The sequence below is a fragment of the Vidua chalybeata genome, chromosome 1, assembly GCF_026979565.1.
Source record: "Vidua chalybeata isolate OUT-0048 chromosome 1, bVidCha1 merged haplotype, whole genome shotgun sequence".
NCBI classification, from domain to species: Eukaryota; Metazoa; Chordata; class Aves; order Passeriformes; family Viduidae; genus Vidua; species Vidua chalybeata.
Genome location: NC_071530.1, coordinates 121,126,307 through 121,234,412, shown reverse-complemented (window position 1 = coordinate 121,234,412; position 108,106 = coordinate 121,126,307). Strand labels below are relative to the sequence as shown.

Here is a 108,106-nt window from a genome sequence, read left to right as displayed (position 1 = left end):
AACTTGCAGTAAGAGTAATGGAATCTACATTTTTGCATATTAAGGGCTACTCATTGCAAGTGCCTTGAACAAACCAGATCCAGCATGCCTCAGATTAGGCAACCAAAATCAACAGGTATTTTGAAATGTGCCCTTTGTGTGGAACAGCCCCCCTTTTACAACAACGGTGAAATAATTCACATTGTGGAACACATGCATGTACTGTAGTGAGAAAAAATCCTAAGAGAATTCATAGCTCTGTCTTCAAACAATATGTATTAAATCATTTGGAGGGCCACACACTGAGTATCAAAGGGAAACCAGCACTGGATTATTGTTAATTAAGTGAGCATCGTTCATCTGATACACCAAAGGAAGCAGGAGTGCTGCCGAATAAAAAGCCTGTGGCTACATAATGACACTACAGCTTAGTCTAAGGGTCAGTGAAGGAAGAACATGACTTCCATGATGTAAATTCTAGTATTTGTACGCTATGGAGAGTTTATGCTAGATGTAGGCTTCCCACCACAGTTAATAATAGGAAAGACTTTGCCTTTTTTTGCTGAATGCACACCAATCCCAGGATGTTTTATACCACTTCCTCAATATACAGTACAACAACAATCTGCACTGTTGCTTTTTAAGAGTTACACCACTAATTGTTTAACAGACTTCCCTCTCCACCACCATTTACCCACTCATTTTTCCATCCTTCATGCATTAATGACCTTAATTGATCTCAGGAAGATGATGACAGTGACGAGAGTATAACTATTGAAAAGAAGCCAGTAAGATCATCAGGCTTGTCAGCTGGAGGAGATCCTGGCTTTCTGGGGGCTGGAATTTGTGATTTTGTGTCTGTGGAACTTGGTTACTTTTGTGAGGCTGAAAGCCTAAACTAGTATTTTCTGCCTTGCCACCTATTTCTGAATGGTTACATTTTCATCATAGTCATCATCTTTTTCTAACTTGAGTGAATTTGAGCTATCTATCTAGGATGAAAGATGGAAAAAGGAGGGAATGATGACAGTTAGCAAGCTATGACATATGCACTGAAACATCTTGACTACTAAAAAGCCAGCATCTCCTCCAGCAGATGATCCTGCTTCTGAGCCTTCATCTTCCACACCATATACACTGTCCTTGTGTATTTAAATTGTACTTAAGTCACTGTATGCATTTTCATTCTATTACCTTCATTCTTATGGTGAAACCTGCTTTGCTCTCTGCTGACTTACTAAGAGCAATGATCAATTGAAGTCAGCCTTTTCGACTAGGAGGAAGCAGAATAAAATGTATTTGTAATAGAAGCCCAGTTTAGATTGTATGTTTTTATTTAATGGATTCATAACAGGCTCAAGACAGGAACGAAGTGAATTTACATGCTCATATCAGGTATCCAGCTATTATAAGGAGTGCTTCAAAGACTCATGAATCCAGGTTTCCTTTAGCAGTTAAAATCACAGTGCCAGCTCCCTGTCATATGGGATAAAAGATTCACATAAATTTGCATATCTCTTTCTGAAATAGAGAAATACTTTATTTTGGGACACACATGTACAAGTAGGAGAAATCACTTCCCATCATCTTCATACCACATGTTCCTGGAGAACTCAATAGTTGTAATAATTTCTTTTCTCCTATCCATGTTTACACGGGGGAAACATAATTAGGGGTTAGGATAAAAAAGGCTGTAAGAAAGCAAAACAATCCAGCAAAGAACTAGTAATTCTGCTGTATTTCTTGTTCCAAAAAACAAATAACTATTCTTTACTGATGTTGCACCACAGGAAGGGTGCAAGAGCAACAACACAGATCTTGGGCTGATGTCATTGTTTTCCATGACAATAGCTTCTTGAGGTAGCAGTCAGGTCTTATTGCAAGATCTCATCTATTCTGGTGAGAAAGAAAAGAGAACACCCACAGACACTCTCTTCTGGGAAGTGGGCAAAATGATGGTCTGGTTTTTTTCCAACAAATAAACTAACAGCAGCTAGATTTCAGTCTGCTGTAGAGATTTCTTACAGGCAGATTCTCCCTCAGTGGAATCAGGTTAACTCTTTTTGCTTGTTCAGTGTTTTCTTTTAAAAACTGCATCACTTTATACAGGAAATGTTTGGTATTTATAAAATCCTTCCTAAAAATGAATGTTTTAAAGCTTTTTACCTACAGGATTCAAAAATATTTCGAGTAGTGTTCTTTATAAAAAGGTTACAATTAAAACTTTTTTCCAGTTAAATTATTTGAATTTAAAAGAAACCTGGACAACACTAATCTTGGACAGAACACCCCTCTCAGGAATGCAAAAGCTGATGTCCTTCCCCACTGTCACAAAGACCAACCCAAAGCAGTTCAGGATGGTTTGTCATGAGATCATCATCCAAATACTCTTTCACTAAAGCTCCTCCATCTTGAGTATCCCCTGCCTCCTATTCTAAACTTGGGACTGAAAAAATTGAAGTTTCTTGTTTTTCTACCTTTCCTCCTTTCACACATGCTTGTCTGTCTTTAGTGACATAATTCACAAGCCTTAAACAGAGCTTTGAAGAACAATGTATTGGTGTCTTTCTAAAGCACTTTCACTGTTTCAGTCATCCAACTAAATCTAAATGCTGTTGCCAGTTATTTATTTGTGAATAACTCAAACCAGAGTGATTCAGCTCATACAGCTGGCACAGATTCAGGAAAACCAATAGGCTGAACTTGATCAGATTTTTATCAGTTAAAATGTATTGAGCTTTTTAAACATAAAAAAATATTGCCTAATAAAGGTCAATGCAAAAGCCCATGTAATGACAAGAAAAAGTTATTTTTGGATACTAATGTATTGTCTATCAATTCTTTATTTTCCTTGTTTAGCGAAAACCAGAAGAGGCATGCCACAGCACTTATGCATGAAACTAGAGCTAGTGCTCTTTAAACAAAAGAATCAGCATGAGAGCTCTGAGCATGTTCTAAAACTAAAATCCTTAAAAATGTTGTTGGTATCTTAAATATTTATTTTAAGGCTGAATCTAATTCTAGCCTTCAGAGACACAAGACTGTTTACCAAATAAGGCATCAGATTGCTTAGTTTCATTGAGATAAGCCATTTATTTCAATATTATTTAATGGTAATGCAATCAACCAGAACTTGACATATTTGGAACCAGCTGTTCTGAATTAGAGTCTGCCATTTTCCAGATTCCAGCAAGAAAGTTAGGAACAAAATTATGTTGTTTTGTTTCTTTTTTTCCCTGTATTGTCTATTATGATTACAGACTAGCAACTATGTAAGTTAAAGAGCCACCAGATTTTAATAATGCCAAACCACTCAATCAGCAGCATTAAAAATACCATTTTATGAATCAAAATTGATCTATCAGTTGAAACCAAACTCTACAAAGATTCATCCAAATAATTATGGAATAGGCCTTTACAAGAATGAAATAAATTGATTCTGCTGAAATGACCAAAAAAAGATCTAGGTGTTCAGGCCTTGGTAAAAGCTTTGGATATTTTAGCTATGGGACCAAGGAAAAGCTTTCCACCTTATCTCAGCTAACATGCTAAAGAGATAAGTCTTTTCCTGGGTAGTCTGGATTTTAAAAATAGTTTAGGGATGATTATGCAATAGTGCTCAGATATTTGTATCCTAGAAATTCTAGGAAGGATTCCTAGAAAAGAAGTTCTTTGTCCTAGGGAATAGCTGAAGAGCCCAGTGCAGGGCAGAATGTTAAATGCAACCAGCTGCAATCCCTGGTTCAGGGAGCTCTGCCACAGGCATCAGAACTGCTGGACTGATATTTCAAACAAAGTGAAGACATGGAGTAGAGAAAACAGTCTAAGGGGCTGAAGGGAGTGCAGGAGGTGGGCAGCACTGACATCCTGGCTGATTGCTTCAATTCAGATTAAGCCTTAGGCACATAGGATCAGAAGCAGCATTAAGGATAAATTATTTCTACTCTCTGTTTGATAAAGATGGTCATGTCAAATGGAAAGAAAGTTTCTCAGGAAGGAGAATGTCCCCAGGATCCGTGAGATGACCTGATCATGGTTCAGAATTCTTAGGAGACTGCAGGATGCTGCAGTTGACCAGCAGGATGAGGGGGAGTATGACTAGATAAATACCTGAAATTTGGAAAAGCCAGAGAAAAATTATAAATAATTCAGCTACAGGAAACAACAGTTCTACCTCTCTGAATGAAATACATGAGAAGGAACATATTTTTATTGCAGCAACAGAATGATACCATGGGCCATACATTCAAATATTTGTTACATGTTCAAGAGTTTTCTGAACCTGTGAAGGTTCACTCTGAGAAGTTGTACATCCAAATCCCAAAAAGACATTAGTGGAGAACATTAAACAAAATATATTTGACTAGGACTGGAGCATAGACTAATGCAGCTATCTACATTTCAGTTGGTGATTTGGATTTTAGCTGTCAGAGAGAATTAGTTAAATGCATTTAAATGCAAGGAAGAGTATGTCTTTCAGTTTTAATCATCAGTTTTGAGCTCCGGTTCAGCAACCCTATCCAAGTACTTGGATCCAGACAGACACCTTCTTCAACTAAAATTGTACAAGCTAACAAAATTTTTGGTAAGGCCTCTGAAAACAGAGTCCTGACCAGATAAAGTTATGATGAACTGTCTCAAAACTAGTGGTTTTCTCATTTTATGTTAGCTAAACAGAAAAATTAATTTTTGAGGAAATACTCAAGGAAAACAGAATAGAATTCATTACCATACCACATATTTACAGAATATCAAAACTGAAACGTCATGAAAACTTGTAGCAATCTAGTCAAGTGGAAAAAAAAAATCTTGTCAAAGACTTATATAAATGAGTAACCTTCAGCATGTTAGAGAATGACCATATCCACCTGGAAGATTCACCCTCTTTGAAACAGAGCCAGATGAAAGTACATGAAAACCTTGAGATACTTGAGGGAGTTGACAAAATATTAAAACAATACAATACAGGTTTTTCAAATTATAAAATCCAGGCCTGGTTAGCCAGTCAATTCCCTTTATTGGCAAAATGTCCTAAGGGTAGCTTTGAAAATCATCCATAAGTATTCCATTTAGCTACACTGCAAGAGGAAAGAAAAATACATAAAAAGAAAAAGAAAAAAATACCCCACCAAAACCCCACAGCTTTAACAGCTTAGTCATGAGGATACTCTCTCAGAGAAGGACAGAAGGTTTATAGCCTGATTCCTGAACACATTTCTTTGCAATAATGAGATACAAAGAACAGATTGTATGGATATTTATATAGCAGTTGGCAAGGTATCACAGCATAATTTATGTATGATCAGCTTAATTTACATGGGTTTACCCATTTATTCACTTCCATGACCCATAGATGCTGACCCAAAGTGGAATAAATGAACTTTCTGACTTAGAACAACTATTCAAGAAGCAAAATGTAACTTCTGTGCTGGACAAGACCTAATGATTTAGTCATCACAATTTCCTCTTTTGATTGCTGTTGACATCTAGCATTTCAGGGAGAAGCAGAAGTTTATCTCCCCAACAATAAATTACCTAACTATAGGCATTTTTAGTCTGCACATTATCTAGTAATTTTAAAAATTCAACCTGTGCCTAAATTTGGGCTGTTCTTCAGATCTCCATTCCACAATTTGGCATTTGATTTTGTACTACTGTGTTAAAAAAATTCTAGGTATTTTGTGGACTCATCCTTTCTTCTAACTTTCACCGTGGTAATATTTCCATGTATGAAGATTGGTCTAATTTACTATTTTTTTCATATTCTTTATGTATTGCAACTATGCTGTTTCCTGGGTTCTTTAATATACTAATTGTTTTGTTTCTTCAGAAATCCAACCACGTTTCTAATTAATTCTGTAAAAATGGTTAGCAGGTTTAACGTCCCCTGATTGTTATGTAAACTTGGCTGAATTTTAAAAATGCAGAGCATCTGCAGCTCCTACAGACTTCTTCAGAAATCAGAAGAAGGCTTCATTTTTTCCTCCAAAGACTGATATCCACGCAGTGAAACTTGGCATATTTGTTTCCCCACAACATGGCACTACATGTTAAAGGAGATACTAGCATTATCTTCCTATACCAGCTAAATTTAGGGTGAAACCTTTGACAGTTCTTAAAAGGTCTGAATGGATTTCAAGACAACTATCACATTTTGTCAAGTTTCAGAGTTGGTTTGCATATTGTGACATTTTTCTGCAAATGCTTCAGGGTCTTCTATGAATTGAAAGAGATGAAGAAGTAAGTCACTAAAGAGACTATTTCTTACAAAGTTTTCAGATTAAATATGCCAATTTCTTGGCAATAAATTGTTAGATGGCATTAATGTGCTTTACCTAAGGACTAGTTTAATTTCTGAGCAGCTGTTCACAGATAGGGAACATTTAACAATGGTATTCACTCATTGCTTTTCTACCCATCTCATCTGAAATACCACCCTGAACCACAGACAGCTACAATCCAATGGGTGTACCAATGGCAAAGTATATATCAAATTTAAACTCAGTTTCTCCAGATTTTCAGACCGATTGGTCCTACACATGATTAACAAAATTCACAAGAGGTTCTGTCTGCTTGTTTTGTTTTAAATTGTCTGAACATTTGCATCTCTTGCTTTGGAGAACTGCACTGTTGCCCTCACAATAGATTTGGATAAAACACTGGGAACAGGGGAAGAGGGGAGCAGGGACAGAACATGCCACCAGTAATTGGAAAGCATGGAGAAAGAAATTATCATCAATAATTAGAAATGAGATGCCACACAAAAACTACACACCAGAAATTGTCTTTTTGTGGCTTCAAAAAGGTTTGCAAGCCATCCAAAGGCCTGGAAACAAACCAGGAAATAACAGATTTCTGTCTGTGCACAATGTCAAGGATCACTTCACCAGATTTCACTTAAGAATTTAGAGGAAGATTTGACACTCAACTTTTAAGCAATTGGTGACTTTTTAAAGAGGACTAGGACACTACATGTTTCATGCCCGAGCACATGCCAACAGGTTTTAAATGTTTTGATTCCCTCTCATCAAGTAGGAATTTCATGTCAAAAATACTGTATAGTTACTTTATAGAAAAGTAGGCATCTACTTAGGATCAATTCTTAATATTCAGGTTAAGAATATTCACAAAAATGAGATTTAGGCACAGAATGTTGCTTGCTCTAATTGATGAAATGACAGACACATTTTCACAATTTGTTTTTAAGTTCTACAGGCAATTCAAGCAAGAAGATCCTTGTTACCCCTTAATTCAAAATTATTTGTGGTGAATTTTTTTTTTTTTTTTTTTTTTTTTTTTTTTTTTTTTTTGGGTGATGATTGAAGTTTTTACTTCTCATTTGTGATTCTAAGAATTCTTCCAGCATGGCTGCAAGGATTTTATTGCATTTTGCAACCAGCTGTGATCTGTAAATCTATTACAAAGAGTGCCAAATGCCTATTGTTCAGTCCTTGAACAGCACAATTCTTACATTTTTCCTTTGTTTCCATTTTCAGTAATACTGTCATCTCCAGAGAAAACTTCATAAATACAATCTGTCCTATACAAATAAATTATGTTGAGTTGTGCTGGTTTCCCCAGATATCTTGGGTGTAAAAGGAGAAAATGAAATAAACCTACCTAGCAATTCTTCTCAGCAGGCTTAAAATACTCAAGGCAGAGACCATCTGTACACAGCCATAAATAGATGGAAGGAACATACTTCACCGGGAGCATTCTCTTACCATCTATGCCATCAGTGTGTAAGCCATAGTTGTGGCAGAGAAGCTCAAAGCTCCAAGTTTGCTGCAGAATCACAAGTACTGGACTTTTTTTATGGGAGAAACGATGCCACCCAGTGGAAGTTTAAAATTATAGAACAAAAAGTGCTGAGGGGGTAAAAAATTTCCTTGGTATTTCAAATGAAGAAATTAAATCAATAAATTTATTCTGCTAAACGATTTACCATCAATAGATAGCAACATTATATGAGGAAACCACTATGATATTCACAGCTGTCTTAATTGACACCAGACAAAACCAAAACCAAAACCAAAACAAAAACAAAAACACAAAACAAACAAGCAAACAAACCCCACAACCAAAACAAAAAGCCAAGCAAATGCATGGTAATTGGGACTTCCTAAAGACATCTGACCAGACCTTTGATTGCAGCTCTGTCTGCCATGAGCAGACCTGTTGGGATATGGTGCAGCATCTCCATTACCCTGGAGTTTCTCTTTCAAGCAAAATAAAGCTCTGTGTGTGTGTGTGTGACCAGGGAGAGGAGAGAGAGAGAGAGAGAGAGAGAGAGAGGACTGAGTAAGCCTGTCCATTGCACAACACAGAATGAACATGTTTAGGGCAAGTCTAGACCCAGAGAGACACAGGCAGATCCAGGGCCACCAGAAATACCCAATATTTGCTAAAATATTGATATTGATAGTGTTATAAAATATATTTTACATAACTATAATTATTGATGTAAATCCACACGATATACATAAATACAAAATTCCATTATATCAAATTATGGTGTTTATGAATAATTTACATTGGAAGTGTTTTAAGGAAAAGTTATGAAGCACCATGCAGCATAAGAAGGTAATTTTTGGATTTCAGTGGTCAGAAACTCTTAGTTCCTGGAATAATATTCTGAACAATGAATTATTGTTTATGTATTATTCCATATATTATTCAATTATTCTTTCCTGCTACTTTGCCCACAAGTCTTCTTTTTTTATGTAATTGTTTTGTTTCTTTCCTCATGCACATTTCTACTTCCTAAGAAAGCTGTTTCAGAAAGTCTTCAAAGATATTCAGGTGAAGCTTCATTTAAAGGATCTGTGTAATGGTAGTTAAGGGAAAGCCCCAAACCAGGAACTATTTATTACCTCATACATAATTGAGTACTTTACAAAATAGTTATTTCTCATTAGTATCATCTGGGATTTTATTTTGTTCCTTTAGAGCATGATTAATCTAATACTGAAGTTTGATATTATGGTTTCAAATTAAACCTTAATATTGGAAAATGAAGTTACAGCAAAGCTGACAGATTGAAAGAGCTTACCTAACATGATGTTAACAGAGTAACTACCTAGAACCTTGAGGTATAGACAGAGGACAAGCAAATGCTTTGAAAAAGTATGAAAATGTAGTTAAAATATTTTCTACAGACAAAGTAAAGGGAATTAAGTTTGAAGAGTCTGTATTTTATTTTGCCCTGTCTCTATTGCTTTGTAGGCACTTATGATCACTTTAAGAAAGTCTACTTTGCCAAAGCACATAAAAAACCTGCCAACAGTTTCCATTTTATTTGGAGATATTTTCTTTCATTCATGAGTCACTGTATTGAGTCTGGCTGAGATGTTGTTAATTTGCTCCATAGAAGCTATCATAATGCTGTGCTAGTATTGGTAGCTGGAAGGGTGCTCATAACAAATTTATATTTATACATTTGAATCTTCTGCATATTAAATTGCATTCAAAGTGAATTTCACAGTATTGAGTCTAATATATTTAAAGTTGCATAAAAATGTGTATGTTCATAGTGCAGTAAAAATATCCATTAAGTGAATACACATATTATTATAACCAGGGAAAGTATTAGAAAAAAAGGATGAAATTGTGTAAAAGATTGTACAAATCTTTTTGACAAATGATGGTCATTGCAATTTTTACAGAATTCTGTTTTTAACAGAATTAAAGTAAGAAAGATTATTGAAAACATAAGTACTATATGCACCTTTCTTATCAAGTTTGTGGCAGGGTTCTTCTGCAAGTAGGTACAATCTAGAAATTTTGTGGATTTATTTTTCTTGCACCAATAGCTGCATTAAAACAAAAAGTCCTGAAATGAACGTACTGTGTAATATCATCGTGCTTAAACATGAAATACAAAGTTGTTTACCTCTTTGGGTGTAGAGCTACGCTGCCTGCTCCAGTGCCAATGGCAAAGTAAGGAGTTCCTGTTTTCCTTCCTGGCTAGTGAAGGGATTTCACTCCTGTACTCCTGTGTCTCCCAGGTATGTGCTGAATCTGTAAGCTAGTCTTAAGTATGGTGCTGAATAAATTATCATTGTTTAAGAAACTTCCCCAGAATTTTTGGAAATGCTATAAATGTATATCCATGCCATAAGGGAGAAATAGTTGCTTGAACTTTCTCAGTTGCAATAAGCTAAACTTTATTTTTCTGGTGGAGTATGTAGGAGATGAAGGATTTTGCATGGTGGTCAGTATGTCTCCTTGCCTATATAAAGTTACAACCAATTTCCTAGTCAAATTCCAGGGTGGGAAATTACAGTACAGTAAAATGCAGTGATTTCTGTATTGCTAAACAGCATGTTTAAGCCAAGACAAAGTTGACAGGATTTTCTACGGTATGTTTTGTATTATCAAAGAATGCACTGCCATGGCAATAACAAAATCTATTTTTGTAGGAACCCATCTTTCCTCACAGCTATACTATTGTGTTTTATACAGACTCTTTTCTCACCTTACCCTTTCCATTTTTTTTTCCAATCCTTAGGATGCAAATATGCAGTACAGCAAGAGAGAGATGGACTGGCATTCCTCTGACCTCAGTGAGCCTCTCTCGAGAAATAAACACAAGCTATTTGTTACTTCTCTCTGGAAGTCCTTACTTTCTTGAAGTAGCCTAATAACTAATATTCCCTTCCTATATAAAAAAAAGTTTATTCCCCTATATATACTACAAATTAGACACCTTTGGTTTTCCATCTTCCCTGCCACCATGCATGCCTCCAGTCCTCCTAATGCCCAGCTTCAAGGATTCTTTCAGTTCCACCTGCAGTTCTATCACAGACACAGCTCCCCCACAGAGAATAGTCTCTCTGAAAAAGCGATATGAGAGGAGCAGGTTTTTAGTTTGATTGCTATTATGAAGAAAACATGTGGGCATTCTCTTTTTCACCATTATTCCCTTTCTACCAAAACCAGAATGGATGACTTGCATGGGCACACACTTGTCAATTATTACAAAGAACAGCTTTGAAGTGTAAACTGTTCTATTGTTTCAGTGGGTGGAAACAGAGACACCAAAGACGAAGTCAATATTAGATTACCTAATGTCTAAAACAAGCACGTAAAAAGAAGAGGTTTTATGAAGACCATAAGAAAGCCTAACATTTGCCCCAGACCTGAAAGACACACAGAGGAAGGAATGTATAAAGGGATAGAAAGCCAGTGTGTCCTGTTTCAAAGGAACGGGTAATAGTGAACTCAGCCTTGAAAGAAAGCTAATGAATAGACAACTGAACAGTTGTTTGCCTGTAGGTTATCTACGCCCTGAACACTCCTGGTAGAAGAAGTACAAAGGGTGAGAAAGGCTGAGCTCAACTATTTGGATTTTGTTGGGTAAATATTGCAAGCACAACATGGCTTCTTGTTATTGTGAGCACGGAAAAGAAGGAACTGAATCTCTCTGGACAGTGAATGATAGCACTGATGGTACTGGAAAAGTTTCACTGCTACTTGGAACACATGGGGTCACGTGAATATATCTGATCTGTTTTTAGAAAGTTAGGAATATTTCTGCCAAGTGGTAGAAAGGACAGCAAATTAAACCCCAAACCCTCTCTTTATAGCAAGATGCCAACTGGCCAAAGGAATATATTGTATGCCATGTTGGAAATGGTTGCAGAGCTCCAAATATTTTTTCATCTGAAGTACAAGAGATGGGATGGGTTGACAGTTCTGGAGTCTCTGTGCAAAATTAGGTGTTGCAACACTTTCTTCATTCTGCCTCATGTCAAAGGCTGAAGTATATTCTGCTTAAAATGTGTGTTAACAAACAAATACAGAATATTAGAATCTGATCATAACAAAGATATTTGATATAATAAAGAGTTTAACCGATTAATTTCTTTGAACTCTTACTAAGAATTTAAAATCAGAGAGATTTTTTTTTGAGAAAAAAGCAATCATGCAATGGGATGGCAATGTTAATATAGCAATGTGAAAATTTTAAAAATAGCAGGAAATGCAAGATACATTAATAATATAAAATATCAGTCCTTTGAATTAATTTGCTGAAGTTCTAAAATGTCCTGGGACTACTGTGCCTTCATTTCATGCTCAGCACACTGTCCCTCTGACCAGAGTTGCTGTGTGATCACTTCCCACCTTAATTTTATTAAAAAATGTACAGAATTAATACAAACTGGTTGGTTTCTGCTAAACTAACTTGTTTCTATCCCTCAGACAGTGATCAGGGAGTGCTCAAATAAGCAACTGGGTGGCAGAATGTGGCAAGCTTTAGCAGAGGAGGCAGCAAAACTGCAATTCAAGGTGGGTAATTAGCCAGCCCACACAGACCCTGTTTACTTTCTAAGGAGAAATTACTTAATGCGGAGAAATGGACTCAGAAAAACACAGCATCTTGGATCTCATCACTAAGTTCTCCAGTGGAGTCACTGGAGAATTATGCAATATAAGTAGCTGGAAGGGATCCAAACCAAATCCCTGCTCCTCAGAGAACTACCAAAAATTAAACCATGTCACAAAAAGCATTGATCAGACACTCCTTGAACTCTGACAAGTTTGGGGCTATGGCCACTTCACTGAGGAGCCTGTTCCAGTGACCAAACCCCCTTCTTGGTGAAGAAATCTTCCATCTGATTTTCCCTTGATGCATCTTCATTCCAATTTCATGGGCCACCAGAGACAGAAGATCAGCACCCCTCTTCCACTGCCTCCCTTGAGGAAGTTTTAGACTGTGAGATGTTTCTTAAGTGACCCACACTACAGTTCATAAAAGGACAAGTTTAGCCATTTACCTTGTTTTACCCTCTGTGGCTTTAACACAGCACTCCTCCAGCTACTTTGAAATGAAAGCACACAAATTATATTCTTGATGCAGTCTTTTCAGTCAGATACCTATGATGAGAAATAAAACCTGATTTTTGTTCTCAAGATGCCCAAGATAAAAAATATATATTTCAAATATGAAATTTAAAAAAATAGAGTAGCTGTGCATAACTACTTAAATTTATTGGCTTTTTTTTTTCCAGAAGAGCATGTAATATTTCCCTTTTGTACAGACATATTGGGCTAGGGTTTCTCAAAATCCAGTCTTTCTCAGATTACTTTTAAATGTGTTGAGTGTTTTTTTGTCAAACCAACGCATATCAGAAAATCTAAAGGCAAGGAAAAAGTGGGAAGTATGCGAAGAATCAACTGTTCTTCCTCAAATTCACACCCAAAAAAATCTTGTTTACTTGCTTCTTATTCTTTAGAAATAAAAGACTAGATATGCATATCTGCTCCGAAGATCATATGTGATAGTGCCAATAAATGCAGTAGACAGACAGAAACTGTTTCACAACATGCCTTGGGAAGCATGTCAGCCCCTAACAGGCACCCAAATAGGTTCTTCCAAATTCCCATGTTTGTTTACTTTGCTTGCCATCCAGCGAATATTTTTTCTTAATGTCTAATGTCATAAATTTTTTCAGTAGTAAGATGATTTGTGGTTCACAGTTACACAAGACTGACATTGATGGGTGATATAATTTTATATTTTTAAACATAGAAATTGATTTATGTGTATTGACTACTGAAGCAAAGAGGGTATTTGACATATTTTAAATGAAAACAGAAACAAACTATCAATAAAGTTTTCCCTTTACAGCTGAAACTTTTCTGCTTACCTCTGTACTCCCTAGGTAAGTCGTTTATGTGCCACAAATTCACAAATGAAGCATGACTGAGTGTATAATTGCTATGAATACACCATAGGTATGAATGACCTGTATTGACTCAGAACCCCACAATCCTTCCCATGAAAACTTTCTGTAATGATGAAGTGTCAGTACAGATTGTCATTAAAAGTATTCAAGAAAAGACTCAGAATAGTGGTACAGCGGTGCAATAATCCAGAATAAAATGTGTGTTTGCAAAGAATGGTTTTTGTGGTTTTAGCAAGGAACATTAAAAACCTGTCAGAACTAGTTAAAATAATATAAAACTCCCCAGTTTTTCTTAAAAGGGAAAAGAAAAAATTCTTCTTACACTGCTACACATCCTGAAATCTTCTGGGTATCAGTCGTGTTTCTTTATGAGTCAGAACTTGTCTGAGGCTGACTGGGCTTTATAATGTTTTTACTATAATGACAGCATACTGTTCCAGCAAGAACAGAGGATTCTTAAAGACAGGATTACTCAAGTTACATACTGGGGAAAGAATAGACCAGCACAGAAAATGGTGATATAGCAGCCATTAAGGTGATTTTACATCACCCTCAGACATTAAACAAATAGTTAGAACACTGGCACGTTAATGGAAAATTGTTTAAGTTAATAAAAAGAAAAGCTATTAAAAAACTCATAATGTCAAGAAATTCTTAAAGCTCTTAGTGATGGGAAACAGAATCGTCTGGTGGAATGCAAACAAATGTTTCTGTCAGCTAGAAAGAGATCTGGTCTCCATTACCAAGGCTGTCATGACATCCTGTATTTGTGAGGTGGACCCTTGAAGAAGTCAGGTATCTTTGTCAATGTGTGCCTGCTTGAACTGCAGGTACCACCTGGATCAACTCTATGCCTCTGCAGTGTCCATGCTGCTTTTGAGAGGAAGTAGTCTTGCATTTTTAATCATGTAACAGAAACTTGCCTCTTGCCCACATGCACAGTACCCTTGCAGCCAGATGAGTCACATTAATTGGTTGGATGGTCTCTCATTTCACATTTCAAGTCTGTCTGCACTAATTGCAACACCTAAAGCAAAGGAAAGCTGTGAAAAGTGCAGATTTTGAGAGTTCTCAATTCTTTTAATGAGATGCATATTTCATCACATTCTTTGAAAAGTTCTGTCATTATTTTCTTGAGGCTTAAAAACTTTACAGGGGAGACAAGAAATGGTGACAGCAACATAGGCAGCACCTTCCTCAAGGTTTTAATATGAATTGCGCTCTTCACTTGTTTAGCTTTGAAAAATGTCTCTACAGAACAAATATTATTTGTGATTTACTTTAGCATGTGAGAATGTCAGTGAAAATGGGAACTACACACATGGTATGTGTGCAAAAAAACAAAGGTTCTGCCTCTTACAAATTCAACTCTATAACTGTATTTAAAAGAAAGAAAAAAAATGAAAGAAAAAGAAAAAAGAACCCTCAACATAACAATGTTTTAAATCTAGAAAAGGTGCAGCTATGTATGAACTGATCCAAGAGAAACGCTGACCTGGGAGAAAAGAAACAGAATAGTTCCCTATGTCATGGGCCACATAAGCAGACTGATCCTAGAACCACACATAAAGTCATTATGCTGGGGGGAAATGAAATGGGGGGACAGGCTGCTGTGGCCAGAGCAAGGCTCTGCAGAGGGGTGGCAGCAGAGGGGTGTGCTGCATCGTGTCCCTGTAACAGCACACCTCCTCCTGAGGGACACAGTGCACAAAAACTACAGCAGTGCAATGAAAGCCTCTTTAAATTTCTAGAAGTGTATCACAGCTTTTTGAAAAGGAGATGCTGTGGAGAAGTGAGAACTTGGAGAGAGTAATAAGCAAATAACCCACTTCTGTATTGCCCTGGGCAGGAATGCTGAACCACAGCACAGGACAGTGACAGTGCCCACCCAGCCCTCCCCTCACCCCTGAGCTGCCTCCCACCCTGCACTGCTGTGCAGCCTGATAAACTGAGAAAGCAGTGAAATCTGGCTGTAGCACAACAGAGCCTTCGTCCCTGTGTGCACTCAAACCAGCAGTACTGCAGAGAGGGCCAGACTGACACAGCTGGAGACTAATTACAAGGGAAGATGCTCTCTGGCTTTTTAAAAATCCACTTATTTTGTGGGGAAGTATCAAGCTGTTTACACTATACACCATAATAAAAAACTTACCTTTCAGGAGGAAATTAAACATCCTGGGTGCTAATTTGTTTTGTATGTTTCTGAGATGCAAAGGGCTATAAAGACAAAATTTAGAAAACTACCTTTCAATAGAAGAAGAAAGCATCATCCTTAATAATATTTCAATCAATTTAAATGTTAGTTAGCTTGAACTCATCACTTGTGCTCAGTCAACAGTTTTATGGTTCATTTTCCTGAAGATCCTGCTTCCTGTGAATGCACACTGATTTCTTTCCCAAATGCCCTGTGTTCCAGTTGCACAAACGATATTCCTTGTGGCCTTTGTTGTGCAGTGTGCTCCATGCCACTGCCAAGCTTCACAGCCCTGTATTAGGCTGGATTTCCAGTCACTCTTACTTCGCCCTCTCATTACAGTGCCCAGGGCCTCGTTCTCAGTGGTGAGATGCTGCCATGCAGCTCTAGTACCTCTCACATGAAGAAAGGCCACCACTGAATTGCCAAAACCTTGTTTTGTTTATTTGTTTTGAGCTATCTGCCTAACCTTCAAGCTTAACCATAATTCTTTCTGTATCTAGCATCCTCCCTCATGCCAGCCCTAAACTGGCTCTTTTATGAGCCATTATACTGACCTGATGGCCCTCATGAATTATCACTTTGGGTCTGAGCATGCCTTGGGGACAGCCCATGAAGGATTTCATCCTGATGGAGCTTTCTTACTCTTCATTTTGAAAAGCTGCAAGCCAAGATCAAGAACTGTTGGGGATGCTGGGATGAAAGTGGGTCTGAAGTCAGTCTTATCAGGCTGATGAGACCTGTTGATATGAGAAAAAAATAGTAGAGAACAGTTTATACAATTTTTAGCAGGCCCATAATCAGATTTTTTTTCACTGTTTTCCCCATGTTCAAATATAAAAGAGATTTATAACGTCTTATAGACAAAGTTATGCTCCCACTGTCACAAAGCATTGCAGAATGAGATCTGAAATTTCAGCTACTATCTCTTAATTCATAACCTAGTAAAATATGTAGGAGTTTGTGTATGGTTATCTGATCTTAGTTTTTAACTTGCTGTGCATGCTATAGCAGCAACACTGCTTGCACTTGGGACACTGAGAAGAATTTGAAAGAAATAATAAAAAACAGGTTCTTATTATAAAATGTAATTACATCATTTCCTCAGATAATAGTTCAACAAGATATAGTAAATTCCTTGTTTTCATATAATTTTTTTGTATTATATCAGTGTTATGCCTCTGACCGATAAAAAAATATTTTTCCATTAAACAGGATGTTAATTTTTCCTGGCACCAGCAGTTCCTAGGGCCTTTAATAGAAAGTTTCTCCTTGTTCCTTTCTTGAGTCCTAGCCTCAGAAGCTGTCTTCTGCAAGATCTTGTCCCTGTAAAAACTCCTATGCAACTCTTAAGATTGCAAGAAAACAACAAACTCATACTTAGTTGTGTATGACTGTATTTGTTTACTTCTAACACCTCCATGAAAAAAGCAATTGGTTAAAAGTTGCTTTTAACAGAATTGTAAGCTCATCTTGTTTCTTTAAAATTAAGTCAGCCAAAACCACATTGGCTCTCTGCTATGCTTTTTGCCCCAGGCAACCACACTTTGCTGACTTAAGGTGGACACTTACTAAGAAAATTCCTGCCGCACAATTTTGCTTGTGTCAGAGAAGCTGTTAATTCTGTTGATTGCATATTCATCAAGGATGAGTTATTCAAACACTTAGCAACTGCCCTGCCAGTCTCCTTAAACAGGAAAAAACATTAGAAATACATGAATGTGACAAAAAGGGAAAGTTACATGACCACCTTGGTGCTGGTTGCAACATGGAGTATTTAATTGAGTTATCTGACTTGTGGAAGCCACTGAGCCTGCAGGGTGAGCACACAATTGATACTCACAGTTAAACAGGGTGAATACTTTCCTGTGTGGAAAGGCAACAGAATGTGACAGTGATAAGGTTCCACATGCTTTATTTGCTCTTTTTTTTTTTTTGGCTTTAACTGGAAAGCCCAACAAGTGCCCTGAAGGAAACAAAAGTACCAGAAACTACCGGGAGAGCAGAAAGGCCCCACTACAATAGGAGAACTTGCTCCTGTTACAGCTTTTCCCTGCACCCTCCCTACATTCCCTTGCACCCCTGCTCCCTCTTGCAATTTTCAGGCCCAAAGGGGTCCTGTGGCGTGTATGTGCATTCTGGGTGCAGTGTGAAAGGCTGGCTGTACCTTTCTGTGAGGTTAGGCTGGACAAAACATGGTAGAACAGATTTGCAGGAGAGTTTCTGGGGAGTACTGGAAAAGATGGGAAATTAGATAAATAAGCAAGAAGATGGAAGGCAAACATTGTATATATAAGGGAAGAAATAAAAACATTTAATGCTTGGTAAGTTTCTAGCTTTCCCCTCTTCCTCCAGATAGTAATCAAATGTTATTTCAAACCAAAGTTAATCATCGAAGTTAAAACGCCACCCAACCAGGGCATCCCACCTTTCCTCACCAGATTTTTATAAATGCTACATCTTCTAATTCTCTGCATTATTAATTTTATACCACAGTCTGATTATGTACCTCCTGAAACCTAAAACAAATAAACACTATAAATGTTGCTAGAAATTTTTGTAGCAGTTACACCTGGAAAAACATCCAAAATGCAGATGAAGCTGGGCAAGCAAATCTCTTGAAAAGTTTGTAAATGGGGTTCTGCAATACTGAACAACTGCATGGATGAAATTATGGAATGTAAAGCACAGTCCCTACGTGTTGCATCACTGTGGCAAGCAGGTAGTTCTTTATTTGGAAATTATTAGGAAGGCCTGCCTTCCCATGTAAATGATCCCTACAAGTTCCTTTTGAACAATAATACATTTAGTATTAGAATTCAGACTCTGGAGTTACTGAACTTTATGAGGTTGGCTTGGTTTCATTGTGGAACTTTTAGCTTAGAGCGTTTCAGAGTTCTGGCTTTGTAAACACATGTGAACAAACTTGCCAAAAATAGAAGTGAGATAGATGCCCCTCTGTTTTTTTTTTTTTTTTTTTTTTGGGGGGGTGGTTTTGTTTTTTTGGTTTTGGGTTTGGTTTTTTTAGAAATTATTTTCTATCATTAAGTGTTTCAGGAATCTTCCTGCCATAGCAACAAAAGAAAAAGTCTTGCTTATTAGATTTTATATGTCACAGAGGGGAAATAAAGCCAAACAAGCATTACACAGCACATCAAACCATGCACATGTCCAGCACATTAAATCGGGGAGGGGGGGGAATCTAATAAAGCTGGATTCTGTCTCATGAAACAGAGAAGAAAAATTGTTGGAGATACTGCCCAGATATTCAGATTCAGCCATCCAAGGCTATCCCTGGGAGGCCTATGCAGCCAAACAGAATAGCTATCCAGAATACCAGTGAGTAAGAAAAATGCTGCATGCATGAGGAAATAGGTGTTGCATGAAAGTCTGAATAAAAGGTGGGTTTATTCTCCTCAAGAAAAGTCTTCTATGAGTGTTTTTCCACAAATAAGAAACTTATTCAGCAGCCTTTATGCCATTCTTACCAACTGCAATCTCACTGTGCAAACAGTACTATGTAAGCAGTATCACTTACATTATGTACTGAAACAAATGTGGGTGGACCCCCAGGCTTCACAAGAAGGCTGGGAAAAGCACTAGGCACAAAAAATTACAGAAAAGTAATTTCTTCCCAAAGAGACTCTAAGAATTGCTATGAAATCTATTTAAATCCAAGGAAATAACAGGTTTAGAGGACTTTAATGTCAGTTTGCAGTTTGCAATGTGCCTTAAAACTGCAAGAACCTTAGATTTATTTCTCCCACTGTAATTGTTGAGATTAATTTTCACTAATTACTGGCTTCTCTAGTCAGTTCCAGCAGTCTTTTCATCAACATCACTGTAATCTTCTACTACTTCTTCAGTTAGCAACTAATTTCAGTTATAAAGAATCAGTTCCAGTTTTGAGAGGAACCTTACATAGCCATCAGTAGGAAGAATGAGATTTCATGAAACAATGTATAAGAAGAAGGAGGAACCTTTCTCCATTTGCCCACAGGTCACAAGCTTTCTTTATTAAAACTAGGGGTAATACCTATCATCGAACTTTCAGGTGAATAGCTAATAACTGGTATCTAACTGCTGAAATAAAGAATGCCTTCAGAAGCTGTATGTTAGTAACATTCAGCTGAAGGAAAAAAGAGCCTTCAGTGAGAGACATTAAAGAGCATAAAAATCTTATGGAAAGTGAATGTAGGTCTGCATTATTGGGAAAATGAAGTAGGGGATTAATGAGTGAGGACCAGATGTACTGAGAAATTAAGGGTTCTCCATGAAGTCAGCATAAGCCTTAGTTGCTTAATATATTTTTAAATCAAGTCAAATAATTTTAATTATAAGAAAGAGAAGCAATAGCATGTGGGAGGTGAAGAGCAACAACTTCCTTAGTAAATATAGGTCTTTGTTACCAAAACTGTAAGAAAGCAGAGTTAAACCTTCAATCATCTGAAATATAACACACTGACAACTTGCTATCTCTCCCAGTGGCTTAAGGGTGGAGGTGGCATGCCTTTTTCCAGCTTTCAGAAATGCGTGGAACAGCTTTTTACAAAAGATGGATGTTCAGTACTTGGCAAGGTAAGACACATTTCTAGATGCTTGAGAAGTTTGAAATTTCTAGTGAACATTGATGCCTTCTGTGCCTCAAAGGTTCTAATACTAAGGTCATTCTAAGAATATGATTCTCATATTATGTCCTATGATCACCCACCATGGATTTAAATGCTAATAAAGCATCTGTGTCTGGGTTCACAACTTAATGGTAACTTTATGTGGTTCATGTCAATCTGTCAACATGCAGCAGCTAAAATGAAGGTTTCAGTTCCTTTGTATTACTGAGATCAGTAGAGAAAAATAGGGTACACATGGGAACTTGACATGTAGGAGATGTTAAGTTAAACACCTAGCTCTAGAACCCACAGTAATTTTTCAGGTTGAAGAGTGATGAAAATGTAAGAAGGTGGCTACTTTGGTGTTTCTGTTCTAGTGTGCATTTTATTCTCTGTTTTTCCCAAATCATATATCACATGCAAGGCTCAACTGAGACAGAGCCAATACCGGTTTTCTTACAGTGCTGTGTTTCCCAGAACAGCACTGACAGCTGGTTGGGTAGTGGGGTATCAATTATTGAGTGAAAGACTTTTACACCTATGGCCTATGAAAGATACTCCAAAGTCAAAGTATATGGTATAGTATAAAAATGTGTAAGAAAAGAGTGCAAACAAGAGCAATTGTCTCAGGCCAACCTCTCTTTGCCTCGTTGCAAGTCTGGTTAGAGGGAGAGCAATCATGGTGTCTCTTTTGCTGTGACTTTCACGAGGAGATGCTCACATTCCATTTCAGTTTTCTTTTAGCTGTCAGTAGTTCAGTTAATGCAAATTATCAAGTGAAGGGACTGACAGATGAAGTGAAGGAAGCTGGCTGTGGAAGAAATTCAACCTCCTATGGCAACTAAGGATGCAGCCAGCATTATTCAGTGTCAGGATATGTATGTTGTTAACACATCAGGTCAAATTTCTGGCACAATTTGTGTGCATGGGTGGTTTGAGACATCAAAGGGAATTGCTGCAGATTTATTTCCACAGAAAATAGGGGGGTTTATCCTGCCAGTTCCATGCTGGTCTGACTTACTGACATATGCTGCCTAATTGTTAGCCACACATGTTGTAGACATGAGTGAGCTACTCCAAACCTTTATGAATCTTCCTAAAAACCTGCCAGATTGCCAAAATAAATAAATAAAAATAAAGACATTAAAAATACAAGTTTTCAAAGTAACAACAGCTATATAATGGATCTAGTTTGTCCTGAATAAGTGACAGCAAGATTTTGCTTAAGACTCTGCAGTGTACACCAAGCACTGAAGACTTGCAGACTCATTTTCAAGTTTGTCAGCAGTTACACACCTTTCATTGACTGCACTGACAGCATTTTGATAAGTAACAGCCTGACAGTGGGAGTAAAGGGTTTGCAATCTTATGAATGTTAATTATTAATTAAAAATTGAGACTTAGCTTGCACATTTTAGTTAACTCCTCTGTGGCTGCCTGTCATGATGATACAGCCCCAGGCTTCATTTTTTTAGATCTTTGTAGATTTCAATAAACAGTAGATAGATGCTTTTAGGTGAAAAAGATGCCCATGAGCACCAAGCACTTAATAAACTTCAGGTGTTTTACAAACAATGTGTACAAATCACATTTCAGGGTTCAGAAGTAGCATAAATCCTGATGTTTTTTAACTTCTCCTTGGAAGATTGCAGTGGAATTACCCACATGAACATTTAACTGAGAACCAAATAACTGTGGCAGTCATGCTCCAGAGAGCATAAAGCATCAGTAATAACTCAACCAGTTTTGACATGCCAGTCTGTCAGTCGGATGGTACTTTTTAAACTTTAATACATCTTTCAAGGGACAAACAAACCACAAAGGAAGTTAAAATGTTTCACCTTGGAATGACATAGAGGAAAAACTTGGTCTTAATTTTTGTTTTTGTTTACTAAGATACAAAAGAACATTTTTCAAGTTACTTAGTGGTCTCTGATGAACATGGAAAAAAGTATTACAGATCTCAGTCCAAGCCCTACTCAACTTAATGACTTCTGTAACTGCACTGAACAACAACAAAAAAAAAAGACAAGAGTTGTGTTGCTTAGTATTTACATTTGGTTCAGATCAACCCTTTGGAATTCTTTGGAAAATTTATCAGCCTGATAATATGCCCATCTTTCAGCATGCTGGCAGAAAACAAGGGAAAAAATTGAGATTATTCTACTCCTTTATTGGAAAAAAAGCAAGTTAAAAAAGTTACTCATTCCTTCCTAACCAACTTTTTTTTCCTAGGGCCAAGTGAGTAAATAGAACCATACAAAGATGACAAATTTTCAAGGACTGAGCAGTGCAAATGTGCAGACAATAAGCACGCAGGTTGGTCACTGGCTTACCCATGGATATGTACAACCTGCAGAACTCAATACTCCCCTGGTACTGCCATTAAGTGGTTGGAACAATAGTTTTTTGCACGGGCCTGAAATTTGTTTATGTATCCCATTTGTTGCAATTCCTGCAGGATTTATCTCTGAATTTTACTTATACTCTCACACTAGACAGGCAGTCTTACATTCATGCTGTGAGGTCCATTTAACCCAGAGTTTTTTCATTGCACAGATTATGTGATGCTGTTGCAGCTCCCTCACATTTTTGGCACTTGCCTGGGCTGATGCAGTGAATTCAGCTGCACTTTAAGGGTGGAATCACACTTCATCAATACCCATTTTTATGTTTGTTCATTTTATATACCATATGCAAAACCAGTGTGGCCCAACTGCCAGCACACAAGTCAGATCTGGGTAACCAGATGCTTCCCTCTGGTCTGCTGCCACTTCTGAAGAGCAAGCAGAGGAGAGCTTTTTGGTTCCTTCACTCAAGCTGCCTCTTACTGTGCTTGTGAGTATGTGTTGTGCTCCATGAATGAAGAAGGGGATGTGCTGTGAAATGCATCTCCTGCTGCATGTGAATGCAGGTGTGGCTTCAGAGCCAGGAGCTACTAATGGTACAGTGACTCACAAAGGTGTCCTCAAACCCAGGTTGTACCTTGTGTAGTACTTGATGAGAGGAGCCATTGAATTCAGATCTACTCAATCTGGAAATGCTCAGCCAACTCAGGCACTGGCTTGGGAAACTGCATTTTATTTTACTGAAACAGAAATGCTCCCCAGTCACTGCTAAAGAGACAGGCAGTCCTCTAAACTTTGACAAATCTCATCCGATAGCTTTAATTCCTCTTATCTGAGATCTGGTTGCCTTTCTAACATCTTTCCCAACGGTGTTGTTCTTGCCTGTTAGTCTGCCAGTGACCTACTGGACTGCCTCCCCCGAGAGGCACACAGGTGTGTGCATTTTCTCTCCTGTATAGGTGTAGATCCAGTGTAACTTATCCAAAGATCCTGCACTTCCTGCTACATTTCCTCCACTCCTGCCTGCCCTGTCCCTTCTATACAGAAGCAGAAGTGTCTCCCTTCCTTGCTTACAACCCTTTATTAACATTACCATTTTTCTTTTTTCTCCTTTGTCTACACCAAAGACACTCTGTGAAATCTGTCCCTTCCTTCTCCTTGAACTTCAGTATAAGGAAATTCCAGAGGGGCAGTATGTGCATTCCGTCCATACAGCAGGTACCTCACTACCTTTTTTTCATCCTATTTTTCCCAGTCCTGCTATATCCTTTCATACCAGTTTTCTAGCCCTGTGTCTGGTGCTGGTCTTTGTCAGAGACAGCAGAGTGAACTACATTAATCATGGCTGATTCCTAGATGAGGCAATTCCCTGTTTCTTTTGAACATTTTTTTTTTATTATTATTATTTATGGGAGCCTACATTTTTTTCCAGTGGAGGTGCTCCTATATGGTGAGTTCAGAGTTACTGATAACAGTTTTGCTATTTATAGCTATAGATGTGGGTCCAGAATAAAAGAAGTTTGCAGAAAACTTGAAAACCAAAGCATAAAAATTACATTTGTTTTTGGGCCCAATCCTAGAGAAAGCTCCCATTAAGTTCACCTGCACAAGGAATGGAAGATTATCCCCAATGAAATTTTATAGGAAGTCTAACCCCACCCAGAAAAAGAAAGTGTTTCCAGTCTTTCTTTCATATAATTATTTCTATCTGTCCTCTAAAACATGTGTGTTTCTTATGACTACAGCATATTCTGTCTTACTTTAAACAGTGATAAGTATATTTATAGATCTGTGTAAAACAAAATATTACTAGCATGTCAGCATTTGGTTGATCTTCACATTCTTGGCTTCAGAATGATTTAAAATAAAGCATACACACAAAGCAGGGTTGTTTTTTTGGCTCTGGTTTCCTCATTTTTGCCCACAACAGACCTGGCAGATGTGGGATAGCTGGAATGTGCATATCTAACAATTCTCTTCTGTGCCATCATTTGAAGCTGTAGGAGTGCAGCTATTTGGCTGTAGCATGAAAAAGAGTGATGAATGTGATGAAATACAGATTTCATTTATAACCAGGGGATAAATACTGTTCAGGTCACGAAAACAGATTAGTGCTTGGGGACAAAAAGTTCATGAAGAACTCCTTTTTCGGGGTGGAGGTAGGGGTACAGAACTACAGCAATTAAACTGAAATGACTAGGTAGTTACTGAGAGTATATAAAAATAAATGCAAAACAGGAACTGCAAAAGGATGAAAGTTTGCTAATTGCTCTGGCCTTGGACAGCCTTGCTGGGGAGTCACAGTCTGATTAATCATGATAAAAGATAAACTGGATTGCTTCACAGGAGATTTTATATTCATAGTTTTGTGGAGAAGTTTAAATTTGTTTCAGGGACCTCATATCCAAGATAAACCCAAAACAGAAAAGAAATCACATAGCTGTAAAAATGAGTTATGAACTTTCTCAGATGACTATTAAGTCTTGATCAGTTTATAACAGATCAAAGAAAGTAGCTCCCAGTGGAGGCAGGACTGTTAAAGCAGAAATTGTGCTCTTATCAGAGCCAAATCCTTACCCTGAATTCAGACATAAATGCAAGCTTGAGAAATGAATCTGTTTTTAAAGATGACTGCTCACAAATATAAATTTCAGCAAAGGTGTTTCAAAGATGGGTTCGTGGCATATAATGGCCTGCGTCTGTGTGCTAGATCAACTTTAAAAAAATAAAGTTTAAAAGATACAGTGTAGATAAGGTTCAAAAACCCAGAAAAACACCCCAATTATTTTAGGAATAGGGGGGTATTCTGCATTTTTAATGAAAGGGAGTTCATGGGAATTTTTTCTTTGGAAGAATATCAGTACCTAATAGAGAGATATAACAGGTCAGAAAGAAACACACATTACTGCTGAGATCAAAACCACTAAGGTTAAAAACAAACCTGGTTTTCAGTTTGTGTCTTGCTGAGGTTTTTAAACAGCTCAATTATTTCTTCCAACAGTAGATGTCTGTACAGTATTTTCCTTAGAACAGGGCTCAGTGGCTGGCAAGTCAGTGAAATTACAGCTATCCAAGTTCAGAAGCAGGGAAAGAGGAAATGTTTTCTGAAGAACTTTTACTGTATCCCATGTATTTCAAAAAGGGTGTGGCTGACTGGAAAATCTTTCATATGAGAGAACAACCTGATTGTGTGAGGTCCTTCTCACAGATGTCCAGGTGGGGAATAGGCTTGGTAGTTAATACTGGAATGATATGACCCAGTAAAACTGGGAGATTTTCCTTCCACGCTGGAAATTTTAAATATTGTTTTGCCTCTGGTCAAACATTTAGTTGATCTGGGAGGGAAAGAGAACAAGCCTTCACTGACTGTGGGTGTGTGAGGACAAGAAGAAGTGGAGGATTCAGCCTTTCCTGAAATTTCCTGTAGCTTTGGGCTATATGTGTATCTGGGGAGGGGTATTGCTTATCCCAGTCATAGTCAGAGCAGTCAGAGCTTCACCAGTCTCACTGGTCCCGTTCCCTGAGACAGCTCTTGTATCAGGGACAGGAGCCACAGGCTCTCACCATTCTGAGAGCTGTTCCCTGTGTGCAGGGAATATCCTCAAAGGTCAGGTTCCATTAGTATTATGGTCCATTTTCACATCTCCAGAGACCATCAGAATGTACAGAAGTTATGTGACTTACAAAAAGAAAATTGTCCAAAGCAGGAAGACATGGAATCTTGCTCTTTGAATATATCATAAAGTACAAGAAGGACATGACTCTGGGCTGAAGGAAATCTGTTCGCTCATAATTTCTCTACTGGCTTTGGTGGAGTTAGTCCAGGTTTTAACTGAGCAGTTCAGCATCTGGCAATGTTTGCAGAACTTGTCTAATCAGATCCATTTGGATTTGCTGTTTTCAGCAATTGAGACCTTAAACCATTTCACCACAGTCACCAGATTCAGGTTCCATAAGCAGGAAGTGAAGATATCACTTGTTCTACAATGTCACACATTCCCATGGGGAAATACGTGTCTTTCTGGGTTTTTTTCCAATTCCTTAAGCTATCCTATGACCCGTGCTCCATAGTCAAATAGTTTGACATGCATTTGTTGGATGACTCCTGAGCCTGAGATTTTTTAATCACCTAACGATGATGACTGTCCTCCTCCAAAACCACTTAAATGTAATCTGGTCCAATTGGTCGGCTTTGTCGGAGTGCTGAGCCAGCACGTTGTTTGAGTGCCAAGAGTCAATGAAGCCAAAAACCAGGGTCAAAAGTTGTTGTTAGTTGGCACATACCTCCAGCAGGCTTTATAGAATACCCTGATTAAAGCATTTGTTAAACCTTGACTGAATTTTTTTCCCCTTTATAGAGTTTCGTCAGATTTCATTTTTTACTTTCCACATGATTTTGTGAAGAGGTCTGTGATCAGAATGATGGAATAGCGACCTCAAACAAAAAGCAGGATTTCTCCCATACCGGGGAGATTTGTGTTATTTTACATTACTAACTAGTCTGGTGACAGGTGCTATCTCCTGCATTAGCCAAGATCTTTTGCAAGGTCAGCTGGGAGTGCTGCAACCACCGCTGGAACACTGGGAACTGCTATTGCACCGACTGCAAAGAGCCACCAGATGGTGCACAGAAATAATTAATAGACTTGTAGCTTTGTAGCATAATTTGGGATGGAAGGCGCCTTAAAGATCGTCTCTTTCCAACCCCCCCGTCACTAGACAAAGTTGCTCAAAGCCCCATCCAACCTGGACTTGAATCATCATCAGAGGAAAAGTTTCCAGCTGGCCTTTTCCAGCCTTGGACACGGCTCAGCCATTACTTGGTGAAATTTCATCTCAGTTTCGGTGGAGATAGAAGTGAGCCCTGACTGAGGGAAAACTAGATGTGACTTTGTGGTTTTACATCAACCTGGCAGACCTGTAGCGAAGCTAGGTTTGCTTTCAGGGGTTTAGATGAAAAATTTAGACACTGACACAAGGAAGAGCAATTAAAGTTTTTGAGATTTAAATGGAGTTCATTGCCTGTTGAAGTGTGGAAAGTGGAGTAACAGGTCCAGCTGTGTTTGGTCTTCTTTCAAAGCTCAAATCCAGAGTGAATCCACGGTTAATTGATGGGTGAACTTTTTGCATCCAAATGGTGAAAAAAAACTGCTAATTTTTCAGGTCTTGTGCAGTTTCTACTTCCTTGGGCTTGATCTGGAAAAAATCTGGCAAAGTCATTTTTTTGTAGTCTGTGCTTGGCCCAAACTCAAAAGTTTGGAGTGAAGTTTCAGTCCTTCAGTGTGAGTCTAACCTCTCATCTAGGCATTTGGCATTTAGCTTTTAGGTGCTATTTGGACCTATAACTGATCCAAATATGATATAACGCAGCTGAGCATGTGCCATTCTGTCACAAGAGGAGGTAATCCAATCGTATGTGTCTTCAGAGCCTTCTCGGTGAACCAGAACACCATTAAAAGTATCCCTGATAATGCCTGTCTCTTCAGAATAAATCTTAAATACCTTATTATTTACCTCGTGTGTTTTGCATTTGGAGGTTTTACCTGTGTGACTAACAAGGACTGCACTTCATTATGCATCCTTGGCTGGGGAATGTTTTCCTTGTACACAGGGGACTCTGAAGTACAGTATTATGGGAACTTATTATTTCAGGAGAGGAAAGCAACTGGAATCCACTTGTTGCCTGTGATCAAATCCTAACTTTCTATATTTGTTGAACATAATTTAAAGTCTTAAACTTTTTGGAATTTGTAAGGTGCATAGCCCTTTTTGGATATGTTGTCATAATTTCTATAGCAAATTGCATATATAAAATTAATTACCCGCTGTGGTAATTAAAAGAAAACAAGGCAGCTGCTTGTAATATTTCACATTTAGAAAGAAGAGATGAGATTTGTGGAATAAATTATTCCCTCAAAATAACGTCTTTAGTCCTAGTCTTTAGAAAGTTTCTGTCCACTTAGATCTTTGAACTGGGTCAGCCCTGGGTAGAAACTCCAAAAATCCTGGATGTAAAACTTCTTTTTACATTACTATTAGTGTCTGGCTTGTGTCCCACATTACAAAAATCTCAGAATGAAAGGCTTAGTTTTGCACCAGAACTATATTTAAAAGGGTGAGATGAAAGGCACTTGAAAAATTACTTTTAGCTACATTACTTACTTGTGTCTTTAAGGAGAACCAGAAAGACAGAATCATGACAGACTAAGGCTACAAAGGTCCTTACTAAATTAAGAACTAACAGGTGTTTTATCATGAACATCCCTGTTTTCTTACTTCTCTGGAAGTCAAGTTTCCAAGGAGTGTCTTGGATCAAGATCAGTTTCATAGAAAAATTAAGTCACTGCAGCAATACAGCCAGAGAGGATTTTAGAATTGGCTCAAGCTATGCAAGTTGTCAAACATTAGGGTGTTTGGGGGTTTAGTAGTTTTTAGTATCTGTCCCTGAATCTACATGGGGAGCTTAGTTCCCCAAGGACTGCCTCTGCTCTACCTTTCAGTGAGGACCTGCCTAAATTCCTCGGCCCTTCTTGCCAGGTGACTCCAAAGTGTGATGGATGTGTATCCATCTGGCACCTGCCACAAAACTCTAGCTGTCAGAAGCATCACAGCTTTTTCCATGCCCAAACTGTATATCTGAACAGAGGGAACATTCTGAGGGACTGGAATGGATATTAAGCTCTTGAGTGCTATCTTGAATGGGTATTAAGATTACCGTATGAAATGCTGACTCCAAACAAAGGATTAACCACTTTAAACCACTCTAAAATGTCAACAGCATTATTTATTTTTCACTATCAAAGTGCAAATGGTCTCCCTGTAAAAGAAAGACTGACCTTACCATTATCATAAGGTAATCACTCTCACAGGGACCAGAGCCCTTGGCTGCAGTTGTTGCCTCCCAGAGCTCAAGGACTGTGGTGATCTCAGGGTATCTGTACTTTTATATTTGCTGCTTCTTCTGCATTGCTTAATAAGCAGCAGAGATACATTCCAAGACTTTTTTTCTATACCACAAAACGCAAGTAAAGACTACAAGACAGATTCTCAGCTGCTATGTTACCTTACAGAATACTGCAGTACCATGTTGTCACATTTCCTGAGGATACAAAGGGCTTACTGGAAATACTTTGCAGAAGAAAGGATTGTTTCCCTAAGCTTTTCTGTTTAAAGCACTCAGCCACAAGAATCCTTTGACTGGACTATATTATCTTATAAAAAAATATATTCAAATAAAAAAAATGCTATGTAATCCTATTAAAAGTTATCCCCTGTAGCTCCACCCAGCTGGGATATACAACCCCAGAGGAGCTCAGGAACTGCTGTCAGTATGTACCAAACCCACAAATGAAGTAACTAAAAAAGAGAACTTGTGAAAATACACAAAGAATTGACCTAAGGTCACCTGCTTGTAGAGAAATATTCAAAACTACAAATTATTCTATGTCTTAAGAACCAGCTCACCTCCTGTTCTAGAATGAAGCAAAGCCACAAAAGCATAAGAATTGTGTTCATGTATTTTTTGCTTTAAAGAAGCTATTCCCACTCTCCAGTTTATATAACATGTAATCAGATAACTTCAAATAGGATATCATGATCAATAAACTTGTGACTACTCGTGGTTATAAAGGAAAAATTCTGAAGAGCTTCTAAACAGAGAAATACTGAAACTTCCCTATCTACTCAATAATTATTTCTTGCCCAAGCAATACTGTGGCTCCCTGTAAACTTTTTGGGCTGTTAGAACCTCTGTAAGGTAATAAGAATGTACGAGCACTGTGCCTGCAGAATGGAGGGAGGACATTTGTGCATGGTGTTAAAGAGCCACAATCTGTATGATCTGGCTAAAGAGCAATGGCTTTGTGAAGGTAGATGGTCCAACCCTCAGCATAATGTGAAAGAAAGAGCTGCAGGAGACATCTGGCTCACATGGGCCTCCTTGTTAACAGGATAACAAAAAAGTGATGTTATTCACAAAACCAAGAAATAGCAATGCCGCTGAAGTAAAAGATGGGTATTCCTTTAAAGACCAGTGACAGCAATCTGAAAGATAAAGGACACTTGTGGGTGTTCTCCACACAAAAACGAAAGGAGCATCCTAGTGCTCAGTCTGCCTCCACTCCCCAGTGACTTGGTTAGCCACCAGACAGCATGGGGGGGCTGCTGAGGCTGGTGACTTGTAGAGATTAACTGAGCATACATTTGTTCCTGCAAGTAGTTTTAGCTCTAAAGAGGCTCTTCCCCATCTTGCTTATTTAGGATACAATATCTGCTAATGTTAAGACCTGTTGGCACACATAATTGCATTCAAAGATAATATTGTAACTTGGCATTATGCATGCATCTCTCTTCTTCATGGTCAAACATCTTTTATCGCAGTTACTTTCAGAACTTTCGCCTATACAACTGCAAAAATGACAACCTAATAGTTTCATTTTTGCTAAATGCTAACCACAATAAGTTCACTAAAAGACATTCACATCTTGTGATCTGACTGGAATATTATCATAAATGTATTAGGTTATATTCATTGAATCTCAGAATATCCTGAGTTGGAAGGGACCAAGGATCATCAAAGTCCAACTCCTGGCCCTGCCCAGAGTCACAAGAATCACACAATATGTGTGAAATTATTGTCCAAACTCTTGAACTCTGTCACTTTTGGTGCTGTGACTACATATCTGAGGGCCTCCTTCCAGCACCCAAACAGCCTCCTGGTAAAGAACCTTTTTCTAACATCCAACCTAAACCTTCCCTGACACAACTCACAACTTCAGGCCATTCCCTTGGGTTCTGTCACTGGTTGCTAGAGAGAAGAGATCAGTGTCTGACCAAGACCCTCCTCTTCCCCTTGTAAAGAAACGTAGAGAAAGGATGTCAAAACTAATAGTTTGTGTATCTTACTGTGACAATATCTACCTGTAGCTATTGTTTAAAAAGTATTTTGGAGATAAACAGGAGCTCTTTCTGCCTGTCCTCTCACCTGGCATAAATCCCATGGCTAAGAAAGCTGACAGACGGTATTTTAGTGATGGCTTAGGGATGCATTTAGCATAGCCACGTAATACTTGTTCAATAGGTAGTGTGAGCTCATGCCCATCCTCAAAGCTTTGTGCAGATATTCTTTCTGTTGTATTTCTCTAAGCCCAAGAAACAGTAGAATAATGTACATTGTTTACCACAGGAACAAATTTGTAGATCCTAAGGGTTAATCTTCTCTCCTCGGTGTCTCCAGATCAGAGCCAGGTCCCTTTTAAGGTAACATATCTCACAAAGTATGCTATTCTGATATCTTGTTCATCTCATGTGACTTTGTCAAATCACATTTCCATCCTTTGAGATTAGATCAGTTGGTCAGACCCTGGTACTAAAAATACTAAGGTTGAGGCTTGAATCCCCATATGGGCCATTCACTAAGGAACTGGACTTTATCCTTGTGGTTCCCTTCCAACTCAGAATATTCTGTGAATCCGTGATTCATGTAATGTGAACCAAATGGTTGCCTGTTGAACAGCAAGGAACTCCCATTTAATACAAATTAGACACAGCAGAATAAAGGTGCCCCAGTTCAGCAGCATTTAACCTCCTCTGAACACACCACTGTAGCCTCCTACTCCTTCCTGCAGGAAGGATATTTCACTGCTTGCAGTGTTCCACACCCAGAAGTGCAAGTCTGCCAGTGAACTAGACCAAGTCTTGCTCTACCTGAAATCAGTTCGACTTTTGTTTAATTGTAGGCAATTTAAAATGCAAGACATAAAATTGTTTTAATGGATTTAGAAAGGTTTATTTGAGCAGCAACAGCATAATTGAAAATTCAAACACTTTTCAATATTGCATTTCAGGAAATCTTTCAAGCACTACTTTACTGAGTAATAGCTAAATCTTTATCTTTGCTGACACATATTCTACCTGAAAGCAACTGGAAGGTCCTTTTCAGATAAGCATTTTGGTAGTTAATGCTGTATTGCAGTATTCTTATTAGCACTGAAGGAACCCCTCAACACACTTCAACAATAAATTAGAAAGGAATCATTAAACCTATTTGTGCAAGTAATAACCTTAACATATGGCAAACAAAAATTATTTTATGTGTAGCTGAACAAATAAAGCTTCGTTTCCTATAGATTGTATGTTACATGTCTTCACTCTTTCAGCCCCCTTCTCCTCACTGCAGTATAATCATCTTCTTTGTTACACTCTTTCTCTTTAACTAAGCAAGAAGTAGCAGGGTGCATTGATCAAATGGATGCTGCACCAGAGTAGACACAACTGTGTTAAAAACTGCCTTTACTTATTAGAGGGATTATTTTTGTATTTCTATTCATCTTCTGATTTTCCCAGATCTTACAGGTACTAAATGTATTGAAGGTTTCTCTCTCTCTCCAAGCATACTTTTCAAATATATGAAAAATCTTCATGTCTTTGTCAAACTGTCTTACCAAAATATACCTGAAATTGTCAGAAATGTTCTCCTCAGTTATTTGTGTTACTGTGTAAAGCTGCAAAAACACATTTCAACATTTAACACCTCTGTCTGAAACATTTGGAAAATTTCTCCCCACTTTTTATTTTCAAATCAAAATTGGCAGAAGTATATTCCTACTGTTCAATGAAAATGTAATTAAAATTAAATTCAGTGTCAACTCAAGATGTTCAAGAATTTATGGCAACAAAATTGCTCATTCTTTGGACACAGTTTTGTGATTTGGCCATCAGCTTCAGCCAAAGTCCAGCAAGACTGTCCCATGAAAGTGAGTTTAGAACTGCAGCTGGGAAACCTTCAGTGTTTCCTTGTCATTTTCAAACATTAAAATGTGTGGTTTGCCGCTTTTCTTTCCATACTGATTTTCAAGATATTGTGAAAACCTTCTGCTGCTGGCAGAGCAATACAGAAATGGATATATTTTGAGGAGGAAGGAGACATTGGTCCCCTGTGGTGCTCTAGGAAGGACTAGAGCTATGGAAAACATGCCAGAAACCTGCTGGGAAGAAAGTGGGCTATTGTGAGGTCCACTCTTAGCTGGACTGAGCACTTCTTCCCAAAGGTCTGCTGCACTAGAATCAAACACAGTGGGGATGTTTTGCCCATTTCTAATCTTTGCAGGAACAATTCACTGTTGCTGGAATGTATTTGCCTCTGGACTAAGAGGATTCATGCCTATCAACCGGGTCCAGGACATTTTGGCACAAAAAAAAATATGCCAGAATAAGGTTGGAAAAAAGATGTTAATTGCTATTCAGCAGAGGAATAGCAATAGTATTGGCACACGAAAATGTATTTCAAGAAGTGGTCTGGAATCTCATTTGCAGCCTTTTTGGGTAGGGATCATGCTGGATTTTTTTATTCAAATGAAGGGCATATGTTATATACAACATGAACTCTCAGCTCCAAATTCCTTCATACTAATGGAAGTCTAGAGTTAACTCCACAGGCTTCTGAATCTGGTTTATGGAGCTTATTCAAAAGAGCTGCATAGCTCTTCTCATGCATTTAAGGGAATAGCAATATAAATGGAGTGAACGAAAATATGGGTCACAACTTTGGCACCCTCTTTCCTTCCCTGCATTTTTGGGCTCAGAGTTAAAGCCTTCAACATTTCCTTGTATGGAAAAAACAATTAATAAAGAACTAGATCTTTTAGTGGAGGCAACCATACAAATAAAATTAATTGACTTTACCAGTGAGGAAAATACATAAAAATGGGCAACAGCCTGGAAAAGCCCCAATATCATACCACATATGGTGTGAACTGATAAAATTAACATAGTTGATCTACAGATAATGTCTGTGAAATGCTAACAGTAAAACTCTATGTGCTGAAGGCCTCCAAAGTTTAAATAAATATTTTGAGTAAATGTTATGAAAAGCTCTACTCTTTCATGAGCACCTGTTCCAAGAAGGTTAAACAAAATATAGTTTACTTATATGAATCCCATTCTGATCTTCAATAAAAATAAAGTACAGTCTGTGTTGGACCAAATGATATTGCACACCCAGCAGGACAGGGCACAAACCCTGTTAGTGTCAGAGATACGTCCAGCCAGCAGAAATAAGGGATATTAACCTCCCAGGAAGCAAGACATATTTTGTATTACATGATCCAGTTCTGCAGGCTCCAGAGTGCTTAAAAATGCAGGTTTGATTGATTCTGCTATAGGAGGAAATCCAATTCAGTTTATTGCCTCTAAGAAAGCTATAAAAAGCCAAAGGGAATGGAACATGTTCTGAAATACTGTGTTGAGGGAGGAAGGTGGAGCTGAAATGCTGAAGCAGATCCATGCTTTTTCTGGGGCAGGTGGACCTAAAGAAGCTTTAGAGGGGATAGGTATAAGAAGAGGTTTCAAGCGCTGCAACAACTGAGAAAATATTTCTTGAGAAACTACAGAAACAAGGTTTCTTCCTTCATCTCCCACTTTCCCATGAAGTCTTTCTCTCGCACAAAATACCCCGTGACCTTCCTGTACCTCTCCACTTATGTGGCATGTGTGGCCAAAGGAAAATGGTGGAAGAGGGGAAAAGTAGGGTAGAGAGAGAGAGGGAGGGACAGAAATCCAAGTGGGCCAGTGAGCCATCAAAAGAGCCTCAGGTGGATGTCCTCACTGGACTCTGTGCTGCTACAGAGGACCAAAGCAGTTGGAGGAGGGAAAGGGAGAAGGATTTTTGGCAGCTGGGGATGGTCAGGCTAGGGCAGAGGGGAGGAGTCCCTCTGCAGTCAAGGAGCAATGGCTGGCCTTGTTGCTTGAGAATTGTTCCAGGACTTCAGCTTGGGCCCCAAACAGTGGGATGAAAAGAGAGCTCATTGAAGCCTTCCTATCACTGCTCCTCTCTACCCCTGCTGCACCAGACTTCATTTGTGACTAACTGTTAGTCCTGCTGTCTTTTATTTATAAATTAACAAATTCCTCAAAAGTCCTGGACCAAGATTTCCATAACTCCTGACTTCCAGTGGAAATGGTCCTTTCAACATGGCAGATGACCAATGCATGTGGGTTGTTATCAATGGGCTTGGGCAGTGGGATCAGGACTTGCTACTGTAATTTTAAGACATTTTGGGGTGGTGCAGAGGTGGGGACAATGCAGGAAGCAAAAGGAGGTGATGGGACCATGAAGAGGGAAGAACTGCCTCCCTCAGGTGTGGCTTGTGCCATTTTCTATTTGAGAGAACTAGGCCATTTCATTCCACTGGAGAATCTTTTTTTATAGATCCAAACCATGGCAAAACAAAGCAGGTGGGGTTAAGCCTGAGTCATCCACATTTTCAGTTCTTGATTTTTAAAGGCTGAAAAATCTGAAATTTTAAAAATCTGAAATCACAAAAGAATCACAATTGTCAGGTTTTCATTTAATTGGACGTCTTCCATTTCATAAACCAATTTTCTTTTGGGCTGGTACTGTGAGTGTTGAGTTTCATATTTATGACTGAGTTAAAGATCCTGAATTAAACAATTAATACAGAGCCATGAACATGTACTACTTTTTGTAGCAATTTTTACTTTGTAGAAATTAAAAAAATAATTTGCATTTAATTAATAAGTTTTAGCTTGGTTGCATAACCATCATTTACTTTTCTTTGTGTTCATTTAGTATAAATTAAGTGTTATCAAAAACCTATGTCTCATGACAGCCATGTAAATTGCTCCAACAACAGTTTTTCTATTTACTAGATAAACAAATTGCTGCTTGGATTTTTGTGCTGCATAAGTTATGGGGAATAGTTAAAGACAGGAAGCATTTATTCTTTGCCAGGCTGTAGGTCACTCAGGTGAAACTGATGGGGGAAATAACAGTGGAGAATGTTCAAAATATTGTCTTTACACTTTTGGCTTGTGCTTATGCCTGTTTTGTTCATGATTCAGTTGTTAAAACTTGAATACTTAGGAGCCTGTGAACTGTGAACTGTCTTTGATAATGATAAATGTCTTTGATTATAATAAATAAATCTAAAATAATAAATAAATAAAATTTCCGAGGAGTTTCCCCAGTATTAATATTTCAGTGACTAAGTTTGCTACAGGTAGGATAGGATTCTCTTTTATTTATATACATTGTTACATATGATATTTCCAGAGTATTCACTCAATACGGAAGTTTTACTATCATATGAAGTATCTTTGACAGAACAAACAGCAACATTTAATTTTTGGAAAGCTAATACTTTAAAAAAAACTCTTTGTAGTATTTCTAGATTACCAACCTTGATGACCTAGTGTTAAAAAAGAATATTGAACTGAATTAAACTAAAAATATCAACAACTTGGGTATTACTTAAGCATCATATTTCCCTTGACAGAAAACCAATTTAATTCATCTGCACCATTTCCTTTCATTTTTTACTAGCTTGGAGTCAGCACTGTAAATCCCAGTCCTACTTTTTTCAATTTGATAGGTCACAATGCAAACTGATAAAAGATGCCTATGTTTTTCCTGCTACATTTGCAGTGCTGCCAACCGCAAATGTAGAGAAAACAAGAATACAATCCCCATAGCCTTTAAATGGTGTAAACGTCATGAAGAAGAAAAAGAAAAGTGGGTTATTCATAGCTGACTTGAGACTTTTCAGCCCTGAAACTATAATTGTCTCACATTCTTCATACTTCGTCGGCAAGTAAAAAAGACAGAAGCTTTGCTTTGAATGCAAGGGGAGAGTCCCATGAAATAGAAAAGTTTTAGTTTTCTTTCAGCCAGAATCTTGAGGCTTTAAGAAAACACATAAGTAGTGAGATTTGTGATGAAATTGTGAGAGCTGGCAACACCTCAATCAAGTTTATTCTTCATTTCCATTGAAGCTGAAAGGAAAAATGCCAAAACCATACTTCTGGTGCAAAAAGTGATAAACCAGCAGGAAATAGTCTTGCCCAGTCAGCTTTTCCCCTGAAATGAAAGACAAGCATCTTGTAAAAGGTTTGCTCAGAGTTCCAGTGAAGTCAAATTGCAAAATCACCTCTCACTGACTGCAGTGTTGAAATAGTTTGCTCACTAAAGGAGTTCTTCAAGGGAAGAGAGGGTACTTTGCTACCAAATTAAAATTCAGATATTCTTTGGCTTGATAAGCCTGTAGCCCTCTAGAAGCTGGCAGACACACACAGATATTTTTTTATTTCCTCCTTACCAATATGAAGTTCTGCTACTGGCTTTGCTGTGAAATACTGAAAAGTTATATTGAATACTGTGCTTCTGTTTACTTTTAAAAAAAGCTGAATTTATCAAGCTAAGTTAAATGTTTAATAGAAGCTGAAGTGAGTTCATTGGGTAAGGGGTATAATAGTGTAAGTTTATTAAAATATGTCACCATGGTGAACAGCATATAAGGCTGAATAGTCATTATCTTTAAAACTTTATGTCAATGCTAGTGCCAAGTCATATTCAACATCACAACATGCTTTTAAAGGTGGTTTCTTCATCCAGTTCAAGGCCATATTGCTATCAAAAATGTCTGCCACAAAAATAATCTGTGCTTCAGTCCTGTGCCTACCACATCTTTCATATTAGCACTGGCTATTATGCAGTCTCAGAACTATTGGATCTGCTTGCATAGCTGCCTGAAAATAGCCATGGGGAAAAAAAAAAGTTAACATTTAGCTGAATCAGTAAGCTGACTTGGCTCTCTGTTCATCCCCAAGAGCAGAGATGGGGGCAGCAGTGGCACTGGAAAGGCAGGATTACCCTTTCCACAGAAGCATGTTCTTTGAAAAATCTCAAGCTATTCTTTAAATTGGACTTCTACATTACAAGTTTGCTCAGGGTAACAAGGTCTGCCTCATTCTAATTGTGCTGCCTTTTCACTACTTTGGACATTAGGAAACCAAACCCTTTCAACCTGTGCAAACTGGGCTTCAAAACCCAGGGCAGCTGAACTGATATTTCTCCATTTGTAGTGTATTCTGTCTGCTTTCTGCAGGTATAAATCACTCCATCATGTGCTAAGCAGAAAGCCCAAGGAGGGCTGCCTTAATTTTTCTTTCTTATGACTCTTTTGTGCTACTGCAGTAAAAATTAATGTAATCATAAAAAAAAAAGTTTTTTGCATAGTACCAGAGTGCAGAACTTCTAATTCTCATTTATATCTATGTGATTTTAGGGGATCATTTGCTCTTTACTTTATTTCCACCTGCCTATATCAAATTAATTTTATGCTAAAGACATGATTTCCTATTAGGAGTCAATGTAATAGTCTGAAATAGCTACCAACACATGGTTTTGTTACTTACTGTAGCAGGGAGTTGAATATACTTCCCTGAAAATCTTAAGCCATTAAGAGTTTCCATGTCTCAAAGAAAATTCCCCAATGTGTTGCTTAAGACCAAACAAACAAACAAACAAACAAAAAAAAAAATCTGTGCTTGAAAAATTAAGGATGAAGAAAATTCTACAATACAACATGACACTCTTTGGTGGAAGACATGAGGGCATTGATCTATTAGTGCAAGCAAATGACTAACGAGTAGTGCTGTGTCTTTTACTTTGCCAGGAACAAAATGTGTGCAGTGAAGTTAAATTAACTGTATACTGTAAGTGACTTGTCAAGTCCAGATATAGAACTGTTTGATGTGAGCAACCAAATACACAGCAGTTCCGAAGTACTAGAGGGAAAACAACTAGTTTTTTTCTCATCAGAAAGAAATCATACACTTGATAACAGCTGAGCAATTGAAATCCCTTCTAAGACAAACCCTTTGCTAACTTAATGCTTACCTAGAGAACATGGAAAGGAAATATGGTGTATCTGTAGTTTCTGTCCTTTTTCACTGGATAGCAGGCTCCTGTCTCCCTGCTTTGCCTGTTTCTCTTCACACAGTGTGCAGTCCAAAGAAGCAATGTGGGTGAAGTCTAAATATCTCCGTTTACTCTCTGTAAACCCTCAGTGTGTAGTGTGCAAGGCCAAGCAACACGTAAACACACTCTTTTGACTGAGTTCTGATGACTCTGAAACAGAGAATACAGTCAAGGTCACTAATGCTTCACAAGCTGTGAAAGGGATACTCCTCAATTCTTACCACTACAGACATGCATTGATTTGATTAAGAGAGAGCTGTATTTAAAACTATAAAGTAATACTAGTCTAACAGGACATCCAGAGATCTAGTCCAAAGCATGGCCAACTTCAAAGTTACATCAGGTTGCCTGAGGTCCTGTCCAAACTAATTTTGTGTGTCTCCAAAGATGGTGGTGACACCACAGCCTCTTTGGACAATCACTTCCAGTGTTTCACCACTCTAACTGTAAAGAATGTGTCTGTTCTTCCCCAGAGATTCAGTCCAGAAAAAAAAGGGATTGCATGAAGCCATAGAGCCAAAGAAGAGGGGCAGCACATGTTTTGGCCAGGATGCTGGAGGGACAGGTGACACCAGAGACATGAAGAAGATGGCTCCCAGGGCTGTGAGGTCATTTGGGTCACTTGTTGGGTGATAGCAGTGAGAACACCAGTGCTGTGCAGAACTGGAGGATGATGTCTGGGTCCATGAGTAAGTGTTGCATCCCGGGTTGCGTTCAGATTAGGGGTTTTATAATGTTAGTTAGCCGGTCCTGTGTACCCCTGTGTTTCCCCCCGCCATGGTTTGCTCCGGGTCACTTACCATTGGAGCTTCCCTATGTCAGTCTTGTGGTCACCCCCCTGTTCACTCCTGAAAGTTCTATGTCAGTTACCTCATTCCCACAATCCCATTCATCCCGAAACCCTGTACACACCCCTGTCGCGTTCCCATTGGTTGCCATGGTCCACGTCACCCGCACGTTGCCTGCCCCCATTGGGCGAGGGGGCTTCCGCCCTCGTCTGCCCGCCCCCTATAAAACGCCATGTGCCCCTTTGTTTGCCGCCATCTTGTCCACGTGGCACTAGGGAACGCTCTCTGCTCTCCACCACAGCACCACGCGGCAATAAACCTTCTCCAGCCGACCGCAAGGACAGGGTGTGCCTCCTTCGCCTCTTTACCTCCTCCCAGTGTTGGTTACACAACGCGGTAGCCCACGCGGAGGCTCAGCGCTAGAGCCTCCGAACCAGCGGCAGCTCCAGACTCCCGGGTGATACGCTGAGCCTAGCCGAGCTCCCCGAGCCGCCCGGGACTGGGAAAAAGAACGCAATGCTGCAAGTAAGAGCAAAATGGTAGTTTTTGCCTGTATTCTTTTGAAGGTAAGGATGTGTTGGAGGTCACTTCATCTTGAGGTCAAAATGGTAAGTAGGTAGTTCTGTAGCTCACACCAACATGAAAACTGTAAACATTTGCATAGAAGGTTGCAACATTCATAAAACCCCTTGTTAATTTTGACTGTCTGACAGAAAAAAGCCATTTACAGTCTTCTCTCTAGTATAGAAATCCTGTAGAGCCACCCAAATTGTGATAAAGCTTGTCAAACCACTCCAGGGAGCCACATAGTTTCCTTTTTAGTCAGACTTCAGGCTCTCCAGACTATCCAACAGTGCATCAGCTGTTGCAGAAATCTTTCCCTGACAGTGTGCTGCTGCAGCAGCACTATAGACCTGAGGTTCGCTGCTGTTGGCAGCTTTCATTTTCCATTTTATTTTTATTTAATAATAATTCAGTCCTATTAACAACCAAGCTGTCTCCTTGCCTTAGGAGTCAAGGAGAAGTTGGGATTGCCTTGTGCTATGTTTTGTCTATGTCCTCCACAGAGCCATGTATTACTCATTCAGGGGATCCGTTTAATCCCACTGCTTTAACTGAGCTGTGCAGGGCAGTATTGGGCTTATGCTTTTAAATATGTATAAAGAAGCTGAACACCATTTTTATAATTTTTTTTTGATTCAGTTCCTCACTGAGTGCCTGCTGATTTCAGTAGAGTAGTAGAAGTGATTAATCTGGTTTTTGTGTACCATAAGTCCTATTCTGTAAACAAATAAACATCTGTTTCAGGAAAGTGCTCACCACTTGTTTTATCAAGAAAGTTTTAAAGAGAATGTGAATTGATTTGTAAGGAGGTCAAGAAACCAAGTAACAAAACAAAGAAACAGGTTTTTTTCTTCCTTTAAAGTTTTGCAGAAATGCTTGCTGAAAATATCCACTTTAAGAAATAGGGGGGTTTTATCTCTAGAAAAACTGCAGCAAAATTTGCTTAAGGCCTTGTTCTTTGCAGCACAATCAGATGCTGCCTGTGGCATAACTTCCAAAGTTCCAAAATGATTTTCTTTTCCCCATAAACAATCAAGTCTCATTTTGTTTGAAGCATTTTATATCCTGTGCTAAAGAACTCATCTCATGCACACATTTAAACATGTACACACAGGAATGTGCTGGGAGATTTTTTTTTTCTCTCTGAGGCCAAAAAAAGGCAATGGTGGAGACTAAGTCTGAAGTCTCTTGATGCCAGTGATGGAGATTCAAAAGTTACTGGATAATCTCTGAGTCTCTGTATGAACATCTTAGATCAACTGAAAATGTGTCAAGACCTGTAATGTTTCCTAGAAACTTTAAAACCTCTGTGGATTAGGAAAACCATTCCCACAGCTTACTTGTCCCCATGGGCAAACACTGTCATCTCAAAATTGCATAACATATGGGACATTGCAAACAGTCTAGAGGCTCTAGGCTATTTCCTTCTAACAGTGTAATTTGGACATCATGACTATTAGATGGTTATTTTGATTTCATTCCTAGCTTTACCTTCATCATCAATCTTTGCAGAATAAGAAAATGAGACAGATCAGTTTTATACTTATCAGCTGATGCCCCTATAATTTTAGAAGATAGTTAATTTTGACACACTCTATTCCAGAAATTACATCCAGTCATAAAACATGGTTTTCTGTTAAGCCTGAGAAAAAATAAATAAGAGAGAAAAAAGAAAATAATTCTGCTAATAGTTTTGATAATATTTCCCAGTAGTTAGCATGTGAGAAATAGAAATGAGAATTGGCAATCCTGATACAATAATGACTGCAAACATAGCCCAGTGTTGAACTTCAGGTCAAGTAGGATTACAGAAATGAAGGAAAAAACAAGTAGGCTAAGAAACATACAACAAAATTTACCTACTAAAATTATACCCAAGTAGGAAAAAGCTGCTGTGTGTGATCGTGTTTGTGAAACCGATGCACTACCTTTCTCAAGCAAACAGATAATTATATTTTTCAATTCCAAATGCTCTGATCACTTACCCTGGGAGAAAATGTTTGTTGGAACTTGCTGCATTTCTAACAGACTTTTAATTATCCTACTGGGATGCAATTTACAGCCCACCTTTTAGGGTGAGTCTTGGAGGTGCAGTTCCCATTAACATTAATGATATGTGCATGCTGTGGAGATAGCTATAATCCCTTTGTAGATTAAACACTTGGTGCTGTCAAACATTTTACTAATGCTGTACAACTGAAGGCATTCAAAATGGGTGTAGGGCTTTCTTTTTTTTTCCATATGAGTGATTGCAGTATTTTTAATTGTTTTGGATGAACAAAAAGATCTCTCCAAGACTGATGTTGTCTTCCAGAAGGAATAGTCATGAATGGGTAGCCTGGTTAATGTAGGTGTTCTGAATCTTCAAAAGTCACACCAAAGAGTATCTACACTATATTCTCATTGGAGCTAATAAAGTTTAAGTGTATAAAAGCATAAAAATTTGAATTTTTCAATTTAATTTTACTATCAGATTGCTGGTGGCCCATTCTGTATTGATACACATTCAGTCAGCAGGAGGACAGTTCTGTGAGTTTCATGAGTGGTGGATAAAGCTGGAATGCGATCCCCTGAGAAAAGAAATTGCTCTGCTTTCTGAGATACAAGCTTCTCTGTGCACTAAGTGCAGTATATCTAGTTTTGCTCTCCAAGGATATAGTGCTAGCTGAACACAAAAATTATGTAAAAAATTTCAACATCAAATTTGTAGACATGCTCTGCTGGTCTACAATCAAATTAATGCACAGATAATTGTACAAAGAATTGATAAACATGTCTCAGACAGAGAGGCCTAACTGCAGGCATCCTCTGCCCTAGAGACCTCTGCTTTGTAGCTAAGCCAATATTGGAAGCCAGAGGGAGATAGAAATACAACTGTAGTACTCACACATTCAAGCTAGATAGCAAAATCAGACATTTAAGAGAAAGATACAAACAAATCAAGACACAATGTAGCTCTAAAGTTAACAAGCTTTTTATATATTATTCAGTTTAACCTTTTTATATATTATTCAGTTACACGTCTGACATGTACATTTAAACTAAGGGATACTGAGATAGATTCAAGGCCATGGATAAGTGGGTATCCCTGGTGGGAAAAGCCCTCACAGTTGTAGGCACTGGCTGTTCTGCTTCATTTGCTACAGGCAAAGCTGAGCTGACTCCTCTTGAGTTCAGTGCTCTACCTGCCCTTATCATACATTCACCCCAGCAGAATATAAAGCCTAGCCACATTGATGAGCTCTGTCTTCTTCCAACTATGCAGTGATAGTAACTAAGTCCAGACTTTCCTCATAAGCAGGGGGAGTCCAGGAGTCAGTTTCTACCATCTTAGAATCCATCTGAAGCATCCTTGAAGGAGATGAATTGTCACATTTGCATCCAAATTGCCACCTGCTGGCGTGTGATATAAAGAATAAAAGTTTCAAAAATGGCACAATAATAAATTTGTCTTGGGAAGAGTTTGGCTCAGGCTGCATAAACTATTTGTGCTCTTTAGCACTGTTCAATGTTTTATGAACCATCTGTATATTCTGGGTAATCTCCATTTTAGGTGACAAAGATGTACCCAGGATGCATCTACATCAGGCCAGGCTTGATGCTGTTATTACTGAAGTAAGAGCAAAAATACATGAACCCATCCTGAGTTCTGAATTGGAGCCAAATTCAACACCTCAGTAGAAAAAGATTATTTCTCACTCTTTGTCCCCAGTTGGCACTTTCACTTCCTCACCTCTACCTGCTGCCATTTGGGAAGAAGGCTCCTCTAAATAACTTTGATTTGAAAAAGCCTTTTGAAAAAAAGGAGAGCACATGCAGGTATTACATATCAGGAAGAAACCCAGATTATTTAAAAGCTATTTTATGAAGTGCATAGCACTCCAAAAATTTCTGAGCGTGTGAATTAGGCAAAACATGAAAAGGCAGATCTCTGTGTAAAATAACATATTTCCATGTAAATTACATGGAGTGATGCCAGCTCAGACTTGGGATTGACCTCTTATTTAAATATTATATTATTTGTTTTTAAAGCAATGCACGGGGTTTTGTGAGTGGAGCTGCAAAGCACTCAAGAATATTTACATTGCGGCAGGAGGGACTTTTGATTCTGTGATCACTGCCCCTGCCTGCACTCCAAGTTAGTGTTTCTATAAATAAGGATATAGCCCAAAAGAAAGAAGCACAGAATAGTCCTCTCAGTGAGGTAATCCACTCTCAGGCCCTTCATGTGCATTCCCCTGTGAGTCCAGGAGAGGCCACTTACCTCTGCAAGGACAGCCTTTAAAGAAGGGGATGGGAGTGTACCAGCTGAAAAGTCATTCAGGGCCTCTGCAGAAATTTTTTTCCCAAGCCAGCTGGCTGCCTCCAGCTGAACTGCCCACATGTCACAAACCCATCAGGTGCTGCAAGGGCAGTGAGTGCCCATGGCTGTTGAGACAGTGCCTGGACATGCCACAGACAGAAGCAGCCAAGTGGAGAAGGTGGTAGGAGGCAGTCTGGTGGGCAATGCAGTCCGAAGGACACCTGCAGGGAATTTCCTGAAAGAAGCCTTGAAATATTGGTGGTAATGGAGGGATCTTCCTACACTAGATCTTCCTCTTGATGCAAGCCTGCAAGGTTAACTGTTTATTGCCTGATGAGGCTCATTTTAACCACATGCACATACTGTGGTTCTGTGGCAGCTTAGTGGAAGGCTATTGCTATGAAGACAGGTTTGAGCACAAGAAAACCATGGTAACAACTGGACTAACTGCATTATTTCTGAGCTTCTCTCTACTACTGAGACACCTACACATCCCTGAGGACTTCAGGTCCTGGCCCTGGTACTTTCAGGCAGAAAAGGATACTCCAATCCTGTGGTATTGAATGACCAGAGTTGGCTGTGGCAGATCTAAAGCAGTTACCCCGGCCAAGCCAAGCTCTGAGGCTCATCCCCTTGCCCTCTCTTCTCTCTCCATGCAGCCCTGTCCCATTTTGGCTGAAGATCACCAGTGTATTACAGCAGGTTTGATAGTTATGCTGCTGGTAGGATCCAAGGATGGAAAGCTGAAAATACAGCTGGACGCATGAAAACACAACTACTGGGATTACTGTAGAATCTGGTGACTTGTCCATTATTTCTGGTCTCTAAACTAAAGCTCTTTCTGCAGAGGTCAGTGCATTAAATGGAATATTTTAGGGACTCAACCTGAAAAATGTTGCAAATGCCTGCTACTTGCAAAATAGAGCTACTTTAACTGCAAGGGAATTATCTGCCTCTGCAAGGGAATTATCTGGTGAAGTGTTAAAAGCTTGCATTGCACTGGTGACAGATTATGGGAGATAATATTTTTTTTCTCTCTTTCTGAAATTCTTGGTTTCTTTTGATGAAAATACTATCAGGACCCATTTCATATATGCAGCTAGGACAGGTTCTAAATTTGACGTGTCTTGCTTTTCTGGTCACCCTAGTGCTGGATAAACTTTCACAGGTGTGTTTAAAAACCTGAGTAATAGTTATCTTTAAAAAAAATGCAAGTCTGTACATTGGAGTGACTTATTTTGGTAGATTTTATGGGTCTTTTTGGTAAATAGATATGCTTCTTTTTAATTAGGCAAAATCAAAGAATGCAGTAGTATTTGGAGTATAGGAAGCACTTGGTTCTTTGGATGAACTCTTAATTTCCTGTGGATTTCTCCTCTGATTCCCATTATGGATAATACTTCCATACAGATAAGCTCTACCCTGGTAATGGAGCCCTCATCACATTAGAGGAATTTAATTACTGACTAGTGTGCGATGGGGCTTTGGGCAACCATGAAGAAAATGGTAAAGACTGAGCTTGATTTGAAATTCTGAATGGAACTGATATGGCTGGGCTTCACATTTTGTCTCTCAGCTGAGACTGTTGCATATGAAGGAGTATTTTCTATTTCTTCCAGGCTGAATTAGTGGGTCACAAATGCTTGCTGCACCTTTACCTGCTTGGTGCACACAGGTGTGTGGACACATAAGGGTAGATCTCAGTGCAGCTAATCTGTCTACAATGCAAGGACTTTAAAATCTCTTAGAGCTGATTAGATGAGTTACAAAGAGGTGCCTTATCAAACATCACATTTGCCTAAGTCATCATCTGACTGAAAAGTATAATTCGTTCAACAAGATATGCATGGAATTTGTATGGAAAAAAAATCAGAATGATCTAGATTCTAGCTGTGTGTGGTTTAGAGTACTCCTCTGCAGCTTGAGAGACAAAATCTGCCCTGTGCACTGACACAACTTTATTCACTTACATGAAGTGACATGGCTGTAACTAATTGGACTAAGCAGGCAAACTTTCACTGCACACAGCCAAAGATAAACTGGCTCCAAATATTTCTCCCTGAAAATAATTTCATGGTACCTAGCCTCATTTTAGTCTGAACAATACATTTCTGTCTCCAGACACTAAAAATAGTTCACGTACTAATTAAAAAAAAACAAGCTGTGACAGAAAACAATAAAGGCAAGGAAATGGGAGAGCATTTTTACATAGCCAGCAGCTTTCCTGGCACCATTTCTAGCTATGAAGAGGGTTATTAGCAAGCCCAGAATTATATAAACAATTCCCTCTGCCAGCCAGTGTACATCAGAATCATCATTTATTTTCAAATTATTCAAGTCAGCAGAATTCATCTTTTCATCAGTCCAGTGGAAAGATTGGCAGAGGTTCTCAAAAGTGGGATTATGATAAGAAAAAAATTACTCTTTCTCTCAACAGTTCAGTGCCCTAATTTCATAAACTCATAGTTATTCCTGCTTTCTTCATTGACAGAAATATGTGTTTTATTCCTGCTAGCAAAGCATGCTCATCAGCTGCAGGAGTGGGAGCTGCATTCTTCTCTGCAAAATGCACCATCATCAAAATCATCCAATAACTCCAAGATGAAGAATCTTTGCTACTGGATGTGATAAATGAGAAAGAAAGAAACTGACTGAACTGACTGAGTTTTGGACTATGCTAGTACTGATTATAGTTTTAAACAGCAGGGAAAATCTGATCTGGATTTAATGAGAAATAAACAGTCTTAGCTGTTTTGCATGAATTTTAATAGTGAATTTGAGGATGAGCTATTCGTGTCTTTGGCTTTATATGCTGACAAAAAAGGAGCTGATTGGGCTAATGTTTTCTCTAGATGTGGCAGAATAACGTGGCTGCTCAGAGGTAGTGCATGGAGAGGCCAGTGACTGCAGCATGCAGCTCAGAGTGAGGGAGCTGAGCCTCGGAGCCCTCCGGCACACTGGGAGGCCCCAGCTCAGTAAATCCTTCAGGACTGCACAACCTGGAACAAGTGAACAGTCCTGTGGTGGTGTTACTATGTGCCTTGGGTTATGCAAGTGCTTAAGTGTTTTGCTGGATAGGTGCCCTAATCTCTCAGTATCTTTTTATCCTGTCTTTAAAACGGTAATAACTATTCCTACATCAGGAAGGAAAATAATTTATTTAGTCGTGATTGCAGAAAAGAGGAGGTATGTAAATACTAAAGAAGATAACCCTGAAGCAGGGGAAACATGAAAGTGTGTGGAATAACATCCTGGGATGCTTATTTGGTAAGAGGCAGTTCTGTTTCGGAAAGTGTTAAACCGCCACCCTCTCATACTCTGGCTGATCATGTGCCTTTAAAATGTAAAACTACCTGGAAAACCCTGCAAGGAGATAGCTAACAAACAGGAGTCAAGTGGACTGTGTTCCTTGCACATTATGAATAGATGCCTTCACATCTCAGCAAAGCCTTTGAAAGCACAAGTGTCCTATTTGGCCTGAAGAGCCAGAACAGATTGTCTGAATAACAGGCTAACTTTCCAGGATCAGGAGCTTAAAAACACACCACTGGTTCTTCAAAAAGAGCCAGGTACTCAGCATGTTCCCTTATGAGTGACTCCTGGGGGAATATTGTTCTCAAAATTACTAAGACAAATGAAAACTGGAACATCAGTAACACTTCTAGATTATACAGCATTTAGAATTAAGATTAAATAAAAACTAACATAAGAAAATGTACTTATTAATGCAATACTACTATTCCATAAGCCAGAGGCTGTTAATTCAGACAGGAGATGTAGATGTAACCTGATAGAGGAAGGGGAATGTTCTACCATGTGCACCAGCTGAGCCAGTGTCATCTTTAACTGCTGCTGGTGGAGAGAGTCCCGCAGCCTTTTGCCCATTCTGCCCTGGGTTACCTCCCCTTCCTCATGCTGGCTCAGGTGCTCCATTTCCTTTTGGTTCCTTGAATCTGAAAATGAGAAATTCAGGGGAAAAGACAGAACAAGGGTGTCTTCCAGTCCTTACATGCTTAGGCTGGACACACAGATTTGCCTTTTTTGCATGGAAGTTCAACAGCAGCTCTCTATTCACCACACTGCTTGGACATTTCTTCAATAACATACAGGGAGGATGAAGGCCTTTAAAAATCAGCTAAAAATATCCTGATAGATAGTTCTTCTGTATTTCCATTAACCTCTCCAATTCAAGCAATTTTGTGCATCATTACCAACTCCAACCAAAATCAATGGTTGTAATTGAGACACAGCAAGCCAATGCATCTCCCATGACCCATGACAGGCTTGTACCTGACAGGACTGCCAAGGCAAAGTGGATGCACAGCAAATGACCTCCCTCAAATACAGCCAGGCATTCAGCCTGCTCTCTTAGGGGTGATTCAGTGGAGAACAAGGTAGTCACTCAAATAGCATAGTGCTTTCTGTATAACATCATGGGCCATGAAACTATAGAAACCCTGTTTCACGTATCCTCTACTGTGTTTCTATACTGGTTGATCATTAGCAAAGACAAAATACTCCTCATTTCTCTTACATACAAAATGTTGTTATTGCTTTAAGCTGTCAGCTACACTAGTAAACACTGTGATTTGGTTATCCACTTTAGCAGGGATTATTTCTTATCAGGAGAAAGTCTACTTTTCCAGAACAAGGGGAACAAAGGCCACATATGACAAATCAAGTTGTAGCTGACTGTGGGGCTCTTGGGAAGCATGGCCCTGTGTAGCAGGATAGAGACAGCCTGTAGCCTTTGTAGTTACATCAGTCACCATGTTGTCTCAATATAAAATGCAAGCAGGTTGGTTTCAGAAGGGTATTTCTCTCAAATAAATAAAGCTGTGTGCAAACATGAGTCTGAAAGAAAAAGAAATGCCCTGCGGGATTTTTGAAGTCCCCTCAGTTTTATGCCATTGGATTAACCTCCTAGCAGCAAAGAAAAATTAGCTCTATTTGTGCAAGTTTGGACCTTCCAGAGAGTTTGCTTGTGAGGAGGTGTGGTCATGTGGAATGCTGCTGGCTGACAGACAATATATTTGAAAAAAGACTTTGAAGTTGAGTTGAATAGACCTTACATCAGGTACTCAGAATCACTGCAGTTGTAAGTTCAACTTGAAAAAATAAGAAAGGTATCTTAGTATCAAACATATATTTTGTACCTAGTCTGAAGCTTTTCCCACTTGCAGGTGCTTTCAGTCTTCTACCTACTGTTATGGGTAGATATGTGCCACAGGAATGGATGGAGAGTAAAAGCTTGGCTCTGCTTTACATTCTTTATATAGAGAAAGCATAAACAATCATGGTAAATAATACTACTGGTAAGCATGATAAATAACAGAGACCAACTCTCATTCTAATTTACTGTTGGAACACACTTGGCTCGTTTTGTATTTGTGGTATTTTAAACCAGGGAGAACTCCATGTAAGGCAATGGGGACACTTGGATTGGAAATAAAACAATGGAATAAAACTCATTGGAACCGTACACATGTTTGAAAAATTAGTTGAAAAGAAATGTTCACAGTCTTGGTTTCTTTTTCCCTCTTACCATATTATACTGCAGTTACATGTTCTAGTTTGGGAATCTGAATTTAGAGATTCCAAAGCTAAAATAGGGCAGAAATGGAGAAAAAAATGGCTGACAACTTGAGCTCGATCATGGTTTTCAAAATCTCAGAGCCAACAACAACACCTGTTTTTGAGAGGACTACAATACAGTCCTTAGATTTCTGCTCACCTCTGGGATTAAGAAGTATTTTGGCATGAAGTGCACATGTGGAACAGATGCCTGATGACCTCTGCTCCATGCAATGCTCTTCTGTAGCTTACAAGAAAGAACAAGGACTCTGCATGTTCCCTAAGCTTACCTACATATAAGTTCTAAATCTCTGCTTTTCTTGTAAAGTTATTTGCATGACAAAAAGATAACCAACAACAGGTACTTTGCAACACCTACTTTCTATGCACCATCTCATGTCACACTGGAAAGAAATCTCTGCCTATTTTGATGGAATTGCCTGTGAGGGTTTCTACGCTGAGTCATTGCCGAGAGCACATCACTGTGTTTCTTTGCCCTTCTTAGTTACCTAGTGCTACTCCCAATAGAAAGGAATTAACTAAAAGAAAAAACCCAAAGTATTTGCTGGAACAAACTAGGTGAGCTTGTTCTCTTCTTAAATGAAGATTTTTTTTTTTCCTGGTTGCTCTAAAGAATCTGCTTTACTCTGTCCAGTAGAAATTATAACGTTTTTCATTTGTATTCTGTTTTCTTTTACTAGACTATTGCAGACATATTTTCTTGTTTTTTTCTGTAAACATATCCACTAAGAGAAAGCCCCTCTTTGACCTGTTCTGGACTCATCCAAGTTTTATTGACTCATCCTTTCAGCATAAGTCATCTGCACACGATTTATCCACCTACAAAGATAGTTTCTAGTACTATTTGCCTCTAGTAATATTTTGCCTCTCAGGTGAAGCACAGGAATACAATAAAGGAAAGGGAAACATAAAGAGGCATTCCTTCTCTCACACTGCTTTTACCAAGGCAGGCTGCAAGTCTTGTTCTCCTCTCGCCCACCACAAGAACTCCCCCCACATTTGCTATTCAGGGGTTCAAGTTTTAGGCTGGCAGAATGCCAGTAAATTCATTAGTGGCACACTGGATAACAGAACAGACCCAGTCCTCAGGGATTTAAACAACATTTTAACAATAATGTTTGATGGCTAGAAGAAATTAAACTCTGTCTGGCCTGAGCTGTCTCAGGGGGTCCAAGTACCCACACGTAGTAGATAATATAATAAACTGTTACCTCCCCTCATAGGCAGCTTTGGGAGACCAGATGTCTCTTGCTTTAGTAGCTATCTGCAAATTGAAGTGTGCAAAGCTAACATATTTTTGCAGTCACCTCACTACTTACTTTTGGGATTTGACTTTTGGCTAAAATTATCAGGTTCCATTAATCCTGAAAATCTCTTAGCACTGAAGTGAACTGAAAACCAGAATCCAAACCAAGAGGTTTGGAGGTTACTAAGAAGTTACTTGGGAATCCACCTCACTTTTCTTGTGCACCTGCAAGTACAGCTTCTTTTGTTTGTTCTGGAAACAAACGATAACAACAAAAAAAGAACAAAAATGAAAAACGTAACACACACAAACGCTGTGTAGGACATGCCCTGAGATGGGAAAGCACCTGTTCCAATAAACCATGGCTAGTGGCACCTGGTCATTCCCACCCACGGCTGTGTGGTGATGGCCGGTGATGCTCTGGGACAGCTTTGGGGGTCACTGTGATGTCAGTCACCACTGTACACGATGTGGCTGGGCCGTTCACAGCTGTGCAGGACACTGCTGGTTGGGACGTGCAGATCAGTCCTGTGCAGGACACGGCTGCGTGACACCACTGTGAAGGACGCTGCTCTGTGGCTCATCACTGCATGGGACACTGCTGTTGTGCAGGGCGTGGCTCTGTGGGAGGCACATCACCAGGCATTGCTGTGGGGGGGTCACTGAGTGTGGGACACTGCTGAGGGGGACATTGCTGTAAGGGTCGTCACTTAGACGACCTGCCATGAGGAGGTCATTGAAGGTCATCACCGTGTAAGTCCCTGCAGTGTGGGACATGGTTCCTGCTGTGCAGGACATCCTGATACAGAACATCTCTGTGTGGGACATCGCCAGCTGTCCTGCCATGCCGATCCCGCGGGAAACACCCAACCCCTGGCAGGACACCCCCGGGGACACGTACCTGCCCCAGCTGCCGCTGCCCTCGCACCCCGAAGCTTTGCCGCGGCAGCTGTGCCGCTGCCCGACCGGGCACGGCAGGGCCGGGCCGCGCCGGGCCGCCCCCCGCCCCCGCCGGGCTCCCGCCCGGCCCGCCCCGCTCCGCTCCGCCGGGGGCTGGCGGCGGCCGCAGCGCGCAGCAGTGGCGGGGCCCGCACGTCGGGGCGGCGCGGCGGTGGCTGGTGTGGCGGTGGCCGGTGTGGCAGTGGCCGGTGTGGCGGTGGCCGGTGTGGCGGTGGCCGGTGTGGCGGTGGCCGGTGTGGCGGTGATGGGCAGCACGGCGCTGTCGGGAGCGCTGTGGCTGGGGCTGCTGTGGGCCGGGAGCGGAGCCGGGGGCAGCTGCCAAGGAAAGTGTTGCCAGGGCCGGGATGCCGCCTGCGTCGGCGAGGGATGGAGGGAGGGAGGTGGCTACGGGACCTGCTACTGCGACGGAGGCTGCCGGCGAGCCGGAGACTGCTGCCACGACCACGGCCAGGTGTGCCCGGGTAGGTGCGTCCGCCCCCGGCCCCGGCGAGCGGGGCGCGGCGGAGGGCGGCAGGCGGGACCCCGCTTCCTCGGCCCTCTGTCCGGGGACGGGAGCTGCCTGCCGGGGCTTCGCGGCGTGGAGGTTTCGCTGGGTTCGTGCGGGCACGGGCTCAGGGCTGCGAGAAGGGCAGATTCCTCCCTCCCCAGCCCCGCGGCGAGGGCATGAGCACAGGCTGGGGCAGCGGCAGGCTCGCTCAGGGAGACAGAGACTTTTCTCTCACTAGAGAGAAAAGGTTTCCGGATCAGCTGTGGTACAGTGACAGTCTGAAGTTATTTTACATCTAAAATATTATGTTACTTACTTTTCACTCAGGCAAGTCCCAAACACGGGTTGATTGCATGGGGCATGTCCGATTGCAGAGACAGCAGGGAGATTAATTTAGCACCGTCTGTGTCTCTCAGCTGATTCTTCACATCCTGACAAATAAAATTCAATTAAATAATTGGGGAAGTCCCCACTGTGAGGTTTTGTCTGGGAGCATGAATCTGCAGGAATTTTTACTGTGAAGGCAAAGGCTTAAAAATAAACGTAGGAGCATGAGTGAGAGGGTGCTCTGCCAGCCCTCGGGGGATGGCAAGGCTTCCCAGTGAGCAATGGCAAGGAGGGAAAAGTAGCCCAGCTCTACCAATCTGAGTATTTGCTTCGTAGGTATTCACAGTGCCTCTTTCTGTGGGATTTCTACCCTTTGCAGTCTTCACCATTTGACTGACCTCTCTGTGCCTGGGATGCAGGACACAGACCTTGCTTTGCAGGTGCAGTACTAATATTTGGTCAGCTTAATGTCTCTTCCTAGCTGGCTGGATGCACGCCAGCAAGTCATGAGCCTCTGCTGCACAGTGCTGCTAATTAGGGTGTATTTAGCAGGCTCAGTGCCATGCTGACATAGCCACATAGCTTTGGGACCCAAGTTGGCTTACATCTGCCCGGATTGGGAAGGTGGAGTTCAACTCTCAGATCGTGTAGACCCATCCTAAAGGATGTAAAAACTGCACAGAAGAACTCAGCAGAGAAGAACTGTGACCCCAGGCCTCTAGAAGGAACATGGTCAGCTCTCCCACAGTTAAATAATCTCCTCAGAGTAACAGAAGGGAAAAAAATGCACCACGAAGTCAGACAGAAGGTAGCATTTTTGAAATTAGCATTTTAAAAATAGATGGTTCTTTCATTCAGGAAAGTCAGTAGAGGAAGAACTGGCAAGATGCTTGTCATACAGCCACAGCATATTGCATCTTTTTAGTAAATCAAATAATTTTTAATATTCAAACATAAAAGGAGAGATCTAATAAACATGCATAGTGATAGCATGAAAACTGAGCTGAAATCCTTCAAAAAGAAGCTCAAGATTGTGCTTGAGAAGTTCTAGTTTAAACACTTTCATTACCATGACTTCTGGGGTGACTTCTGGCACCTGATGATGCCCTGCTGTTATCAAGGTGGTATTTTTTGTCTTGGGCTCAGTGGTGATTGCCTCAAAAGGCATTGCATGTCTACAATGCACACCACTCTTGTACCCTGTGTGGGCAGTGGGTGCCCTAGATCCAGTCAGGAAAATGGACTTTCAGTGGAGTTTCCCTGTCTCACTGTCTCTCCTGCACCAGAGCTGGAATTTGCCAGTCTTTGGTGGCCCAGTTCAGGAAGCTAAACACACAGGAAACTATTTCTGTTTTCTCTATTGCCTGTTTCTGCCTGGTTTGACTCCCTGCACTGCCTCGCTGCCCTGCTGTTGTGCGAGTACCATTGCAAACACAAACAGAGGGAGCAGCACATTTTGCATTCATGGGTGTAACATGGGAAGGCAAAATTTTGGCACCCTGGCAAGGTGGTCCTAGAATTCACACATCCAAAATTCTAAATTTACAAGAAGTTGTTCTTTTAAAGGCAAATGATCATATATACTCTCTATGGCAAGTAGTCATTTACTTGGATTCTGTATAAACAGAAATTCTAAATAGTTCCACTGGAAGTTTTTTTTTCAATTTACACAAGTATGGCTGAAAATTTTAGAGTCTTTTTTGTTCCTATTGGATGTTGAGGTCTCCCCACTGAGTCTTGCTAAAATGTTTAATGACACTAGGGGTGTTCACTGGCATAGTTCACTGTTTTGAATGTAGAGTTCAAAACTTTAAGGTGAAGAAAGGTGATCAATAGTTCTCATGCTACTGCTTGTTTGTCAGCCTGTTCACAACTCATGATTTCAGTACCTGCAGAAATGACATTTCATCCTTTGAGGAAAGTGTGAAGTGCCTCAACTGTAAGTAATCAAGAGATGCTAGGATGGAAGAGATGTTAGGAATCACCCAAAAACAATGCTCCACAATAAAAGAAACCACTAAAAGAATGAACATCCTAAAGCTGCCAGTGGCAGGGTTAAATTCTGTGATGTCCAAAAATCATTGTAGGTTTGGTACTTTATAAATAGATGGCTCAGCAGAAGTTTGTGGACTGCTGAACCCAAGTTCAAGAGTTTTTAAATAAATTTCTTATAGTTCTAACACTGAAGAATATTTTTGAATAAATGAAGAATATTTTTGAAGAATATTTTTGTACATAGCATTTTAAACAGGAACTACTGTCGAATGAGAAAGCCTGAGAAAAGAATCAGCTTGCCATTTGAATCAAAGTGGTTACTCTGGGAAAATCTAGAGATCCTTATATATTACAATATATGTTGTACAACAAACATACTACAATCCTCTGTTTTTCTTTTTCCAGAGATGGGAAAAAATTAAATAGAGTTTCACTCAGAAATAAGGATCTATGTTTCATAGTGCTGCAAATGGAAGACAAAACCAAAGTTTTGGCTACTTGAGCTGTCTTTCATAAGATAGCAATGTAATTTTTCTCTGTTTTTTTTTTTTTTTTTTTTTAATTTCAAGTGTTGCATTAGCTGCCACATTTTGGTAGGTACCTGAGGACAAATCCCTTCCTTCAGTTTCCTTTGACTTGCATCCTCCTCATTGTTTCAATGAATCATCATTTAACATCGTTGTGTTAATCAAGCTGAGCAAATAGCAACACAGAATGGGATCCATAAAGATGTAGATATGGGTCCCTGTTACTTCTTTTTGTGTGTCAAGTGATGGCACCATTCCTTTTATGTCAGCTCATGGATCCAGTCTCTGTCATGCTGAGGAATTTGACATCTTTCTAACAAGGCACAAAATCGATCTACTGTCCCTTAATAGTTTTTGGGTACTGACTGCAACAGTGACATTATTATCCCACTGCCTAAATTCCATTCTTGCAACACAATATTCTTATTTTTCCACATGACTAGGGCAATTCATCCTTCTTATTCTAAATCTTGAAAACCGTAAAATTACCATGTATTTCTGCAGATGACCAATATTTAACTGTCAGCTTGGTTTGATTCCAGTAAGATATGAAGTCATCACTTTATTTGCTATGCACTTAGTCCCTTTGGGAGTTTCTTAATGGAAAATTTGATGTTAGACTTGATGTTATCTGCATATCAAGGTGCTAATATGGGATTAAAGTTCTGTGGAAATTTTTATTTATGCAGGTCATTCATACAGCCAGCTTGGAAGAGAATAATAGATAAGGAAACAGTCTAGATAGACACTTACTATACTTTGGTTACTTGGGTAGAACTAAGATGTGTGATCAGCCATTGAAGTCTGAGCTTGTACCATAAAATCTAGTGGAGTCAAGGATTGTGTTTGGACCCTGCAGTCAGGTGGCAAAGACTGTGAGGTCCATACTGCATTTAGCACTTGTCCTGGCTATCTCATGGTGGGGTCTAAGACATTTTAACTATGACTGGTTTTCTTTTCTAGTTCACAGTTCTTGGAACAAAAGTTCTTGGGGCTGTACTGCAACGTGTCAGTGTGGTGCCTTCACAGCCACAGAGGTTGTGTCATGTACTTTGGGGTACCTGGATGTGTGTGACGGCAGTGCCTGGTGGTGCAGTGTGAGGTGTCTGCATGTGGCAAAGGGGGCTTTTTCTGCAATTTTCTAGTACTGTTCTACAAATTATACTCAGGAGCTGTCTGGGAAAGTGTTTATCAGTAAGTAGAAGAAAAAAACAGGATTCTAATTGTTGAGCAGGATGGACAACTGGTGGCCCAATACTCAGGCAACCCTGTGGTTCTGTTTCAGTGGAATTCCTTAGGGCATGGGATGCAGCATCCTCAGCCACAATACACCTGGTGCTGTCAGGGCACTCAAAAGTGAGCGAGTTTGGTCAGAACAGCTGGTGCACAGTGAGAACAGAGGAAGGGAATTTTAGTGAAGTGGTAAGGACATCTGCCAAGTAGCCTCTTTCAGAGGTTTTATCTGCTTTATTATATTGGTAGTAGTCCAAGAAATTAGAGATGTAATGACAGAGCAAACACTGCAATTTCTATGTTTTATGAGAAGAGTCACAAACCCCAAGGAGGTTATCACATTCTATTCTCTCTTCCCAGTGTCTTGTACTGGCAGAATCCCAGAGGGCATAAAATATTTTCCTGAAAGACTAATTTGGTCCCATCCCTTTCCTTCAACAGTGATACAAGGATGTAACTAAGGGTTAAGCTGTAAAGCTTCTTGGGGATTTAAATTGTAATCCAGAAATGCAGAAAAAAAATAGAAAGCATATGATATGTTCTATTACAAGCTAATGAGAAATAGTACACCTGAGAAATTAAAATTTTTATTTCACTAGATAATGAGAAGCATGACCCAAAACAATCCAGAACCAATTTAAGACAGCCCACTTAAGGTAGCCCATTTAAGCTGATAATGTGTCTTTTGTACCATTCTCTAACCTGGAGCCCCTACTGGGTGGCATCCAGGAAAGAAGGCTACTTGGAATGGATGACTAGTCAGATTAAATGTCCTTGTAGGGCACAAATTGAGGACGACTTGTGTAGGGAAATGATTGCTTATCCTTCCACTTGATGGATGCCCATGTGTGAGACATTTTTCTTATCTGCTCTTTCATGTTCCTCCTGCCACGGCTGTGCAGATTTGAAGCTCCCAAGTGGAGGGATTGTTTGTTCCATCAGTGAGCATCCAGAGATCATCTTAATCCAACTCCTGAGGGCTCAGCCTGCAGTGAAGCTTTGAAAAGCTGTAGTATTCATTCTAACTGCTAGGGAAAGGGAAAATTTTAGGTTATACAGTTTTCGAAAACAGGGACTTGGCGTTCCTGGAGATGAGGCTGAGGAAAGCAGTTTCATGGAGATGTAAAATGGCTGTGTGTTCTTTACAGTAAAGTTCTTTACTTTAATGGAAAAATAAAGGGAAGACTTCTGTGTTATGTAGCTTCTCACTCAGAAATAATGTATCTATCACCTGTTTTTGTATTCTGGGAATGACACTGCAAAACCTTTTTTTCCCTGCCTGAGAGAAATGCAGTTCCTTATGATTCAAAGTTTACTTTAAAAATAATGGTACTTTCCCCAGAATTTTTGGCTAAGTTCAGAGGAAGTTTGTGATCCATGAGAACTGAAATTCAAATATCCAGTGGACTGTTCTGTAGTTGGAAATGAGCAGGACCTGTGTTAAAACAGGACCTGTGTTAAAAAAGTTGTGGCACTGGATACAGTTCAGTGTTGAAGAAAAAGGAGCTAGAAATTGATCTGAAGGGAATCAATTGTGCTACTGCTTAATGTTCCAGCCTTTAAACAAAATCTAGTGGTGCAGGAACTGCTAAGGAAGGACAGACCAGTCTGATGTAGATAATCCATGAACTAGTCTTCTTTGAGGCTAATGCTTTATGCTTCAGAAGAGGGTACAGAAGAACCCCACAGCTGTAGTGAAAAGTTTTGATGAGGGGCTCTTTCTTTGTGGACAAGGGATGGAATAGGGACCCAAGCATTGCAGGCAGGTTTGAATTTTCAATTTGAGTGTGCAAAATCCTGGAAGAGCGTTCAAACCCATATAAATAAAATAAGAAAAGAGAAAGTAAAAAAAAACCAAAACAAACAAAAAGCCCCTCAATATAATCTTGTTATCTCAAGCTTCTGAAAGCAATTAGGATAAAACAGAATTCTTGACTACTAATAATGTTTTCATACTGCTTTGCAGCTATTCCCTGTGTTGTGGGGGAGTGGAGTCATTGGAGTGGCTGTGCAGAACAATGTCATCCTGGGTTGCGGATCCGTAGGCGCTATGTTCAGCAGGAACCTAAAAATGGTGGGGAGCCATGTCCAGCTCTGGAGGAGAAGGCTGGCTGCCTGGAATACCTGACTTACCAGGGGGAGGACTGCGGCCATGAACATGGTACTCTCAAATTCATCTCTCTGCTGTATATTGTGTCCATCACGGCCATCATAAATTTTACTGATGTCAATGAACAGCAAAAAACCAAGCATCTATCTGCAGTTAGCTGGTTAAAATTTTAATTTAGAACTTTACTTTCTACTGCCATAGTACTTTTTATTCAATAATTTGTTTTCCTACTCTGGCATTTCTTAATTTTCTATTAAGCAAACAATTAAGCTGCTTGCATTCCTTCAGTTAGATGCAAGTATCAAATTATCTCCATGCGAAGTTAGAACACAAATTCAGTATGAAACAGGAAACAGTACTCCTTGTGGGATTCCAGTACATCCTATTTCCTCACTGTCTAGATGGTATGCGTTATTAGATATTTTTGTTCTGAATAAAGAGAGAGCTTAGCTGTAGGGAATGGGGTTGAGGTCCAATGTTGCCAATATTTTATCACTTTTTCGATAAAGTGAGCCAGCATTGCCATCCACAAGCTCCTGATTCATTCACCCACTGTTACAGTAATTGAAATATGACTCAGCTGTGCCTTGCTGTTTTACCATAACTGTTTTTTTCCCTCAGTCCCTGCTTTCATAACTACCTCTGAATACGGTAAAGAAAGAAAAAGACGAGCAGCATCTTCTCTCTGGCCTTCAGACAAAGAAGCAGCAGGGTAATCTATTTATCATATGTATGTGGGTCATCTTGTTCAGTAGAAAACAGCTGTATACAGAGAAAGATGTAATTAAATTTGCAATAATTAAACAATAAACTATAGCTTGTACTGGTTTTCTCTCCCGCAGTTTATTTGCATGTTCTAGATATTGTGTATTACTTGCTAATTGTCCTGAATTAGACACTGGGATCATGGCAAATCTGATGATAGCTGCTTTTGAAAGCCAGCAGTAAACAATGCTAAAACAAAGCTGAATGTAAGTGTAAGTCTGAGAAATTAGATGTAGGTCTCTGAACAATGTGGGCTGAATGGGATTGGTGTCAAGAGACCTTTTTTTTGAACTATTTGACACAAAACGGTAAGAAATTTTGTTTAGTTACCAGTAGAGATGGTAATGAAGTTTAAATTAGGTTATTACTGGGTCTGTAATGCTCATAATGCTTGGTCCTGTGCTATTTTTCCTAGAACAATAAAACTCATTGATATTCTTAAAGTCTCTTTTCCATTTTCTTTCAGCAGCATAGAAGAAAAAATATGGGTTACTGAGATCTGTTTTTCAAAATAATTTAATATAGAACACTACCAGAAAGTGAGATTATACATAAAACACTGGAATGGGACATAGAATGAGAAATAGTTTACATAACGTTTTTAAGAGTCCACTGATTGGGTTAGGGTCAGAAAGAGATTTGTTAGCAACGATGAGGTCTAACTTGCATTTCACAAACACCACACGATATGTAAGTCCATTCAAAGGGCCTACTTAGTTCATGCTTTATCTCTCATAATTTGGTTCTTTTCCTTCTGAGTAGATACTGCGTGGAGTTCAGGACGGAATCCCTTTCCCAGCACTGTGCTTTGGAGACGCGTCCATACGCACGCTGGATGCAGTACCTGCGCGAGGGACACACGGTGTGCGTCGCCTGCCAGCCCCCAGCCATGAGCACGGCCACGCAGCGCTGCTCCGGAGACGGCCACAACGCACACGGGTAAACCAAAACCCAGCACAGGAGTTTATACTTCTCAAAATCTCATTAAAAGCTGTATTTATTGTGCCTAAAAACTGGAACAGCTCAAATTGTTTGTAGAGGTCAGAAGGTTTTATCCTTTCACTTGACACAGAAATTGCTTTTGAAACCTAGATAAAATTGGGAAGTCATTTCAATATAAGAGTTTAATGCTTTATTCACTATTGTGAAGAAGTGATGGAATATGTGTAGTGGAAGAGGACTTTTTACAGCTATGGGCACTTTTACTTAAAAAGGGTATTTCCTGCCATAGTCCAAATCTGATTGCAGATTTAACAGTGGTGGATTGGTCCTCCCCTCAAGCATATATACCTGGTTTTTAGAAAAGTAATTGTGAAAGTAGATATTTATTATTCAGAACTGATTTTTATTTGATCCATACATTTATTAATATGCATACTACTTAATACCTGTGCAACCTGCTACTCAACCTACCATCCTGGATATTCCACTTAGGAATATGTTTGTTCCAGAAAGCATTTTAAAAGCTGAATGAATTTAATAGTCTTACATGAAACAAATACAATCTTCTGGCATTTTATACAACACAATCCAGTAATACTAAATACACAGCTTTTACTCTTCTAATTTTATATTTATTGTCTCATTTCAGAGATAAAATCTTACACTGGGAAGCAATTGGCAACTCTCAGTGCCAAGGAACCTGGAAGAAAATCCGGCAACTGGAACACTGTTCCTGTCCCCTGGTGCATAGTTTCATTTTTACATAAAATTTAAAATTGCAACAAAAAGACTAAGAAAATTAACACCAATGCCAAGAAACCTATATATTTCTGCTGCATTTTCTGGAGCCTTAACAAATTTTAAAGGAGTCAGGACTTTGGCAGAATCATTTCAAGAAATTCTCTCTGCCTTAATACAAAATGCAAAGACTGATCTCTGTATTAGAACACTAGAAGCATGTTACCCTGTTTCTCTTTTGGAATTAAAGTGCTAATGTTTCTAACCATAGTAGTTGCTTTCCTTAAGTTCTCCATCTTTACTGGCCATAGCCCTGTCTACAGGCACTGCTCCTACTTGGTTGTGAGCCAGCCAAATATTTTCAAGTCTGAAAATAGTTACTGTCAACATTTAAGAGCAAGGGTGAATAAAAATGAAGTTTTTGAAAGCTAAAACTGATTTCAGTTTAGGTACTTTGTTCCTCTCCAGTATCATCTAGACAATTTCTTACACTGTAACTGTGTAAATATTCTCCCTCTACACTGCAGTTTTCATGTTTAGCCACCTTCATGAAGACATACGTAGTCAGCACTGTTAAGGAATTGGTCTCTTCAGAACTTCGTCAGTAATACATAGTGTAACTTTTCTGGCAGATGGACCTAGACCAGACTTTGTGACTAAGGCCTTGGTTAAGAGTAAAAAGATTACTACTAGTTAAAAATGCTCATCTACAATGATAAGCATAGGAACCTGCAACATCTGAGCACTGGCAAGACTGCTGTACAGGTTGAGAAAATTTCCTGTTAAGACAGGCAGCATCTGCATGCAACATAATGACTTCCTGGAAGAAGCCATAGTCTCTTTGCAAGAATGAGGAAGGTGATCTGCTTGAGGTTCTGTCCACAATAAGAGTCTGTTGTGAAACAAACATTTGAACTGCGTTTTACCATTTTATTGTAATAAAAGCAGGCCTCCAAAACAGAAAGCAGAGATGATTTTAATACTTTCTGAACATTTCAGACTTCATAACTATATAGTTTCCTTTTTAATTGGGAAAATTATCTCAGAGAGCTTTGTTTTAATATGACCAATTCAGACAGGTGCTTTTTCTTATAAGGCTCTTGGAAAATAAAAACCTTAGCCAAGAAAAAAGGTACAGAAAACATCTGAATTGAAAGGATTTCACTTTTAAAAGAACACTGAACTATTATGTGAGTTCAAGTCATTTGATTCACACCAGTATGACAGTGGAAAGCATGAGTTTTCTGAGATTGTGGAAATCTCTTCCAAATTATTTGAATCCAGATATACAGGCTAGTGCCATCATCCATCTGCTCCAGTCTCCCATGAGCAGGAGAGTTGCAGTGGCCAGCAGAGACCCTGGTAGTGACCCTCATCAAAGAGTATCTTTGCTGTCACTGACAGTGTAGACTCGTTATTGAGCCCCACTTTGACCATGTGTTTTTTAGCTTTCCCTTTCCTGCTGCTCTGGAAGAAGTCACTTGTCAAGACAAGGTAGGTGACACAAGCTAACCAAGAGATGCTAAGTTCTAGTATAATAGTGTTCCTTTCCATGTAAAAAATTAACCAGTCCCTTTGTTACTTACAAGTACAACATCATATGAATTTACACATTTTTAACTGCAGAAAAAAACCCAACAAACCATCATCTCATAAAATTAACAATACTAACACATACATACTTTTCAGTATAACTTACAGAGATGACAAGTCTGACCTAAATTTCAAAGTAAAGCAAAACAAATTAGAATGGGTTTTATGGCAGGAAGTAAAAATATGAAAAGGTCAATCTAAAAAGAGAGACAGCCCTTTAAAAATACAGAACTCTTGACTTTTTATTAGCCTCCATCAGACTAAAGATGATTGCCAGTAATACCCCTATTTACATAATAGACATTTTTAAATCACTGCAAACACTTTCACATTTCAGAATCTAGGTGATCTGTTATTGCATATAGCAAAAAAGGCCAGACTTTACATTTAAGTCATCATTACCAGAGCAAGTGAGCTTACACAAATGTTTTATACCTATTACTATTCTGTTTCATGTTTTAGTACAGCAACACTGCTGGACACTCTGAGACTAAAATAAGATGTTATTCTGAAAAACTAGAGTAGGTCTTCGTGTAGGGAAAGGTCAAGAAGAGTTGGTTACTGTAGTCCTAACCAGCTTTGGTTGATCTTGTTCAGTGTCCTCCACCGGTCTTTCAACATGACACTTGTTCGGTTGTTGAAGTTACCATGGGCTAAAATTTTAGCCCAGTTACCCACTCCAAACTCCCTTACTCCCAATTTCAGCTCCATGTCTTCTTTGTGAGTCCATCGCTAGGGCAAGAAAAATACCACATATATGAACACAGAAAGGTATTAATCTAAGAGCTTATAGCAAATATAAAAGCAAGTTTTCAAACAGTTCTCTAGTTATTAGAGTACAGATGTCAGAGGGATTTTCTTGAGCACCTTATCTTGAAACTAGAGATAAATGATATATTTGTAACTGAACCTGTAGAGCTTTATGGGGGCTCCCAAAGGGGACCTGTGTTAATAAAACCTTGGGTTAATTGGAGTAACTGGATTGGAAGTGAAAAATGTTTATAGAACATTACAAGAACCATAAGAATTGTAAATGGCTGAATCTGAAGGCCTAAAATTTATGGCTTGGTGGAAGAAAGGTTGGTTTCCCAGAGTATGTATAAAACCTCCTTGTGTAAATAACAGATCACTTCCGACTATCAAATGGATAAATAGTGTTGGCTATAAAGCAGAAGGGAACATTAGAGAATCATGTTATGGCTCACCTTTACAACTGAAACCTTCAAAATTATAAAGAACTGGGCAGAAAGGGAAATGCAGGTGCAAAGGAATAGCCTCAACTTAAACCCGACTAGTAGATCAGATAAGTGCAAGGAAATGTGAATTACATCGCTTAATTCCAAAAATAATGTACCCAATGGAAATGTACATCTTATGGCTGCTGTCATTACATAAATGCATACCCTCCTGCTTGTGCACAAGGGAGGATGAGCAGCAGGAACACCCAGCCAACATGACTGTCAGTGGCAAAAGAACCCACATCCATGGAAATAGGAAGAAAAAATAAATTTATTCCTTAATGACCTGGAATCCTTCTGGGATCTTTAAAAGATTCTACTCTTGTAAGCATCATCAGTACCATCTCTGGCCAGGTGACAATTTTGAGTGCTATTCTGCATGGTTCCAACCTTCTGTTAAATTTAAACTTTTAAAAGTTGCAGCAGGGCTCAGACATGAAAGACAAGGGGGAGTCTCTGAGGGGGAAGGAGCTTAGATAACATTCAGCCTCAAAACTGTATCAGATCAAAACTGTATCCTGGTTATTCTCCAAAAAGGGAAAATGTGGCATCTAAACAAAGTGCAAGCTGAGGTGTATAAAGACTAAACTTCACATCTCAAAGATGGATTTATTCCAGCTTAATGCAAGTATCAGGGCCTCTTCAGTAAATTCTGATCACTGACAAACCTCACTAAGCAGTGGAAGAATTACAAGTAATAGTACTTCAACTGTATTTCTAAGCAGTTAGGAACCTAAAACTTCTCTAAAGTAGCTTACCTTTTATCAAAAATATTTCCTTTTTCTAATTCTTCCTGTTCCACAGATCTTTTGCAACATTAGCAGTGAACAGCCTTTTTCTCTACTATTATTAAAAGGCCAGAGATTCCATTGGAATCATGCAGTTCATCTCATTTCAGAGCATGCCAGAAAACTCTACTAAATAAAATCTTTATTCAAGTAACAGTTATGCTTGACCTACAGCGCCAGATAATTCAAATACTTTCATCAAAGAGACAATCACAACCCTTGTTATTTGCAATGATTAATTACATTTGCTGTTAAAGAGTTGTTTTTAGCTTGTTTTGATTTTTAATTGCTTACATTGAGCTTTTTTTAAAGATAAATTGCTTCCACTTATTGTATAAATGAGGGTCTGCTTGACAGGTAAATCATGGACTGACTCATTTACTTTTCACTGAGGAACAGAACAGAGCAATAACTTGCCCCCTGCCCCACTCACTGAAAAGCTCTCTATCCCCTCTGGGACAGAATTTATGTAGATTCCAGCTTTGTATTGCTACAAGACTGGTCGAAAGCCTGGACATAATACAGCACTACACTTGAGCTCACATCAGCACAGTTCCTGGTCCACAGCAACATGACATCTGGCCAGCTCTGAGCACCAGCAGAGCAAGCTTGAGTTTGCCAGGCAGAATGTGAAGACATTCCCTCACAAACCCGAAGATCTTGTTACTCCTTGAGTCAGTTCTGCTCTAGTAATCTGTTTTCATTTATGCATTATGGGACTCTGCTCTGAGTTTTCTCATTCAGCTTTAAATATAAGGATTTTTTTTTCCATACAACTCTGACAAAATTCTGAACACTCAGATTTTCAGACACATTGTTTAAGTTAAATCAAGTATCATCCATATTTTGGACAACTCAAAGGACTTGCCATTTAATTATTGGATATAAAATTGAGTACAAACAGTTCCCTAAATTCTGTGACACTTGCATCCCCTAATTTAGGAATGAGAAAATAAAGTATGTGTCCTTTCAATAGCATTGCAGATTGTTCTATGCAGCTAACTGAAAACACTGAAAGGCTGAAAATGGGCACTGAACCATTGCAATGAAATGCCATTTACAAAACAAGAGCAAACAATGCCAACATTGAATGAGGGACTACATGGAAAAGGAAGTTCTAGAAGTCAACAGCTCTGACATTCATTGCATTCTTTCATGCATGTGGACAATTTTATAACCCAGATGATTAAGCAGAGGAGCAGATTGTAAAAGGCCAACTATGATTGCTTTCTATAAAACATTTATGAGGTTTTAGTGGTATGGAGTAAGGCATAAATATAACAGAGGGAGCAGATGCCTACAAATTTTCTAAGTGTAGAAAGAAAAACAGTTCTGAATCTTAAGTTTCATTTAAGTTCTTTTAAAATTTTCAATGCCCCTGTCAGATGCAGTTCTCTACAAATCTAGTCTTTATATTTCAATTAAGGTTGAACTATAACAACATAATTAAGCAAACAACTCCTATTTCTTTCCTAACAAGATGTGTAAGCCCTAGACCTAGACACAGTGCTTGTAGGTGACCCCGTAACAGACTAGCTCAGCATAAAAATATGTGACTACAAAGCTTTCATTAGCTCTGTGTCATTGTGGTCCAAATAGTTTAATTCTTGATGTTGAAAACAAGCTTGATGGAAGTGTTCATGCTTACCAGCAATTGGCTAACAAGGTACCTATCCAAGTATATGCTGGAATAAAGTAAATTTGACTTTAAAGGCAAAAAGCAAATCCAGTAAGTGCTGACATTTTTTTTTTTTTTCCCTTAGGGCACTGGTTTTATCTGCAGCTTTTAAGGAGATTGTCAGTGATCTAACTATTCCCGAGATTTGTGAGAAACTGAAAAACTCTTTATAGGGGCTTAAACATCAAGAATGAGGTCTCATTAGGACTTCAGCCCATTTGAGGACAGCATCTAACTGAAGATTTAATCAGTACATCAATGTCAGTAAAAATGCTTAAAGAAGTAGGAGTAAGTACAACTCTCCTCTAGATAAAAAAAAAAAAAAAAAGCAAAAAAAGCACATTTGGTCTTCCCTGTTATATGAAAAATGAAATATCAAAGTGAACACCAGAAAAAATGAAACAGCTCACATCAAAAGGGATATATGATCATAACTTGTACTATTATCTAAACTGAAAGACTCCACATTGCTTCCTAAGAGATATCATGAAGAGGAATCCAACAATGGCAATATACATATTTAATGTTAATTTCTTCAGTTACCATGATAAAATGCTGAACACTTATGAAGGATAATTGGCTATAATCAAAAATTAGCTTGAAAGACCCCAACATCAAATCAACTTCAAATTGCGTTCTATTAAGGCACACACTTCTGCATGTTCCACCAATGGGAATTCTAGCATTAGTGAACACAGTAGGGTTATTTTAATGTAACTCTACAATGAAGTAGGCTTACTCATGAAGAGTGCACAAAGGACCATTTGAAATGTAGCAGTATAAGAGGACCCTACCATTTGGTTTATAAAAACTAGAGTAGTCTCACAGGTAAATGTTTTTACATCACAAAACAAAAGTATTGAATTATCAAATTGCTAAATCTTTAACCTTCCAAGCTGGAAAACAAGTTGCCTTTGATATTTGCCCAAAATTCTCACAGGCAAATGACATCCTGAATTCTTTAATCCAAACTGTGGAAAGAATATTTTATTTCACACTAAGCTTTGTTAATGGTATATTTCAACAAATAAAAGCCTTGGAAGCAGTAGCAACAACAATATTTGAGACAGTAAAAATATGTTCTATTTCCTGTCTTTAAAAAGAAAGGGACTGTAACAATTTCAGGAACTGTAGCACTTGAGTAATTTACATAATCTTAAGTCTGAGCACTAGATTTAAAAAATAGATTAAAGTCGAGAAAAAAAATTCTGTGCATGCAGATTCATTTTATCTCCATTTAGAAGAGAGAATAGGTACAAACCTGTCTTCTTCGGCTACATGCCAAAGAAACTCCATTTTGTTCCACATTTTGCATGTTGTTAAGACCTAGAAGACAGTTAAATCCAAACCAACGAGGAGTCAACATCAAGGCAGCAGTTTTGCATTTTACCATTTACACCTGACAAGAATGTACACTATTTTGACATGCTTTGATGGATTGGGAAAATTTCAGTGTCTCTTTAGATATAAGTATACTTTTATAAATGAATACACATGAATCTTGCTAAAATACAAGGGCTTCAAAAAATAGGCTATTCAAAAAACCCACTGTAATTTTTATACAGCAGAGCTCACAGGAGAATTATATTTTAAACACTTGGGTAAAAATTGGTACATAATAACAAAACATTTCATTTTGGTGAAAACATTTTTACAATATGGCCTACTCTCATTTTACATAGAATGGGAAGTAACAACCAATCAGAGCTATGATTCTTTGTATACAAATTCCATAATTTCCAAGTACATGTATCAGGTGTTAACTGTGGCAAGCATTCAAGGCATCTTAAGTGTTTGTCTTTCCATGTACAACTTGGCCACGTGCAGGAACTATAACATCATCTCGCTGTGGTAAGAGGGGGTTAATGGTCTTAAGAACTTACTTATAACTATATTATCTGTGTTAGGGTTTTAAGAAGTAATACCAGGAAATCACACAAACATCCTGACTTTGTACATTTGACAGTACAATTTGTTTTTCCAATCAGCTAACTTCTTTAGTTCCTTCCCAATCAAGGTATCTAACACAGAATACAGAAAGAAATGAATTTCAGTACTCTGTCCGCTTTCTTTTGCACAGAATACCCTAAGTCCTGTAAACCAACCAAGCAAACCAGAAAATAGTGAAAGACTCTGCAAGTTTAATTGCTAGAGAACCTTAAGCCATTTCACAGCTTTTAAAAATGGCAACCACCAAGTTTGCATTTTTGCAGAAACCATACAAAACTTGGAGTGTTTTTATCCACCACAACCATTTCTGCATTAATCCAATCACATTGGATAGCAGTTAGAAATAAGTGTTTGACATGACTGTTTTGAAAGTGTAAAAATAAACTAATACTCACTCTGAAGAATTCTGTTCTCTTTGGGTTTCGCTCCTGAACGTTTCCTGCAAAGAACATAGAGCTGAAGTAAAAATACAAAGAACTTGATGGTCTGTGACTAGAGTAGTAACAACAAAATTTTTTACCTTGCTATGCCTGCAGATGACTGACTTGTGATACACCGTTTCTCTTTCATCAATCTTAAAAAGAAAAGACAAAAAAAAGATTTCCTAGGCAGCAACTTGTCATTTATATGATTCAACAATATTTAAATGAAAGAAAATCCTAAGACTTCTCTACAGAAGGAGTGGCATACAATCACTAACTGCATCAATGAATTCACCCTCTTAACCTTGCCTCCCTATACCTGGAGGAGAAATACAGAATCTGTCGAGTTGGAAGGGATCAGTGAGTTCAACTTCTAGCCCTGCACAGACAACCCCAGGAGTCACACCATGTGCCTGAGACCACCGTGCAAATGCTTCTTGAACTCAGTCAGGTTTGGTAATGTGACCACTTCCTTGGGTAACCTCTTCCCAAGACATTTAAATTGAAGATAAGAGGCATTTTGCACTTCTATTTTTTCATTAGGAATTATTTCCATAGGTTTTTTTTGAACAAGTCTTTCATCATAACTCTCAGATGTGTCAGGAGCTGTCCTTCTAAAAAAACAAATTTAAAAAAATCTTACGACTTGTCTTCCTCTATACTGTCTGCATCAGCGTTTTCTTAACTAAATGATGCCAAGTATTCCAAGTACAAAAATGAAGAAATACAGATTCTATCCCAGCTAGAGCCAGCAACTTATTCTCCCTGAACAAGTGGTGATAAACCTAGAACATTAGCATCTTCCAAAATAATAATGTAATTGTTCTGAAGGCTTGCACTGTCAGAATCATGAAGCAATGTAACTATTTCCCTTCACACTAGTATCATTAAGGGGTCAGCTGTAAGAAAAATGTAAGACTGATTCCATCTCCTTATTCTTTTTCTTCTTGAGATGACCTATAGCCTGAAATTAGAAATAAAAGTTCAATCAAGCATTACAAAAGCAAAGTCTTTTTCATGCTTATATTTTTATAGACTGACAGCTGTTTAAACTGCAAATTGTGCAACCTCACAAATAATTAAACTTAATGACAAGCTTTTTCATGTAAATGCCAAAAGTAACAACCACAGAAGAACACAAATTTAAAGAAAATAGGGAACATGCTTGTAGCTAATTTTCTATTGGACAGCAGTTTGGAATTTAACTTCCCCCCTTTTACCTACTCTTTGATCTACAAGTTTCATGTTACTGTCCAAGCACATCCCTTAGCAGTATAATACTTAATACAAACCTTTGTTTTGTTTCCAAATCGCTTTTGCCGTTTTCATTGACTTCCACAGGTCTGTTTTGAAATGCTGTAGCTCCCAACCCTTTAGATGCCACATGTTTTGTGGCTTCCTGTGAGAAATGTAATTGATAGCTTAAAATTAAAGCCAGGCAGTACCTAGATAGGAGTTTGCACTAAGATTAATATGCATACTTTTTATTAGAACTAACAGTGCTTATTTGACAGACATTTCAGTGGTATTAACATTAAAGTAAGTAGTTTTAAAACAACTTTAGCATGTTAAGTTGAAATCCATAAAGATCTTTAACAACTAATATCTTGGAGAAATTTTAGTCATAGCTGCAATTAATTTTTACATGGACACAAAGAAATGCAACAAATAGTTGCATAATGAGTGAACTTAAAAATGTGTTAAGTAAATTGCAGAACTTAACTAAGACTGCAAATATTATCAAAGTACTCCAAAGTCTGGTTTTTATAACTAAGTTAGAAACTAAAACTGGCAGGTGTCAAGTTAATCCAGCTCTGCAGCACATGGCAGGACAAAGCATACATGTAACATGTTCAAAATACATGTCTAAGCAGACCTTAGGCTTGTAATATAATCTTTTTTGCACTGGCAAAAAATATTTCTAACATCCTGCTCAAACTTTCAGCCACAAACTAAGATTATTTCTCCTCCATTGCCAAGAGAAGGAAGTAGTAATTCATCACACCTTACAGGGTACCTAAAAGGGGCCTCCTTCACTGAATAAAGATGGGACAAACTTCTTACCAGGGCCTGTAGAGGTAGGACAGAGTTAATGCTTTTAAACTAAAAGAAGGTAGATTTGGACTAGATACAAGGAAGAATTCTGTTTTGTTTATGATGAGAGTGGCAAAACATGAAACATGCTGCCCAGCAAGGTGGTTGAGGTCTGATTCCTGAAAACCTTCAAGGCCAGGTTGAATGGGGCTCTAAACAACCTGATCTAATTAAACATGTCCCTGCTTATTGCAAGTGGGTTGGACTAAATGACCTTTAAAGATTCCTTTCGATCCAAACTATTCTATGATTATACTTTTACATCTGGTACTAGAAGAAAGAGAAATTAGCAGTTAAAGCTAGAATGTTCTTCTGCAGAGAAGACAGGGTACACTGCTGGGAAACCTGTGTGCTGCACAGAAGTAGGAATCCCTCACAAAGTTGTCTCCTCCATGTGCCAGAATAACTCTGTTCAAAGTAAGATTTGCAATGTGGGTGCAGACACTAGGACAAATGTCCAGGCAGTGGGGATGCAGGCAGTGAGGGCCTTAGGCATGTTAGTATGGAATTCTGGGCCATCTCTGACACCTCCAAGCATCCACTTCCTCTTAGACTCAAAGAAAGAGCCTTGAAAAATAAACTTGAAAACTGACATTCAAGTGAAACCATTAAAAGGTATTCCTTGTATTATACTTTGAGTGTATTTATTAAGTTGCCCAGTCTCTCTGGTAAGAAAATGAAAAACACAGAGGAACTTCAGGATTGTTTATTTAAAATTTGCTTCTTATTACCTTTAGACGTCTGTGCTTTTGTAATTGAATAATTCAATATTCTATTATATGAAGTAAACAAAAGAGAAATTCTTTAAAATCCCTTGAAGATGAACTGAAGAAGGAATGTTTTTCTTTCCAATTTTAAATCACTTTTGAGGAAGACTGTTTGTAAAGAACATTTGTATTTACAGGAAAACAGCAATAATAGTTTTCTATCTCCTAACTCCCCTGAAATTCCTAAAGCTTTTATCCAAATTAACAGGTCTTGATTTTTTATTTTTAGTATGGGAAGTCATGTAAGCTTAAATAAAATAATCATTAAATATAAAGCTACATTTTTAAGGAGTCCTATATCAGAACGGCATCTCTTAAACAGATCTTGTTTTAATTACACTGTTGTCCTAACTATTTTTCTAATCAAAATAGTTGTGGGAAAAACATTCATATAAGATATTTAAGAGCAGTCTCTTTCCTACTAACTTTCTCCAAGACATATTAATTAAAATAAAAAGGTTGAAAATAAGACAATCCAAAGAAGGTAAAGTTTCCTTTTCATCTAATACAGTAACTGAATATTGCCTAAACAACTCCCTTGAAAGGATAGGTCTGTTTAATTGTATCAGGTAATTTTTTTCAAAAGTTTTTAAAATACTTTCGACATACCTGTATTAAGAAGTTAGTTTCATTTTCTTTCATGAAAAGTTCAATGTAAGACTTGATTTTACTTATCAAAAGACTGTAACTGAAGCTTTGGAGAAGAGGAACATATGGATCCTTGGTTTTAATTACGGTTGCCAGCTTCACCCTTAAAGGCTAAGAAAAGCACAGCTTTATACAACACAAATCCTGCAGCAAACTTGGTATCTATGCTAAACAGGAAATACAGAAAGCTAAACATGATGATTATACAGTTTCCTGAATATCCCTATACAACTTCCTGCTGCAGTTTGAAACTGTTTTAGAGTCAACTAGACATAATACCAGGTATCTATTTACCTTATGTGCTCAGTAAATGGTAAAGTGTAACTGACCAGAGATCTACATTTTCATTTCCTTTATGAATAACACTGAAAGCAGGATTGTCAGTGGACGAAACACACCCAGAAAAAGCCACCCATTACTCGGTCTTCTCACTTGCTGCCTCAAAAAGACTGCCATTGAAAGGGTTGTACAGTGTTCAGGAGAAGGATAACTTAGTACAGCAGCACTAAGGATACATCAATACTGATAATTAGAAATTCACATTTTGTCTACCAATCCCTCTGAATTTTACAGAAGCCAATATAGCCGGAGAATTATCTTCTGTGTATAGGCTGCATTTTTATTTATGAATTTGAGTGTTATTACCACAATCTACACTTTCCAAACATCCAAATCCTCTGAATGGAAGTGTATCTGAAGAGTAAGTTATACACAGGCTACTACTTTCATAGGACATGTATCCTAATATACCAGCTGAAGATATAGGAGGCATTTTTAACTTCTTTTCACCTATAGTCCTTCTGTTGTTGTTTTTCCCACTCCAGCAAATTCAAGCATGTGCACTATTATATTAGAGATCTATTCACTCAAACTTGCAACTCTGTGAGTGATGCAGTCAACTTCAAACCAGGAGGTGGCCTAACACATATGTTGTCTTTTCCAGTCAGAGGCATAATAGCATTCAGTCTGTACTACAGAAGCTAATAAGTTTTCCTTCCCTGGGATGCTTTTGTACATAGAACACTAATCAGAGGTGACAGAGTCTACTACAATAGAAATCCGCAAATTGGCTGTTAGTAGTCAGCACTATCAAATTCCCAGAATTTGTAGTGCTATCTCACTCCTCATATGAAGTAAAGAGGAGATGAAGAACAACTGCTGCTAAAAGCATTTTATTCCCACAAAATTTGTCCAGCATTTCTATCAATCTCCTGGCCACAAATTTCCTTTTGCATTTTAAAGTGACAGAGGTATGAAAGTGCACAGACAATAACGAGATTGAAGTTACGCAGGTAAGATTTGCTAGCTTTGCAAACCAACTCCCCTCCTTCTCCTCTGAAAGTCAAGAGCTTTTAATGCAATTTAAACAAGTTACTACCTTGTCTGATTCAGAGTCTGTGAACAGCCTTTCAAGAACTTCAGCAGCTTCCTTGAAATATCTGTTTTCCATATGGACTGCTACAATCTACAAGAAATATAATTAAACAATATGATAAAATACTTTCCATCCGAGATTCAGAAAAAGCAAGAGAATTCACAATTCTACAGCTTTCTAAGACTCCAAAAATTCAGATGATTATATATTTAAGGGTTACTGACACTTAGCTACTTCTAACAGTTTGTTCTGAAATTAGTTTTGAAATTTATTTCAATTGGTATCTTTTTCAGATCGGCAGCTTTTGAAACAAATTTGAACCGGTACAAACAGGAACCATATGGGATAGAAAAAGTTCCCCTATACAGATCTATTTACTCTGTACTAAAACTGAAAATTCAGTTCAGTCTGCTAATAGCCCAAGATTTTTGTAAAAAAAAATAGTAGGATAGAATAGAATTTTTAAAGTTGGAAAAGACCTTTAAGGTCATCAAGTCCAATCATCAACCTAGCACGCACCACCACGTTCACCATTAATCCATATTCTCAAGTGCCACATATTTTTTTCAAGCACTTCTAAGGATAGTGTCTCCACTACTTCCCTGGGCAGTCTGTTCCAATGTTGTGCAACCCTTTGTGTGAAAAAGTTTTTCCTTGTACCCAATCTAAACCTCTCCTGGCACAACTTGAGGCCATTTCCTCTCATGCTGTCACTAGTCACCTGGGAGAAGAGACCAACCCCCACCTGGCTACAACCTCCTTTCAGGCAGTTGTAGAGAGTGACAAGGACCCCCTGAACTTCCTTTTCTCCAGGCTAAACACTCCCAGCTCCCTCAGCTTCTCCTAGTAACATTTGTGCTCCAGACCCTTCACCAGTTCCATTGCCCTTCTCCGGACACTCTCCAGCACCTCAAAGTCTTTCTTGTCCTGAGAGGCCCAGAACTGAACACAGCATTCGAGGTGTGGCCTCACCAGTGCTGAGCATAGGGGACAATCACTGCCCTGGTCCTGATGGCCACAGTGTTCTGGATACAAGCCAGGATGCCATTTGCCTTCTTGGCCACCTGGGCACATGCTGGCTCTTGTTTAGCTGCTGTTGGCTAGCACCCCTAGGTCCTTTCCTGCCAAGCAGATTCCAGCTAGTCATTCCCAATGAGTAGGTAGCATCCTGAAGCATTATAAGTAAGTCACACAGACCTGAATTTGAATCAAGCGACGAATTTCTTCATGAAGTTTTTCCAGTTTAATTTCTTCCCTTTCAAGTAAAGTCCAGAAAGACAGAGCGGATTCCAAAGGTGAAATTTTTTGATCATTTTCAAACTGTAATCCTTAGAGGGGGAAAAAACCAAAGTACTTATAAAAATTAAAGGATAAAGTTAAATAGATTACATTATTTATATGCAGTAAAGTTATATGTATTATACAATTTCAATTCCTTTTTCCTCAATTTTTTTGTGTTTAAGAACCCTGAAGCAACTGTCTTCTTTCCAGAGACTGGTTCTTCCTACCCTTGCTAGTAACATTACTGCTGCATTTTCAGGGGGTATTATGTCAGCTAATTATTGTTCACTTAAAATGCCACTTGCAATTGGGTATTTGGTCTGGCATTAATAATACATTAAACTTAGCATGGGATTCCACAACATTTGATATTGATACTATTAATTTTGTAATATGATCTCCATGCTAAGTAGTTTGTTTTTTTCTTTCTGTGTCTATCACTATTTCCATGTCTTAACCTTCTGTTGTATTTGAAGTGCTTAAACTGAGAGGGAAACTCAAACAGGTCTACACAGGAGCATCACTGAAAAAGCAGAAGCAATCTCCCATGCCAGTGTTCTGCTGTGTCAACACCAAGGTTTGTGCAAACTCCCAGCAAAGGATCAGTGACCAGGTCTGGCAGAAATCTAGTCTAGAAAAATATTCATCCCCTTAACACTCTCAAGTAGTTTCCCAGTCTGGTCACTGCACACCTACACAAGTGAGTGTGCCAATGTAACAGATGCAGGAGGAGCTGGCAGGTGCACAAGTGCTTTTTTCCCATGGCACTGCCAGCTTAGTTCAAGATGCTCACTCAAGTACAGCCTCACTTATGCCTTCATTTTATGGTATCAGCAGAATCTCTCTTAATAAATTACTCCTTTCATTATGTATTTTTCAGGCAGAAGGTAAAAATCTTACACAATACTGAAGAGAGAAGAATTATTTTATATCCACTACAATGTCAAACAGTGAAATTTCAAACAGAATTATGTGCATATATAAACACATAACTAAAACAAAAACATGTGTTTCTCTAATTATTGTCTAAATCAAGTAACATGACACTTCATATTGTTTATTTTAATAGTGTAAAACCAAAGTGTTTAGCTCTTAGAAAGCTGAAACAGATACTCTGTATTATCAGTGCAGATCAAATATTTTAATAACTAGAAAAATAGGAAAGCTATCATATATTAGCTTTCCACGTATGTTGTGCAGCTACACCTGATGTAATACCTACTACACATGTGCAATCTTCCTCACCACACAGATAATTCTCTACTGATAAGATAAAAACACACAATGAAGTAATATTCTCAAGTGTTATATACAATAATATAATTTAGAGCATTAGGACCAAAATTTCATAATTTTTATACTATTTTAAATATTAGAATTTGACTCCCAAGCTAAACTAAATCAGGATGACATAATACCTGATAAGCAACATAGGAAATTTAATTGTATAAAAACAAGACTTTGTGGCATTGCTAGGCTAGAATACACTTTTTTCTTCCATGCTCATGCTTTCAAGACTGCTTCTGAAGTCTTTACATTCCAAAGAGTTTTATCAAACAGTGGAAAAAAAAAAGAAGTTAAAGTCTTCCAGAAACTCAAACACAATCATCTTGGCTAAGCCAACAAGTTGCAAATGCAGCCAAACAGAAGATATGGTAGTGAAGAAGAGCCCCAAGGACTTGCAGCCAGCTGAGAATCTTACACTCTTCTATAGGAAACATGGACAGTCACCCTTTTCATCCATCTTCTCATTCCTGCTGTCTGTCCTACTTTAACCTCTAGAGTTAAATGTGCAAAAAAGAACACAGATCTTGAGTTTTAAATTTGCAAGTATTGCTCACTAAGAGCTAGTCAGTCCTTTCCAGTATATTTCTTTTGTTGATACTACTCTGACAACAAAGTATCAATTTAAGAAGTATATGGTCATTCAAACTCCATGCAGCTAAGTCAGTCAGCACAGAGTAACACCAATCCTGCAGACAGCTCAGTCACATGTGTAATAAAGGCAGTCAAAAATCTGAAATGTATTCAATTTATTTATATAAGCTATATCTATAAAAACATATATAGATCTGCAGAGTAAAAGCTATGTGAAAGCATATCTAATACGCTCCTCTAGAAGTTCATACAACTATCTTTAAACAAGTGAAAAAAAGAACCTGAGTATTTACCAAGATTCTTTCCTTGTGCAATTCTTATCAAAAGCTGGCAGAGATATACTGTTTTTTTCTGATGTGGAGGTATTTGGGAGACACCATTAATAAGAGCTGAAAAAGAAGAGAAAAGTTAAGTCAGTCTTGCTCCAGCACTGCCACAGTGTGGCTAGATATATACTAGACACTGTGTTATCAGATTTCACTAAATTTCTAACTCCTCAAGAAACCAGTGAAGCACACTTAATTAGTATTCTTCCTTGCTAAAACAGCTGAAATAATATTCAAGAGCTTGACCAAAAGAAGATATCTTCTTCTGAAGAAACAGCAGAATTAACCACAGGATTATATTAATCAAATTCAAAGACCATAGTATCAATTTTAGGGTTTTCTTTTTGGTAAGTAGGGTACTACAAAAGACATCTGTCAGCTCCAAAGAACACGTCCAGGGAAGTGTGGGCATTCACTTTCAGGGAATGTCCACAAACCATGAGCCACAGACAGACTGGTAACACTTATATGTTGCTATAGCAACTCACAGAACTAAAGCAGTAAAAGCAACATGGAAAGCTTACTCAGAAATGTAAATTTACAAGAGAAATCCTCCTTGTGAGGCTGGAAGGTCACAAGGATTATCACATATTTTAAAATGGGAGCTATCATGAGTTTATTCCTATCATGCAGGTTACTGTGAATTTCTTATGCTAATGTGCTGGATATAGTAATTAATCTTCACAGCATAATACAGAACCATTCAAAATAAAAAGTGAATCACAGAATTGTTGGGGTTCAAAGGAGCTGCTGGGTATCATCTGGAACCACTGCCTTCCTACCTTTCTGCACTTGCTTCAACCTGAATTGACTTTCTTGTTGACAGCCATTCATTATTTCTGTAGGGTCTCCCTTTGACACATGCAAGAGTCACCTCACCCTGCGCGACGTCCCTCCACCGCCAGAACTCCGCCCCGCTCTGCTCCGCGAAGTGCCGGCACAGGCAGGAGCAGGCGAACTCCAGCATCCACTCCGCGGCCAGGGCCTCCACGGCCTCCGGCGGGGCCGAACTCACGGAGCTGCTGACGGAGCTGCAGCTGGAGCTGCCGCCGCCGTCCGCCACTCCCGGCGCGTCTCGGGCCGCGGTCGCCATCTTCAAACCGCGCGCCAACGGCTGCCGGCCCCGATCTTCGCCGCGCCGCAGCCAATCAGCGCAATCGCCCCGCCCCGCCCCGCTCTCCGCCCAATCAGCAAAGCAGTTCCGCCCGGCCCCGCCCTGCTCACCGAGTCGTAACCAATCAGCGCGGCCGCTCCTCACGACCCGGTCTGTCGTCACCGCGCGCTTGTTTCGGTGCGCAAGTGGCCTTTGGTGGCGGAGCGGGGGGCTGAGGGAGCGCTGTGCCGCGTGGGGCGGCCGCTCTGGGAGCTGCCGTGTCCCACGCTTCCTGCGAGAGCAAAAGGCGAAACGTGGGTGTTTTCTTACATGTGGGATCCGGAGGGCTTCGCTAAGCTCATCTTCATGTGGGCTCTGAAGAGAGGAGGCTGTGGAAGGGAGGGCGGACATACCAGAGCCCGGAGAAACTGAAAAGTGGGAGCTTCGACTGGGCAACGAAGCCCTGGATGGAATGTGAGGAGGGACGGTATTAGCTGGGGTGTGTCTGTCTGAGAAGGCAGCTGTTTGTGCATGTTAAAATGTACAACTCAGGGAGGAAGAAGGTAGTCTGCGAGGGGCTGAATTTAAGGCAAGTGCTGAAGGGCAGAACAGTTTCCCTCTCCGAGATGTGATGGAGGGTCAAGCGATGTTCTGGTAGATCTGGTGAAAGGCTTTAATTTGAGCTTTATTTCACTCTAGGGAGGAACAGGGTATCAGAGTAGGCGGTATCAGCTGATGAGCCTTTACCTCCTTTGACTCCTGTGCTCACGCTACATTGCACCCACAGCAATCTTGCTGTGGCATAAATACACTAAGGTCAAAGAGACAAGAAGACACATAATTTAACTTAAAAGAATCTTCTGCTTAGACAGTTGTATTTACTAATACAAGTGAAAGACTTAGGTTTGCACTTTGGAAGAGATTGTGACAATTTCTTAATGCTGATAATCTCAGGAATGAAAATTCTTAGCATTTGACATGAACCAGGTGGACATAAAATGAGATTATTATGCATTAATGTTTAATTGAGCAGGCATTTTATAAGTTTTGTATTAGAAACTGACAGGAAGGTGGATCAGAGCTTGAAATTACCATGATAAACAACAGCAGGACCAGGCTGCTGAGTGTAAGCTCTACTTAATACTAGCAAAATTATCTTTGCTTTTATCTGTGTGTTCAGCACAAATCCAAAACACAGCTCCTCAGTGAGCTGCTGTGAAGAAAATTAACTCTGGCCCAACCAAAACCAGAGCAACACCCAGCCCTGAGTGTCCTTGAGGAGCCCATAATATGTGGACAAATGGATTTCAGGTACTGCCTAGCGCTTCCCCTTGACAGTAGAGGGAGCCTGAAGTATTTTAGAAAAGATGCCTATCTTGTAGGTATTTTGAGAGCAGATGACTCTTGGGCTGGGTGAGCTTGCAGCAGCATGAGAAATGGTACTCTAGTGTGGCAAAACCCATGTTTTTATTCGTGTGAATGAGGTGGAAAATCACAGTAGGTCAGTGTAATTCGTAAACCAGTTTTTTCTTTCCCTTGCAGGTGTTTCTGCCAGTTCTGTCTGTGATGGTGGCAATATTTATCTTCCCAGTTTTAGCTCCTGTAGCCTTGTCTCCAAACCTGCAACATGTTTAGGCTTTCTTCTTTATGCTGAGAAGTCTTATTGTTCATCTGCCTTTTATACATTTTAAATTGCATTTTGCATTTCTTGATAAAATTACTAACTACTTAGAGCTCCTGCTAGAAATCTCTCCTGCTGATGGATCTGCAGAGGGCAGATGTGAATAGTGTTTAATCCCAGTGTAAACAAGAGCCAACAGAGGATTTTGTTTAACTGGGAGCATAAAAGGTACAAGTTACATGTAATATCCATGTGTGCATGTATGTGTGAGTATGTATATATAGATATAAATGAATGTACATGTATTGCATATCTATATACATGTATAAATATATATTTATAAAAGTATAGGCATTAGCATAGTGAGTTAGTATGTGTATATTTTTATCTCTGTGTATACATACCTATACATAAATGTATATGCATAGCAATTTAATAAGTGCAGAGAGTCTCACCTAAACATGTAAAATCTGAAAAATGCTCTCTCTTGCTCCTAAAGACAATTAAAATAACAAATAAGACTAAATTACAACACAAATAATTATCAGTATGATCATATAATAAATGAGTAAATACATACTTAACAGCATCATTATATAAATGTACTTTTGGGCTCCAGACTCAATCAATGTGGATTATTATTGGTTTGTAGTTGCTCATTTGTTAGAACTTCCAGTTTAAAAGTCTTTAGTCTTCTGTTCATCTGCTAATTTTTTTTGTTTGAATTTATTTTTAATAAGAATTTTTAAGGAGCATCATAAAATTGACAGATCTTTTTTAATCCCCCAAAAACTATGCATTTTATCTATTTTAGAACAACACATACAAATTCACAATGAAACTTTACACTATATTCTTCATTTTCTTTTTGGTTGCTTTATTCTTTATTTTTGGTGTTATTGGGAAGTAGGAGGCCCCTTCCTCGCTATTTTTATTTTGTTTATGAAAGCAAAATACATTATTTTTTTCTTTTGATAAATGGTCCACATTAAGCTCATACAATATTTAATCTTAAAAGCAAAGAACCATTGTACAAGAAACATCACATGCTTAGGTGATTAATATATTAATATATGCTATTATTTTTATAACTGCAATAGAATTACATGTGTAAAGCAGTTTTTCAAATTTGCCAGTGAAAGCTCAGCAATACAACCAGTAGATGGCCCCAGCCTAACATCTTCTTTACACAGTGGTGCTCTGGTTTGCTGGATGGGTGGAAAAGTTCTTGTTAGAATACTCAATGCACTGATGTATAAAAAAATAGGGATCAGAATGATGGATGAAGACTTTATTCATAGTTGCCCAAATTATAGGGTACCCTTCCATACAGCTGGGAAGCAACTGAATGCTAAACTGAACATTTAAGGAGATTTGACTTAACACAAATGAAAACAAGTGAATGAAGAAAGTGCCTTTTCTCCCAAATGGTAATGCACACAGAACGAAAATTTGAAGTAAAATTTAGAACATTTAAAATGCTGTAGGGTGTAAAGTGTGTGTAAGTAAGAAGCTGAGCTGGAGATTGGATCCTGCTGAAAGCAAGACAAGAATCAATCTATAATTTCACTCAATATTGCTATTGGACAAAACATTTCTCTTGCTATTTAAATTTTAGAAATCACAGGAAACAATTAAGTTTTCCAGCAGTAATATTTTAAGAATTGAATTCTACTGAGTAATAAAAGGAAGGAAGGATTTTACTGTGACCAAAGCACCAACTAGGGATTTATAAATGCAGGTGGTGCCTGGCAGTGCCACAGATTTTCAACTAATCTTTATCAAATAATTTATTTAAACCCGTATTTTAATATGGAAATAAAAGTAAAATTTATAGGGAACAAAAAGTGTATGTGACAATAATATTGTGCTGTAGACCAGATGGTTAGAAAAAGCAAGCATCAGGGGGAAGTTGCTCAGTTGGATGTGTAATTTTTTTATCTTGTTTACACAACAATTCCATGAATTGTTGAGTAATGAATCCATGGATTGTTGAGTATGTAGTGAATACATATGTCAGGGTATGTTTGGGTAATTGGAACATGTATCTATCTGTTTAAGATACAAACTTTGAGTTTGGAGATTTAGCAGTTTCAACATATGAAGGAACTAGAAAGTCCCAATAAAATATAATACGAAATAAAGTGCATTCATGTATCCATTCATGCCATGTTTTAGATGGTAACAAAGGAAGCTTAGCCAGAATTATTCAATGACTTTGGATGCCTTGCACCTCGTACTTCATAGAAATTCATAGATATAGACTGCCTATAGTCCTCTAGAATCAAGTTCCAAGAATACTAAAAGAGGAAAGAAGGACAAGTTCTTTCAGTCAGTTTGGTTTAGATGAAGAACAGGTATCCTAAATCTCAACTTCTGACTGTGGATAGCTGCAATTCTTTACGATCTAAAGTCTATGAAATGTTAAATTACAACAATGAGATCTTAAGATTCCACAACCCAAGCTGGGAGGATTTAAAATAGAGTATAGAAAATGAGGAAAACAGAATTAATGAGAATTTTTAAAAATTATGATTTAAATTATTCCAGTATGGTCTTGGATTTTACAGAGAAAGAGAAGTTTGAATTTCTCTGGGCAATACTTGAATTCCTTAATCTGACAACTGTTCTGCAAGTGTTACCTTATTCACAATATCAAATTACTCATCTACAGCAAATGGGGGATTGGCTACCTCACATTTAGCATCTTCTTCAACACAAACTGTTCACTTATTGCCAGATCTAAGTGAAATGGGGATCTTCTGAAAAAAACCCTCTCATAAATGACCTGAAAAGGTATTCATACAGCTGAGATGAATTAACATTATAAAAGCAATCTTAGATGTTTCTGGTCTCCTGAATGAGTCACTGATGTTCTCTCAAACGGCTTTTCTTTTGCATGAGTTTTTTTGAATGTGAAATCACAAAGAAGCAAATACAGAATTAAATTTATAAAGATTTCTTATTATTGCTGGATCATTCCAGATTTTCAAACACTAATTGTAAAGAACAAAATTATTTTAACTAATGTTAATGACTGTAGCCAAGGGCAATTCAATATTTTAATATTACCACTTGTTTCAGTGGCGCTAATGGGTCTCAGCTGCTTTCCTACTTGAACATGCCTCAGAAAATACTATATAGAAGTGTGACTGTTTTAATTCTAGAATACATCAGACAATTTAAATTTTTGATTAATTTTTTTACCTGTGACTTAATAATTCTTTTAATTCATAGTTGCATATTTTATAAGTTCAACCACACAACAAATAAAGATAAAATGTGTTTTTTTTTTCAATACTGTACTGGCCCAGTTTGACATGTAACATCCCTAGCTGGTTTTTTGGTTCCTATCACAGTATTTGTGTGTATGTCTGCATTGCCTTTCTTTTGTCCTTTATCTCCTTAAAAACACAGATTTTAAAAAAGAAATTATTATTAGTCCTATTTTCAAAAACTACTTGTAGCTATACATCATGCTAACTCCATGTGTGTTGACTGCTTTACAAAAAAAAATGCAGTGGCAAAACCCAGCCACTGTACAGAAGAAATAAAAAAAAAATCCTTGGAAAAATAATGGAACAGTTAATATGAAACTAAACAATAAATAATTAAAACTGAATAGCAGAATTAATTTGTGTTTATGGAAAGTAATCTGTATGTGGTCTGTATTGGGTCTGGCTGAGATAGAGTTCATTTTCCCACAACAGCCGTCGCAGTGCTGTGCTCTGTGTTGGTCGCTGGAAAGGTACTGATAACACACCCGTGCTTTGGTTACTGCTGAGCTGCACAAACTTCAGCTTTCCTTTCTTTGCTTGGTAAATGGCCTTATTCTATTTTCTGTAATACTGGTTGCTTAAAGGATGAAGAAAATTGGGATTTAGAGGTCTGTTGAAGCTGTAGACTTCGACAAAGTTTTACACCACTATAAATTAGTCTTTTTTGTTTTGCAGTCTGAGAACAAAGTAATTTGGTTTTTTTTCATCATGCAGAGCTACTAAAATGAGCCTTACTAGCAAGCCTTTGTGCTAGGTATACTATTGGCTAGGGACTTTCTTTTGATGGCAGAAGATGATGTTTTTATTCCTGGCAGCAAGTGGTAAATGTGTGCATTGGTTGGGCTGATACCTCCCTACATGCCACTATGTATACGATAAATATTTATTGTGAGTGTGCTAAAGTTGTGCCGAGAACCTGTGGATGCCTCACCTGTGGAAGTGTTTAGACCAGGCTGAATGGGGCTGGGAGCAACCTGGCCCAGTGGAAGGTGTCCCTATCCGTGGCAGGGGTGTTGAACTAGATGGTCACTAAAGGTCCCTTCTTACCCAGGCCGTTCTATGATTCTGTGACTGCCAAGTGGTGGGCATCATGTGCCAGCCACAGTAAAGTCCCACCAGGGACTTGTGGGTTGGGCATGATCGAGCTTGGAACTTCAAGGGGGCACTGCCAAGCAACCTGACAGACATTCCATAAATGTTCCACTGCAGTTGCTCAGGTAGTGTCTCCTGTTTGTGGCTTCTCTTAAGGTTTACAATTCACAGACTGCACAGGAGGTGCTTTATGTGTAAAGATTTTGGACACAGCCAATGGTTAAAATTGCCCACCAGTGTCTTCCTTTTGGGATTGCCAGTTGTAGAGAGATCTTCACACCAGAGCATCTTTTATACGTGGGCTGGTTTCTTGTGAACTGAAATGTTGTGACTTTTAGTAGATATTACCTTGCCCTCTAAATTGATCTTCTTGGCACCCAGATTGCCTTAATGTTTAATTTACTTTTCTTTCACGCTTGCAAATAATTTTATAATGTCCTGTTGAGTTAAGAAGTGGCAGAAAGTTCCATACAGGCAAAGTGAAGCAGTCTTAGCATTTCTGCTTGTGTGTCTGTGACTTAATTCTCTTTGCCCAAATTGAAGCCCAAATTGACATTGTTTTCTGAAAGGTTTTCAAAGTATATCAGCAGGGAGATACTATTTTTTCTAGCATATATATTCATGGAAAATCAGCATGAGACCTTAATTCCAGTTAAGAGAAGACTAAGCAATCTGTTGTCTGAGGATGACTGTGAGCTAAAAATCACTTAATGCTATAGTGCTGAGCAACTTAAGTGCTATGAAAAACTGCCATAATTTCTTTTTGTTATCTTCATATGATCTTTAGAATTCTTTTTTTTCCTACTAAATGAGATTTTTTTTTGTACTGTGTTCAGCAAGAGGGGAAAATTAACTGAAAACAATGTATGTTGGCAAATCCTCAAACACTTGTTTTTAAACCTCTCTATAAAAAATGGAACGTTTGACCTAATTTTTAAGTAGTGTTGAAAAACTTCGTGCAGTGTCAATGACTCTTGCTTTGTGCACAATATATTAAAATATCGTGCTAACTACTTGTGTTGTTTTCAGTAGGGTTTTTTTTGTACTCACCTGTCTTTGCTCTTACATGTAAACTTTGTATCTTAGTACTGCAGAGGCAGTCTTGCAAAAAAAAGGGATGACACGGAAAAGACACTTAGACAGCAAAGAAAGGGAGGCTGTGAGTATTCCGCTACACAGAAGTAGATACCAAGATAATTTACTATTTTTCTATATGAATAGCATTTCACGTAAAGAAATTTACTTTTAATTTAGCTGAAAACAACATTTTCCAAAGCATAGTGTAATCTAAACTAATATTTTATTCATGTTCTCTAATTATAATTTAACATCTTACTATTACAGTCATGCCACAGCTATGTTCTAAGGTGGAAGAAATACCTTCTTCAGAAGACATGAAAGAGCAGTGATATGCTGAAACATGTAATACACTATGCTTGCTGAATTGCCTTATGATTTTTGAATGGATAAATAAAATCCCCAGCTTTTTACAAATAGCTGTCTCAGGGCTTGGGTTTCATTCAAATCTTACTAAAAAGTGAATTTATTTATACCTGCTTTATCTGTGTTTGTTCTTGTGCCAGCCTTGCCTGTCATCTCAAGTAGTCCCCTGTCCCAAGCAGAACTCATGTTGAAATTATAGAAACTAATCAATAATATTTCCTTGTCTTGGTTTTGCTCTATTAAATCAAGTTAGTCCACCATCCTCTTGAATGCCAGGAACTTTGTTTTCTAAACATATCCATAGCCTGATTTCATAGTTGGTTTCGGTCAGATATGAATTCCTTTGTGGTTTGTTTCAACCAGAATTTACCATAGTACTTTCTAAATCATCTCTCAAATGCCAGTGTGATTTTTTTTTTTTTTTTGCTGAGAATTGCTTTGTCCTGGGTTTTACCATACTCTTGGATAATTAACCTGTGACTAATTGATACAGTCAGTTTTGTATCTGACCAAGTGTTTAAGTTTCACATCTACTAAACTCAATTTTAGAGTAGAAATTCTTTTATTAATCCTGGGTTCCAGAGTGGTGTTCCTATTCCCTCTTACTGTGTGTTAATTTAATCTTTTGCATGTATGGAGTGCCTTGAAATTGATACTATAAAGGCACCAGATATGCCTACAGGTTTTCTGCATGTTTTTGTAATTTTTTCCTGTTTCTTTTAATTAGGAAAATCTAGATATGGAAACAACTGGTGAAGAATGAAACAATGGTGAAAAAACAACTGACAATCCAGGTAGCATTGTAAGCTACTTCTGTTCTAAATTTCCTTGACTATACCCTAGCCAAAAGCTTTTTCTTAAGCAGTTGAGATGGACTGAACTACTGGGTATTTTTCATCTATTAAAAAAATCTGTGTTGCTCTTGACATTACAAGCCATGGCCACAGATTCTAGGGCAGTACTGATAAAGTGCTTATGGGTATTCAGACAGGAAAGTCTCAAACCCCGGTGTTTTTCCAGAACAAGTCCATGATAAAAGGCTGTGGACAGGAGGGTGTACCTGTAGTGTAGGGCATTTTGAATATATCATTATTTGCAGCAGTACTTAGAGTTTAATGTTGTGTGCAGTAATTTCATCATAAGTAAGTGAAGCAAAAGGAAAAAAAACTTTGCTTTGTTGAGTGCTCTCAAGATACACTGGAAACTAGGTTTTAGGCACAGTTTTTCTTAGGAGCTAATTTCTTGCATGGAAGCAAGATTTTTAAAATGGAAATACATGCACACACTCAATTTTAAATTTCTTACCTTCATTCTGCCAGTACCTTTTCTTAAATATCTGTATCCTGTGCACATGCTATGCATCTTTACTTTTTGGGATCCTTACTGTTTTCCAGTAAAAAATATGACCTATCTAGCCTTGAAAGAATAGTAATTAAAGAGACTTTATATTCTTACTCAAGTGTTTTACAGTTCTCGTTAAAAATCAGATGTGTGGTTTTCACTTTTACTATGCATTGATTAACCCCTGTCTGCCTTGAAACTTCCCCTGAACTTAGACATGGGTGATACACATCCTGTTTTCTGCCTCTTTGACTATCCCGCTTTATCTTAAACTTCTCTGTGACATTGTTCTAAATTCTTTGCTTTCAACAGAACCTAGAAGATGTGAGACAGATTCTTCAGTCCAATCTTCACCTGTCTCAGAGAGAGATTCATGCAAAGGGAATAAAAGGTTTGTGTATGGTTAAGTGATAGTTTTTCTGTCTCAATAGTTCTATCACATGACTCAATGCTTTCTAAGGGTTTTGGACTGGTGGCAAATAAGATAATTAGTATTATTACTGTAGTAGTGTGAGAGTATATTATCACTGTAGTAGTCTTAGAGTATAAAGAAAACAAACAGTGGCAGTCTATTCTTTTTACTAGCCATCAGATCTTATTTGAAAATATAGTATTTATGGTCATTGATAAGGTGATGATGAGGGTTGTGGCCAAGATTGTGTAACTGAAATTAATTTGTTTTGTAACTGAAGCCAGAATCTCCCTCTGAAAACCTTAGGCTATTTAATCTTGAGAGATGAAAGTTATTTGCTTAAAACCAAAGACAATTTAGTTACTGGGAGAGCCTGCATGGAAATTTTAATGGATTTTTTTTTTTTAATCACTCAAACACTGATTCTGATGTCTCTCTGGAATCAGTTCATGTTTCTGTATGAAACTATCCTTAAACCAGAAAAATATTAAATGAAAATCTAATGTATGAATTGCAATAGTAAGTACAAAGGGGTGTCAGATTATTTAAACAGAGCACGGAGAGTGCATTCCCTTGCTAGATAGGAAAACTTTGTTTAGTATCATTGAAAACAGACAGTTATGGAAGGAAGGCGTTTTGAAGTCAAATTTTTAAATAAGTTTAAAATGTTGATGTTTCACAGAGTGGCTACATAATACTAAGTGAAACTCGATTTGTGTGTCTGAGAGAGTGAGACTGGACAAAAGTAGTAACTTGATTAAAAAATTTCTTTGCACGCTAGTGATACTTTTACCTTCCTAAGAAAAATTAAATATTGCTGTCGCAAGTAAAATCACATAATGTACTTTGAAATCAGATTAAATTTCCAATGATCTGAAAACTTTGTCGATTTCAAAGTAAACCCTGAGATAGTGTTCACTTAAATTTTGGTATTACTTAGAGTGCATTTTAATTTTTTACTTGTTTGAATGTTTGTAGACAGAGATACAGAGTGCTCAGCAGTGATTCTCTTTCCTCTTCTGATGATGATGAGAATTTTGAAATACAGAAGAAGAAGAGACATTTAAGGAGCTTAATAAAATTAGAGAATAGGGGAGGGAGGAGTGTACCTGGGAGGACTTCGTATATGCCTAACTATGAAGTGTTGCCATCTTCATTTTGTACCCTTTCTAAATTGGGTAATCATACCTTTTGGTATTGGTGACTGTAGTTGGAGTCTCTAAAACTGGATTTTTAGAATTGACTTCTAATAAGAAATTTGATTTCTAGGTGGGAATGGGAGGAAATGTAGAGATACACACTTTGGGGTATTTTCTTGATGTAAAACTTCACTGCTTCTGTGTTTTGCCTTTGTTTTTTCAAAGCGAAAACCACTATAAGAGAAAAATGTTATAAGTAGGGGAAATAGATTTTGTTACTTAACAAATATTCTAGAAATGTTAATTTGATAACAGTCTAACAAATGAGTTTTCAGCCTGACATCTTTCAGATGTGTATCTTCTGGCACACACATTCCGTAGTCCTCAGGAAAGCCCAGGAGTCGTGGGCAGCCATTATAATGTTAACACCCACTGAAATCAGTGTTTTCCTGGACTGTAACTTTTTGAAGGTAAAAGCTAAAACTGTTTGAAAGATGTCAGTGTGTTTGGGCAGGGGAGGAATTCTTCCATCATACTAATCAAGGTCAGCCCATGGTCTCCACATCTGGAATAATTGTTCTAAGGTTGTATTCCCATATGTGCTGTGTTGACTAGCATGGATATTCATAGGTGGTATTGTTAAAATAATTCACTCAGTTTAATGTCTGGAGTGACCATTTTCCTTTATCTACTCATAGCTATTAAATGTAAAATGTTGGAATGAGTATTTGCCTACGTAGGAAGTTCATGCTGATTTATAAGGTCTTCTGCATTCACTTGCTATCATTAGAGAACAAAATATCTGCTATCTGCACTGTAAGTTAGAAAACACCTTTTTTTCCCTCAATTCAAATCAGATCTCTTCTGGTCAGCTTTCAGAAGTGTGCCTCAACAGGAGTTGACAAGGATACCGTGAAAATTGGAGGATGTCTGGCTGGAGTGGAGCAAATGCAAATAGATGGTTCAGTAAGTATTTTTGGTTCATTGTGGCAGTGAGACATTTGCAGTATTTATGAAAGCTTCTAGTAATGGGCCATCTGCAACTCCCTTGGTTTACAGTTTTCTCTCAAGGGCAATCCAGCTTCTCATGGAACCTTATCAAGGCTGCAGCTTTCTTTAACATATAAAATGTGTTCTGTTGACTTCATCTTTAGGTACAGTTTGATAGCGTGGGTGGTCTTTCTGACCACGTTTCATCTTTAAAAGAGATGGTCATTTTTCCATTGCTTTATCCTGAAATCTTGGAGAGATTGAAAATTGAACCTCCAAGGTAACAGACACTGTTTAAAACTCGTAAGTTCTAATTTACCTATTTTCAGGAGAATTCAACTGGGGTATCAGTATGTTCTCATGCTTCCAAATTCTCAGCAGTTGATTTTTTTTTTCAACTGTATTAAAACTTAATTTAAAAAAAAAAAAATTGGTAGAATCCAGTATATATGTAGGCCCAAAAATTTACATTGTGGTGAGACCATCCTCCTTTCATAGTCTTGCCTTTCAAAGGCAGAGTTGGGGATTTTTTCTTTATAGCTCTATATGGAAGAGGACTTGATTGGTTTGTAAGCAAGAAGTACTTTCTACTTGAAGTCAAATGTTTGTTTAGCGAAAGTCCACTTGTCTCTGCAACCAACTTTTTTTGAACCAACAAGTTCAGAATTATTAAATTTCCTGCTTGAAGAAGCAGACAGTGTATTGATAATTGACCTTGAGAATACTAAAAGGTTTAGCAGATAAGAAGAGTATTTGTATTGGTATAAGGGATTTTGTGGGTTTGTGTTGTCATTGTTCTTTTAAGAGAAAACTTAGGGCAAACTGAAATGCAACTGTTTCCAGGCAAGAAAAGAAATTTTCAGAATTCACACACGAGACTGGATCCTGGAGCCATTGGACAACTTACTTGAAGAGCTGGCTGAAGAATGTGTTGGTGAGTTTGAAAACTGTGGGTTGCTACATGTGACTTGAGTGCTAGGGAGCCTGAGCTTGTAGCAGGCAGTACTTGAGCTCTTGTACCTTGGGGCAGAGAGAGGCAGTGAGGAGGCATTTGGCATGGGAGAAAATTTAGGCACTGCTTTCAGTTTTCTTTTTGTCTCTCAGAAAATTGAATGGGTTCGCGACATCTTTCCCAGGAACAAGGTTTTGAGCAGCAGGCTGCTGCCTAAGTGCAGGATATCAGGCTGCGAGCCATGTAACAGAACTTTTCTGCACTGCAGTAACTCTTTAAATTGTCTCTTAGCCTGGTAATTTTTGGCTGCACACAAAGTCTTTCAGTGTTGCTGTTTAGAAGTACTGGCCTTGAATTCTGTTTTGTCTGAGATTGACATAACATTTGATTCTTGTTTTGTTTATTAGGATACTGTGGTGCTGATATTAAAGCCTTATGTGCCAAAACTGGTCTCTGTGCTTTGCAGCATCGCTATCCTCAGCTATATGAAAGCAGACAGAGACTGCAGATAAACATGGATTCAATTAAAATAAAAGCAAATGATTTTTCCATGGCCATGCAAAAGACTGTTCCAGCTTCACAGAGTTGTGCCTTCCCCTGGGCGAGCACTATCAGCTATTTCAAAGCCACTCTTAGAAAACATGCTGGAAAGGATTTTACAAACCTTACAGAGAGTATTTCCCCATGCTGAGCTTGCACTAAAAAAGGACCAACAGCAAGGTATAACATCTACATCGACTTGTTTAAAAAGCTGCCAGAGCAAAAGCTTGTGATCTGTGCAATCAACATACACAAATGTACTCAGCTGTACTAGCAGCACAATTTTATACTTTGTGTGTGCACAGTGCAGGGTGGAAGCTGTGAGTGACTTGCAAAAGTAGTCGGGAACTATGCATTCTATACTGGAGGACCCTGTTTCTGACAGGAGCTAACATCACATTTATCACTTGCAGAGAGGAATCTAAGTTTTAAATTATTAGCACCTCTTTTCAAATAAACGCTTCAAGCAGGAGAAATGTTTTGCAAGTGTCTGGGAGCTATATAAGTTGTTCCTAACCATCTTTATTCAAAGAAGAAAAATACACAAGTTTTTGACAACAGAGAGATAATACCCAATGCAAATCATGGGACACAGGACATCTTTGTAGAGACTTGTACATTCTTTTTTGATTTGTTGTAGAATGAACTCTTCAGGAAATAGCATTCAAATGATGAAATACAAGAGAAGTATTTTCCTGCACCGATTTTGAAGGTGTATTAATGCAAGATAGAGATGGACTATACAAGAAAGTTAACAAACCTCTCTTCTCTTTAAATCCTGTTTTAGGAAATTATGTGATTGACAGTGATGAGGAATCACCATCAATCTCTGAAGAGAAACCGACTTGTAAAATGCCTGATCGCGAAAAGGCAGAATTCCACACTTTCAGCAGGTACATTTGTCCACGTTGGCTCTGGACATGAGCTCGTGGCTCTGTTTTTAAGATGGCTGAGTGTGTAAACTGTTTTGGTGTGAGGGATGCTAGATGAAGGAGTTGAGAGTGTGTATGTGGGGTGATCAATATTTGCCAGACATAAGTGTGAAGGTTCAGCTGGTTACTTCTGTTCTGAGTACACTGCCCTGACCCATCAAACTGAACTGTTGTGTGGGTATTTGGCTGGACAGTCCCACTGTGGGATGTAAGAACTGTTACTTGACCCAGCCAAAAGAGTAGCAGATCTGCTGGGGACTGGCAGGATTTCTAGCAGAGTCAGTGTACCAGTTTGTGAGAAAGCAGGCTTTGGTAGTTTTCCTGTTCACAGACCAGCTTATTATTTTGTGGAACAGAGAGAGTATTTACAAAACAAAGTGCATAGGAAAAAACTTTAATGTCTGTTTTCCTATTCATCACTAATGTTTGGACTTGCTTTCTACTTACTGCTGTAGAAATCCTTGTGACCAGCCAACATCTTCCAGGCCACGGTTCTTACTAATTGAAGAGCCAGGATCTGGACAAGCTTCTGATTTGGCAGCTGCAGTAATAAATTCCCTGGAAAAGTTTCCAATGTATTCACTAGATACACCAGCTTTGTTTGCTAGCACATTACCAGATGAAACGTGTACAGGTAGCTTTTTTTCTCATTAGTCTTATAGGATAAATGTATAAACTAGTGAAGTTAGCAAAAGTCATTGTCAATATAAGTGGCCTGATTTAAATATGCTGTTTTGTTTACTTTTGTCTGAAAATCCACTTTTCCAGTGGAATGGTACCACCTAAGAATTTTATACATAGGCATTTTATCCATTTGAAATGTAACAGGGAGAATATTACTAGCAGCTCAGGAAGATGGGAACTGCTGCTAGTAAACCCCTCTCTGTGGCAAGAAATCCTGCTGGTCTTACGTGGGATTTAAAAAGTTTTTTGTTGCTTCTTAGGAGTCTGTGCTACCAGTAGATGGCTCTGTATCGACCTGACAGCATGTCAATGCACATTCTCTAGACTCCTTTTTAATTATATTTGTAGGGCAGCCAAGGTTTTGAGGCAAAGAATTTTTTTGTTTGTTAGGGTTTTTTTTACATATACAGTTTTTACTGCTGCAGTGCATGCAGCAAAAGTGTTAAAGTTCATGGAATACTTAGATTTGTATGGTGTTGAGTTTTCGTTAACTAGGGAAAGGAAATACAAGCAATTTAGTTTTTTTTTTTTTGCTTTTGGGCAGTAAATCCACTTTGTTTTTTGGCATTACTGCATTAAAATATTTGGTCTCTAGTAGCAGCATTTGAGAGCTCCACAAGTTTGGACAGACACATTATGTGACTGGATACTCATTTGTCACATGGGAGGAGTAAGTCCTTTGCAGATTAATCTGAAATGGTGCATGGAGAAGTTTGTTGTGTGAAAGGACTGTTCCACTTCCCTCATGCAGTAGGTGCATGTTGTCTTCTGTGATTGAGGGGCCATCTGTAGGCAGTGGCTTGTGGTTTTCCAAAGCCCACCTTTGGTAATGAGAGGCAGTGAGTGATTTAGCTCTTCAGACAGTCTAAGGACTGGTCACCTCTTGTAAAATGTGCCTGAAGTTATGAATTATAGCCAGACATCTTGTGCTGTGTTAGCCCTCATCTTTTCACATAGGCCTTTCTTTGTTCAGACTGTGCTCCAGTCTGAATTGGGTGTGTGTCCCTTCTGAACTGGATAATGGTGTAGCTGCAGTTGTGTAGTGATTTCTCTAGGCAAATGCACCTTGCTGAAGAGTTAGTTTTGGGTTCTTTTTAGGCACACTACTACATTGGCCGAGTTCTTAGGCTCTTTAGGAGTTATCTTATACCTAAGTAGTTTTGAAATCAGGCAGAGATTCAGGTCTGTTACTGTCTGCATAGAAATGTCTATATTTGAGTCAAAGTGAAAATTTTACCTGATTATTAAGGAGTCATTTATCCATTTGTCTTCATGTCTTGCATATATACCTCTTATTTCATAAGGTAGTTTGACTGATATGTAGTTATTTAGTAGTCTGTTCTACGTGATGTAGTTTTCTTATCCAAGCTTTCATTTTACCAGTTGATGCGAGAAGCTCAGAGATCAGCACCGAGTATCATATATGTCCCACAAATCCCTTCATGGTAGGAGACCGTTGGAACTACGCTGAGATCTGTTTTTGCAACACTACTGCAAAGCATCCCAAGGTTTACTCCAGTTTTACTCCTTGCAACATCTAATGTACAACTGAGAGATCTCCCAGAAGAGGTATTTCAATCAATACTTTTCTTCCTTCGTTACTCAATTTCTTGTTAATTTATAACTCCCTGAAGCATTAGAGTTACGTGCCACTCTTAAAAAAATTCATAGTTGTTACTCAGGCATCCAAAACCAGTCCCTTAAAACTTGCTTAGACAAAACAATGCTAAAAACATTTGCCTAAAGTGTTTTCTGAGTAAAGATTGATTTTGATCCAGCTTTTTCTCCCTTCAAGCTTTTTCTCCATACTCAAGCTTATTAGACAGGTGTATGGACTTGCTTCAGACAATGGTTTTGCTGGGTTCAAGGTGGTTAGGTTTGTCTTTAGTGAAGAGTGTGGTACTTGAAAGGTAGCTAGGAAAGAAAGACTGTTTTTCTGAAAACATTTTTACTGAAAATTTAGATGTATTTTTGCTGAAAAAATTGCAGAGGTCACACTGTTATTGATGGAATGTAATTTTAAATTTAAATTATTTTTTAAAAAATTTTATTACTTCATCTGGGTGAAAACGCAACAAATTAGAAACCTAAGTTTCAGTTTTTGTTTAAGCAACTTGGAAATAAATTTTTAGGTATATTCTTTAACAAAATTCTTCAAGAGGACATGCTGAGCTTTGTAGACATATGAGACTGTTCATTAAAGGAAGGTGTTCAAAATGTGAATGTGTTGCTCAGATTTTGTCTCAATAACAGAATTTTTCATACTGTTAATAAGTGCCTTCTAAAATAAGGATTGAAATCCCTTCCATAATTTTTGGTAGTAGAAATAGAAAAATGGAATAGAACTTGGAAGTATTCAAATTGAGACACTTCATTTAAATTAATTAAAAATAAAATCAGAGAAAGCCCAATCACCTTACTAAAAAGCCAGCACTTGTCCTCTGAGCCTTGCCATTTTCCCTCTGTAGCAGCCATAAAGATTCAAGCCAAAGGACAGCAAGGCACATAAATGGAAAATAAGCAGCCTTGGGGATGGTGAATCCCCAGTCACCCCTTTCTCAGTTGTTTATCATACAGTTTCTTCATGGAGCTTAAAATCTAGAATGTGATTCTTAGAGAAGGCATTTTAAATTGCCATGCTATAAAAACCTAATCTTTTAAGGCCACAAAGATAACTGGTAATATATATTCTTATCCAGATATGTATTCAGATAATATTATCCAGATAAGTATTCAGTTTAATTCAGAGAGGTGCTCATCTTTTTTGGAACAAAATATAAGAAGTTTGCATGGCCTTGTATAACTGAAGTGTATTTTCTCTTCATGCTTTAGATAAAAGCATTGTTTAATAATGAATTTGAAGAAGTTTTCAGAATCTCGCATCCTACCTGTGCTGAGAGATGTTTTTTTGAGGACTTAGTTATGAAGCAAGCTGCTCAACCTCCAGCATTAAAAAACAACACAAGTGAGGAGGATGTTCTACATACAAAACTTTGCTAACTCTAGGTTAACAGTAATACAGTATTTGCTTGGGTCATAATTTTCTATCAATCATTTTTCATGTGCTTGTTTATGAGTACCATCAATTAACTACAACTTTCTGATTCAATTAAGCTTGCCAGCCTTTGGAAGTGCTGCCTGTAGCACCACCACCTAAGCCTCGAAAGCTGACAGAGGAAGAAATAAGACAGGTGGAAGAGCAGGAAGAGGATACGTTGCGTGAACTCAGGATTTACTTAAGAGATGTGGCTCAAAGACTTGTCATTGACGAACGTTTCAAAGCATTTACAAAGCCCATTGTCTCAGAGGAGGTTAGTATTAACTTATAATACCATTATAGCTGTGTGTATTCATAATTCCTCTGTGTTTATGTTTCTTGGTGTTCTTGTGCTCTTTCTAGGAAGATTTATCTTTCATGTTAGGACAGTACTATTCTGGTTTTCCAAGAAGAAGGAAGTGAATTTTGCTTTTACTTGACTCCTTGAGACTCTCAGATGTTTATTTATTTGAGTATTCACTGAAAGCCCTATGTTCTTTCTAAAAGGTCTTTAAAACTTTAGAATATTTCAGTTAGAAGGGATCAACAAGAATGATCTAGTCCAAGTGCCAGTTACACCAAATACCAACTCAATTTGCCCATGGAAAGGTTTGGATACATAGGTGTGTTACAACACTAAAAAGCAGAGAGATCACTTTATATTTATAACAAGTATCTAAAGGGCTGTTTTAATAAAGTCTAAAGCTCTTTGATTAAATAGTTTCTGTGAGAACAGGAGTAGAAGCAGCAGTATGTCAAATAAATTTTCTAATGCTATTCTCAGTTTCATCTGGGGCTTTTCTCAGTACATAATCAACCATAAGGGCTGCATGTTTCTTCTTGCTCCCATACACTTCCCAGCGAATAAGTCTACGCCAGGAGCATGTACTTCAAAGACAGTTGTAGTTTTAAGATAGCTTTGCAATTCAGCAATGTCCCATTCCCCTAAGCATCCACTCATTTGTCTTTTTCTTTCCTTATAGTTTCCAAGATGGGAATAACCTATAAACACATAGATGTCCTCATCTAAAGTAGTTATTAGGCTCCTTTTAAGCTCTGAATAAAGAAATGGACATTTCTGGGTCCAGTTATCTCATTCTACAGTAGATGCTTAGGACAGGTGCTTCAAAGGTGCAAATCCTGCAATTTTTTTCTTGCTGCCAACAACAAAGAGAATCTGAGGTGACATTGCTGAGAAAGGTTTCTCTGCTGTGATTTTCTAAAAGGAAGTGAAATGCATCTCACCAGTTCCCTTCTCTGCTCTACACATGCTTCTGACCACTCTGCTTCTTTCTCCCCCCCCCTCCACCCCCCGGTCTGTCTCTTCAAAGACACCTAAAATACCTTTTCAATTTTCAAGAAGCTAACTGGTTATTTTCTGCATCTTTGAGGGTGTTATAAATATTTGGGGCTCTTACAAAGTCCTTTATTTGACTTTATGAAAATTATTAATTTTTGTAGCTTAGATCTCTAAGCATGCATATTTGTAGGCACCCAATTACAAGGACACCATTAAACAGCCCATGGACCTCTCAACAGTTCTCTCCAAGACTGACATGCACCAGTACCTAATTGCAAGAGATTTTCTAAAGGACATTGATATAATCTGTAGCAATGCTTTACAGTACAAACCAAATAAAGGGCCTTCAGGTATGGGTGTATTTTTTATCCCTAATTTGGAAAAATTTCAGACTTATAAATTGATAGATTTTGTCTATTTAGATTTTAGTAATCCTACAGTGGATATGGTATCAGATAATTTTAAAGAGGCCCATTCGATAATTTTAAAGAACCCCAGAGAGCATTTCTTGCCAGCTTGTAAATGTTTTAGTGTTGTAGTGTGTTTTCTTTAAATCCATGTTTGCCCCCTGTTCTCCTCCTTAATCCTCTCCTCTCCTGAGCTGCCAATCTTCCCAAGGCCTTCCCTAACCCCCTCCACTCTAAGTTGTCAGTCCTCCCCTTCCCCACCCCTTTCTCCAGAATGTTCCTTGTCAATCCTCCCTATCCCTACCCCTTCTTCCAGAGAGTTCTATGTCTTGTTGCACTCAACACCCCATTTGTTACTTTGTATTATTCCACTCCCCTGTTTTCACTGATAGGTTTGTAAACTATTTGCCCCACCTTAGACTCCTCCCTTACCATATCCTCATTGGTTCACTTTCCTAGACCACTCCTCCTAAGCTGTATAAAATTTCTGTTCACTGCCTGAGTTGTGGAGTCCAGGAATAAATCCACCTGGTTCTACCCCAAGACCTGTGTCAGCGTTATCTGTCCCTGCACTGGACCTGCTGATAACTGGGAGCAGCAGAGCTCACAGGGGGACGGTTGCACCCCTGGCGCCGCCGCCCAGTACACCCTGCTCGGTGCGCTGCTACATTTTAGTATTAGATGTATTGTCTGGGTATGGAATTGTGATAGATGTGTTGATTGGTAACTAGTACTTTTTCTTAAATAATTAACTTTTCTGGTTTTATGCTGAAAATACAGACTGAGGTAACCTTTCAGATCCTGCCTATGAAAAAAGAAAAAATCAATTTAAGTAACCAAAATAAAGAGTTTCATTGACTGATAGAAAATACTCAGTCCTGGCTGTAAAATTTCAGATCACCTCCTGAGGCACAAAGCTTGTAGTTTGAGTGATACTGCATATTCCGTAGTGAGGCATGAAATGGATAAAGGTTTTGAGCAACGCTGCCAAAAAATTAAAGAATCTCATAAGGAAAGAGATAGGCTTTTTAAGACTTTTCTCATGCTTTGTAACCAGCCACATAAGACACAGTACTTGGCTCTGTGGGTGTAAGAAAGCAAACCCAAAGTGTAATGAGAAATGGAAGATGCCTGCAGCGCCTGTGGACACCAGTATCTCCTGCTCTAATGGCAAGTTGCATTTTTTTCAGGCTTTCCTGGAGAAGGTGGTGAAGTCACTGCTATGTTCTCTGTTCCTGTGGCCTAAAAGCAGGTTCCTGTGATGCTTGGTTCTTCATGCCAAAGGCATTGAATTTTTCATTTTGCTGATTCAAATTGTGGGGTAAATCCTGAGGTCATTCATTCAGTATGGTTACAAAGTTGAATGCACTGACTGCATGACATTGTAAGAGCCTAGCCTTGATGGCCCAACTGGCATTTAATGGCACCTACATGATGAAATTCAAAACATTATCTGTGTATGTTTCAAATACTCAGCTAGTTTTCAGTTACATGAAACAGTGTTTTTCCCTTCGCAGCAAATAATATAGAGAACTGATCTCATTAACTTGCAGCCTTTTCTCTAGACACATGTAGGGAGATGGTACTGAAGTTTCTGTGGTTATTTTCCTTGCAAGATGCTGCTGCGTTTTGAAAAAAGAACTGCTTTGGGAATGTTTTGGATTACTTTTTTTTTTGGTATCTCTCTGTAGATAAGTCAAAAAGAAAATGCAAAATGAAGGAAGACTCTGCAAGTATTTCAGTAAAGAGGGAAAATGTTCAGTTTGTATTCTACCAGGGCAGTCCTATGGAAGAACATGGACAACTTCAAGGACAACAGAAAAATGGGACAGAAAATGAGAGAGTGACCCTTGTGGCTAAGTCCCCTACAGAAGAAGAGAGTGTCATGCTTCCTGAATGTTCAGACCTAAGAGAGGAGCTTGAAATGCTGGATTGCCAAATAGTCAGAACTTTTGAAGATGCAGGTTCAAATGATAAGTGAAAGGTCAAAGAGGTAATTTAGCTCCTTTTTGTTCTTGAGGAGGGTTATACTATTTGTTAGGTTTTAGCCTTCTTGAATTTCATTCTGTTACTTCTTTTATGTCTCTCTCAAATCAACACACAGTGTTCCTTGCCTAATGAGGTTGCTCCTGTAGTTACGTTGGCTACAGTCATAGTTTTTTACAGTGGCTGGTTTGTTTTTTTTTTTTTTTGATTCTACAGTTTGTTTTCCAAATGGTACCGAATTGTACAAGTATCTTCCCAGTAATAAGCAGCCTAAGTGTAAACTGTACTGCTGTACTTAAAGCAGTGTGGACCCAGAGACCCCTGTGGAATAGAAGAATTATGTCCTAGTGTTTAAAATGTAAGATGTGTAGATGTGTTTCCTAACCTAAAATACTTTTTTTTTTTAGACCATGTTTGGTTTTTTAACTTCAGGTTTACTGTGCAGTGCTGTAGTGGCAGCATGAATATTGTTTCTTAGTTTTACCCTGCCTTTTTTCTCTAGTGCTTTTTTTCATGTCCAAGTTCCTAGTTTTTATGGAGCAGAACTAGAAAGATAGAAGTCAAGCATTTCTTGGTAAAAAAATTGATAACAATTCTGTCTGTTATTGCAGAGGGCTACTGTTTTCCAGGTACAGGATACTTCACTGATAGTGTATTCGAGATTAAGAGATATCTTGATTTAAAAAATGTGCGTAATTCCAGAGTCACAAGTACATCATACAACTTGTGTGGGACATTCTCAGGTGGATGAGCAACTGCGAGTATGTGATGGGAAAGCAAAGAAAATTCACACACAGGGAGTGTCTGTGGATTACTCTGAGCTCAGAGTAAGTCTAATTTCAATTTTGTTGATACTGAAGTAGGACGTTTTCTTGCTACCTGTATGGTTGTCAATTAAGTCACTTGTTAACCAATGCCAATTCAAACAGTTAACGAGAGGGATATATAGCTTGTGAAATAATTCAGCCTGTAATGACTGTTGTTTCCAGAGCTGGTATAGATGGCTGCTCTTGCTTCTGGCTTTTAGGAGACTGTTTCCTTCCTAATTTTCAATGTAAAAGGGCTTGTTAAATTTTAAGATAGCTCACTGTCAACCTGCTACTACTGTTGGTTAGCAGTTTTTATGATGGACTGGGGAGATGGGTATTTTGGTTTGCTCTTTGCATGTTTTCATTAATTCGGACATGGAAAAGGACCTTGATTTTTAGCAGTGATGACCTGAAATTAGAAGGTTGGCCAAAACATCATCCTGGATAAAATACTAATACCTGCTTTTCTCAAATGCCTTCAAACTTCAGTGCTAAAATTTTGCATCCATATAGTTACAAGCTTTTTCTAGTCCCTGATAGGACAGAAATAGTTGTACTAGGGTATAGTCGGGGAAAGGATCAAACTTGGGCCTATCTGCAGAGGGAAAAAAGGTTCCTTTGCATGAACTGAAGAGGGTAGAAGAGTGACATGCCCTTCAGGGGATATAGCCATAAGAAAAATTCAGGAAATTACTAGGTTGAAGTCCTGGAGGTTGGTCAAAGCAGAGGACGCTGCTGTTTACCTGCCGTGACGAGAAAGGGAGTATTACTTGGTGGTTTCCCTTGTGTGGGGAGAAAATCCCCTTTTGTAGAAGGGCTCACCAGCATAATTTCTATCACATTTTTAAGTGTTGATCTGAACTGTAGAGGTTAAATTAACTTTCCAAGATGGCTTCCTTAGGAAGCAAATTTCAGGGAGTTGTGTTGTTCGTGCCTGCTTGTATATTTAAAGAAGCTACATAGATTTTTCTAGAATCAGGATGCTAATGGCATGTAATCTGAAATTATTGCCTACTGACTGGAGGAGTGGTAGGGTAGACCCCTTACTGATGTTTCTGCTCATGTGTGTTTCAGCTGTGAGGAGAGGGCTACAGTCATGACACACATGTTTTAGAAGACTTGTTTCCTTAACATAGGTGTCACTGGAACTCACTGCTTGTAGCAGAGATCCCCTCCAAAATGGAGATGCTTGGTTTTGTGTGGGGCTTTTGTTTGGTTGATTTAGTTTATTTTCTTGGGAGTTTCTTTTGTCTTCACTTATTGGCTCGATACTAGGCGTAGACCTAAAGTCTTGCATTAGCTGATCAAACGGAGGCTGAGTCTAATGGCAAGCAGTTGTGAGGCAGTAATATTTTTGTTTGGTGTGGCTGCTCTCTTCAGCTACATCTGTACAGCCTCCCACAACACACAGCTACTGAACAGCCCCAGCAGTGCTGCTGCTAGCTTGTTAGTGTTGCTTTCCCCAGATTACCACATTCACATTCTTAGTAACACAAGGAACTGTGTGAGAGATTGGTAATTTCCTACATACTGCTCTGCTAGTTCATCCACTCTTGAGTTGAAAGGTAGGAGCTGGCTGATGTTAGTCACAGTACAGATTTAGCTAATGGGTAGAGACAAGCACCTAAGGATGCTTCTGTTTCCATCTGGCACAGCTCTGTCTGGAAGATCTGTAGGCTTGTTTCTGAAAGCACATTTTCTGAGGCCCTGTATTGCGTTTCTAATGAAATGCAACCATGACTTCCCTGAGGCAGCTACTCTGTGATAAAGTGGATCGTGTTATTCCCCACTGTTCTAGAAGCAGTTGAATCGCAGTTATGATCACTGATGTCATATAGTGATGAGTAAGAAAATACTGTCTGAAATGTAAGCTTTTTCTCTGACATGTGGAATATTAATTTGCTTCCTCCAATTAAATCTTTTGAGATACTTAGTCAGTTTTCTGAAGTGCCACTTCTATTTTACAATATAAGAAAGTAGGATGTATCTTGTGCTATTCTGAATTGCTATTTCCATTTTTCTGCTTCAGCAAGTGCTGGATTTGGTCATTGTGGCAACTGAGAATGTCAGTATATCTCGCATGGAAAGGCTATATGCTCTTCTTAGGGCATTTACCGACATCAGGAAGACGATGACGAAACTGAATTAGTGATTCAGTTCTTTGTCTTGAAGCCCTTTGTGTCACATGCTATTATACATGTGTGTGTGTGTTATGTATGTGTATGGGTGTACATGCTTATTTGGCATTACTCTTTACAGCTCAGTTGCCTGTCTCAAGGCTTTCATTTCATTCTGGAAGACATTTATCCATATTGCAAAACCTTTGTTGTATGTAGCATAATTTTTGGCAGTTTCAGCAGGAAAAGGCTTGAAGGCAATGGGTGCACCCACTCAGGCCTCCCAAACCAGTTAACCTCAGTCTGTCAATAGTCTTCTCCAGAAGCCTTTCAGGGGTGGGAAGCTGTGAAAGGAGGGTGCATCTCTCAGTGTATTACTTCCTCTTTCCCCCCTTGCAGGCGGGTACATGGGGTAATGCTTGTATAGTAGTCATTCCATTCTTGAAAAGAAATTAAGTATAAAGCATAACAAGAAATTGAGACTTTTTTCTAGTCTCAACAGACTTTATTTTTAGCTAGCATGGCCCAAGCATCTTTAATTTGACGAATGGGGAGTTTTCTGCCTATGACAGTTTGCTAATGAGTCAAATTCTCTAATCTGTGCCTCTAAGAGGGGATTTCTGAGTTGTCAGAACTAGGCAGAAATCTTCCACAGGCACCCATGGTCCTGGTTGGGCATTCCCAGTATTCAGTTCATTAAGATAGGTTGGATATTCAGCTTCTTCAGCTTCAAGACCCTTGAATCCATTTGTCTTTCAGATGCTTGTGCCTGAGAATAGATAAAATTTGTTACGCCTCTCAGTCTGCCTTAAAAAAATGAGCAAGACTCTTCTCTTTGGCCCTGGTCATCACTACCTCTTCTTCCACAGCTGATAAAGAGTTAGAACAGACTCTGTTCTGATTGTGCAGGCCAGTCCTGAAAAATGCACCCACCTTTTTCTCATCTAGCATAATGATGTGGTTTGGTGTGAATAGGGACCTGTTTATGTTATCTCAGTGCTTTTGAGCTTTTGTGGCTGGACTTGATTTTTTGGTTTCTTTTCTACTTCTACCTTAACCAAAAAACATCTCCTCTTCAGAGTACCTGCATGAGTTGGTCAGGAGCAACCTTTGCTGTATGAATAGAGAGACTTTAACAAGTACTTAATCAGAGTGCAGAAAAGAACAGTTCCAGCTTTTAGTTGTGACTCTTTGGGAACTGCTTATTTTCTCATTGTTGAAACCATCATTGATAAAGATCCATAGTCCCATAATACAGATTCTTCCAGTCTCTCTAGCTTACTCTGTATTTTGGGTGCCTAAGGCTTTGTTTGAAGCTAATTTGTTTGGGTCTAGAAAGATGTGATAGCACATGTATTGGCTAAACATTACTAACAATTGTATGTATCAAGAGATTCTCAATTCTTTTGATGAAGAAGCAAACAGGGTTCTCTTGCTTGTGTTCACACTGTGACTCCTAATTTGTCTTTTTTTCTTGTTAGGCAATGAAGAAAGAAATTGCAACGTTAAGTTATCTGTGGTACTTGACTTCGGTATATTCTAATGTTGATGTACTTCTCCCAAATGGAAAAATTCTGTTTAATGTCTCAGTAATTGCAGCAACTAAGAACAGAAGGATAGAAGAAAGAAAATTCTCTTACCATATGAAGGAAACCAGACATAACCTCCACTCTGACTATGGATCATCCCCTTGCACAGTGGGTGAAAAGAGCCTGTTTCAAGGCACCATTTTCTTTCCATGGAAACAAGCATGAGATTGTTCTAGAGGGTCCTGATTCTTACTCCTGATATTGTCACAAAGCTTCCGAATATTTTTGTCACTGTAAAATGTGATTTGTTTTTCCTTTAACTTCTTCCTCTAATTTCTAGTGAAGAGAAGAGAACCTCTGGGAGGTTCTGGGTTCTGCACCTTGGATGCAGCAACCTTGTTTGTGTGTACAGACTGGAGAATGAGATGCTGGAAAGCAGTGCCACAAAAAAAGACCCGGGTTCTGGTTGGTGGTTGAATCTGAGTCAGCAGTGTCCTGGCAGCCAGGAGGGCCAGCTGTGTCCTGGGGTGCATGAGGCACAGCATCGTCAGCCAGGCAAGGGAGGGGTCGTCCTGCTCTGCTCTGCACTGGAGCAGCCTCACCTTGAGTCGTGTGTGCAGTGTTGGGCTCCTCAATGTAAAAAGACATTAAGTTATTAAAGAGTGTCCAAAGGAGGGCAACCAAAATGGTGAGGGTCCTCGAACTGAAAGCTGTATGAGGAGCAGCTGAGGTCACTTGGTCTGTTCAGCCTGGAGGAGCTTGAGGGGAGACCTCACTTCAGTCTACAATGCCCTCATGAGGGGGAAGAGGAGGGGCAGGCACAGATCTTTCCTCTGTGGTGCCCAGTGACAGGACCCAAGGGAATGGTCTGAGGCTGTGTCAGAGGAGGTTTAGCTTGGATATTAGAAAAAAGTTCTCTACCCAAAGGGTGGTTAGGCACTGGAATGGGCTTCCCATGGAAGTGGTCACAGCACCAAGCCTGATAAAGTTCAAAAAGTATTTGGACAATGCTCTCACACATGTGGTGGAGTTCTTGGGGCTGTCTTGTCCAAGGCCAGGAGCTGGACTTGATCCTTGTGAGTCCCTTCCAAGACAGAATATTCTGTGATTTTGTGAGAGGCCAGTACTGAGATGAGCCTCCCATCTGTGGCACAGGCTGGCAGAGTCCTGCTTGTGACTCTGTGCCACCTCACAGGGGTGAGGGGAGCACTCACTTGCCCCATCCTTGTCCCCCAGCAGTCCTTAACAACAGCAGTGGTGCAGGCATGGGCAGGATGGGACCACGCTGCTGCCTTGCAGGAGGCCAGCACAAGCATGTTGGAAGTAGATGATCTTTAACGTCCTTTCCAACCCAAACCATTTCACAGAATGTGTGGCCAACTGTGTGTATGTATGTGTGTGAATATTTATGTAGAGATATGCTATATAAATGTGCTCTCTCTGCATGTGCCTACTGAGAATAAAGCTTTTGCATGCTTATCAAGTGAGTATTAACTATTTACATAGGATAAACTCTTTTTTTCTTACAATTCTTTTATGGACTTTAGAGTGAAATAGATAAGGAGAAATGAAGAATACAAATATAGCACACAAGTAGTTTGAACTTGACTTTGAATAGGCCTGAAAGAACTCTGTGCTGGAATACAGAGCTTCTTTAGCAACCTAAAGACTATAGAGTTTTTATATACTATATAAGACTATATAAAGTTTTTAGTCTGCAACAGCATTCGATTAAGTTAATTTTTTATATATATCTTGTATATTTTTTATATATATATTGGAAAATATGCTGTGATCCAATGTAATTTCTCACTACTGCTTACATCACTTATCACTGTTTTGCAGTGCTGCTGCAAATGTGTTTTGGAATACATTCTAGCATCTCAGGAGTTTCAGTCCCCCCAAACATTCTTCATTGTTTGGGTTTTTTTCTCCCACAAACACTACAAATTGCAGTGGCTTCATTTCCTTGTTCTGAAGGCTTCCTTTGCTTTTACATATCTGTATGAATTGGTCTTCTATTATTTTCATATTGCCTCAACTAGAATTAAGAACCCTATTAAAAAAATACTTATCAGAGAAGCTAGGAAGGTGGAAGAAAGAAGTCATCCATTGAAAACTCCAAGGTCCCTTATCAATGTTTTGCATTGTTAGTCCACTTTAGAACTCTTTAGCTGTCTTTTCTGCCTAAAAGGTACACTTTCAAATCTGCTGGGCTTTTTCAGGTGTGTTGAATTACAGTCTTTTGTTGCATGACAGAGCTACTTTTTGGCTCACAAACTGTAATTCCTCCTAAGTGTGACAGCACAAGTTCTTTTTTTTTTTTAATCTTATTAACAGTGCTGAGCCATCACACAAACAGAACAAGTAGACTTTAGAATGAGTTATATTAAAATTCTCACAACCATGAAGCATACATTTAGCTATAATAGAGGTTATATGATATTATATACACTTACTTTGGAACAAAGGGGAAGGAAATTGTCTAATATTCTTGATATATGTGTATGTCTTAGCATCAGCTAAAATTCTGCTCTGCTGTAATTGCATTTTCATATTAGTTAATGGCAATAGTTATGAGATAAAGAATGATGGAAAAATCAAAGTTACAGAACTCAAAGTTCTTTTAAAATAATATTACTGAAATTATTCATCATATATAGAAATACAGGATAGACCAGACTTCTGGTAGAATACTGAGTAAAGTAACAGATTTTGGAAAAATCGCATCTGCCTAGATTTTCTGGCAGTAAATTTCCATTTGGTGAAGAATTTTAATTACAAGTGTGCCAAGATTATGCAAGGATAATACCATGTAGACATTTCAGATTTATGGGTGTTGTTCCTGAGCCAATAATACAGAAGCAATTAGATGCAGTAAACTTCTGAAAAGGTAAAAAGTCATGGGTGAGGCTGGTTTGCAATAGAAAATAGTTGTAGTTTTGAAACCATACTTTTTTGTCGTCTTTCCTTGATCCTCTGGGCATGCATCTGCTGTGGTTTCAAACAGTTTGGACCTTACTAAAGTGGCAAGGCTGAAACAATGACTCCCTTGTCACATTCACAGGCCATGTGAGTGCTGGGGAATTCCCATGGTGAGGTCTAAACACAACATTTCTGTATTTCAGCAGCCTCCTTGGGAGATCTGGAGGTCTCTGCTGAAGCACATGGCCCCTTTGTGGATATT

The 108,106-nt window shown here is 38.7% G+C and overlaps 3 protein-coding genes and 3 long non-coding RNA genes across 7 annotated transcripts; 4 read left to right on the top strand and 2 right to left on the bottom strand.

The window, feature by feature from the left end:
* Window positions 1–37,574: 37,574 nt before the first annotated feature.
* LOC128794816 (uncharacterized) lies at window positions 37,575–40,471 on the bottom strand. The gene is made up of 3 exons (XR_008433278.1): window positions 40,400–40,471; window positions 39,519–39,749; window positions 37,575–37,697 (listed from the first exon to the last, which is right to left on the bottom strand). It is a non-coding gene; the product is annotated as an uncharacterized LOC128794816 (long non-coding RNA).
* Window positions 40,472–40,597: 126 nt separating this feature from the next.
* LOC128794823 (uncharacterized) lies at window positions 40,598–47,971 on the top strand. The gene is made up of 3 exons (XR_008433283.1): window positions 40,598–40,912; window positions 45,914–46,103; window positions 47,746–47,971. It is a non-coding gene; the product is annotated as an uncharacterized LOC128794823 (long non-coding RNA).
* Window positions 47,972–53,223: 5,252 nt separating this feature from the next.
* Window positions 53,224–62,208, top strand: SBSPON (somatomedin B and thrombospondin type 1 domain containing). The gene is made up of 5 exons (XM_053951117.1): window positions 53,224–53,516; window positions 59,591–59,785; window positions 60,356–60,446; window positions 61,262–61,438; window positions 62,091–62,208. Exons 1-5 carry the CDS (start codon window positions 53,300–53,302, stop codon window positions 62,206–62,208), a joined length of 798 nt encoding a protein of 265 aa, XP_053807092.1. The 5' UTR covers window positions 53,224–53,299.
* A 432-nt stretch (window positions 62,209–62,640) lies between these two features.
* Window positions 62,641–79,312, bottom strand: TERF1 (telomeric repeat binding factor 1). 2 transcript variants are annotated; one of them, XM_053951102.1, is made up of 10 exons: window positions 79,097–79,312; window positions 78,185–78,280; window positions 75,930–76,060; window positions 74,736–74,822; window positions 73,319–73,468; window positions 71,141–71,247; window positions 69,947–70,000; window positions 69,822–69,865; window positions 68,738–68,802; window positions 62,641–64,504 (listed from the first exon to the last, which is right to left on the bottom strand). In XM_053951102.1, the coding sequence occupies exons 1-10, from the start codon at window positions 79,308–79,310 to the stop codon at window positions 64,331–64,333; spliced, it is 1,122 nt and encodes a 373-aa protein (XP_053807077.1). In that variant the 5' UTR covers window positions 79,311–79,312; the 3' UTR covers window positions 62,641–64,330. The 2 variants fall into 2 exon arrangements, with proteins under 2 accessions (XP_053807077.1, XP_053807085.1); XM_053951110.1 differs by lacking the exon at window positions 79,097–79,312 and adding an exon at window positions 79,000–79,086.
* A 5,919-nt stretch (window positions 79,313–85,231) lies between these two features.
* On the top strand, window positions 85,232–99,740 carry LOC128787819 (ATPase family AAA domain-containing protein 2-like). The gene is given in 17 exon segments (XM_053942352.1): window positions 85,232–85,313; window positions 88,398–88,476; window positions 89,476–89,566; window positions 90,492–90,602; window positions 90,791–90,906; window positions 91,286–91,325; window positions 91,470–91,560; window positions 91,986–92,157; window positions 92,159–92,298; window positions 92,906–93,011; window positions 93,506–93,684; window positions 95,089–95,303; window positions 96,567–96,699; window positions 96,849–97,045; window positions 98,262–98,421; window positions 99,375–99,501; window positions 99,536–99,740. Coding segments are annotated over 17 exon segments (2,244 nt in total).
* Window positions 99,741–100,062: 322 nt separating this feature from the next.
* Window positions 100,063–106,435, top strand: LOC128792601 (uncharacterized). Its single transcript, XR_008432462.1, has 3 exons — window positions 100,063–100,471; window positions 101,167–101,291; window positions 104,872–106,435. It is a non-coding gene; the product is annotated as an uncharacterized LOC128792601 (long non-coding RNA).
* Window positions 106,436–108,106: the final 1,671 nt, after the last annotated feature.

Bases quoted from the DNA above. Each gene is read 5' to 3' on its own strand.
- SBSPON (XM_053951117.1), top strand. From the start codon at position 53,300: ATGGGCAGCACGGCGCTGTCGGGAGCGCTGTGGCTGGGGCTGCTGTGG. The intron at 60,447-61,261 runs GTAATCTATTTA...CCTTCTGAGTAG, and splicing joins TCAGACAAAGAAGCAGCAGG to ATACTGCGTGGAGTTCAGGA. The intron at 61,439-62,090 runs GTAAACCAAAAC...GTCTCATTTCAG, and splicing joins GACGGCCACAACGCACACGG to AGATAAAATCTTACACTGGG.
- TERF1 (XM_053951102.1), bottom strand. From the start codon at position 79,310: ATGGCGACCGCGGCCCGAGACGCGCCGGGAGTGGCGGACGGCGGCGGC. The intron at 71,248-73,318 runs GTATGTCGAAAG...CATTTCTCACAG, and splicing joins AAACTAACTTCTTAATACAG to GAAGCCACAAAACATGTGGC. The intron at 69,866-69,946 runs GTAAAAAATTTT...TGTTCTTTGCAG, and splicing joins TCATCTGCAGGCATAGCAAG to GAAACGTTCAGGAGCGAAAC.